General features: G+C 33.6%; 1 long non-coding RNA gene across 1 annotated transcript; it reads right to left on the bottom strand.

Moving 5' to 3' along the window:
- Nucleotides 1–43,367: 43,367 nt before the first annotated feature.
- Nucleotides 43,368–101,994, bottom strand: LOC146398659 (uncharacterized). The gene is made up of 4 exons (XR_014820064.1): nucleotides 101,947–101,994; nucleotides 88,545–88,598; nucleotides 77,759–77,853; nucleotides 43,368–44,696 (listed from the first exon to the last, which is right to left on the bottom strand). It is a non-coding gene; the product is annotated as an uncharacterized LOC146398659 (long non-coding RNA).
- Between the last annotated feature and the right edge of the window lie 42,185 nt (nucleotides 101,995–144,179).

Genomic DNA, 144,179 nt, shown 5'->3' with positions numbered 1-144,179 from the left:
ACATATATATGACTATAAATAAATATATACATATCATATATGGTATAGTTCATTAAAATAATTTAAAAAGTAAGTATAGTGAGAGAAAGAATTTAGGAGACTTAGATGAGAAGGGATTCATATTATGCCAAGTAAAATATTTCAGTTAAAGAGTCCAGGGACTATGTATTTCTGATTATAACAATGTATTGGTGTGGCAAAGGATAATAAAGTTAAAGTGGAAGGGAACAAAAATTGCTGCAGTGGATGAGTTTACAGAATTGTGAAGCCAGGTTTAATAGGCCACCCAAATATCTTGACATTATGAAGGATGATGGCAGCTTAGTCAATTGGAATAAGGGTGTCATCCAGGGGCCCAAACTAATTTGGAGGAGTAACCATGAGTGTAGTAGAATCATCAGATAAGTGTTATTATAAGGATGTTGAAATTTTTGTGTGTTTTCAATAATAACGTTGAAAACAATACATGTTTTCAGCTTCTTGTCATTCCCCCTACCTCTATTTTTCAAAGAAGTCAATTTACAGACAGAAATCTCTTCTTGGTTTCTAAAGTTGTGTAAATACAAATCAGAGTAGTGCTGAAACTCTAGTTCTCCTTTCCTTCTTCACCAGCCAGGCATGAAGAATTCACAAACTCCTAAGGCAATCCATGTATTTTTCTGAATACTCTAATGGTGAAAGAAAGCATTTTTATTAAGTCTCTTTTTCTATAATCATGATCCACACGTCATAGACAATTTTTTCCTTTGTGATGAAAGAGATTAAATCTATACCTTTCACATTTTGACTTGCTGAAAACAATGAAACATGACTGACCAAAAGTTCATAATTTTCTTTTTCATTTGTCCTAATCAGGGGTAGCCTTTGGGCAATGGATCTACTCCATGGTTGAGTTTTCTGAACCTGATTTATAAATATGTCATCACTTGCTATCCTATTTGGGAGGAGTGAAATCTCGATTTTGCTATTCTTTTCCAGAAGCCCATCTGTTTTCCATATTCATTCTTATACATAGTAGACTAATTATTTCTTCTGAGAAAGCAAAAGTTATTGTCACCAAATAATGTCACATATATTTAAAAATAAGCATTGTTTTACATGACGTTTTCCATCTCATTTCTTCAAAATATTCCACTTTGGGGCAGAACTTTTGATCTTCACTACCTTTGACACATTCCTCTTGATAGACAAAACATTTCTTTCTCTCAGAAGGAACTGACTGAAACTGAACCATGATCTACCTTTTTCTACACATTGAGTAAAAAATGAAAACTGCATGCATTTTTGTGAGTTCCAACACAGTGATTGAACTTCTGTCAGCGAGAAGGCCTATTTTTCACATGTGAAGTTAAGCCAAGTAATATCTATTAAAATTTTAGTTGTTTTATTTACCGAAGTATAAATTTACTTTTCCCACTGTTCCAATCAAATTACATTCAATCTATTATTCCAGATGCTCATGTTCTTTTAGGAGCATAAACATACTGTCCATTGCCTTGCTCCATGAATTTCATGAACTTGTACAACTTTAATCCAGTGATTTGTAATAAATACTGAATGGAACACACATTTGTTTTAATGAATAAATAATTCTGAAAAGACAAAGGAAATCCCAAATTTAACTGAAAATGAAACGAAGATGTTAACGAAAATTAAAAATAGTTTTGAACCAGGTAAACCATAAAGAGATATAGGTGGAGTTCTTTTGTCACATAGTGATTAAGGATCTGGCCTTGTCACTGTAGCAGCTCTAATTGCTGCCATGGTGTGGGTTCAATCCCTGGCCCTAAGACTTCCACATGCCACGTGTGAGGAAGAAAACAAAACAAAACAGATACAGGACTTTTTTTAAACTTCTACAAAGTGGAGATCGTAAAAATATTCTGTAAGAGTCAATCTAGCTGAGTTGAGGTATGATTTAGCATCAGCTTATAAAGCAAAAGTTTTGAGTTCTATCTTGATTGACTCGAAATTGACATATTTAATGTAGTAAGACAGATAGCAAATAGGAACTGACTAGTGGCTCCAATTGTTGACTAAAAAACTTCAGAAATTTAAGAAACAATTTTCAACTAATAAAATTCAAATCCAAATAATAGGAAACATTAAAAAACACTTAGGAATCAGGTAGTAGTTGTGTCACAGTTATTGACAGAAATGGAGGTTATGGCTGGAGAGGACTAGGGGATCAGATTGTAGGAGTATTCTGAGGAAGAAAAGTCTAGAATTTTCTTTTTTTTTTTTGTCTTTTTTTTTTTTTTTTGTCTTTTTGCTATTTCTTTGGGCCGCTTCCGCGGCATATGGAGGTTCCCAGGCTAGGGGTCCAATCGGAGTGCAGCCACCGGCCTACGCCAGAGCCGCAGCAACACAGGATCCGAGCCGCGTCTGCAACCTACACCACAGCTCACGGCAACGCCAGACCGTTAACCCACTGAGCAAGGGCAGGGACCAAACCCGCAACCTCATGGTTCCTAGTCGGATTCGTTAACCACTGCGCCACCATGGGAACTCCTAGAATTTTCTTTATGTTGTGACTCTCGGAACCTGAAGCTAGAGGTATACAGGGATTATGAGGTCAAATTTTAAAACCTGTCCCAGGTTGTAATCACAAACCTCACACTTTTCAAGCCAGTAGGAATGTCCATGCTGCCACAACCCTCCAAAGTAAAATAAGGGATAAGTAAGAAATGATTTAATTATTATGCACCACTGGCCCAGACCTTGTAATCCCAGAATCTTGCCAGATCCATTTATATCAAAAAGGCAGCAACCAGTAGAACAAACAGGCAGTGTAATATTTAGAGGATGCTGAATATTATTGCTAGATTGGGGAGCCAAGATCTTGAGGGTGGCTTACCTGCAGACCTCTGAATTCTCTTTCACGTAACCCTGGAATAGGGAATAATTAAAAGGAATGCTGCACTTAAAAACAAATTCTGTAACAGAGATTTGGAGATAACTTGAGGCAGGATTCACATGGAATGATGAGACTCATGTTGCAATCCTTCCTCCATTTGTGTGAGGAACACATTTTATGGGAAAACTTAGATTTATAGCTATAGTAGGGTGTCACTAGCTTACATATGGAAAATATCAAGCAAACATCAAGCAAATCAGATGTTTTATGGAAAAAAACAGAATACAGCTGAGGAGGGCATGAAAATGAAAAACATGGAATTAACAAAATGACACACACCACTGAAATAAAAATTACAAACCTGATTAGCAGGAATGTATAATAATATTTTAAAATCCAAAAAGATGTTTAAAAATTGGAGGTGAGAAACGACAACAGTATAGAAGTACCAAATTGATTATTGACCATAGAAATGACAATCCAGTGAATAAGGTAAATATAAAAATGTAAATCAAATTGGATATTTCAAGAAACCCAGTAAGATATGTAGGTTCAAATCACAGAAGGCGAACTCCAAAAGGCCGGAAGAAATGGTCCAAATCACTGCAATACAGAATACAAATTAAATCAGTGATGACATATACAATTTAAATCCATCCAAATATCATAGACCTAGATTATTAAATCATTGTTTTGGATATAGGCAATTCAGAAAGATAGCATTTTTGGAAAGATAACAAGCTCTTGGAAAGTTTGTACCATGGAACAATCATTCTGGAAGGCAATTTTGCAATATTAAATTAATTTTTTTGATCCAATGAGCCAAATTTAGTCCAAATATGAATGATATGAGTATGGAGGTGCCGCATATCATTTGTGTTAGCCAAGTGTAACCTAATGACCATCAATAAGGAATAATCAGCATCTAGTAAGATATCATGTACTTCCATATAAAAACATAGAAACATGTTTAAATTTCATAGCACAATTTCAGTTATGCAAAAGTTAAACTACAAGGTGAAAATATAATTATGTATTTTGTATCACATAATGCATATTTAAGGACTTTTGTCAAAAAATCAGAGTAAGTTTATATAGCAGTGCTGGAGGGATAGAAGAAAAATGAGTAGAAATCAGTATTAAATGAAAAAATTAAAATCATGAAGGTTTACCATGAATCTATATATGTGATATACTATGAATTTAAGATAAAGTAAGATTAATTAAAATCTGTACATCTGAAGTCTAAAATTTTAGTTAAAAATGTATTTTATATAATTTTTTTAAAGAAATCACTTTCTTTGAGAAGAAGGTATATTAGCATACAACATTCAGAATATGAAATCATGCATTATTTAAGTTGTTTATGTCTTTGTTCTCAAGAATAATGACAGTTGACTTGGATATTGTAAAACAAGTAATATTGTGAAGTAATTCAGTTGCAAAGGAGGTAACAAGGTTAAATCGAATACATGAATGGTACATATGAATGAATGTAATTGTAAATAACATTGATACATTATCCAATTCATTTTTAAGTATTTGCAAAAAGAATAGAAATGCAAAAAGTAGGAATTGCTATTCTAATTTTAAAAAACATAAAGTCATGTTTTTCAAATTAAGAATGAGTAAAATAATTTTTATCATTCAGTGAGGTTTTAGAAAATTTCAAGAGTCTATAAAATCTTTTTTTAGAGAGAGTATCAATTTTTAGAGACAAGGCTGAGTTCATTAATGATATTATATGCAAAAATATTTCTTTTCCAATTTTGATAAGATTCTAGACTCCAAAACATTATAGATATTGTGTTTGAATTGTTGAAGTATGTATTTGAAAAATAAATAGGTCCCTAATATTATCTTGACTTTTTATTCCTGTCATACTGCAATAAAAGACCCACAATCAAGAAATAAAATCAATTTTAGTGCAACTGACAAGGGCTTAATCTCCAAAATATATGAACAACGTACACAAATCAACAGCAAAAAAGCCAACAACCTAATTGAAAGATGGGCAAAGGACCTGAATAGACATTAATCCAAGGAAGATATCCAGATGGCCAAGAAGCACATGAAAAAATGCCCAGCATCCCTGATTATTAGAGAAATGCAAATCAAAACTACCGTGAGATACCACCTCATACCAGTCAGAATGGCCATGATTAATAAGTCAACAAAGAACAAATGCTGGAGCGTCTGTGGAGAAAAGGGAACCCTCCTGCACTGTTGGTGGGAATGTAAGCTGGTACAACCACTGTGGAGAACAGTATGGAGGTACCTTAGAAAACTATACATAGAACTACCATATGACCCAGCAATCCCACTCGCGGGCATATATCCGGAAAAAACTTTCCTTAAAAAAGACACATGCACCCTCATGTTCATTGCAGCACTATTCACAAAAGCCAAGACATGGAAACAACCCAAATGTCCCTCAACAGATGATTGGATTAGGAAGATGTGGTATATGTACACAATGGAATACTACTCAGCCATAAAAACAATGACATAATGCCATCTGCAGTGACCTGGATGGACCTAGAGACTCTTATCCTGAGTGAAGTAAGCCAGAAAGAGAAAGACCAATACCATATATCACTTATATCTGGAATCTAATATATGGCACAAATGAACCTTTCCACAGAAAAGAAAATCATGGACTTGGAGAATAGGTTTGTGGTTGTCAAGGGGGAGGGGGAGGGAGTGGGGTGGTTGGGGAGCTTGGGGTTAATCAATGCAGACTATTTCCTTTGGAATGAATTAGCAATGAGATCCTGCTGTGTAGCACTGGGAACTATGTCTAGTCGCTTATGATGGAGCATGATAATGTGAGAAAAAAGAATGTATATGTGTATGTGTAACTGGGTCACCATGCTGTATAGTAGAAAATTGACAGAACAATGTAAACCAGCTATAATGAAAAAAAAAATCACTATAAAAAAAAGAATAAAATCAGTTTTAGAAACACAGAAATGAGAGAGTAATGATGAAGTAGAACACAAAAATATTAAAACAAATATTTTGATATGTAAATGATGAGCTTGATAAAAATATATAAAAATATTCAAACTGGAATTCTGGAGAAAAATATATTATCTAAAATAAAAATACAATAGATGAAATGAATAACAGACTAGACACTGTAGAAGGAAAATAGTCAGTAAACTTGAAAATAAAGCCCAGATAAAAGACTGAAAACAGAAAGAAAATGTGCTTCAGTGATTTACAGGACAATAGCATATAGTAAACTGAAGCAAGATTAGGAGCAAAAAATTAAAAGGAAGAAATAATGGCTAAATAATTTTCAAAAGTAATAAAAATCTATTTAGTCCATAGATAAAATAATTTTGGCATAGATAAATCTCAGATTCACTATGCAAAATGTAAAGAATTAAATTTTATATAGTAAAAAATTTACATTAAATTCTATAAATCCTATAAATATTGTGACAATTAGCAGATCAGTGGATGCCCCAGGCAGGAGGATGGCAAGAGGAAATTATCAAGGGGCATGAAAGAACTTCCTAGAGTTATGAAAATCTATAGTATGATTTTATGGTGAATACACACCTACATATATTTGTCAAGCTTAAAGGCATTGGTAAATTTCAGCGAATGCAATTTATACCTCAATAAAGCTAACTTTAAAGAAATGACTTGGATTTGTGGAATATAGGAAATATAAATCAGAAGATTCCTAGGTATGTATATTTTATCTACACTGGGATATCACTCATGGAATTTTGACACAGAGTGTTCTAAAATTATCTAGTGTACAGTTAAATCAATCTGACTATAATACCTCCTACTAAAACTTTTTTTATTTTATTTTATTTATTTATTTTTTTTTAGGGCAGCACCTTCGGCATATGGAAGTTCCCAGGCTAGGGGTTGAATTAGAGCTATAGCCACTGACCTGCCCTACAGCCACATCAAAGCCAGATCCTAACCATATCCGCAACCTATACCACACCTTGCAGCAATGCCAGATCCTTAACCCACGAAGTGAGGCCAGGGATAGAACTCATACCCTCATAGATACTAGTTGGGTTCTTAACCCACTGAGCCACAATGAGAACTCCTCTAAATCTATTTTAATATTTCTGTATTTTCTGGACTGCCCTCAATTTACCATTTAAAAAGATGTTTCTGGATTAGGTAACTTCATATGCCTATGTGGAAAGTATTGACAATGCATCACAGAAATTAGTGCTCAATGGCTGTAAATTGAATTATCACAGCTAGAATATCCCCATTCCTGACTGATTGTGCTGGTTATATAACCAGTTAGTGTTGTCATCAAGAGAAATTCTTATGGGACAGATAGAGAGTGGAATTGAAAGAGTGGCCATTTAGTAAACCAGATATGTTGTCATTTAACTCCAGGCTCACCTCTTTGGCCCAGGCTGGGTCTGTAACTGTTCCATCTTTTTGAACATTCTTGGTCTCTATCTCTGGGGCTAGGTGTTTGTGTTTAGCTTTGTGACAAAGAGCCCTGGCTTCTTTAGGACACCCACATTACTGAGATCAGGAGTATAAAAATCTGTGGATTTCAGCTTCTCCTGATGGATTTCAGCTTCTTTTTGCTTTGCCCCAATTTATATCCATTTCTTTTTTTTCTATTGTGGACTATACTGCCAATACTTCACCTACTTGCAGACTTTGATCTCTGATACCAGACACAAAGGCAACATTAGGGCAAAAACTGATTAACCAGTGTCCACAGTTGGATAAAATGCAATTCCTTTAAAATTTATATGTGTAATGATTTGATACATCATGTAATTATTTATATGTATAATTACTTACATTCATGCTATTTTGCATGTTAAAAAATACCATGTTTGCTAATAGATCCCGTTATTTCATGTATGCACATAATAAAATAATAAATGTTTTTCATTTATAGAAATTTTATAAGTAAACTGATTTATCATTCACATAAACCAAGAATAGTTGTATATTTAATAAAACAAATAGGAAAGAGAAAATAGAAGATATTAATATAAAATCAAATAACATTATTAGGTTATTTTTAAAAATAATTCAAGATATATTTATTTACCAAATGTAATTTATTTGGAAATTTTTAAAAATTTGTCTATCAGCATTTAAGAAAAGTCCTTAATTTTACAGGCTGCTGGTCCATGTAGTAATTAAGACAAGTCTAGGTAAATGTTATTCTGATGTTAAGTCTTTTGAATTTTCTGCCTTAATATAAAATATTAAAATTTAGATGGGATATTATATATGTGAGTACATATATAAATATACCAAGTGAATCTTAAATGACTTAATATTGTATGAACAGGGAGTTTGGGATTGGTAGATGCAAACTAGTATATTTAGATTGGATAAGCAACGAGGTCCTACTCTATAGCACAGGGAACTATATACAGTCTCTTGGGATAGAACATGATGGAAGATAATATGGGAAAAAGAATGTATGTATATGTATGACTGGGTCACTATGCTGTACAGCAGAATCTGACATACTATGAATCAACTATACTGTGATTAATATAAAGTAAATGATATGGACATAAATGTACAGGGACATATATCAACAATTAAAATGCACATAAAGATATATAGAATTTTTTATTTTTTATTTTTTTATTCTTTTTGCATTTTAGGGCTGAATGTGTAGCATATGAAAGTTCCCAGGCTAGGAGTCAAATGAGAGCTGCAGCTGCTTGCCTATGCCACAGCCACAGCAATTCCAGATATGAGCTATGTCTGCAACCTACATCATAGCTTGGGACAACGCCAGATCCTTAACCCACTGAGTGAGTCCAGGGATCAAACCTGCATCCTCATGGATACTAGTTGGGTTCATAACCCACTGAGTTACAACAGTAACTCTTGAAAAATTTTATGTTAGAGTCGGAAGGGTTTATCATGTGTCTAGCTCATTATATGTGCCCCAGAAGAAACAAAATAAATTAATCAGATTTCAGTTTTATCCTTAGTGCAGAGTCTTGGTATGTGGATATTTATTCAATTCTTCATCATCATCATCATAATCATGTTTATTAATTGAGTGATTGAATTCATAAGACTGCTAATAATATATAAAATCTGAAAATTACATTTTAGTTAATCATATAATTTGCTCTTAAATGAAAGTCAGTTATCTAATATAAAATTAATTACAAAATATTAATCATTTTTATGCATTCTGTTTTTAATTGACAAGTAGTTAAGCATATTGTAGGTTTACATTAGAAAATAAAAATATATAGGCTTAGACTTTTTTCCTAAGGTCAATTTCTTAAAAAATAAATGCAACTTTAAAAATATGAAAAGACGAGTTCCTATTGTGGCTCAGCGGTAACAAGGTATCCATGTATCCATGAGGATGCAGGTTCGCTCCCTGGTCTCACTCAGTGGATTAAGGGTCCAGCTTTGTCATGAGCTATGGTGTAGGTCACAGACGCCACTCAGATCTGTCATTGCTGTAGCTGTGGTGTAGGCCAGCAGCTACAGCTCTGATTTGACCCCTAACCTGGGAACTTCCATATGCCGCAGGTGTGACCCTAAAAAGACAATCAATCAATCAATAAAAATTTAAAAAAACAGAAAATATGAAAAGAAAGCAGTTAAAAGGAGTTCCCCTCGTGGCTCAGTGGTTAACTAATCTGACTAGGAACCATGAGGTTGTGGGTTCGATCCCTGGCCTTGCTCAGTGGGTTAAGGATCTGGCATTGCTGTGAGCTGTGGTGTAGGTTGCACACAAGGCTTGGATCCCACATTGCTGTGGCTCTGGCGTAGGCCAGCGGCTATGGCTCTGATTTGACCCCTAGCCTGGGAAACTCCATATGCCATAGGAGCGGCCCAAGAAATGGCAAATAGAAAATATATATATGTATATATATACACATATATGTATAGAGAGTGAGAGAGAAAGCAGTTAAAAAATCAGGTGTAATGTAATACAAATTTATCAGAGTTCTGAGTGCTTTTCTTTATTTTATAAGATTTTTATTTTTTCTATTATAGTTGATTACAATGTTCTGTCAATTTCTGCTACACAGCACAGTGACCCAGTCATACACACACACACACACACACACACACACACACACACACAAATATACATATATACGCATTCTTTTTCTCACATTATCCTCAAGCAGTATATTCCATTACAGGTAACTAGATATGGTTAGCTGCGCTGTACAGCAGAATCTCTTTGCTTATCCACTCCAAATGCAATAGTTTGCATCTGCTAACCCCAAACTCACAGTCCATCCCACTCCCTCCCCAGCTCCTCTTTGGCAACCAACCACAAGTCTGTTCTCCAAGTCCATCAATTTGTTTCTATTCTGTAGATAGGTTCATTTGTGCTGTATATTAGATTCCAGATATAAGTGAGTGCTTTTCTATGGAGGCACTTCCAAAGCTTTTATTAGTCTTCATTAAACAGTATTGAGGATTTTATTGGAACAGAAAAAGAAAGACTGTCTCTTTTAGAATCACCAATTGCCATTCAACAGTCTTTTTCTTCACTATGTCTTCTGCAGTATTGTACTCATAGAACATTAAAATATCACAATATTTCTTGTCTACTGACAAGATGACAGTTCTGAGGATAGTTGTATAGCCACTTAGAAACTAATTAGCATTACTACAGAAATTGTACATGATAATTAACAATTAAACTTAAACTTTCAGAACCTAAGCTAGTCCTCCCTAGAGGAAACTCTATATAGATTATTGCTAAAGGAAGGACTTAATGGAATTTTCTTTATACATATCTTACATAATTACGATCCTTCACTGCAGTCATTACTGTTTAAATATTCTATGTGAACCTGTAACTTTGCATACACATTTCTATATAATTAGGTATTAAATAATAATGTTTGCACTTTACCAACAGCATTATATTGCAACTGTTTTTCGCATTTCCAAACTAGGTGCTCTTATAATATTTGATCACACTTATTTTGACTAAACTTTTTCTCTTTTTTTTTTTTTTTTTTGCTATTGTTAGCGCTGTACCCACAGCACATGGAAGTTCCAAGGCTAGAGGTCAAATTGGAGCTGTAGCCGCCGACCTATGCCACAGCCACGGCAATGTGGGATCCGAGCCACGTCTGTGACCTACACCACAGCTCACAGCAATGCCAGATCCTTAACCCACTGAGGAAGGCCAGGGATCAAATCCGCATCCTCATGGATCTTGATCGGGCTTGTTAACCACTGAGCCATGAAGGGAACTCCCTTGACTAAACATTTTTGATAAACAAGAGGACATAGGATAAAGAGCTGAACTACTTATTCATAACCATATCCCAGTGGATGTTTGAGGACATCTGGGATGAGTCTTCTCAAATCATAACTTCTATTACATTCAAAGCCTTAATGTAAAAGTTATCACATTCAAAGAACAACTTTAATCTATTGGGAGGACATTTACATTGCATATTTTATAATAGAGGTTATGATTTTGAGAAGTGCAGAAGTCCTCAAAAATCCCCTGGGATATGGTTATTAATAAACAAGTTTTATGCTTTTTTTTTTCACTTTTTAAGTGTAACTTGGAGTATTCAGCATGTTAGTTACCCGAGAATACATTTTTTGAGATTTGGAATTTATGTATAATCATTGTTTTTAGTGAATTCCCTAAATGTAAGCTAGGAAACCTAGGAGACTCTCTATTAAGTCAGCTAAACATTATGTGATATATATGCCCAAGTGATTTTTGACATCAGAAGTCTAACTTTGTAAACTGTATCATCCAAATCCATGCCAGTAATTTTTTTATTAAAGTATAGTTGATTTACAGTGTTGTGTCTTTCTGCTACGTAGCATAGCAGTTATTCTTGAAACATAAATTTTAAAGAGAAAGATGTACTATTGAAGTTAAACTTTAAAATGTATACTAGTATTTATTAATATTTATATTATGCAGTATTACTAATTAGAATAAATAGTAATAAGCTTCATGAAAATTAAAATCTTATTTGAATATTGGCTGTACAGAAATGTTTAGACAGGCCAGATTTTTTTCTTTCTTTTTTTTCTTACTTTTTTATTATACTTTTTATTTTTCAGATCATGTGAGATACACAGGCAGTTGTAAAAAAAAAATACAGAGAACTCTCATAAATGCTCTACCCAGTTTTGCTCAGTAATTACATCTTAAAAATATTAACACAACATTACAGTGAGGATATGGGCATTGATATAGTCAAGGTAAAGATCATTTCAATACTGCAGATATCTCTCATGTTGTGGCTGGAATAAACCCATTTGAATAACTGAATGGGAATTTCATTTTATTTTACTTTATTTTATTTTATCTTATTTTCATTTTTTGTTTTTGACTGAGAAGTTTTGTTGTTGTTTTTGTTTTGTTTTGTTTTGTTTTTGCTGTGTGCAGCAGCTTGATATGGGATCTCAGTTCCCAGACCAGGGATTGAACCTGGGCCACAGTGGTGAAAGTACCAAATCCTAACCACTAAACTACCAGGGAACTCCTCCAAATAGGGATTTTAGAATTAAAAAAATAGTGACTAAAAATAAAATAGCAATAAATGGGCTCAATAATGCAATGGTGAGGACAGAGAAAAGAATCAGTGTACTTGAAGCTAAAACAATAGAAAAAAGCTCTGAACAGTATAGAGAAAATATACTGAAAAAAATATTTATATGAGCAGGGCCCTGGGACCTGTTGGACTATAACCAACAATCTAGTATCAGTGTTTTTGGAGTCCTGAAAAGAGAGGAGAAAGAGAGTAGTGCTTAAAAAGCTCTAGAAGTAATAATGGCTGAATTCTCTCCCCAACTTTAGCAGAAGCCATAAACCTACAGATACAAATAATTGAACAAATCCCACATAAGATTAACTTAAAAAAATCCACACACACCCATACCTATCATAAGGAAACTTCTGAAAACTGAAGATGAATTAAAAAAAATCTTAAAAGCATACAGACAGAAATGAAACTTTATCAATGAAGGGGAAACTATTTGAGTATCTCATCAGACACCAAATATTTTTCTCTGCTGGAAAAAAAGGATACTCTACCAATATTTTAAACCAGTTGAAAATACTCTTCAGGAATGAAGAGAAACTTAATACATTCACAGAATTGGGAAAACTAAGAATTTGTCAGCAATAGACATACCCAAAAATTGTGGGGAAAAAAAATCTATGAAAATAAAGGAAATGATAAAAAAGAAAGTTTGGAGCATCAGTAAAGAAGAACAATGTATAAAGTAAAAATGTGACTAAATATAGTCCATTTTCTTTTTCCAAATAAGTTTTCTGTTATGTTTGATGGTTGAAACCAAAATTGAAGCATTGTCAGGTGTGGGTTTAAATATATGAAGAAAAATTAAAGACAATTGTAAATATAAGAAGTTAAAGAGAAATAAAGTGAGTTAAGTCTTCTACATGTTTCTCAAACTAGTAAAGTTTGATCACCAATAGACTGGGATAAGTTATTCGTGTATAATATATTCTCAAAATTAACTACTAAACGCTATAAAGCAATGTGTGCAAAATACCTATAAATATATTAAAATGGAATTTTAAAAAATGTTAACATAACCCACACTAATGTGGGTTATGTTAGATATGAAAACCAGAGAGAATACAAAATAAAAAATAACATGATAAATTTACCCATAGTCTATCAATAATTATTCCAAATATTCATGATTTAAACATGCTATTGAAAGGGATTGGAAAAGTGAATTTAAAAAAAAATGATCCAAATATATATTATCTACAAAAAATGTACTTTGAATATAAAAATATAATAGGTTGAAAGTAAAAAGCTGGAAAAATATATAGAAACATTAATTTAAAAATCACCACTATTTAAATGTTATAAATATCTGTTAGTACAACTGAATGAAGACTTAGTTGGTACTTCTGGTGACCATGTGGTATCACATGAGGCTACCTCTGACTTTATCCTTGCTCCTATGGACAGTTGTATACAATTTACTGTTCGGATTCAACTAATGCTATTCCAATACACGTGTCACAGATCTTCCTAATTTCTGTTTCAGGACCTTCATTGAAACCACAGGAATACCGGTAGCTATATATGCTTGTTGGAACTAAAAGGCAGTTGACATCAGTGGAGGCGGGGAAACATCCAACCAATGAGGTAAATTAATGCTTTCGCTGCTGTCCTTCAGGCATACTATTTGGAGTGACAGAAGTCCTGGCACAAGTGATCTGCCATTAATATAGCAGAAGCTTAAAAAAAAAAAACCTTTGAATTGTTTTTCTCTTCACCTACCTCCTTCTTCCTGCATCCTCAGTCCTGTTTACTAGGATCATGACCCATACAAAAGTACCAGCATCCAATTCTGGCCTCTTTTCTGCTTTCAGAGAAATATACTATAAAAGGTTACTTTCTTCTTAGCCATAGTTAGCCAACTATGCTTTCTTACATTTTATATTCTTATATATATATTTCTTATTTATTTAGCTATTTAAAACTTCTTAAAATTTAATCATAAATATTTAATCATAAAATATTGTTTGTTGGTCATTAACTATTATTGGTGTTTTGCTATAATAGATATAAATTTATGTAACTTGATAGCATGTCAAAATATTAAATATAAGGGAACTTTTGTTTCCATACTGCAGTAAGAGCTGAATTGAAAGCAGAATTTGATGGTACGCCAAAAATTAAAAATAAAAAAACAAAGGAGTGCCCGTTGTGGAGCAGCAAAATCGAATCCAGCTAATATCCATGAGAATGTGTGTTCAATCCCTGGCCTTGCTCAGTGGGTCAGGGATCCTGCATTGCTGTGGCTGTGGCATAGGCCAGAAGCTGTGGTTCTGATTTGACCCCTAGCCTGGTAGCTTCCAGAGGAGGCTGTGGGGTGGGTGTGGCCGTAAAAAGCAAAACTAAATAACTAACTAACTAAATAAATAAATAAATTGACCCTAAGCCAACTTCAATCTCTTCTTAGTCTATGGAAACCCTATGGTGTATCTCTGACTTAAAATTTAACAACATAGTCAAAAAATGTTAATTTAAACTTATTGCAAAGGTGATATTCATTCTTTTACAACTGTTATTGTCATGTATTATACAAACAATATTAATTGCTTTGAATAAACATTTGCATTTTCTATTTAGATTGAAGAAAGATTGTTTCAGCTTTAAATTGTAATACATGCCAAGCAATGTAGCATATACCGTATCACATATTTTTAATTTGATCTTATAATGGAAATTTTTAAAAAATGCTAGAGTGATGAATAACAATGCTAAAATCCCATTTTTGTCTTCTTGCTGATTTGAAATCATACCAGTGAAAAATACTGAACCAATAACTTAGGCTAAGGAGTTGTATAGTCTCAATTTATCTCTCCTTTTATATCCCTAAGGTTACAAGATAATGGATGTATTGGTTTAGGGTAAATGTGCTTTTTATTGCTATTGCAGGATAGTAAGCATTTTCGTTTCAATGATTTTCTGTCATTATGTGAGAATAGTAGTGTCTGTGACTCATAAAACAGTATAGATAAAAGTTTTTCTTGATACATTAAGTAACTTAACAAACCCAATGTTCAGTTTCTTCACATTCGGAGAATAGAGTTTAGTGATAGCTATAGAACAAAGATCTTCAACAAATGTGATTTGACTCATGAAGAAATAACATAGAAATATCTTTCTCTTTGCATTTATTTTAAGATTTTCAGTCTATTCTATACTTACTAGGTCGTTTTTGGAATGAAATAGAAAAGAAAGGAAGGTGAGCTAGCAGAGATCTATGACCACAAGAAGCAGCTAGCAGCTCTAGTTATGGGAAAACAAAAGAGCAGAGTTTGTATTCAAAGAATTCAAGAACATTTTTACAAATATACCTGAGTTCTGTTACTGCCAAGAGGCAGTGGCTTGGGATTGGATGGAATCTTAGAAAAGGGAGCAGTCATAGTGGTGACAGAATCACTGTGAAAGTCACTACTAAAAACATAGACACACAGTAACAGCTACCTTGCTGCTGGTGCTAGAAACACCACTTGGGGTCTGCACAGTGGTGAAGCTGGGACAAGGTTTACAAGTACTGAGACAAAGAAAGAGGCCTCACCACAAAGAAAGAGGCCTCACAATGCCGAACCTGAAGCTGCTTGGGAGGCTGCCCGCTGTACTTGCCTTCTAGTGTTGAATGGGTAATTCTAAGAAAGAAGCAGGAATAGCTGGACTACTCCCCTCCTATGCTGTCCAATCTTCTAGGCCTTCTTATTAATAGAATCTTACTGGAGTCCTATTGGCCATCAAATTCCACTACACTTTTTTATTTGCTATCTAGGAAAGAATGCCTTAGCAGTCCTTGACTAGATTTTTATCTGTCTCATCTATATGTTGATAACTTCCTCCTTAGGCTTCTTTTTTTGATGCCTAGAATCAGCTGAAATAATAATAATTCTTAGAAAATGTTTTGCCTTCAACTCCTCCTCAGAGCACGAGGTGAGCCATGGGGAACTTAAAAATAAAACTACAGAGGAGGAAGTTTCTTTGAATCATATGTCTGCTGGATATTCAGACCTAGTCAATATTTATTAGCTTCTGATACCCAATATATAATAGTCTTCATGCAACTGATTCCTTTAAAAAAATTTCATATAATTATATTGTATTCTAAAATAGAATGTTTCAATAAAAAATTCCATTTATAAATAAAGTAAATGCTAATGTTAAAACAAGACAAATAGCTCAGTGAGAGTTTGACCATGTTAGTAACATGAACATGATTTTTTCTTTTCAGTTTTCAGTGCAATAAGTGAATGCTACTTTTCCTATAAGACTGATTATATTATTGAAAGAATAGTGGGATATTTATAATTTAATTAATTTATTTGGCCATTTCCAGATAGCACTTAGTATTTACCTCATGTGTTAATTATTATAGTTGTTAAAATTTTAATATACCTTGATTATTATTTATTATATCTTTTATCATGCACACAGATTATTAAGTTAGAAGTTAGAATGCTTTAATTTTGAAACTGAACACAATTAGGCCTTTTTTTAAGTTTTATTGGAGTTTAGTGAATTTACAAGGTTGTGATAATTTCTGTTGAACAACAAAGTGATACATACAGTCATACATACACACATATTCATTCTCTCTCAGATTCTTTTCCCACATAGATTATCACATAATACTGGGTAGAGTTCTCTGTATTATACAGCTTGTCCCCATTGGCCAGTCATTCCATATACTTCAGTGTGCATATGCCAATTCCAAAGCCCAGTCCATCCTTCCTACCTCCCCACCTGTCCCCTTTGGTTACCATAACTTTTTCAAAGTCTGTGAGTCTGTTTCGGTGCTGCAAATAAGTTCATTTGCACACACACCCCCTTTTTTTAGATTCCACATATAGGTTATTGCATATGATGTTTGTCTTTCACTGCCTGACTAACTTCATTTAGTATGATAGTTTCTAGGTCCATCCATGTTGCTGCAAATAGCATCATTTCATTCTTTTTATGGCTGAATAATATTCCATTGTATATATGTACCACATCTTCTTTATCCATTCCTCTGTTGATGGACATTTAGTTTGCTGGCCTTTTTAAAATTTGTGATCCAGTGCATTGGAGTAAGTCTTTCAGTTATGTTGATAGTAGATTATTTTGATTTCAAATATTTTGAAATACTTTCAAAATCAATCAATGTTTCAAGCATTTTGAAAATTTAGTTCATACTTATCTATGGAAAATCTATTTACATTTTTCACCTAAAGTAGAAAGAGCTCAATGTTCATTTAATATAGACTATATCAGTTTTATTTCAAACTCTCAGAATTGAGAAATCTATGACTATTGCTCAAACTGCTTGATACCATCAAGCAATTGGATTGACAGTGTATGCTGATACTTGATGTGTTCATAATGTGGATTTCTAAGTTCTACTGCTATAGATACTAAATTTGTATTCACTACTCTTAACATTATAATTTTTAAAGTTATGATTATTTAAACTCATTATTGACAATCCTTAATAACATACCTTAATTTTTCACCTTGTGAGAAAAGAATTAATTTAGTCTAGTTCAGGTAAATTACAGTTAGTACTTGTTAAAATACTGGAATATTCAACAATGCCTGTTACCTCTACTCTCTAATGAATAGTTACATGTTGATATGAATATATATTTTATTTCTCACCCTACATACACAATAGCAGTCACTCCCCTTATCCTGATAATCCTACTGCCACCTGGTTTCAAGCAAAATAGTCAAATTTGTTTTTTGTATATTTGCTGGTAATTTTCCTGTTTTGTACATTTCGTATAAATGGAATCATGATTGCAGGAATTTGAAATATTTTGCTATTTTTCCCTTGGTCTGGTGTGCTAAAGTTTTGTCATTTTTTTCTCCTACTTTTTTTAGAAGCAACTTTTGGTTTTATTGACTTTATTTTCTATTCTTTATTATTTTGTTTCTCTGCTTGCTTTGAGTTTACTTTGCTGTACTATTTCTAGTTGCTTCTGGTAGAAGGTTGGTTATTGATTTGAAATCTTTCTTTTCCCCAGCTTTATTGAGGTATTGAGAGATAATTGTGTATGTGTAGTGCACAAAGTGATGATGTGATATATGTATACATTGTGTAAAGATACTAAAACCAGGTCAGTTAACACCCATCACCCCATATAGTTGTGTCTTTTTGTGTGTGTATTGCTGTGGTCTGTGCACACAGGTCGGAGAAAAGAATTTTCCAGCATAGTGAGGTAAAAAGAAAGAAGCATTTATTGAGATAAGGGATGCTGCTAGCTCAGAATGACTTCATGATAATCAGGGAGATCCGAACCTGGTTGAGTGGTCATTATCTGTTTTTATAGCCCAGGGAGAAGGGAGGACTCAGGATACATCTGCTGACCTGATTGGTTGAGGAAAGAGTGGTCCTAAGATATACTTCCTGGTTGGTTGGAAGCATATAAGGCTTCTACAGGGGCAGGGTGAGGAGTGGGCCACATACCTTTCCTAGTGGGGGGTAGAAAGTAGTAGGACAGGTTGCTCAAGGTGGGGAAGGGGCATTACAATGAAACTGGTTGGGCAATGAGAAGGGTCTGGCAATTCTTGTCTTGGCCAGAGGCTTTGCGTTCTATCTTCCTGAAGAGTCCTTGAAGCCCAACGTAAATGTTGTGAGAATTCTTAAGATTTAACCAAGTAGTGAGCTGAAGAAGTGAAAACCAGGGCCTCAATATTTTTGGCCTCCTAAACCTTAGGTAAGGCTTCATTCCTGCAAGTGGAAGCTGGGAAGAAAATATGTTGCCAAAACTTGGCTTCTGCCCACTTGTGCCGAATAAACAGGGAAATGGAGTTTTGGGCCAAGGAGAAAAAAAATAGCTTTTATTCCTTTGCCAGGCAAAGGAGGCCACAACAGGCTAATGCCTTAAAGATTGTGTCCTCTCTTAGGGAAGAATTGCAGGGAGTTTTATAGTCTAAAAAGAGAAAAATGGGGTTTCAGATAAGAATCAGCATTGTTGCAAACATGCATTTTTTTTCTTTGAGGACATCTTAGCCATCAAAGCTGGTATCAGGAGATCTCAGCATGATCCTGGTGGCAGTCTTCTGAGTTATTTCCTAGAATAACAGTAGTTGCAAACAGGGCATATCGATCAGAGATTAGAACAAACTAGGAAACTTCCTAGAAAACATCATATGCTAATAATCTTTAACTCACAGGAAATTGTGCTCAGGGTGCCTAATCTTTAGTTTACAGGTGATTGTATTGGTGCACTCCAGAAGAAAGAAGCGTAAGGAAGGGCTGCAAGCTGCTAAAAGAAGTATAAAGAATATAACTTATTCTTAGGTGTATAAAGATGCTGAGGTCATTATATGTATCCCTTGAGAGGAAGCCAGACTCTTGCCTCAAAGATGTATTATTGTTCACTGTCTGTTCTTCCCTGGTCTTTGCCTCTTCTTCCTCACCTGATCAGCAACTGTCTGAACCAGCCCCTTGGAACTCAGGTTAATCCATGGGGGCTAAATGAGGCCCATTTCCTAAAAAAAAAAAGAAATGAGGACACACAGAAAGGCTTTTGTCCCCAGGAGCACCATAGGGCCCTGCTCAGTTACATTATTATATTTGTGTTGAGCAAGCTTTTCTTCCTTTGCTTTATGTTCTTAGAATAATTTCAAAAGCCTTTAAAAGGTGCCTAATTGGATTTTTTAAAAAAATAATTTCCATCAGTTATGTTTGATTTCATTGATTGGTGGTCTGTGGAGTTTCTCATATCTCCATTCAGAAAGTAATCACCAATAGTATATTTTTAACCTTTGCTGAAGTCATTTAGAAAAGCTATGAAATGAAATAAATTAAAAGTAAAAAATATTAAATTGTTCAAGGTTCTGTGCTATTAAAAGATGATTTTTTCATCTTTTAAAATAAATGTATGTAATAATATTATCTCTCACTTTGTGTTTCATTTTATAATACAATAAACATTGTTCTAGTTCACTTAAAATTACCACACCAGCAGGAATGTTAAAATATATACTCCATATTGGACAGAGTTTTTTTTGTTAAAGGCATTATTACTAAGGCAATTAAACATGAATTATTAAAGATATGCTCTGTTACTTTCATCTTTCCATAATTTACAAGGCACTTCCTTTCATCAGTTATTGCAGCCTATCAATGCAGCTGCTAGAATTGACAGTCGTTCTCATTAAGTGTAATTGCTTTGAAGTAAAATCTCTAGCCATTGTAATGTACTTCCATGCTAATACAGAATGTGAAACTAGTTTCTTGGGAAAAAAATTTTAAAAATCCAACCCTGACTTTTGCTGTAATTATTTTGAATGTGACTTATATAATCTTCAGGCAAACATATTTCTGAGAAGTAAAAAAGCTGTAATTGGAATACTGTAAAAATAGCTAAAACTCTAAGATTTTATTGTGAAAATGGAAAAGTACTGTTATGGTATCCTGTTTAGCAGGTGATTTATTCTTCTGTTAGGTTAGAGCTCCCCTCTGTGGTTATTTTGCTGAGATACACTCAGAACCTAATAATATATTTTAACAATTAAGCATAAATGAACCTCAGATATCTTCCAATTAAAATATGTTGAGATAATTATCTATAAATAATTTTAAGATTCATAAAAAGTATCACTTTTTATCCCTTTTACTATCACTACCTAAATGATATTAGTGGAATGAAATGTAAAGAAAGGAAATAAAACCAATGTTTGTTGGATACTGATGAATGTATGCAAATTTCCATCTAAGTCAACATGCTCATACACAACAGGCTGCTTAAGTTCGAAATAATTTATTTCCAAACAATTATGAGTAATGTCTATTTTCTATTCATTTAATTTATTTATCAAATTAATATAGTGTAAAGTAAAAATATATGTGTGTTGTTTCTGTGCTTTGATAAGAATGGATAAGGAATTTGATCTGAAATAATTATGAGCAGCTTGCAAGCAATTTGAACATTTAAAAAACGTATGGATTTATTAATACTATACATCATTAAAAAAACAGAGGAGGCAACACTGAAACAAACAAAAAAAAAGGATAGCAGACATTAAGTGAAATTTGGTTTAGAAAAGTCTTATTGGGAACCATAGGACTGACTCGTTATAACTCCTCAATAAATATATTCTTGTGTGATTGAATGAATGACTGAGATGGTTGCAAATGTGGTTATGTAGTTTATGCCCAATGTGTTTAATGAAAATCCCTAATGAGATTATGCTTTGTAGATAATTATCAAACTATTACCATCGAAATCCATATTGAAGTTACTATCAATTAATATTTGAGGACCAATGAGTTTATATTCCCTGAGGGCCATGCTAAAAAATTAGTTGAGAATAAATTTTAAAATATCCTGAGTTACTCAAAAATAGGCCTAGAAAGAATGGGTCAATTATAGAAACAGTTTCTTAACCCAGAAAAAAGATATTCAAGCAATATGCTGATTGTTTACTTTAGAATCCATCCATAAATTTCATTTCATTTGCCCATAATTTAAAAATAAGAAATCAAGGGAATTATTTAATATTCTGAGCATCGCAGGTCAGTATACGTGTCACAAAACCATTGTTTTCTTATCATGTTTTGATTTATTGAACACTTTGTGGTTTTTTTTTTTCTTGTTCTGTATCCATAAAATCTGTACAATAAAACCCTAAAGGCTAACCCCAGTTCAGAGACATCCAAATCATTCATTGCCATAGTTTATCTGAAAGCTATAGGGAAAAAAAGGACAGGCATGAAATACTTTTTAAAGAACCAAGACATGCCTAAAGAATCACATTATATTTTCTATTAAAGAAGATTCATAATATTAAATCAGTAAGTAATAAATATGTTAGGCAGGTGGTAAACCTTAAGAATAAATAAAAGACAGAATGTTGCAGTCACTGAACCTGCCATGTTTATTCTTTGGGTCTTTGCCATGAACTTGATAGCCCTTAAGGCAAAGGGGCATAATGTCCTGTGGCTTTCTTTTACAAAAGGATTTTAAGTAGCTTACAAACAAACTAAACACAGCACAAAGAAATTCTGGTACTATATATGCCTAAAATAAAGAAGTGGGTGGCAGAATCCCTGAAATACAAAGAGAGCAGACACTAAGTGTAGATAGCTAAAGTTTACAAAAGACTTATTATCGGCTACTACAGAATTGACTCATGATCATTTCTCAGTAAATATATGGTTGTAAAGTGGTACATTAATAATACATTTAAAAATATTATAGTGCTGAAAAAAATAATTATGTAATTGAAGAAGTGACTCAGCCAGTTTGCAAACAGCATTAATAAAAACAAAACAAACATTGGTGCTGAGTATCTCCTTTGTATCAAGTACTTTACATATACTTGATTTTACATATATACTCTAATTCTGAAATAGCAGTGAAAAACAACTATATAATATCATTATGAAAAATGGCCAGTTTAAACTTTGCTTGCTTGTTTTAGTTTTGCAGTAAACTATGAAAACCTGAAACCAGGAAACATTTTATATAATACTGTAATATAGAGCATTATAGTACCTGGTTTTGAATAGGTATCTTTAGAGAATAAAAGGAAATGCATTACATTTTGATAGGAAAATGACCAACTCAACTAAGAAAAACTAATATCCAATATCTAATGTATGTTACATTTTGACAAAATAAATATACACATTCTCAAGTCAATCCTTAACTTTTCAAGGGACATATTTTGAATAAATTAATTTCACAATTTTAAGGTAGAAGAAATAAATATAGGAAAGCATAAGATATGATTTATTAATATGAGACACTATCAATTTGAAGCCATTAATTTTTCCATAACTAGTTACCAGTTCCTCACTTTGTGCCATACATCCCATAAATTGAAAACAAGAAGGGAAAAAGTTAATTTCTATTAAAGTTGACTCATTAAAAGTTTTAGATTAGGAGTTCCCGTCGTGGCGCAGTGGTTAACGAATCCGACTAGGAACCATGAGGTTGCGGGTTCGGTCCCTGCCCTTGCTCAGTGGGTAACGATCCGGCGTTGCCGTGAGCTGTGGTGTAGGTTGCAGACGCGGCTTGGATCCCGCGTTGCTGTGGCTCTGGCAGAGGCCAGTGGCTACAGCTCCGATTCGACCCCTAGCCTGGGAACCTCCACATGTCGCGGGAGCGGCCCAAAGAAATAGCAAAAAAGACAAAAATAAATAAATAAATAAAATAAAATAAAAGTTATTAGATTAAATAAAACCATGTGCTTAGTTTTAAAGTGTAAACGAGAGACATAAAAATGAGTTTGCTCCCTTCAGTGTCATCTCATGTTTCAACCATGCTACTAATTCATTCCAGTTTCTTTCATATCATGTTTTACTTATACAAGTAATAGGTATGGGAAATCTATAGGGAAATTATATATTTTCATATATCTATGAATTATATCTATGTATAATCATTTACTTTGCTTGTATCAATTAAAATGTTAATACATTCCTACTCCTGCATCCATGTAGATGATGGATTTGCAGGCAGAGCTATCTAAAAAAAACAGGCTACTTAGATGGCTCTGAATCCCAACAAAGAGATCAAGGAAAATGATCATTTAACAATAGTAATTTTTTTCTTCCTTTTATACCATGCAGATCTGCTGGACTAAAATCAAGGCAGCATAGATAACTAAAGGCCAATTAGTGGATTTATTACCTATAACTGAACCCAAAGGTGTTGCAACAGTTCATCCTTGCTGGGAACTACTCAAGGTAGCTCAAGTTAACCCTTTTATACCTGTCATAAATTTACCTTGTATGACATCATATTTGTGAAACACATTGGTTTCCAGCTTCACCTTAGACCCTAAGTTAACCTTCTCAGGGGTGAAATTTAACTGTGTACAAGTAGTTTCCATGAACTATTTTAGAGAAATTAAGAGGTATAAATTTCTAGTTATAAAATAAATGAGTCACAGGGATGAAATGTGCAGCATAGAGAACATGGGGAAAAAAATAAACAGTTTTAGCACACAGAACTGTCCTGTGGAATGTATGCAGGCTGGATATTAGTTCCTAATTACTGTTTGCTATATTTAGACGCCTTTCCCATTATAATTTCATTATAAAGTGAGAGTCTCGGTATTACCTTATTTGAATGTAGAACAGCTGTAACCAAGACATTTAAAATTTTGCTATTATCAACTTTTTAAAAAAATATAAAACTTTCACAATTCTTGTTTTCTGTCTTTTAATTTATCTTCCTTCTTCAAAATAACAGGCTGAAATAAAATTTCTTCTGAATTTGTCAACTGAATCAATTTCTGTAACTAAGTTAATTTCTTTTCTTTCTTATTTTTTTCTTTTATTCTTTTTTTTTTTTTTTTTTTTTTGGTCTTTTTAGGGCCACACCCTTGGCACAAGGAAGTTTTCCCAGGCTAGGGCTGCTGGTCTATGCCACAGCCACAGCAACACCAGATCCAAATTGCATCTACAACCTACACCACAGCTCATGGCAACACTGGATCCTTAACCCACTGAGCAAGGCCAGGGATCTAATCTGTGTCCTCCTGGATACTAGTTGGATTTGTTACTGCTGGGCTACAGTGGGAACTCCAACTAAAGCGAATTTCTTTACCTTTCTTCTAAATTCAGATTCCCTCTCTTATCACATTTCTTCTTGGTATTCCTTAGGTTTTCCATGTATTTTCCTAGAGTTATAGTCCATGTAAGATGAGGTCAATTAAAAATATACCCAGTTTCTATATCTTATTTCACATATTTTCCCATTTTATTATTACAATAACCAAGAATAACAATAACTTTTATAATCAAAAGTAAACATACTAAGTAAATTAAGATAATGTTGTGCTGATCCTTTTTTGTTGTTGTTGTAAAGTGACTTACTCTTAAAGGGACCTAAATGCTACAAGGGGAGGAGATAATTTTTTTTTATTGTAAGAAATATCTTATATCACTGCCTTGGTGAACCAAATAATAATTTTTTACCAGTAACGTTTCTCAAAAAAATAATTAATTCCTGTCCTCCTCCTCTAACTGAAATGTTATTGCCATTTTGGTAGCTGGCACATAGACATGTACTCCCTAGTGCGGGTGGGTGGGCATCATTCAACCCATTTAATGCCTGACTAGGACAAAAGAGATAGGAAAGAGGAATTCTCCCCTTTTATCTGCCCCTTTGGTTGAGCTGGGACATCTCATCTCATCTTCTCCCTTGGACTTGGATTCACACCATTGGCTCAATAGGCTAACAGGTCTTCTGATTCTAATGTAATTACATCACTAGCTTCCCTGATTTTTCAGATGCAGACTTCTGAGACTTCTCAGCCTCCAAAATCATGTGAGTCAGTTCCTCTTAAGAAAGAAAGGAAGAAATAAAAAAGGGCAAACACACAAGAAAGACATCCTATTGACTCTGTTTCCTTAGGAAACCTGAGTAATACAAGGACAATACATTATTTCCAAGTGGGATTCATCCCTAGGTTGCAAGGATGGTTCAACATACAAAATTCAATGTGATAGATCACATATTAATAGAATGAAAGATAAAAATCCTATGATAATCTCAAGAGATGCAGAAAAAAGTGATAGAATTCAACACACTGTCATATTAAGAATTCTCAATAAACTAAGAATAAAGAGAAATTATGTCAACATAATGAAGAACATATACAAAAAGCCTACAGCTAACATCATACTCAACAGAGGAAAAGCTTTTCCTCTATGACCAGGAACAAGACAAGTTTGCTCACTCTCATCATCTCTATTCAAAATATTCTTGGGTTTTCCCATTGTGCTAAGAGGATTAAGAACAGGACTAGTATTCATAAGGATGCTGGTTTGATCCCTTGGCCTGGCTCAATGGGTTAATGATTGGCATTTTTGCAACCTGCTGCTTTGGTCACAGATGCAGCTTGCATCCGGTGTTGCTGTAGTTGTGGTGTAAGCCTCAGCTGCAGCTCTGATTTGACCCCTAGCCTGGGAACTTTCATATACCACCAGTGCAACCTAAAAAGAAAAAAAAATCAGTCGTGTATGCTAACAAAAACACTAACAATGCAATAAAAATACACTAACCATCACTAACGATGAGTTATCTCAAGAGGAAATTATGAATTATTATCTCAGGAGGAATTATGAATTATTAGTGAATACGCAGTAATCAACAATATACTAAAACAACTTATCTCAAGAGGAAATTAGGAAAGCAATCTTATTTACTATAGTATTAAAAAGGATGAAATAGTTAGAAATAAACTTAACTGAAGAGGTAGAAGACTTGTACACTGAAAACTACAAAATATTAATAAATTAAAGAATACAAAAATAAATGGAAAGATATCCTATATTCATGAAATGGAAGACTTAATATTGTTAAAATGCCCATATTATCCAAAGCAATCTGCAGATTTGATACAAACCCTATCAAAATCCCAATGGCATTTTTTGTGTAAACAGAAAATAATTCAAAAATTATATTGAACTGCAAAGGAGCCTAAACAGACAAACAATCTCATAAAGTAAGTACAAAGCTGGAAACATTACACTTCTTGGTTATGATATATTACAAAGCCATAATAATTAAAACAATATGACACAAACAGACATATTGCCAATGGAAAAGAGTAGAGTCCAGATATAAATCCAAACATATGGTCAAGAGTGCCAAGCATGCCCAGATACATGCTAGAGGATTCCAAAATGCACAAAAGAGAAAGGATAGTTTCTTTAACAAATGATACCAGGAAAACTAGATATTCAAATGCAAAAGAATGAAATTCACCATTTTCTTACACCATCCACAAAAATCACCTCAGAATGGATTAAAAACTTAAATATAACACTGGAAACTATAAAATTCCTAAGAAAAATATACAGGGAAATCTTCATGACATTGATCTTAGCAATAATTTTATATATAACACCAAATGCATATGCAACAAAATTAGAGAAGAGGGATAATATGAAACTAAAATCTTTTGCATGGGAAAGGAAACAATCAACAGAGTGAAAAGGAGATGTATGGAATGGATGAAAGTATTTTCCAACCAAATAACAGGCAAAAGGTTAATTTCCAAAGTATATATGGTTCCCCTACAATTCAATAGCAAAAAAAAACTAATAACCCAATTAAAAACTTGTCTAAGAATATGAGTAGACATTTCTCCAAAGAAGACATAAGTGGCTGAAAGGTATACGAAAAGAGTTCAATGTCACTAATCAGGAGGGAAATGCAAATCAAAATCAATGAGATATCACCTTACCTGTTAGGATAGCTATTATTAAGGGGAAAAAAAAAAGAAGAGACAAAAGACAAGTGTTGATGAGTAAATGACGAAATTGGAGCCCTGTACATTGCTGGTGGGAATGTAAAGAGGTGCAGCCACTATTTAACAGTATGTCACTTCTTCAAAAAGCTAAAAAACAGAACTAACATATGATCTAATAATCCTGCTTCTTGGTATTTATGCAAAGAATTGAAATCAGAATCTCAAAGAGATATTACCACTCTAATTTTTGTTTTAGCCTATTCACAGTCACCACGATCTAAAAACAACTTAAATGACCACCAACAACAAAAAAATAGATAAAGAAAATGTGATATATATACACAATGGAATATTAAATAACTCAACCTTTTATAAAAGAGACCATTCTGCAACATTTGATAACAACCTTTCAGCCAATTTCTTGAAGCTACTAAAATGAACCTTTAGAGTCATCAGAATTTCATCATTTAACTTATTCATTTTGTATGTTCACACATTTTTGGCCTACTGTGTCCATTCTGTCTTGTCATATCTTTAATACTTTGAAGAAGATATATTTACATGAACATTTTACAGTGTGGCTATTTGAAGTCAGTATCATGCTCAAATCTGAGAGAAGTGAAATTCTGAATGATAGCTATATAATTTAAGATGCAAAAAAAACCTGAGCATGATTATGTTTAAGAGGGAAAACCTGTGGAGAGAGAGTGATTGAAAGCACTTGAAATCAGGTGCATATGATGAAGCACTTTGATAGAGATGATTGCAATAAAAATGGAAGAATATTCTTAGAGCTTACCATCCTTGATTAATTCACCAATGTTATTTGTTAAGATCTCTCCCTCAAAGTTAGCATCAGAGGAGAGGCTAGTATAATATCTCCAGCTGCAAATTTCTGGTGGAAGTCCTAAGTACAGTTGACCCTTGATCAAAGCAGGGGTTAATCTGACTGTAGTTGTCCCTCCATATCTGCAGTTCCTATACATCCACGGAATCGGCCAAGCTCAGACTGTGTAGTATTGTGGAATTTACTCTGGAAAAATATCTGCTTATGAGTGGACCCATGCAGTTCAAACCCATGTTGTTCTAGGGTCCACTTAACTCTGTCCTGTGCTCGTTCAAAACAAGAATGAGTTTGTGTGCCATAATAGCATAGTCAGTGATGAGAATTTTTCTCTCTCATCTACAGAAGACAAATGCCTGAGTATCTGAGGATACACTCATCCCCGTGACTGAATTCTCTTTCTGTTTAGATACTTATTAACCCAGACACTTTAGAGGTTATCTTTTAATTTTAAGTGACTAAATACAGTCTAAACTACGTCAAGACAAAATATGGGGGCGGTGAGGAATGGAGGAAGGAAGAAAAGAATATATGATCTTGCCATGTGTCAAGAATTTACCAAATTTGGAATTTACCAAATGATTGTGTTTAAAATACTAAATTCGACCAGAAGGTGTATGAAGCTGTCATCATAATGAAAAGGTATTATCCCAGTCCTCTATTTTAGATATTTGTATCATCTACATTGTCATCTCGGTGTGTTAGTCTTCATAAGGGAGGAAATTTTTTTCCTTGATATTTCCACACTTGTTAAAATATTTAGCATATGGAAACATATTTGTTACCATCACTGTTAGTGGTAGCATATCAAACACTTAATATGTTACAAATAGACTTCTAAAATGTTTTGAATTAAATTTTGCTTCTAAATTATGGAGTTCCAACTGTGGCTCAGCAGGTTAAAAACTGAATATTGTTCATGAGGATGCAGGTTCAATCCCTGGCCGTGCTCAGTGGGTTAAAGATCAGTGTTGCCGCAAGCTGTATCTCAGATACAGCTCAGATTCCCAATTGTGGTGGCTGGCTGTGGTGTAGACCACAGCTGCAGCTCCAATTCGACTCCTAGCCTGGGAACTTCCATATGCTACAGGTGTGGCCTTAAAAAGAAAATAAACTATGTGAAACATTTATATATTTCAGAATTAAAATATAAAATAAGATCCATGGAAAAGTTTAGATTTTAACCCTATTCTTCCTCCATGTTTACTTCCTCTTATTATAGCCACACCTTTTGTTATTGTTGGAAAACAAAGCATTCATTCATATTCTCCATCGTTCCAACATAATAGTTAGGAAGAGTATGTATACTTTTCTGAATCAAGCTTTTTTAACCTAAATTTCATTACATATATTGTTATATACTATATAATAGTTAAAATACACATATGTATACATATATTTATGAGTATATGAAGAGAATATATATGGAGACTTGAGAAGAATGCATTTAAAGTTATTTTAAATGTGTTTTAACTTGTGAGACATTACTTATTAAGAAATTGGCTTTTATACTTACTGTTCTGGTAGTGTTCTTAAGAATTTGCAAGTACTTTAGATTTTCAAACCTGAATGAGAGAGAACATTGTGTAACCCATTTTATAACTTGCCTGATATTTTTTAGTGCAGTACAACATAACTGACTTTTTTTAGAGACATACTGATATCATACAATCATATAATTTTACATGTATTTTTTAATCTTCTAAGAACTCCAATGAAATAGGAATGGTTTTCATTTCCATTTAAGATATGGGGAAAAAAACACAAAGTTTTGGTAACTTGTATGTAATCATAAGTCTGGTAATGAGTGGAGTTGGGATATATACCTAACCTAGGTCCAAAGTCAGTGTTTGTAAAAGATTTGCTATAAAGTTTAATGAATAAAGCAATAAATAAAAAATGTTTTCCATGGTCCATTCTTAAGTACATGTTTATGCAAATTTTGATCATTTTTAATTGTTTCCATATGTATTTTTTACAGTGTATATTCTTGTTTTCAAAGGACCTCTTAGTGGTAACAGTTTCTGAATCAGTTTCTATTAAATATATGGTTGGAATAAAAGCCACAAGGCAAGCAAACTCTATGTCTGCTATAAGCCCAGTGATACTTATGGGTATGAAATACTCTATCTTATATCTGTATCTATGTGTGTAACTATATTTATAAGTATAATGAGAATACAATATAATATATAAGTTTGGCAAACCAAGGAATCCCTTAATTGAAATGGTTAGACTTCTGATATTGAGGTGCCCTCAACAAACACATTCTCACATCAACTAATGGTCTAAGTTGAGCACTGAGTTCCAAAGATCTGAATAAATTTCTTACTCCACATGAGTTGCACTGAAACATTAAAATTCTGGTATAGCTTTGTATGGACAGTTACAAGAAATTTGGATCAACTTCTATCTTCTTGTGTTCCTGATTTTGTGTTAATTCTCTTGTATGTTCATTGCATTGCTTACTTGCAAAACCTAAAACTGAACTATCATTCTCATTAAATCTTTATCCCACTCTGTTCTTTGTAGTCTGGTTTATCTCACCTTTCCACTCTCAGCAAGCAATATAAAACAAAGGAATTATTCCTTGCTGTGACCATACTTCCCAACTGATTTCTTTTTAGGGGTACTATTACTTTGAACTTACTTCACATATTATAAAACATGCATTACCTGAGTGCTATACCATTTATCATTGTACATGTCAAGATTTATGGGATTTGCTTGGCCTTTTCTGCTTTAGCTCACTGCTCTAGAACTAAATCATTGTAGATTCTGACCCAAACCTTACAGTTGAGCAGACCTGTCATCTCTTCCTGGAAACAAACCTTCCCTTCAATAATCTATGGCACCTGCCTGGCTGACTCTCTCTTATTCCCATTTATTCCTTGGCATGATAACTCTTTGATTTGAAACTTTGTGACTTACTACTGCATTGAGTACAACCATGTTTTTATAGGAACATTGGGAGAGGAAAAAAAAGTGGTATTACATTCAAAAAATAAATCAAAGTCTTAAGTTAGGAATTAGGACATCAAAAGCACTTTCAGGAAAAATAATTTTCAGCAGCTACCTGGAGAAAATACAAACTCTGATCTTTTCTCTATCTCAAGACTTGGCTGTGTTTATTAACCAGATAGTAAAGCAGAATTCATTTTTAAGCTGATTAAAGTAGGAACTGCTAAATTAATAATACTAAATAAACCGAAGAAACATAAATCAGAATAATATAACAATGAAGCTGAACCTCTGGGACTTTATAGTCCTCTCTCCCTGCACTTAGGCAAAATATCCTAAACCATTTACATATGAATTTATCAATTTGTTTGTAAGTGTTTGGCATTTTAGAAATCTTGTTGCTCATAAACCAAATATCAGATGATGTTCCACTGATAGATGTATGTTTCCACAAAAAAGGTTTTCTATCTGGCTCAAATATAATTTTCAACCACACTGTCACCATTCATACATAAAACAACAGGTTTGTGATAACTTGATTATAAATCTATCTTCTAAAATCATATTCTTGGTAATTTATCTATTTTCTAGAAAATATCAAAATCTTTCATTCCCCTATATAGTTGAGCAGAATTTCTCTATGAAGATTTTTATCATTTTGTCTTCTGATGTCTAGATCATCTAAGAATGTAAATATAGAAATATTAGAGTTAAAAATGTATTATAGTAATATGATATTGGTCTACACATGACTAATATGACAAAAAAGAGAAATGAATAAGAAAATATCTGTATTATTAATTAAAATACATTCTAAATACTGACAAACAGGAAATAATGAAATAAATCTTCAGTTTCTTTGACTATTTTTGCCAAACTATAAATTTTAATAAATATTTATAATTTTATATTAGTAAGGTTGCTTTTCATAAAAGATGTGAAGGGTAAATCAAATATGCTTAGTCCAAATTTTTAAAAAGGTCTTAAGTTGTGGGAATTCAGATTTAAGGAACATCCAAATAAGGTAACATCTAAAAAGTATTCTGAGAAGCAGACTTAGGAAGTGTAGCCTGGTATAGGTCAGATTGGTTTTAATAATTTTAGTACTGATTTTTAAAAGAATCACCTATTGCCTTTGGAGTGGATGAGCAATGAGATCCTGCTGTACAGCACAGGGAACTATATCCAGTCACTTGTGATGGAACATGATGGAGGATGGTGTGAGAAAAAAATATATATATGTATATGTATGACTGAGTCACTTTGCTGTACAGTAGAAATTTACAGAACACTGTAAATCAACTATAATGGAAAAAAATAAAATCATATAAACTTAAATAAAAAAATAGAATCACCTATAAAATAAACACATTTTGCCCAAATTATACTATTTTACTGTTGTCATTATAAACAAACCCTTGACGTTATAAGCATGTAAGGTATGTTCATGTAGATAATTAACATAATTTTTACTGTGTATTGGATATATCTTATAATATTTATATTCCTTTTACATAAAGGATACATGGCCCTCATAATTGGATATATTCATATCAACAAATAATCTCAAATAAATAAAATCTCATTTTTCAGGATTTCAGTTACATCTCTAATTTTTCTTTTGGTTTTTTTTTTTTTTTGGCTGCACCCATAGTATGTGGAAGTTCCTGGACCAGGAATCAAACCTGATCTGCAGTTGCAACCTGCTCCACAATGTGGCAACACTAGATATTTAACCTTCTGGGCCAGAGAGGAACTTCCTAGATATATATTGATTTTGCTTGTTGTTAGTTCAACTTTTGGAAAGCCGAACTAATGATTCAGTTTACCAACAATTAAATAATACTTTCAAGAAAATTTAAATGAACACTGAATATAAATAATTGGAATATCAAAATATTTGAGGAGTTTCTGTTATGCCGCAGCTGTGGTATATATAGGTTGTAGTTGAGGCTAGGATTCAATCCCTGGCCTGGGAACTTCCATATGCTTTGAATTAGGCCATAAAATTTAAAAAGTAAAACAAAATGATGATATTATATCTTAAAACTCTCTGTCTGTTGTCAATATCCCTTTATCAGCTATATTTATTGGCCAGAATTATTATTAGAGTATTTTTATATTAACAATAATTAGACTTGGCTTTGATTACAAAGAGTTCAAAAGTGTATTCATCAGTTTCACAGCAAAGTAAATATTAAAATAAAGGCTTGAAAAGTATGCAAAATCAAAAAGTGAGGTTGACAATTTAAGTGTGCTTTACTGAACTAAAGAAAAGTTTACTGTGAAAATATCAGGCACAGTTTTTTTGACCAAAGTTCTTTAAAATCGGATAGGCTGCAAATATATGCATAAAACCAAGCACCCACACATTTCTCATTGCTGCAATACTACTCAGAAAATATATGGGTTAGGCAGTAGGTTCCCAGTAGGATATTTAATAATTTAATAAGCCTGACCCTTTATACTACTACTGAACACTCTGGGGATAATGCTAGTCCAAAGAAAAATTGTACGTTGATGCTGAATATACTGAGCTAGTCTTAATTGTAAGCGAGTGAATCACATTTCACTGCTTTTGTTTGTTTAAATTGGTTAATTTCCATGGAGAAATGCAGAGTTCAGCAATTCTTGCTGCAAGATTTTTTTTTTAATGTAATGAAAAGTAGCCAAGTTTTCACACTCTAGAGGAAACTTCTTGATCCATAGCACAACACATTAGTGTTTTGAAGTTTTAACTGTGTTTTGTTGAAATGTGTTCTCTTGGGAAGTAGTATACATCGATATTGTGGCATAAGCTTAATATTGCTGTCACTGAATACCCATTTTTTGTTTCTACGAGAGACGTAACAATTTTATTGTGAATTTCCCTTGCTTTCACCATCACCTCTATCAACTAGTACGGATGGCTTGTTCAAAAATCATTGGTCCTTTAATGGTCTCAGATTTTCTCCAAGTCAACAGTTTTCTTCCTTGTTAAATTATTCTCATAAGCTTCCAAAGATGCTACAGTCTCTGCTAAATATAATAAAAAAGAAGAACAAAAAACAACTTCCCTTGCCCTCAGATCTTCCTAACATCCCAATTATTTGCCCAGTAATAAAAGATCTCATGAGATACTTGTTTTACGATTTAAAGATTTTTTTTTTTGAAGGTAAAACACAACACAGTAACACCAATTACATTTGGATAGATAAAAAATCAAAACTTCTGTCACAGTTCTAAAGGAGGAAAAACTGCCCGTTGGGGCCATAAAGAACAGAACCCCAGGGCAAAGACAGGATACAAGTAATCTATAGCTTTAGGGGCAGTTTATATATGGCGAGAGGGATAGGGTTAGGTACATTTCAAGGGTTCCCTGTGGATTGGCTGATTTAAATAATTCTGTGGGTTCTGAGATATAGAAGTTCTCCTTACTTTGCTGGCATGTGGCCCCAGAGTGATTAGAGAAGATGCAGAGTGGTTGCAGAGTATGACCCTAAGATGAGAGGTTTTGGGGTGTAAATTCATTCAGCTACTCAAGAAGCCTCAAAATTAGGTCAAGACATTATTTTTAAAAAGAAAAAAAACTGTATTACACTACACTATCTATATTTAAAATCACCAGTATTTAAATATTTCTTTTTTGTTTTTTCCTGTTACCACTCCAATGAGAATTTTGTCCTCAACTCACCACACAATGATTTGTAGTTGAGATCAGTGACAACATCCTCTTTGCCATATTCAAAGGCTAATCTTTAGGTTGAATCTATGAGTAGCTCTCTCTTTGAACATATTCTTCACCTGAGTCCCAGGATAGCACCCTACCTCTAGCCATTGTCTCAGTTTCCCTTGACTGTTCCCTGGCTTATCAACATTTAAACATTGTTTGTATCAAGAGTCAGTTCTTAATCTTCTTTGCGTGTCTGTAGGCATTCACTCCCACAGTTCCTTCATCCATCCCAGGCTGTTAAGTTCCATGCTTAAACTGAGAATTCACAAATGTCTCTCAAACCCAGAATTCACCTTGAATTTATATAGATAGGTATTTACCTTTATATCCAATTTACATTTATATCTTACTTAACTTCTAATGTCACATTTTTTTTTTCTGACGACAGCCTGGAAAGCTTTCTATTTTTAAGAACTCTGTGATTAGATTTGACCTATCTGGATGGTTGAAAATAATTCCTCATCCCCAGGTATTGAATTTAATAACATTGGCAAAGTCCCTTCTGTCATGTAAGACAGCATGAGTTATATAGTTTTAGGAAGTGGACATCTTTTGGGATCATTCATATGCCTACAATACATTACCTAACCTGAAATCAGGAAATGTGATGCCTCTAGCTTTTCTCTTTTTCAAGATTGTTTTAGCTATTAGGGTCCTTTGTGGTTACAGATAAATTTTAGAACTGTTTTTCTAGTTCTGTAATAAATGTCATTGAGATTTTGATAGATTGAATTGAATCTGTGGGTTTCTGTGGGTAATATAGACATACTAATAATTTTAAATCTTCCAATTCATGAAAATGGGATGTCTTTCCATTTATTTGTGTTTAATTTCTTTTATAAACATTTTGTAGTTTTAAGTTTAGAAGTTTCTATTTTTCTAGTTAAAGTTTATTCATAAGTATTTTATTGGCTTTTTTGTTTGTTTGGTTTTTTGTTTTGTTTTTTTGTTTTTTGTTTTTTAGGGCAGCAGCCGAGGCATATGGAAGTTCCAAGGCTAGGGGTCTAATCAGAGCCACAGCAACCCGGGATCCGAGCCTCATCTGTGACTTACACCACAGCTCACAGCAATGCTGGATCCCCAACACGCTGAGAGAGGCCAGAGATCAAACCCACGTCCTCATGGATACTAGCCAGATTCATTTCTGCTGCACCACAACAGAAACTCCAGTATTTTATTGTTTCGATATTGTCATAATTGGAATTGTTTTCCTAACGTTCTTTCAGATAGTTCATTATTCGTGTATAGAATCACAACGGAGTTTTGTATTTTGATTTTGTATCATGCAGCATTACTGAATTTGTTTAGTAGTTTTCACAATTGTGTGGGGGTGTGTGTGTGTAATCCTTAGGGTTTTCCATATATAAGATCATGTGAGTTACAAACGGACAATTTTTACTTCTTTTTCAATGTGGATGTCTTTGGTTTGTTTTAAATAAATGGTGTTGGGAAAGTGGGATATCCACAAGTGAAAGAATGAAGTTGGACACATATTACACCCATACGCAAAAATCAATTCGAAATGGATTACCAAATTATACATAAGACTTGAAACTGTAAAGCTTCTAAAAGAAAACATAGTAGAAAAGGAGTTCCCCTTGTGGTGCAGTGGAAACGAATCCGACTAAGAACCATGAGGTTGCAGGTTCTATCCCTGGCCTCGCTCAGTGGGTTCAGGATGCAGCATTGCCTTGAACTGTGGTATAGGTCATAGACGCTGCTTGGGTCTGGCGTTGCTGTGGCTGTGGCATAGGCCAGCAGCAACAGCTTGGATTAGACCCCTAGCCTGGGAACCTCCATATGCTGCGGGTGCATCCCTAAAAAAAGACAAAAAGACCCAGAGGAAAAAAAAAGAAAGAAAGAAAACAGTAGAAAAGCTTCGTGCCACTGATCTTGAAAATGATTTCATGAATATGACACCAAAAGCAAGAGTAAAAAATAAAAATAGAAAACATCAAGCAAAATGAGATTAAAGCAAAATAGTTGTTCTACTTTAAAAATGACTTGGGTACATATCAACATATATATTAAATAATTTTATAGATAATTTTGAAATTAATTGATATCCTCATAATATTTCTTTCACATCCAACAGTGTGTATTATATCTCCATTTAGTCTGACCTTTATTTATAAATTCTAGAAAGTATTTAACACTACCTTGATGCTAATTTGCATTGATTATATTACTGCATAATTTACAGTTTTTGTTGACATCTTAAATTCTTATGCATTACTAATTTTTTAGTGATTATTGCTCTTGAAAACAATTCCAATTTATTTCTGTGAATCAATTTTCATGCATAGAACATTATTTATTTGCTTATTTCTAATATTTATAGATTATAGTGGGATCAGTATTTTTATATTGCCTGAAAGTAATGATAATTCTTTTGCCTTCAGTTCTATCTTAACATCTCTCCTTTTTTTTTTTTTTTTTTTTGATGGTTGTAGTTAGAATACACAGTGCCATGTGAACAGTGAGAGATGGTAGTAGCATCACTGTCTTATCTCCACTTAAGATAATAAAGGCAGTATTTCTCCACCACTTAAAGTGTTTAATGTAGGTGTGTTATTAAGTTTTTTTCGTGTTAAGAATATGTTATTCTATCCTTAGTTCACTAAGTGATTTTTGCTTAACATCCTCTTCAATGTTTTGTTCAATTTTATAGTCATATTTTTTCCGATTCAATGTCAAATCCTGTATCATTGCAGTTTATAAATTGTTACATAGATTGCCACTGGTTACTGATATGTCAACATGATTCTTATTCCTTCAAATGATGGGTTATGCTTTTGTCTACTTAACTATGTATTTGTCTTTTTTTCTTTTTCTTCATACTACCATATATAGGTTCTTGCCGTTATTTTTTGACTTACATGTGTTCCACATATCTTCTCTCAGTTTGTGACTTTCTTTTTACACATTTTATGGCATCTTTTGAGCAACACATGGTCTTAAATTTAATGTGGTATATTTTATTTTCAATTTTTTTACTACCATTTCAACTTTCTATGTTTTGTTAAAGTAATTACCCTTCTACCAAGGATATGAACATATTTTATATTTTCTTAAAAAATGTTTTATGTATGTCTCTTACATTTTGACTTTTAAACTACCTAGAAATGATTTTGTATGTGGTTATGATGTTGAGATCAAGTTTTATTTGTGATCATATGAAGAATTTTAACAGCATTTTTTTATGTTCCCCTACGAACTCCAGTTAGGAAATTGATCCCACCCCCACATACATTTAATGTTTGTATTAGATGGTCTGTTATGCAGCCATTCTGGAAATCAGAAATCTGCTCAGTGGTGTGACAAGACTCGCTGTTGAAAAAAAATTCTTATTTGAAACAAAGCCAGCAGCTCTGGGCCTGTTCAGCCTCAGGCAATGAAACTATTCTGGTCTGAATCAAACCAAACAGAAAATGAGAGCGAAATAGGCAGATAAATTCTTTCTTCTTTCTCCAGGCAGTTTTTCCATGGAGCTAGTCCTTATGATTATATAGAAGTATCTGCTTCGCAAACAGATTTTTTTTTTTTTTTTTTTTAGGACTCCACATAAAGCAATAGCCAGGAAGGTGATGTTTCATCATGCATTTCTTCCTAGCTATCCCTGTCCCACATGACTATTGTCTTAGTGTTATCCTCTAGGATTCAAAATACCTTGACTATTAGTTCATGTATAATGTTTGTATTTTTAGGAATCTAAGCTCAGAAAATTGATATTTGGGACTGTTTCAGAAAGCAAGCCCTCAGGATGGGATTTCAGAATTGGATTCCCACCTGATTTAGGACAATAATCAACCCATTGATTATGGTGTTTTAAATGACAATAGCCATATCACAATCACTCAAGAGTGCATCTATTATTAATTGAGATAAAGTGCAGGAAAAAGAAGAAATTTAGGGAATTAATTCAATGAATAGTCAGTATGGGACAACAAAGCATAATGATTGTGAAAGGGACTGAACCTTTTAATCATACCGAATACTTTGCAAAATAATGTAATAGGCTTGAAGCAGTTATTTCCTAACCTAGTGAATGACTTTAAACTAAAGGACCTCCATGACAGCTTTAAATTAGACTTACTTCTTGTAGTCACATGAGTGACAGTGCAGAAATATTTGCCCCTGGTCTTACAAGTACCCCAAAGGAATATCATATGGAATAATATATGGAATATTCCTATATATATATATATATATATATATATATATATATAGGAATATATAAAGGAATATTATATGCTCAATACTAAATAGACTTCTAATACTTAATAAGTAAGCAGGACATAACCAAACATATTTGAAACCTGGAAGACATCAGATACCACCATGACATCAATGCCATTCTGAGTTCTAATTACTGAAAGATGGGGAAATTATACAATTATTATGAAAATTTCCATTAATTTACAGGAACAGAGTTATCTTGGTAAATGACACATATCTGTTATAATGATGAAAAAGGGATGCTTGTAAGTGTCATAGTATAGTTCTTACTAAAGGACACTCTAAGGGCCCATATTGCATCTGAGTAGATTAAGACTAGAATTTGAGTCAAGGATAGAGATTTTGTATTGTAGTGACTCATATTAGGGAACTGTTTTCCAGGCCTATGGGATGCTTTCTTTTTCTTTTCTTTTTTTTAGATTTAATTTAATTTTTATTTTTTATGATTTTTATTTTTTCTATTTCTTTTGCAATTACAAATGCTAATATAATGATAAAAATTGTACCCAGTTATACTTTTGCGGTAACTGACAATTAATTAGTTACTACTAACTAGTCTTGAAGATCATTTTATTCTGAATAGAGACAAGACTCGGTACCTTTTAAAAGTTACCTTTGGTTATTTAATACTTGTACTAGAATTCTGCCAGATCAGCATCTTATCATCCACATTGAAACCAACACCTTTTATTAACAGCATTTAACTCTGACATCTCCTGTGCTTTAGAAAATAGCCAAGAAATGTTTTTATAAAATGCTTTTGCTCTCCTCCCTGAAGAATTTCTCAATGCCTGTTAAAATGATTGATTTTTTTTTAGCCTCATCCAGGAACATATCTAAATGATAGATGCACACAGCAGGCCATATAAATCCACTCCAATATTCCAATCTTCATTAGACTTGGAATCTTACCTCTCGAATTTGGCAAAGAACTTCTGACATCTAAACTTAATTTTGAATGGAACCCCATTGAGTTCAGTTACTGTCTATTTTTACTGAACACATTGATTATCACATTTGCAGGAGCACATCAAATTCAAAATTTCTGGTAAGTGAATTCATGTGTATAAATTCAACATATACAAAATTGTATTTCTCATTTTCTTATCTGGCATCACAGGGATAAATTTTTATACACATACCTGTTCCCTTTATAGGTGTGACTGAAACTTGCATTCTTTTGTCTTGTAAGCTTCCTTAAATTAGATTTTGAAAATGGCCTTGTGGAAAATGATATGGTTCTGGATTTGTGGAAAAGGCATGGTAGTTAGGGTAGGATATGAAGAGAATACTCTTACTATTATTAGGTGACTTTTTCAGGCAAATCAATTAGATGGTTTCTAAGCTTCAGTGAGCAAAGGAGAAGCTGCTTTTGTTGGTGAGAAAAGTTTTGTTTGCCATTATCAAAATCTTCCTCAATTTCCTGGTTATCCTTAATTCCAATTAATTACAAAAATTTCACATGAGACCTGAAAAGCCTACAAAATAACCTATTTTATAATTCAGAAATTTTCAGATTCAGGCCATACATTTTATTTCAGTTTCATGAGCACTATGGCTGAAGGAGATAGAGTAGAACATCATAAAAATCTTCATTTTATGTGACTGTGTCTTGAGATAAGATTTAAAAACTGAGTGCCATATTTTATCATTAAGTAATTGGTACAGGAGTTCCCACTGTGGCACAGTGGGATCAGCAGTATCTTGGGAGCACGGGGACATGAGTTCAATCCCCGACTGGCACAGTGGGTTGAGGATCTGGTGTTGCCTGTGCCTCGGATTTTATCCCTTTTTCTGGAAACTCCATATGCAACAGGGTGGCCAGAAGAGGAAAATAATAATAATAATAATTGGTGCAGGTCAAATACTAGTCAGTTTAAACTAACAGTATGTGAATTTTTCAAAATGTGGGAACTATTTTCAATTATCTTGAGTAGCCTCAATGACATCCACTCTAAGTTTCTTCATTGTTCTGTTCCATAAAATTTGTATTCCTTTTTAAAAAGTATTATTGATCCTTTTGGTCAGAGAACAAATAAATAATTGTGGTAAGGCTACTATCTTTAATGGTTATCTTCTATTACATTAAAAGTGGGATACTATGGATATTTGAATATGGAAGTAAAATTTATACCCTTAACTGGAGGTTAGCTATCAGATAAGCATAACTCTAATTATATATCTTGACATGTACTGCTTTCAGTAAAATACACAGAAATCTGATTGCACTTAACTAAAGAAACCATTTCATATATTCTATTTTCAAAAGGGATTTTGTTAATATTTGCATGGTAACCTAGTAGATCGATTTAGAAATATAGTTACTCCCAAATATTTGATTCTTAAATGATAATTGCCACATCATTAGTGACATTCAAATTTTCCTCTAAAATAACAGTTTCAACTAACTGATAATTGATAAGATAAATTTTGGCTTTAAATGGATAAAAAGAATGTTATAAACCAATGTTACCTAAATTTAAAATAATTAATTAAAAAAAATAACATTGTAATTTCTTCACACAATAGGTCAGTCAGTATCTAGTCACCTAAAATAATGTAGAAAATTTGACATTAAACCATTGTAAGAATTCAACTGACAAGTTTCTAAATAGTTCCACATTTTTATGCAGTTAATAAATTTCATGAATCCTATGTCCTACATTAAATTATTATTTTTATTGCATCTAAGATCCTGGAAGCATATGTATTCTTTTGATTTTTAATTTGAAACAATTATTTAAAATGCTCCTCCTCACCATTTGTAATTAATATATACAGATGTATATGCATCTATATATGCATAAATCTATTCATATATGAGTGTGTATACATGTGTGTGTGTGTGGATGGATAGAAGTGTAGTAGCTATTCACATAGCCTGCTAATAACACTGAGTGCTTATATAATACCCAGCAATACATTATGATCAGGAACAAGAGATACCAAAAGTCAACAACAACCATAGTCACCATCCTCAGCATAAAAATTGAATAACAGTAACAAAACAAAAGAGAATTTTTCCCTGAGGAATGTGTGTAATGCTTCATTACTAAGGCCCCAGTAGTGTGATATAATCTTTACCTTGGCAAATATGAGAGAAGCAAATTAGACAAAGGGTAAGACTGCATATGCAAATAATAAAATTTGGCTGTGGGAGAGAATATACATTGAATAATCATGGAAAGTTTGATACTTGAGATACTTTAATCTTATAATAACATAAAGGACATATTAACGCAAAGTCTCAGAGCTAAATGCATAGAGAATACATTTGATAAAATATCATAGGGTATACATTACATCACATTTTTAAAGGGGATGCCATCTTCCCTTTCCAAAATCTAAATTAATTACACAATCTGCTATATATTATGCCAAATTTAAAAAAAATCCCGTGTAAATCATTTTTAATTTTAATTCAAAAACTGAATATACATATAACTGGTCAATAGAGCAACATTTTCCTTCACTGAGCTCAATATTTAAATCTATTATTAGCTGGTATAACTTCCCTTTTAACATCTACTTTGCTTTGACAAACAAATTAACCTCGTCTTTCCTCTGGTTTAAGCTCCAGTGGTTTTGATGGAAAACTTCAACTTTCAAAACATGTACTCTGAAGCAAACATTATATTTTCTCTAATCTTTAGAGAAAATAAGCAAACATAAATTAAAAGAAGAAACTCTGCCTTTGCAGTATCCTTTTTTTCCCCTGTAGTGTCCAACATATTATAGATCCTTGATGAATATTAAATCATAGTGATGACAAAATTCTAAACTCTCTCATTCTTTAAATCACCAAACTATGAAATTTTATCATTTACACATGATGTTAAAATAGCTGGGAAAAAAAACACCTTTTATATTTCCTTAGGTCATTTTGAAAAAGCAAAACAATTGGCGTACATGACAGCTTCCCATCTATCTACGTGTTTAATAAAGCCAAATGTGATGAAGACTAATGTACCATACTGATGTTTGCAGAATTTCATTAACGTATTTCCAAGACTATCATAACTCACTCACCTCTGTTGAGTTTATGAGCCATGGGTTTTGCTCCAGCACATAAAATCAGCTTGCCTAACACAATGCAGAGACTAATAATATCAAAGATGACACTTCCTCACATTTTGAAACAAGGTGACTCATTTATTTCCCCCTCCTCAGTGTAGTAGGACAATGGAGTCATTTAAATTAGCACTGAAATTAAGAACTTAGACAAAGTCACTCAGTGATGGTAACTTATCTTTCATAAGAAAAATCTGATATTTTTTAAGAACAAAATTCATAATACTATAGCAAAGCAATAAAAGTTATCAGTTTAATAGCCATAAAATCTCTTTACTGTAGAGATGATTATTATCCATTATTATTGTTGTGTGGAATAAATATTTTTAAAATCCTCAAACAGCTTTTAATAATAAATAGATACAGTTACTCATGTATTATACCCCAAGTGATAATATAAGCAGAATTTAAGGAACATATTTATCAAATATGCAGCATTCATGTTTTTATTATATTGAATCAAATAATAAGATCAGCTAAATGATATTTTCATAGGCTGTCTATTTCACTCTAGTCCACCCACCTTTGGTGATTCTATTAAATTTGCATTATTGCTATTCTCATAAGAAAGTAAAATTATCAAGTGTGTTTATTGCTGTAAACTAATTAAATAAAAAAAAACCTAAAAATTAATGACTACAAGATCTGACTTATGTCTACTTCTCTATTCTCTTAAAATAGCCCTTCCCTCCCACCTCTCACTAAACTCCATTTGTTCCTCTTCTGCCTCACTGGACTTCCTCTTTTGCTTCATTATGTCCAGTTCATTCTTTCTCAGATCTAATGTTCTTTACTCCCATTCTGTTTGGAAAGCACAAATGCAGTTTTTGCATGGCTACTTCCTTGTGATCTTATAGGTCTCAGGTTATTTTATTTTGATACAGCTGGGAGAGAAAGGATTTCTCATGCACTTTCAAACACTAGAATAAGGTCGGTGTATTTTCCTGGATTTTTAGCCCAAACAACATTGAATACTAGAAAAAAAAATATGCGGCAGCAGTTCCTTATTTTACTTCTTAAAAACTGTGTAACATTGTAATTTGGATAAATCACCAAATCAGTTAAAATATTTTATGCCATCTATTAAATGTAATGCTTGTACTTACACTAGCAAACATAAATTTTGGGACAAGTATCTGATATTAACTGTATGAATTTACAGAGATACTCAATCCAGGATTTTTCTCCCTTCAGTATCCATTATGGTCTTCAAAGATGTGCTCATTGTCAACAGGTGAGATAGAACAGAAGATTCCACTCCTCCTTATAGGCAAGTAGTCCAGATACCTGCAAAATACAAAAGCAAGTAACCCTTCTAAAATGTCCATATTTTAAATTCTAATGGTACATTAAATTGATTTAAATTTATCAGTAACTGTATTAACTTTATAATATGCCAACAATGCACACATAAATAATGAATTTTTCTGTAATTATTTTACTCATAATCACAATAAGAGGAATATAATGAATGCATCAGTATGAACAATGCCGACACAGGTTAGGAAAAATACACTAATGGTGAATTAGAGGCAAATTTAAAAGACTACTAATATTTCAAATACTGTAAAATGATCTTTGACAAAGAAGCAAAGTAGTACACTGTGGTAAATGTAGGTTTTTTTTTTTTTAACAATTATTGATGAAACAACTGGACATCACATGGGAAAAGAATGAACTTACACCCGTAACAAAAATTAACTCAAAATGAATCACACACTTAAATCTAAAACTCACAATGATAAAAATTCTAGACGATAACATAGAAAATCTATATGATTGCAGATATGGTGATGAATTTTTAGACACAGTACCAAAAATATGAACCACGAAAAATAAAATTGATAAGCTAGACTCATTAAAATTAAAAACTTCTGCTCTACAAAAACCAATGTCAAGAGAATAAGATAAGTCATTGACTTATGTGAAAGAAGCCAATCTGAAAAAGCTAAATACTGTGTGATTCCAACAATACAGAACTCCGGAAAAGATAAAATTATGGAGAAAAAAAATACCAGTGGTCGCAGAGATTGTGGATCGGGAAGAAGGATTAATAGGTGGATACAGGACATTTTTAAGGCAGTGAAAATACACTGTAGAACATTTTAATGGTGGATACATGTCATTATACTTTTGTCCAAACTCAGGATGTACAACAACAAGAGTGAAACATGGAAACTCTAGGCTTTGGATGATAATGAGATGTCAGTGTAGGTTCATCAGCTGTCACAAATGTACCATTCTTGCGGGGGACATTGGTGAAGCATGTGTAGAGGCAGAAGTTTATGGGAAATCTCTGTACTTTCCCTTCAATTTTTCTGTGAACCTTAAACTACTCTAAAATTTTTTTAAATTTTTTTCAGTTATTTTGTAACCAGCAAGAACATAATTATTTTATAATTTTTCCCCTTTTATTTCCATCTTGAACATTTTTTTTATGGAATGTAAACACACCAACATTTTGCTTGAAATATGCCAGAAAAACAAAGAATCATTGCTTTTAATAAATATTTCTGGTGAAGTGCAACATGGACAACACTAAAGCATTTTCTAGAAAGCATGTTGCAATGTCAGTGATGCCAAAATCCTTCCATCTGTGGCATCCCCTAACCACTGTGACTTCATTATAATCATCTGGAGCTCCTCCAGGTTTCTTCAATTACCCATGCACCATCCTGTTACTAATATTTTTTAAAAAATTCTCCCCTTTGAATTGTAATAATTTGAAGTACATGCATACACAAAAATATTAGGGCGTAGTTCTGGACCACCACAATAAGGTAAGTCACACCTTTTTTTTATTTCTTTGTACATAAAAAAGTTATGTTTACACTGTATTGTAGTTCATTAAATGTGATAGCATAATGTTAAACAATGTAGGTAATGAAACATACTTTATTGCTGAAAAATTTTAGACATCATCTGAGTCTTCACAAGTTATAGTAATAATATCAAAGACCACTTATCACAGATCACAAAAACAAATTTAATAATAATGAAAAATTCTGAAATATTGCAAGAATTACCGAAATGTCACACAGAGACTCAGAGTGAACAAAAGCTGTTGGAAAAATGGCCCCTATAGACTTGCTCAATGCAGAGTTGCTACAAACTTTCTTTCTTTCTTTCTTTCTTTTTTTTTTTTGTCTTTTTGCCTTTTCTTGGGCCTCTCCCACGGCGTATTGGAAGCTCCCAGGCTAGGGGTCGAATCGGAGCTGTAGCTGCCAGCCTATGCCAGAGGCACAGCAACTCAGGATCCGAGCCGCGTCTGCGACCTACACCACAGCTCACGGCAACCCCAGATCCTTAACCCACTGAGCAAGGGCAGGGATCGAACCCGCAACCTCATGGTTCCTAGTTGGATTCGTTAACCACTGCACCACGACGGAATGTTAATAAAGTGTAATAAAGTGAAGCACAATTAAGCAAAGCATGTAGAAGTTTACATACAAGTTAATCCCTTTTTAGGATTTTCATGATAATGTTGAAGTAATGTAGGCAAAATATATTGAATTATGGAATAAACTAAGACTTAAAAAATGCCATATTAGTAGCTACATTTATTATCCAAAATCATAATTTTTATTGTTTGTCCATTATTTCCAAATATTTAGTCAATCTAATTAAATAAATAGCTCTAATATATACTATTGGCTGACTCGAAAAGTTTTTAAAAATATAAAATTTCTGAGGTTCAATTTCACTGAATTTTAATTATAAACATATTTTTTTTCAGTATTTATTTAGGTAAGGCCACCATAACAAATGATCCCAAGACTTCATTGTTTATGATTATATCTTATTAATGTCCTGTGAGTCAGCAGTGACTTTGCTCTTGCTTTAAATATCTCCTCATTTTGGAACTCAGACTGAAAACTAGTGTTTAATTGGGTCCTAATTTTCTTCTGAAGGAGAGAAATGAACAAGACTATTGCTGGAAATACTGGTATGTTCTTAAGCATCTACTCAGAAAACATTATTTCAGTACCCACTGTGTGGCCAAAAGCAAGTCACATGAAAAATACACTCCACTGATAGGAAGAAACTACAGATCCTATGGGATAAGTAGATACAGAATATTCTTGGGTGATAACATCATATCATTTGAAACAGTAATACAACTAGAACCCTCCCCACCAAAACCCACAACTGGAAGTAAGAAAATAATCTACTTAAAACCTCCCAGTTCTGACCCTCACTTGGATCCCTGGAAATGATCACTCTTCATACCTTTTTTGTTTCATTTTGGAAATGCTTTTTGTGCGTAAAACAAGAATTTTTCAATAATGTAACTGATTTTACATACTCTATTTTTTTTCTTCAATTATAGAGCCTCCAACATAAAATGATTTGCTCCTAGATTTAATTAGCTTATACAAAGGAGCCTAGCGGACCATCACAGTCCTGTCATATTGTGGCAATCAGTGACGGTCACATACATAACAGTCTTACTCCTCTTAGTTCTGAGCTGATAGAGCCTGCTTCTCAAGGTAGAGGCAGAAAAGGACAGATACAGACTTTCCTGGGATATATGATAGCTGGTAGATAGGGAGGAGTGAGTAATATGTGTTTATCCTCCTGAAAAGATTGTTTTCCTAGGGAGCTTGTAGGGATTTAGTTGACTGATAAATAGTGCAAGGTGCAAATGGAATACACCTGCCTGCCCTATGTCTTAGCACTTTGTTATATGGCAAGAAAATGTTCAGGTATGCTGTAGCAATCTGGCAAACAGGAGTAGGGAAATCCTGACCCATTAGGACAATAAAGAAAAATCCTGTGTTATTGATGAAATCACTGAACTGCTTAACCAACTCTCCAACTAAATACCCTAATACAACTTGATATGCATGTTATACAATCTTTACCCAGTGAATGCCATTCACGGTTGGGTGTCTTATAACTTGTAGCTTATAACAGTTTTCATAGACAGTATCAAATAATGCCAAGGAAAATATTTCAATTGGGAGTTCCCATTGTGGTGCAGTGGTTAACGAATCCGACTAGGAACCATGAGGTTGCGGGTTCGATCCCTGCCCTTGCTCAGGGGGTTAAGGATCCGGCATTGCCATGAGCTGTGGTGTAGGTTGCAGACACAGCTCGGATCCCGCATTGCTGTGGCTCTGGCATAGGCCGGTGGCTACAGCTCCAATTAGACCCCTAGCCTGGGAACCTCCATATGCTGCAGGAGCAGCCCTAGAAAAGGCAAAAAAAAAAAAAAAAAAAAAAACCAAACAACAACAAAAAAAAAACTCCATTGGATAAATAATTTGGCTAATAATATTTAAAATGATATTTATTCACCAAGTAGTTATTGAGTGCTCGATAGACTTATATGTACTAGGAGTTCAGCAGATAACAAAATGAAAATAATTATCTTATAGAGGTTGCATACTTCAATTGAATATTAAGTTTGGAACAGTTTATATTGACATGAATTATTGACAATATTAGTGATTTCCTTATACAAAGAACACAGATTCTGCAATATATATTCTATCTGAAATATTTTCCCCCTTAGTACCAGATGGTCAATTTCCTCACTTTTTTTTCAAATCTTTGCTCCAAAATCATTGTGAATCTTTCCCTTACAACTCTATTTAAAATTGTAGTACCTTGGAGTTCCCGTCGTGGCGCAGTGGTTAACGAATCCGACTAGGAACCATGAGGTCGCGGGTTCGATCCCTGCCCTTGCTCAGTGGGTTAACGATCCGGCGTTGCCGTGAGCTGTGGTGTAGGTTGCAGACGCGGCTCGGATCCTGCGTTGCTGTGGCTCTGGTGTAGGCCGGTGGCTACAGCTCCGATTCAACCCCTAGCCTGGGAACCTCCATATGCCGCGGGAGCGGCCCAAGAAATAGCAACAACAACAACAACAACAACAAAAAGACAAAAAAAAAGACAAAAGACAAAAAAAAAAAAAAAAAAAAAAAAAAAAAAAAAAAAAAAAAAAAATTGTAGTACCTTAGACTTTTCATTTTGTGCTTGTTTCTCCTGCTGCTATGTTTTTCTCTGTAATAACACCATTTGAGATACTATTTATTTTAGGTATTATTTATCATCTAGCTTCTCCACTAAAACAAGAACTCTAGGATGGGAAGATTTCTGTTCACTGCTATATTACCAGAGATTAGAAAATGTCAGAGCAAGAGTAGATGCCCTAAATATTGACTTAGAGACTAGAAATTTAAGAAGGAGCCATCATACCTGGTGTCTCAAAAAAATATCTAGTAGCTCTGATTGTTTAAAATATTATTTCTCTTAAAAAACTCTAAATGCTTGCTTTTTACATTTTTTTATCTAGAGGCCTTTAGTTTTTATTACTCAAATTAGCAAAATGTTTTTTAAAAGTGTCCATTGACTGTAAATACTTTTGTATAAGTAAAATTTATTTAGAAATTGTGTTTATGGTTTTAATACAAATATGTATAATTCAGCATTTCTTTGTAAAAGCAGAAGTAAAAACATATACTAAATATTCTATTAAACAATTCAAAAGTAAATGCAAATTATCTGATTAAAAAATCGCCAAAGGACCTGAAAAGATAATTTCAAAGTTATACAGGTGGCCAACAATTACAGTTGTTTCTCTGTATCCATGAGTGATATGGTCCCAGGACCCAACAGAGATACTAAAATCCATGGATGCTTAAGTCCCAAAGTTGGCCCTCTGCATCATTGAGTTCTGCATCCACAGATTCAACCAACCATGGATCGTAAACAGTGCAGGACCCATGGTTGCTTGAATCTGTGGATGTGGAACCTGACTGTACATGAAAAGATACTCAACATCGCTAATCACCAGGAAAGTCAAAACCCAAATGAGATATCATATCACACCTGTCAGATTGACTACAGCCAAAAAGAAAAGTGATAACAACTATTGGTGAAGATTCCTCCTGTACACTTTTGTTGGGAATGTATATTGATACAGCCTCTATGGAAAACTGTATGGAGACTCTCAAAAAAAATTTTTTTTTAAATGTATTATCCAGCAATCCTAATTCTGAATATATATCCAAAGGAAATGAAATTACTATGTCCAGGTGATCTATGCACCACTGTTTTTTTCTGCATTGTTCACAATAGTCAAGACATGGAAACAACTTAAATGATTATCAGTGGATGAATGGATACAGAAGATGTGAACGCAATGGAATATTATTCAGCCTTTTATAAAAAGAATATCCTGCAATATGTGACAAACTTGATGACCTTTGAGCCAACTTCTTAAAGTCACTGAAACCTGGGAATGAAAACAATATAATACACACACAGACACACACACACAGTTTGGTATTTGTAATCCCTGTAGATGAAGAAACACTTCTCCAGTGTGACAGTATTATCTAAACCTCAGAAAGAAAAGGCGAGAGACCACGCAAGTAGGGAAAGGATATGTTAAACGAGATAGTTGAAGAAGTGTCTTCTCCAAAGAATAGATCATTGGAAACAAAAGATTGAATGGGACCCCTCCACTTGAATTTGTAAAAAAAATATTTCTCATACTTGAACAATAATTTGGGAGAGATTTCACCTTTAGTGAAAGCATATAAACTTGTCTAAGCATTTAAGGGATAACACTCTGATATGGGAAATAATGATAAAGAACATTTAATTCAAATTCATCTTGAATACCAGGTTTGATCTGAGATGAATGTGGCTTTTTTTTTAATTGGGAAAGTAAGTAGACAGTATGTTAGGAACAAACCTCTTTTTGGATAGCTGGAGTGCTGTGTTAGAATAGAATAGAATAGAATAGAATGCTTTACATGAATGTGATTATAATTATTTTTTAATTTTAAAATATTGTTATGCTTATTAAGTGTGGTACCTTTCTAAATGAAGATTTCAGATAAGAGGTCTGAATTCATTATATTAATATGCTTTAATAATTGTTGCTGGAACATGTGGTCCTCAACAGAGGACAGGAAAACTTTCTATGACTTTTCAGTTTGAATTAGGAAATAAATCGCATTAATTTCTATAGCCATTAACCTTGCACAAGAACTTACTGAGCTTTAGTGGATCCTTGATTGGTAGCCATTAAAATAATTAGCAGCATCCTAATTATATCTCACTCATTTCAAGATATAATCTTCTTCTTCCTTCCATCCCATTGAGAGAAATCAAAAGTACATATTTTTATTTAGCAATTAAAAAACTACAAAATAATGAAAATGAATACTTCCTTGTGGATTAAGTGACATGTGTAACTTACTGTATTTTACAAATGTATTTTAATTTATATAATGCCTTTGTGATTTTTAATTATGGAAAACAAAAACAGTGAAAACTATAGCATATACATAGATCATGAATATAAATTATATCTATGTATCGTTGTAACTTAATTGATAAAATAAGCTACTATTACTCAAAGTAGCAATTTGTATTAGCTTTAATCATTAAAATCAAATACATTATACTAATAAATGCTTCAGTAGTTTTGGAAAGGGAGAAAGAACTTCTAGCTAAGGATATGAGTGAGAAAAATATTCTCATTCTAATTTCAATTTGAGACAGACTTTACAGACTTAATGAATTGAGTAAGATATGTTTAAAATTTAGAGGGATTAGCATTCTGTTTAGGCAAGTTGAACAAAGTCAGATGCAAGAGTGATACTATGTAAAGATTACTGGAAAAGCAGTAATTATACTTCTTTGAATGCCACCTCCTCTGATGCCAGTGTAGGAGACTGAGGGAAGAAGGTGTTTTTAAATAGAAATAGTATAGACAAGGCTGAAGGATCATTTTCAAACTGATGGTAAAAATTTTTGAAACACAGCCCAAGGTTTTGAACTAAGGTTTTTTACTCATAGAACTAAGTGTTACCTGTCGTCATGCAGTCAATAAATAATTAGATATGATAAGAAATTTACTAGGCACCTAAAAGACATTCCTGTGCAGAGATTTATACCCTCAAGGAGCTCCTATTCCAGAAGATTTTGTTAAACAATAATAAATATGCTAAATAGTAGATGAACTTTTGTGTTAGTTACAAAGAGAAAGTATATAAAAGAAAACAATATATATATACTTTATATATCTTTATTAGAGATATCCTATTCTATTCTCTATGTTGTTTATTAAAAATGTTAGTTTTAGGGTAGATATCAATGAGAAGGAAATGAAGAGTGAGCCATGCAGATAAGGAGGGAAAGCATATAGGCCTGAAAAAGTAGACATTACAACTGTTCTGTTGGATGTATGCCTGGTATATTGGGGGAACAAAAAAAAGAGATCTGTAACTGAAACAGAAATGAATAGAGAGTGAGATCAGAGACGTGATGATCAGATCTTAGAGGAATTTGTAGGCCATTATAAGGACTACGCAAGAGTCTTAAAGATCAGCTCATTCAGTCTTCTATAACTAGCCAAATAATAAACCAAAGTCCAGAGAGAACAAATTGCATTGATGAAGATCTTAAAGAGCTTTCCTTCCCAGTATCGTTCATGGTAATGTAATCCATCTACTGATTCAATACTTATTAATGGAGTATCTATGCTGTATCAGCAGATGCAGTAATAGCATGAGGAAGACTATGAAACTAGGCAGCTATGATTCATTCCATTTGTAAATTCTTTAATAGTGGTGTGAGCACCATAGCAGAGAAACAACAAGAGGATGCATTCGAGAGTCAGTATGGGGGACTAAATGGAGAGGGAGAAGGCCTTCTAATGAACATGAAATCCTTGAGCAAACCTGAGGTACAAGGATACCAGTGTACACAAGATAAAAATCACAAGAGTGGGCATTCTCATGGTAATGGAGGCACAAAAGTGTGGATGCGTGTAACACAGAGGGAAGAAGATTGCAATGGTAAAACTACAATGTTTGGACAAAGCTGGGAAGAAAATGGAAGAAGAGGAATGAAATCTGGAGAAGTGACATGGGAGGAGATTATGATGTTATGTGTCTGTTAAAGGTGGAGCTCTTATTTGAAAGTTAATAGAGGAGTTCTCATTGTGACTCCAGTAGGGTAAGGACTGGTGTTTTTCTCGGTGAGGATGTGCATTCAATCTCTGACCTGGCTCACTTGCTTTGCTGCAAGCTGCATTGTAGGTCACAGATGTGGCTCAGATCTGGTGATGCCATGGCTGTAGCTTATGCCACAGCAGCTCTTATTCAGCCCCTAGCCTGGGAACTTCCATAAACTGGCTGTAAAAAGACAAAAAAAAAAAGAAAACAAAAAGAAAGAAAGAAAAGAAAGAAAATGGAGAGCCATAAAAAATAAGAAAAAAAGGAAAGAATTGAATTTTTTTCAGATTTATGTTTTATGAATATTATTTTGATGACCAAGCAGAGAATCCTATTGAAGGAATCAAACCTGAGAAGACAAGTTAACTCATTATTGAAATAAAATAATAAGTAAAATTAACCTAATGGAGAAGCCATCGGACTGGGGCATTTGGCAAGTAGTAGGGATGCAATATTTACTAAATAATGTGTGGTAAAAATGACACACACTATTTATAGACTGACTAGAAAGATGGTGCCTTTACAAAAGAAACAAAGCAACAATAGGAAACTGACTGCTTTCTGAAGGTTTCAGAACCCAGCCAGCCCCATTTGTTAGGACAAGTATCCACCCCCAGTAACTATTGCTTTTCTGTTTAAATTTATTATTTGTTTTCTGTTATTTATTTCTCTGTTTGATTTCAACCATGGTGAAATAAATATCTGACTTTTTTTCCTCACATTTGATCCAGCATATCCATGTGTTTGTGTGGGAGTATGGTTGGGGTGGGGGGGGATTCAGTACAATGCACTGACCAGAACTGCCATACAACAAAATATGTGAATTATATTTATGGAATTTTATTTTAAAACCCCTAGAAAATACAGAGATCAGAGAAAGAGTAATGATTTGTCATTAGTTCTAGTATGTCTCTGATCTAACACCGTTTTACTTTTTTTATCAGCTGGATGTAATGTGGAAGGTATTTAGTCAACTGGGAAGATTATTTTATTACTATGTATTTTTATAAAATGCAACCAAATTGTAACTTAAAATGATATCAGACTAGTAGTACTTGGAACTTCTTCAAGTTTATACTAAAATCCCTGTGGAAAAAAAGAAAAATAGTCACAGCATTCATGAAGTTAAAGACATTGTTTAACCTGGATCAGGTTCTAACAGTATACTCTACAAACTGTAATTTTAATGAGCGTAGATAAAGTTACCAATTTTTTCTTTAACTCATTTCATAAGTGAGCTTTCAGTTTTGAAACTGGCTTCTTGTTTTCTTTCCAAGGGAAATTAATTGCTTCATTTCTCTGCTGCTATAGAGATGCTTTGTGTTTCCCATACCACTTAATTTTGCTTTGCAGTAGATTAGGTTAGTATCTATTTCACTAATGAACACCTTTATTGTTTTTGGATTTCCTTCAGTACTGTTTATGAGTACTGTACTGAAAATGATTGTTCAGTTATTGAATGAAGTTTTGTTATCAGAATGACATTATAATAGAGATCAATTAAATAATGTTTTGTTGCATGTTGCCTTAGTGATTTGGGAGCTTCTTTATGTAAAGAGTAAAATAAAACAGGCGTGATTTTAAACTACATCTTGGGTTAACTTGGTGTTCATTATCCTGACATTTATGAGCCAGTATTTACAAATTTTTATAAATTTATCTTAGCTTCTATACATGCTATTTTCCCATAGGTTTGAAGAAGTATTTATTTTTCTCTAAATTTAATGTACAAAAAGGGAATGAACTAATTTTTTGGGATATGAACTATTTTAAAAATTACTTCTCAGCTAGCTAATTATAGCAAGTCTAGAGTATAGGGTTATATGCATAGTTATTTTATTCCATAAATTATCTAGTATTCATTATGATAATTCTTCAGGTGAAAAAAGACAATCCATGTGCACAGGCCTGAAGGAATTTGCTATCATGTCATGATCTTTATTTAAAAATCTTTATAAATATCTTGAATTATCTAACATAAACAAATATTGGTATTTTGTAGAATTAAAAATGTGATCTAAAGTTTGGTATAAAGTTGTATTTATCATATTGATAAAGGGCTCTAAAATATCTGATGTGGGGAAAGATATAGGAAAATAGCTTAAGCACAGTGCTTCCTATAACTATGTAAGCCTCAGTGGAATGCCACCTATTGTTTCTAGTAGAATAAGAGGCTTGATGGAATGCTGTAAAGCCTCTTGCAGAGAATGCTGTGCTTGATAGGATACAAATCCCTCCCTACTTGTCTCTATTAGGTCTCCAGCTATGCGGTTTATGACCTGCTTGATTTTATCTGTTTAATCTCTTTAACCTGTATCTATTCCTGCTTGATTGTTTAAACTTTAACTGGGAACAGGTTTATGGGCACGTGTTTTCTTGGTCAATAAAAGGACAGCCGAAAGGCCTATTCATTGTTTGGGCTTCTTGTCAGGGAACCCAAGTCTCCTCTCTCTTTAAGCTGCGACCGGCTCCACGCAGGACGTGGAGCGCTGTCGCGGACATACCCCGACAAGTAGTGACCCCAACGTGATCAAAGTCCGACGTGACAGAAGTGCGAGTCTACACAACGGAGCTGCAACTGCAGAAGGAGGAAAAATAGAGCGCGCCAGGAGACTCAAGGATCCCACCAGGACGGTACGGGACAGTGGACCTATATTAGACTCCACTGGTGCGGGAATAACTCAATAGAGAGGACATGGGGAATACTCTCCAGCCAGAGCAGAAGCAACATATTCAGGTATTTCAAGCTCTGGGTCAAACTAATGGGATAGAACTCTCCACAAAGGTTCTATTAAAAGTTCTTAACAGCCTCTGACAGGTTTTACACAGATGTACCCAGTCTGACACTTGCCACATATCTCGGGAGTCCTATCTTAAAAGGGAAATATAAAAAGTATATTTGTTTATAATTAATTTACTAGTCAATGATAAAACCTAGGTTAAATATACATTTTTAAATTATGACAAATACCAAACTGTAAATGTTTTTTCTGTCAGAGTATACCTACATTGATGTTGATCTATCTCTTGATAGATATATTTATAAATACTTACTAATAGATATAGGTGTATAGTTGTTAATTAAAAATCACCAAAATCATAATTTAAATTCAGTAATTTTGGATAAGTGGATAGCAACATTACTTTTTTTTTTTTTTTTTTTTTTTTTTTTGCTTTTTAGGGTTGCACTCATGGCATATGGTAGTTCCCAGGCAAGGAGTCGAATCAGAGCTGCTGTAGCTGCTGGTGAACACCATAGCCACAGCAATGCCAGATCCAAGATGAGTCTACAACCTACACCACAGCTCAGGGCAATGCCAGATCTTTAACCCACTGTGTGAGGCCAAGGATTGAACCAAAATCCTCATGGATACTAGTCAGGCTCTTCTCTGCTGCACCACAATGGGAACTCCAACATTACATTTTTTTAATTTTAAAATTTATAAATTCCATACAATTATTTTATGACAGATAAGTTAAATTATTATATTATGTTGCTCTCTGTATTTTTCAGACACTCCAATTGAGTTTGTGTGATTTTTTTTTCAAAGTTCTATTATACTTAATTGAAAGACAGTCACTTAACTTGAGTTACTATAATGTCAAAATGTCATAATTATTCCATTGACCTACAATATAAATTTAAGAGACTGTGTATGTAGGCGTAATGTAATAATTTTTATTATTATCCTAAGTTTTCTACATTGTTTCTTCACTTAAAAAAAAAAAGCTTTCATTGGGTTCTCTTGTGGTGTAGCAGGTTAAAGATATGGCACTGTCACTGCTGTGGTTCAGGTTGTGGCTGTGGCATGAGTTTGACCCCAGCTCAGGAACTTCTACATGTCACAGGCATGGCCAAAAACAAACAAACAAAAACCTCCCAAATCTTTCATAACTATTCATTTTATCATAATTCTCATTGTATCATTCTTTGAAAAGAAAAACATATAAAAGTTTACTCTGAGCTAGTGAATTTTACATGCTATTTAATTTGATTTTCATTAAGTATAAAATGTAAATGTTGCCATTTTTAAGTTAAATACCTGGAAATGTTGATTAGATAACTCAAGCTTACAAGGTTATAATGAACAGTACCAATAATCCAGCTGAGGCCTGTCTCAAAAGCCCAGTTTTCCTGTATACATGCAAAGAATTGAGAAATTTGAGAATATGCTCATTTCATAAATGCAAAATCAATAAGTAAAATTATAACATTATTAGATTCTGGATATGCAGTAGATAACCTCAAATAATATTTGGAAGTATATCGTCTCCAAACATAATGAATTACATAGGAAAAGAAAGCTTTTATTTATTGATATTTTCTATACAGTCATGAAATTATTTGTAATCTTTGAACTATACCAAAAACCAAACAAGCATTGTATTTGTGAGTGGTATATGTGTATATGCATTTCTTCAATCATTTGAATTAACAATTCTTCAATTGTCCAATTATTTCTTCTATCAACTCAATTAGCTTCTAAAGATTTCCTCTTACTATTAGTTTTTATGTTCCCCACTATGTTATTAATTACAAATTCAATGTTATTAATTACAAATTTCAGTAACATAACAACAAAACATTTTCTAGTTAAGCAGTTTATAACACCAATGATATTGGACTTTTTTCACCAATGACTGCAGAAAAATACACATAATTTGTGATTATGACACAGTTAACTATCTATGAATTTCATTTTTTTTTCCATTTTAGATAAAATCAAGACTCTGCAAGAGCTAAATTCCAACAAAAATCCTGATTCTCTAATCATTTATAACTCAAAAGACTATAAAGTAATTTTTAATGTAGTCTGATAGCTTTTTATTGGGGAAACTTTACAGAATTTTTTTACTAGGCACATTTTGGATTTTACCATTGAAGTTAAATAATTGAATTATTTAACATAAAACTGTGCTAAACACTAAAAATCTAGTACAGTTTTTGTTCATTCCTGTAAGAGTTTATGCTTTGCTAAATTATTTAGCCAACACAACCAAAATTTTAAAAAATGAACTCTTCCTACCTTTGGTGAATGATTGATAAATTAACTCAAAATCAGTGTCTGACATTGATTTACTCAAATTTGTGAGCATCCACATTTGCATCTACTCAATTTATATATGAAATTATTTGTTAAATGCGACGAAAAAGAGGGAGGGGGAGCATTTACTCGATAGTTTTAATATTTCTAATAACATTCTTCTTTAAACTAACTTGCATCCATGGATATAGATCATGTGCCTTCCTATTCAAACACGTTTGATTCATAATTATTATTCTTACTTGTATTACTTCTTCAGTAATATTGAAATTTTTCTGTAAAAACTTGGATAATTTGTGCCTCAGTGTCCTTCATGTATTTTTCATAACATTCATCAAAATGCAATATGTATTACAATATCCTGCCACTATTATATTTGTCTATAAGAACTAAGTCATTCAGAAGTGTTTATTTTTATATGGTAATAAGCATGTGGTAGAAATTCAGTAAATGAAAACATTTTGCAGGATTTCCCAGGTATCAAGTACTTTATCTATTTTCAGACTACTTATCAGCTATTGTCTCATATTTATGGGTTTCAATTGCTGGGTTCCAAAAATATGACCACCTTATAATGTATATCCAAGGCCTAAATGTGTTTCAAATATGCATAACAATATTTTGGTTCCATTGGTTATTTTTTGGGAAAAAAAGTAGTTAAAGGGTTAGTTTCAGTAGGTGAGCTAAAACATTTAACCTGTCCACCTTTAAGGATTAAACTGTGAAAGTATTCTACATAGTCTGTATGCAGAAGTTATATTATTTTTTCACATTCCAAATGATTTATTAATTGAATTAGAGTGAATTTATTTAAAAAGAGTTATTAGTCACAAGATAAACTAAAAGCATTTCAAATATTGGAAGATGATAAGAAACTGAGTACTGGAATAAGTCTGTATTTTAATACTTCATGAATTTTCTATTTTACTATCTTATTATAGTACAATGTTTAAAATTTTATATTGGCATCACTATACTTTTTTTTTTTTATTGGTCTTTTTGCCTTTTCTAGGGCTGCTCCTGTGGCATATGGAGGTTCCGAGGCTAGGGGTCTAATCAGAGCTGTAGCCACTGGCCTTCGCTAGAGCCACACCAATGCAGGATTCGAGCCACGTCTGTGACCTACACCACAGCTCACGGGCAACGCCAGATCCTTAACCCACCAACAAGGCCAGGGATCAAACATGCAACCTCATGGTTCCCAGTCAGATTCGTTAACCACTGTGCCACGACGGGAACTCCTCACTATACTTTTTAAATCAGTTACGAGAATGATGCAAAATATGAAACCATATCATTTGAATTTATCAATTAACAAAAGAATATTGCTCTATCATTAAGTCAGTATTTCACTATTTGTGACTATAGGTACAAAATTAAGTTCTGAAAGTGAAAAGATACTATAACCAGGAAGTTCTCAGACCGGGGATTGAACCCATGCAATAGTTGCAACAATGCCATATCCTTAACCCACTGCGCTGTACAGGAACTGCCTTCCTTCTTTTATGAATGTTATTTAAATTTCAATAAAATTGCTCAAATTAATAGTAATTTTTTTTAAACTATCTTATCCATCTTCTATTTCGATTTTTGTTAGTGGTCCAGTTTTAACAATTTACATTTTATGACATAAATTTTAAAGCAGAATGTCCTTAATAATAATGAGCAGCTAAGTTAAATGATTTTAGTGTCATCATCTGTTTTGGTGTCTTTGAAAAATCCTTAGCAAAAGGGTTATATTTTTTTCAGAAGAAAAACAATAGTAAAGTTGATACATTCCAATTTGAAAACTGCCTGCTTCAAAGTTGTACCTTGTCCTGTTTGATATGTTTGTATTAACTGGAAGCAAATATTTGTCAGGAACTTATCACACAGTCTATGTTTTTGTAGCTCAGCATTTTTCAAGAAAAATGAAATGTTTGTTAATGCATTTCTGCTGTGGTTCATACCCATCTTTTCCATCTTTTACAAAATTTCCCAAAATATTTCAAGTAATTTTGCAAGACAATTATATTGAGGAATTTAAATAAGAAAACATTACACACACAGCATGTAAACCAAATATAAAGTGACTGCCCTTCATAAAGTCAATAAGAAATTTGAAAATCCAAATTACCTTAATACCCATTCCTGGCACCACAGCTATTGAAAACTTATGTGTTTTTTGGTTTTTTTTTCCAACAAAAAACCCTCATTTGACCATTTTTCTGTTTTCACAGTTTCTGCAATGTGGAGTGCCATCCTAAGATCTCTCGACTCCACATTTTTTGAAAACTTCTGAAGCAGGAACTCCTCTAGAAGAGAAGCAGGAGTGGTCAACATCTTCCATGTTCACAGTGAGTAGTTTCCAACGTGTAGCTCACTGTTCTCTGCTCCAGCTTTTGAATTCCCTTCTTCAATCTAGTTTCTACATATGACTTTCTTTCCAAATCACTCAGTATTGGTTCCTTGTATTTACCCCATTATAGTGAAATACCACTACCTAATCAACAATATTAAATAAATAACTGCCAGATGGTGGGATATAGCAAACAGGATGAATAAAAATTTCCATAGAGTTTACCCTCTTGTCATAGCTGAATTTAATCACCCACTCAATTTCAATATATTGCAAAGCTGACAAAAATACATTGTTACAGATTATTTTAAAATATTTTTAATCTACCAATACATAGGCAATAGGCTCTGTACTGAAAACATACTTACATTTCTTTTTTTTTTACTATTTGATAATGTACTAATCAGATCATAAAATGTGATAAAATATTAGGATATTTAATCATTTGGAGGTTCTAGACTCAAATGTCATGCTTGAACCCAAGCTCTGCTACTGATTGGCTCTTGAGAAATTTCATCAATGATCATAATATTGAAAATAATGAGAATGATAATAGTAATAGAGGATTGCTGTGAATATTAAATGGCGTAACAAGTTTTGCACACAGTCTGGCATAGAACATAATTTCAATAAATATATTTTTATTGGAATAACATTATTAATGTGTTATAATAATATATAACTTAGTGTGGGAGCATCTATGAGCAATTAACTTACTGAGCAGAAAAGGTAAAAGTTAATATTTGAATTCAGCATCAAATATCTTCCTCTCTGAGCCTTAGCCTTGTCATTTATTAATTTATAATAACTTTTCTATCATAATTAGTTGAAAGAATAAATAACATGAGCCATGTGAAAGTGAAATGTGCATTCCAAACACAATATAGATATATAATGTATTGATATACTACTTTAAACTTTTATAAAATACCAAGGAGCATTTGAAGGTGAGTTACCTGAAATCTAGTGTTTGAATTACTGGTTAGGTGCCCAAAGTTAATTTATAATATATCATGATTTATATGAGATAGCTGTGAAAAAGTAGAGAAATGGACATATTAGTGTCCAGAGCTTAAAATAAGAAAAGAAAAGGAATTTCCATGTTGCCAAATACTGTATTTAATAAACTGTGCTACACTTTCCTGTTATCTTTCTTTATGCCTCTCTGAACTTCAAACCCCACAAGGAAAAGTGAAAAAATATCAACTCACTCATTTGAGTTGATGAGTGAGGCTCATAATGAGGTGAGCTACGCTGAACCAAGTAAAATGCCTGCCTCATAGCAGACACTCTATAAATGTCAGATCTCTTCTCATTTATCCTTTACTGCATCTTGTTGGTGGCTGGGCAGTGGGCAGGGAGTAGAGGTGGGTGGCACAGGGAAGGGAGGATAAAGAATGACTGGAATAAGAAACAGGCTTCTTACAGCCACTCAAATTGGTTTCTCAGTACATCACTCTATTGCCAATATTGAAAATGCTTTTTTTTATATAAGTAAAAATTATTTTTCTACTATAATAAAAAACATGTTTTATTTTATACAAAAAGCAAAAAAGGGGAGTTCCCGTTGTGCCTCAGCCAGTATCCATTAGGCCAGTGACAACCTGGCCAGTATCCATTAAGACATGGGTTCAATCCCTGACCTTGCTCAGTGGGTTAAGAATCTGGCATTTCCATGAGCTGTGGTGTAGGTTGCAGATGCAGCTCGGATCCCACATTGCCATGGCTGTGGTGTAGGGCAGCAGCTGCATTTCTGATTCGACCCCTAACCTGAAAACTTCCATATGCTGCACCTGAGGCCCTAAAAAGACAACCAAAGCAGAGAAAGAGATATCAATGTTATGTCAGAAAATATTATCATTGAGCAACCAATCACTAGCTAATATACACCAAGGTAAAGCCCAGACTAAAATGCCTCATTTGTCTGGAGACATTGGGTAAATTTTGTTTTTTTCTGATAGAAATGAAATTTCTCTTGTATTGAGGAAGTATCGTAACATTTTTATTACTATAGATATGTAATTGAAATTTGTTACTTATTGTCAATTTCTCTACCTTACAAACAGCTGATCCTTATAATTTACTGTACATTTAGTACTATTATGTCAAGATATTGTTGGCATTTGACAAATAGTTGCAGAAGAAATGATTATTTACCTTATATTTTTTAAAGTTCATATTTTTAAAAGCTTTTATTTTAAAAAAGCTCTTTAGTTTTTTTGAGTACATAAAATTCTTAAAAATATATTTAATATATGTTTACCAACTAGAAGATATCACCAGTTTACCAAAGGCTTAGAATACATCTGTGATTGTTCGACAGTCTCCGTGATAATCCTTTAAGACATGCTATCCCCATCATAGATGAGGGCATAAATGAGATCTAATGTAGAGATTAAAATGTATAATTATTTAAAAGTTATTTGTACTTTTACATTGAAAAATGTAATAATAAAAAATCAGAGAATCAGAAGAAAAGAGCAGGATGTAAATAGAAAAATGAGAGTTAATACTCACCTTGTGAAATTCATTGGTATAAGAGAAAAATGAAGACAAAGAAGTCAAGTTAATTAATGCATCAGGATGTTTCTACTTGCAGTCAATAGAAATTCTAACCAAAATTTCACGTAACAAGAAATGGGAGGTAGGTGCTATTAATTCTTAAAAATTTTAATTTAGGTAGGACCTCTTGGCATTCTACATCTCCCGTTTGCCATTTCTAGAATCTCTTCTTTTATCCATAAGTTTGATAAAAGCTTGTCATATATATATGACAGCTACATTACCTGCTGACTATACTTGCTTACACGACTGCATCCAAAGCAAGGAAAGAGTGTTTTCTCCACAAATTTTTTTCAGTTGTAGTGGAAATCTTTTTCCATTGGCCTAAACAGCCTAATACCCTTAATATATCTTTGGCCAGAGCTAGATCAACTTACCCATCTTCTTCAACCAATTTCTGGCAAAGGAGAATATGATGGCCACAGTTAGTTTAGTTCAGCCAGCCCCTGGGAATAGATCCATTTTTCCTCTACATAGCACCTTCACATTCCTAAGCTACAACTAAATTATTTAGCAAGAAAGAAAAAGAAAAGAATGGCTTCTGGATAGGCAATTAAATACGTCTGTCACATTAGGTATGATTGATTTGGAAACAAGATCTGATTTTGAGTTGGGGAGTTTCTGGCTTTACTCTGTTACAAGCTGGCTAGGTTTAGGGAGCCATACCTTGTACTACCTCCACTACCTGGAGTTTCATACTTATAGCCTAGGTGGCCAAGTGTATCAGCTCTGCTAGGTATAATGTCTTATAATGATCTTGCAAGAGATGTTGTATAAATTACCATGAGATCAGAAAAAATTGATGTTTTATATTAAGCTGAGTCTGACACAATTCAATAACCACTTAATATTACTAAGATATATATTAAATGCAATGTGCCACAAACTGAGCTAACCCTTTAATGCATTTTCTAATTGAATTCTCATAACAGCCTTATGAAAGAAATAATTTAATTTCCCCCACTTACAGATGAGGAAATTGAATGCTTTACAGTTTAAGTATCTTTCCCAGTATCACAGTTAGTAAGTAATAGAGACAAGACTACAGCTTGCAAATACCAATTACACTATCAAATCATTGCTGTCAAATCATTGCTGTTAAACACCATTCTAGTATATTAAAGGAATATAAATAGGCAAAAACAGGAGTAATATCAACAGCCCAGAAGAATAAGAACTAGAATATAGAAGTAAATATGTTGGCCATAAAATGAGAAATAAATAGAAAATAGAGCCAAAAAAATCCAAAAGATGTTCTCTGTAGGCAATATTAGCACTGATTATGAGAATGTTGGTTTCTATAAATTTTGAAGAGTGAAATGAGTCCAGATGTAGGCAATGATGTGTCCTCAATCCAAATTTAATCATAATCAATATGAGCAAAATATTTATCTCACTGCCTTTTAGGTTCTATATGATTACAGTAGAAGCAATGCTAATAAGATTGGAAGCATTTAAAATTTGTTTAAAAATAATAAATTAACACAATGTTTTAACAAGGAAAGATAGGGAAATGTTAAAACATCTCAGACCTATATGTTTTCACATTCAGACGATTCTAAAACACTTTTGAAAAAGCTGCTGATACAAACTCAGTCTTTTAAAGAATGGTGACTTTTAGAAACATTGCTTTTAAGGCTTTGTAGTCTTGGAATATTTTCTTTGTCATTTCTTTGCTACATTACAGTGGGGCAAGTTACTTGCTTGCAATATCAAATTATCTATTTGTCTTGGTCATTTTGAGGTTGAAGGTAGATAAGATATACCAATCCTCTAGCTGACTGGCTGCTTGGCATATGCCAGGCATATTTTCTCCTTCATATTTGGAAGTATAGCTATATAAAAGATACTTAAGTTTCTATTTGTGTTTATTCTTTTTTGTCCTTCATCTTTCTCCACATGTAACCTGAATTCAAAAACTGTTTTTGTGACTCATATCCCCTAGGAAATTATTAATTCATTAACTTAAAGTAGCATCTTTCAACAAAATGTGGTTTCTTGATAGTAAAACTTGTATGCAATTTCTTCAAAAATGTCGCAGTCAACACATGCACACCACAGAGAGCATGCATAAGGGAATAAGAAAACAGTCAGCTCTTCTTTCAGACCGCTAGTCTGTGGCAAGGTGGCAGATGATGGCACCAGCTCTGACAGGCAGTAAAAAAAATCTTATCTGGAGTTCCCACTGTGGCTCGGTGAGTTAAGCACCTGACGTAGTGACTGTGAGGATGAGGATTCACTCAGTGGATTAAGGATCCAGGGTTGCCACAATCCTTAGGTTGCAGATGTGGATTGGATCTGACATTGCTGTAGCTGTGGCTTAGGCCAGAGCTGCAGCTCCAATTCAGTGCCTCGCCTGGGAACTTCCATCTGCTACAGGTGTGGCCCTTAAGAGGCAACAAAAAAAAAAATCTTATCCATATATTTATTATATTATCTATCTGAATTTCTTATTCCATTTTATTACGTCTTTACATTGCTGGCCACCTTATTTGATAAGAATTATTTTTAATTTTAAGCATATTTTAAAGTTTAATATTAAAATATAAAGTGTATTCCAAGTGAGTTTCCATGAAACTTTTGATTTTATATAACACAAAACTTAAAACTGGAAAAAAGGAACTCTAATATATGAACCCTGACTTTTTATATCATAGGAAGTGAAATTGTTGAATGGGGAAAACAAGAGCTTTATCTCAATAAATCTACTATATAATCTACTACATAAATTTTCCACTGAAGAACATGAAAGTCATAATCTCATTATAAGAACCTTCTAAATTATAACACCTTGAGTACATGAAGAATTTATTATGTTGTCATTAGCTTTCTCATATAGCTGCATAAAAATAAAAACTTTTCTACTCACATCTCTAACAGGTAATAAAGGCAAGGAAGATGAAATCTGAATTTACCAGCAGCTATTTTTAATTCAATTATGAGTTCAGGAAAGATTAAAGTTATTGGCTAAAATGAGATTTAGGTGATATGGTAGATTTCATACTGATCTATTTTAAAAAAACTTAAGAACCATTTAAAAATAGCTATTTAATCCTTGTGCTGTTCAGTATTAGATTAAATGTAGAGAAAAACACTGTACATCTTAAAAACCAGATTACAAAATGAGACAATATAAACAATAGCATTACAATGCATTTTTTTGAAATGTGAGTTAGTTAAAATTAGGAAAGTATGATCAGTCTAGAAAGAGAGCAGTCAATATCAAACCTATGAACAGTGAAAGAGAACATAGCATACATGAAATCCACAGTCCTGATAGGACTATTGAATTTTACATGCTTGTCATAATATAATAGAAATTTGGGGACAGATTGATCATTTTCCATCTTTCACCAGTGCAACTGTATATTTCCATTCTCCATAACAACTGCTGGAAGCATTCCAGAAAAATAGTAAAAATAAACAAAAAAAAAATTATTATAGTAATTATGTTTGACTAACCTAGAGTTAAAAAACCAAAAACTCAGAAATTTATTCTTAGGGACTGTTTTTACCATGTTTTTATAAAATTTCACATTGTACAAATCCTGTATGTATAAAGGCAATTTGGAATTGTTTTCTTCTTACTTTCTTAATTGTGTTCTTGTTTCTGGAAAGAAGAATATTATGCCATTGTGTACACAACACCTGCTTTTGACCTTAAATGGGGTTTGCAGATGGTCGGAAATAAAAGAATAACTCCTGATTTCCATGGAAATGAGAGAAATACAGCTGTGTAAAGCCACGACAGGTTATTGTTTTGTGTTGGTTGGTTGTCTGTGATTCCCCCTTTTGGAAAATTTAAATTTTAAAAACAAACACCTGTTTAAATAACTTAGAACATATTATTAATTCAGTATACTGCAGGGGAAAGCTGTGTTTATCCATGAGATTTAGCTTTCCAGATGATACACAATTCAAGTAGTAACAAAACTAAGAATTATTAAAATTATTAAAGCTTATAACCTGAAAATGTCCAGTGATAACACAACAATAACTGATTCTTCATGCATTTTTGTATGCAAAAAGGAAAATCTAGATTTTTGTGTAGAGGATAACAGTCATTAAAATCTATTTTTAAAAGGGAACTGTGCTATTATTTACATTTAAGGGACATTTTAGAGAATATAAACACTAATATGTTGTATTTTAATCTAACTCTTTAAAATGCATTATCACACATCTGTACACTTAAAATTGTCTTGTTAAGAGGTGGACAGCTGTCCACAGATTAGATCAAATTACTGGATAGAATTTCACATCAGGTAACCTGCTCAAAGTTAATTAAATGATTTGATTATTGGTTTATCACTTATACCTTCAAAACCACAATAATTAACAAGGTAGGAACAATTTTACCTAATCATATCTACTCAAGAATTGCTAGGTTAATAAATAATAGTTATAATTGAGACTCAAGAAGTTTTACTTAATCATTATTTTGTTTGCTTAAAACATGTAAATGCATATTCACATATTGGATTTTAAATGTGGCACCAAAGACTTTTCTTCATGCATGGGTTTTTCATCATACATGAGTTGGAGTCTTGAGTGGTAAATTTTGCATAAACACTATTCCAGAATTTGTTCATTCATTCGAAAAATTTGAAGTACACATGGATCAATTTTAAAGAAAACTGAGCCTAGAATCCTTTCAGATTTCCACACTTTAACAGTTTTTTTATAGTCAGCTGACCCACCATGGTGCTTTAGCACAACATAAACTCGGGAAAGCACAAACACCTGACCTTAAGTGATCTGTTCACCTGGAAGAAAAGGGAAAGCAGAAATACTTCAGACTTTTTTGGAGAGAACTTCTGCCACCATTTCACCACTGTATAAAATTTAGCATGTTTTTAGAGGCAATGGGAAATGGCCAGCATTTGGTAAAGAGGCTTTCTAATGCCACTTGATCATTAATTATTTCATCAATTCAGATGTTTTATATCAGGTAATCTGTGTTAATTGCTCTTCTTTGGTGCAATACCCACCAAACATATTTCATTAACTCTGGAAACTGTTGTTTATGTTCATAGGCAGTATAACTTTGTGTAATGTGGATAAATAAATGGATCACTAGTAATCTGATACTGATGTTGTCTTGCTCACCCTTCCAAAGTCAGGTCCATTACATCTTTCCTGACTTATTCATGTAGAGATAAGTGAACATTCTGTTTGTTCTCATTGCATCTCCTGCATACTATCATTTAGCAGAAATGAAACTTTGTTTAAATGTTCACTTCTCAAATCAGTGATGAGGAACTCCTTTGAATCCCTTGTGATTTGTAATATAGGAGGTGCCAAGTCACTGATTATATATACCACTATGCAGAAATGCGTACTGATAATCTCATGTTGTTCTGTTATGATAACTTCCATGCAATTATATTTGTGGCTCTATTAATTCTTCCAATGATGTGGCGTAAACTAATAGGATATACCTACATGCCTAAAATATATGGATCTGGTAGGTTCCAATTAAATCAGGTTAATTTATTAAAAGTTTTAATATAGAGAATACATTATATTGTGCTTAAAAAACATAGTTTTATTGACTTAAAATTCTTCGGGAAAATATTTGATTTCAAGTCAATATGGAAATTTAAAATATATGTGGAGAGTGTTTTTTTTTTCAATTTCTGAAGTAATGATGGTAATAAATTGAAGATAAAATTGCAGTGCCGAGAGGGAGGGTAGGGGTAGGGAGTGGGATGGACAGGGAGTTTGAGGTCAGTAGTTGCAAAACCATTGCATTTAGGATGGAAAAGCAATGAGGTCCTTTCTATTGTATAGCAGAGGGAACTTTTATCCAATCTCTTCGGGATAGACCATGATAGAAGATAATGTAAAAGAATTAGAAACAGAAGAACAAAACTTAAAGTCAGCAGAAGGAAGGAAATCATAAAGCAGAGAGCAAATCAGTAAAATAGAGATTAAAAAATAGAACAAAAAAAAAAGACCAGGATTTAGTTTTTTTAAAGGTAAAAAAAAAAAAAAAAAAAAAAAATTGGCTAAGTTCTGGCCAGACTCACCAAGAAGAGAGAGAACCCAAATGAACAAAATAAGAATGAAAAAAGAGAAATCTCAACTGATACTCCACAAATACAAAAAAGAAAATCATAAGGGAATTCTATGAATAAATATATGCCAATAAATTTGACAACATAGAGAAATGAACAACTTCCTAGAGACATATAGCCCACCAAAACTTAATTAAGAAATAGATCATTAGAACAGACCAATCACTATAAATTAAATTGAATATGTAATAAAATAAAAAGACTCCCTATAAACAAAAGTCCAGGATAAGATGGCTTCACAGGCAAATTCTACCAAACATACAAATAACGTATGCCTGTCCTTAAACTATTCCAAAAGAATGAAGAAGAATGAATTCTCCCAAAGATATTCTATGAAACCACCGTCACCCTAATATTAAAACCAATGATATTACAAAAAATAAAATTATAGGCCAATATCTTTGATGAATATAGATGGAAAAATTCTCAACAAAAGTTAAGGCAACTGAATCCAATGACATAAAAATCACAAACCATGACCAAGTTGGATTCATCCCAAATTCAAAAGGATGCTTCAACATATGCACATTACTCAATGTCACACACCACATTAACAACAGAAAAGTCAAAAGCCATATTATCTCAATAGATACCGAAAAGGCATTTGACCAAATCCAACATCTATTCATGGTAAAAACTCTTAGCAAAGTGGGTATAGAGAAAACAAATCTCAGCATAATAAAAACCATTTATAACAAACCCACAGCTAATATAATACTTAACAGAGATAAGCCGAAAGCCTTACTGCTAAAATCTGGAATAGACAAGGATGCCCACCCTAACCATTTTATTTAGTATAGTATTGGAAGCCCTAGACACTGCAATTAGACAAACAAAAGAAATAAAAGGTATCCAATTTGAAAAAGAAGTAAGATTGTCACTATATATAGATGACATGGTTCTATATGTAGAAAACCCTAAAGATTCCACACAAAAACTACTCAAACTGATAAATGAGTTTAGCAAAATAGCAGGATATGAGATTAACCTTCAGAAGTCAGTTGCATTTCTTTGTACCAACAATGAAATATTAACAAAGGAATATAAAAAATACCTTTTAAAATTGCACCCCAAAATATCAAATACGTAGGAATAGACCTTTAATCAAAAAATTTAAAGAGGATTCAAAGAAACGGAAACATATCCCATGTTTCTGGATTAGAAGAATTAATATTGTTAAAATGGCCCTACTACACAAAGCAGGCTACAGCTTTAATGTGATCCCTTTTAAATTACCCATGACATTTTTCACAGAACTAGAAAAAAAATCTGCAGATTTATATGGGACTAGAGAAGACCAAGAATTGTCAAAGCAATCCTGAAGACAGAAACAAAACAGGAGGCACAACTCTCCCAGACTTCAGACCACATTACAAAGCTACAGTAATCAAGACAGTGTGGTACTGGTACAGAAACAGACATACAGATAGGTAGAACAGAATAAATATAGTCTCTTTAGCAAGTAGTGATGGGAAAACTGGACAGCTGCATGTAAATCAGTGAAAGTAGAACATACCCTAACACCATGCACAAAAATAAACTCAAAATGGCTTAAAGACCTAAACATAAGACATAACACCATAGAACTCCTAGAAAAGAACATAGGCAAAACATTCTCTGACATCAACCATACAAATGTTTTCTTAGGTCAGTCTCCCAAGGCAGTAGAAATAAAAACCAAATAAATAAATGAGACCTAATCAAACTTAAAATCTTTCACACAGCAAAGGGATTCATAAACAAAAAGACAAATTGTAGAATGGTAGAAAATAGTTGCAAATGATGCAACCAAGTGCTTAATCTCCAAAATATATAAACAACTCATACAACTCAACCCTAAAAACCAACAAACCCAATTATTAAACGGGCAGAAGACCTAAATAGATATTGCTCCAAAGACGATATGCAGATGGCCAACAGGCACAGAAAGAAATGCTCAACATCACTAGTTATTAGAGAAATGCAAATTCTCACACAAGTCACAATGGACATCATAAATAAATCTACAAATAACAAATGCTAAAGAGGGTGTGGAAAAAAAGGAACCCTTGGTGGGAATGTAATTCAGTACAACCACTATGGAAAATAGCATAGAGGTTCTTCAGAGAGCTAAACATAGAATTTCTCTATGGCCCAGAAATTCCATTCCTGGGCATATATCCAGACAAAACCACAATTCAAAAAATACATGCACCCCTACATTCACTGCAGCATTATTCACAATAGCCAAGATGTGGAAGCAACAAGAATGTCTAAGGACATATGAATGGATTAAGAAGTTGTGGTACATGTATACAATGGAATAATACTCAGGTATAAAAAAAGAACAAAATAATGCCACTTGCAGCAACATGGATGCAACTGGAGATTCTCATACTAAGTGAAGTCAGAAAGACAAATACCATATAATGTCACTTATATGTGGATTCTACAATATGGCACAAATAAACCTATCTACAAAACAGAGGCAGACTCACAGACATTGAGGACAGACTTGTGGTTGCCAAGGGGAAGGGGGAGGAAGTGGAATGGAATGGGAGTTGGGAGTTAGTATATACAAACTATTACATTTAGAATGGATAAATAATGAGGTCCTACTGTATAGCACAGAGAACTATACCCATTCTCTTGGGATAAGCCATGATGGAAGATAATATAAGAGTAAGAGTGTGTATGTGTATATATATATGTATAGATATGCCTTGGTCACTGCTATACAGCAGAAGTTGGCACAACCTTATAAATCAACTGTACTTTAAAAAAGAATAAGATAAACAATTTTTAAAAAGTATTTCAATATGATAAATCATGAGAATATTATGTTTTCTCAATTATTGAGGTACTGATTATCACATATTTTGGATAGATAAAAATAAAAACTTGAATTGAAGAGGCTAGTGAAGTTGTGTCTGACTATATAACTACCTGTAACTCTTGGATGAATATACTGCCTACATACAGCTGAAGATGTTAAGGCATTTAGAAAAGCAGTCGGGGGTGAAGTAACAATGGCTCTCTCTCAGTGAAGCCTAGATATTTCATGCTGAGACATATTCATCTCTGATATTAGTAAAACAAAACTATTTTTCTTATTATAACAGGAGAATACTTTTTATTCAATTTTTTAAACAACTAAACCCTTTAGTGCAGTGGGTTACTTTTCTTCCTAAGGTAAGACAGTCTTAAGGGCATGATAAAATTTTCCAAATAAAGTTGAGCGAAATTTTTTCTATAGGAATTTTTTTCATCTCAGGAATGAAGATATTCCAGCTATAAAATTTCTCCAGTATCTTATTTATATTGCTTTCCAACCATAAAAGAGGGGCATAGTATTTAATTTTTGCATTTGTCAAATTCTGTCATCCATAAAGATATCATTGTTCAGAGAAAATAAATATTTATATACTTGTTTAAAATATTCATTTAATGCATTCTGTATATTATATAGATTATGAAATGCTAGATTTGTGTGTTATAAAAAACTTGCAGAGACCTTGCTCTCACAAAGCTTAAGTCTAGCAGGAATCACAAACTTTAAACAAGTATTTCTATTCTATTAGAAAGACATTGACTGGTTTAGACTTTAGGGAAGACATTCTCATAGAAGTTAAGTTATGAAAGAAAAAAGTAAAAAGAGAGAAGTGTTGTGTTCAGAGAAAATTGTGGGTAAATGCACTAAGGCAGAGATAACAAGATATAGTAGAGAAATTATGTTTCCTATATAGTTAAACACAGAAAGTTGGAGAGGGTTAGGGGAGAGGGTATGTAACTAAAGTAATAAGACATCTAGATTCAACTTTTATATGACATTTATAGTAAATGCACTAAAGGAAAACCAAAGACCTTTAAAATAATGCTTAAATTGAATGTACTTTGCTTAATCTTAGTATTTTTTTCATTTATAATTTTCTAGTCTTTGGATAAGTGCTTTAGGAATATTTTCAAGCTTAAGTCTCATAAAAACACAAGCTTTATACTATTATTACCTTAATATACAATAAAGGGAATTAAGACAAAGGAAGCTAAATTAGCAGTGTTGGAAATGGGATTTGAATCTATAAGATTCATATTAACATACTGTTGACCACTATGCAATTAAAGATTACACAAAGTTTAATTCAAATAATATCCAGATTATATAGAGGGTCTTTCTCAGCTATCTTTCTATTCAGTGTCCATCCACGAACTATCCTGTATTTTTTTCCATGTAATTATCAGCAATGTTTGAGTGAATGCCTGGTATGTCACAGGCATTGGGTTAAGCCTGAGGATTCAGAGATGCATGGCAAAATTATAACCTTTTCCCAGTTTGCAGAAGAGCTGAGACTCAGACAGGGAAAGTGGAGAAATAAGAGGAGTGGTTTTTAAAAAAATGATAGAGTAGTATCATTTACTCTTTGTTGATTATCAGAAGATGCTTATGCAAGGAACTCAAGCCTGAATCAATACTTGAAGAATACACAGCAGTGAAATAGGAAAATAAGATTGGGAAGGGCATTCCTGACAAGAAGAAAGGTGCAGGACAAGATTTAGAATTGTGAGAATGCATGATAAAAGCAGAAAGGATATAGAAAATTGAATATTTGCAGTGATTTTCCAGAGGCATAGGGAAAAACAAAAACAACACATGATTTTTTAATAATTATATTGTGAAAATGGAGAAAATGAAAGAAACTAAGAATTTTCCCAGTCTTGATAAATTAGACAAATAAGGGATTTATTCACTAGAAGTCTATTAGTCAAGTTCTCACAGAAATAGAACCAGTATGATAATTATTTAAAGGAATTTTGTCATTCAGTGCAATTGTGGAGGCTTGAAAAGTTCAAAATCTGAATGAGGCTGGTATATTGGAGGTTTAGGAAAGAATTGCAGTTCAAAGGCAATCTGCTGGAGAACCAGGGAGATCTGATGTTGCAGATCAAATGTGAAGATGGTCAGCTGGCAGAATTCCCTCTTGCAGAGGAAGTCAGTCTTTTATTCTTCCTGAGGACCTCAACAGACAGAATGAGGCCCACCCATATTAGGGAGGGCAATCTGCATTTCTGAAGTCCACCAAATTAAATGTAAATCTCATCCAAAAACATGCCACAGAAACACCCATTATAACATTTGACCAAAACATGGCCAAATATATTTACACTTAAAATTAACCATCATAGAATACTTCATATCACCAATAGTGTTCTATTTTCAGATGTAGTAGAAGTCACACAATTCTCCAGCCTATTTTCTAATTGCTAGGAAGAGCCACATGGAAGTTGAAAGACACCATTTTTAAAAATTCCTCTTAGTCCTTAAAAAAAAAAAAGTCCTTAAAAAAAAAAAAAGTAGGCACAAAATCTAGCCCTGAAAATAATTGCACTTCTAGCAACGAGTCCATGGTAGTAGTTTTAAATTTCCCATATTAACAGAATATTTTATTTTAAAAAGTCTTTAAAAATAGATTTGGCAACTCAAATTACCTAGAGTTTGGAAGCCTCAGTGTTTGACAAACTAACCCCCTCTGCATCCTACTTGAAAAAAGGATTTTTGCTCTGAAAAACCAGTATCCAGTGAGCTGTGGTCTTATTTACTAAAATTGACTATTGTGTTCCTAAGTCCAGCATGTTCAGTGTACAATTTATTATATTTTATTGCTAAGTCCTTAATTTGATTCCTTGACCATTTAAATTCATGGTCACAGAGAAGAAAATATTTCTAGATCATTTTCTAAAAGCTATCAGTTTCTTTTATGGTTCTCTTAGATGTATATAATATACTCTCCATTTAAACTAACTCCTATTCAAAGGTTTATGGTAAATATCTCCCAGGCTTGGACCAATCTCCTTAACTTATCTTTCCTTTTCTTAAGAACTTGAAAGCTTACTACCACACTAAATAGTATTATTAAAATTTTTAAAGCTTTATTCCTATCATTTCTTTTAGATCAAATTGCACTAGGGAAACTATTTTATTTACCTAGCTTATCTTTCCTTTTTAACCCTTTTAGAGTCACTTGCCCTAATACACACTACATGCAGAGTAAATAAATACATTAAAAATCTGATTTTTATTAGACCTTGTTTTAGGAGAAAAGTTTTGACAACTAGAAATGCAGTTAATTCAGGAGAATTAGGATAAAAAATAACATCTTTATGACTGTAAATATGAGACAAATTAATTTATGGCAAGAAAATTCTCAGTCCAGGAAATCAACAGCTCCATCTTATTTTGTGGCAATTCTTGGAACCCCAGATAATTGTAGATATCAATATTAAGAAGAATAAATACATAATTATAGAAAGATGAAGTGCCTTTTCAACACATCTCTTATCATTATATTCTCCAAATAAAACAATGTAACATTTAGTGACGAATATTTAAAGAATTCAGTGAGTTACTAAAAATTTGTCTCAGATATAAATCCATCCTTCTCTACTCTCTCATGGTAGGATGAGAATTCTACAAACTATACCTTTTCTGGCAGCTGATTTTCTCTTAGATTTGGTTCTGCCCACAGTGAGTATTATAGAGAAAATGATGATCAGTAGAATATGGAAGAAGGAAATTTCTCTTATAAGGCTGTTCCTAACAGCATTGTCCTAGCTTGGACCTTCTTCCTGTCATCAGTTCTGGCTTCTAGCTTTCTCTTATACTCACAGAATTAGGTTCATGAAATTTTTTCTGCCATGTCAACACCCACTGGACGGAATCTTCCTCAGCTCTGTATGCCCTTCCTCCAAGTTTCCGGGGTCTGGCAATAGCAGCCAATCTTTCTTGTTTCCCCAACACTAGGGAAAAGGCTGCTCTCCGAATTAAAATTTCTGTTACTTTTTCTTCATTTTTATATTTTGGAGTTCTCCACTATCTCTTTAACCAATCCCTCTAACAAATTTCCCTGCTAGTATAATTAGTATAGTCTATATTTCCCTGACTGGACTCAAAATAATGAAGAACACTTCTTGGAGTTCTAGAGCCCTTCTAAGAATCAGTCTCCTCAGCAGCATGGATAGATGTGTGGAAAATAATGTAAAATTTTTGCAATCATAGATTTTATGAAAAACATAAACACACACAAATATACATAGATTTTATATAATTGAATTATATAATATCTGGAACTTCTTTTTTTCCTTCCCACATAATAATATGTGACAATCTTTTTTCTAGGTTAACATCACTTAATAGGCAATGTGGCATGGAACACTAAAAAAAACTAGATTATAAAACAGATATAACTAAGTTTCTCTTTGCTCCTGAGGTGTTTTCTGTAAACCTTCATTCTCTATATTCTCATTTTATATCATAATTACATTCATTTAGGTTTCTGACTCACTGGACTGTAACTTGAAGATAACGGAGTTTCACCTTTACATATTTAGACCTAAAATAACACAAAACATAATGTAGGTGCTCAAATATGTTGACAATCATTAAATTAAATTGACCTGAGCACACCATAAATTTTAAAATGTTATTAAAAATATGAACCGTTATTATTTCAAATTTACCAGAAATTCATGTGACAAGGAATTCGAATCAATTTATATTATGAAATGAATTACACAAGAAATTTTATATGAAAAATAACTTCTCTCTGGCAAAAATGTCTTTCATTATTTCCTAGGAAAAAAATTGGGTGGGGGGAATTGGTAGCATATTCTCTGTTTACCCTATCCTAAAATGGTTCGATGGACCAAGGACAGTTATCTCGGGGATCAATGAGGATGTGTAATTCAATGTACTATATAGCAACAATTTGATGTAGCCAGTGTCACAGTGATTACTGCTGTGACTTTCATATTGAAAATAAAATAATAAAGAAAGCCATTAAAAATGGCATTCTTTTTCTTACTTGCAAACACTATATTTTCAAAGAATTTCCAATTGTTTCACCTGTTACCTTCTCTAGATATTAATATCTATCAATAGATGTTAAAACAGGTAGCGAGCTTTTGTCCTTCTTTCAGTTGAATTTTTTGCTCTCTCCTCTGCTGCTGCTAATCTTATTAATTGGATTCATCAATCTCTAGTTTTTTCAATATATCACTCAAAAATGCAATAGTTACACTGACACAATGAAGCATATATGTCATACGCACTGCATAATTATATAGATTAATACACACCAGAGAATTAAACTTCACTGATCAAATTCTCTCCACAGTAAAAGAAACTGATTTATTTTGCTGGAGGTCATCATCCTCTTATCTATTATATTTTCTTCTTCTTGTCTTATCTGGAAAACTACTTCTCAACTTGACGGTTATTGCTTCAAAAGTTCTATTTCATTATTAAGCCTTCTGGCCCACTAAGAAATGTTTTTTTTATGTAAAAATAAAAAGGATAGCATGAAGAACTGCTTACCTTGCAAATGAAAAGTCAGATGATACTTCAATTACATTCCAATGCTTTAGGGACATTCCACAGTTCTCCTTTGTGGTATGCTTTAAATCAGCCATCTGGATTTCAACAATATTTAGGCTCAAAACTTTGAATGGGGAATTAAGCATTTCCATAACAGCTCTCCTAGTGCTCAAATCCTCATATCAATTCTGCTTTGCAGCATGCATAACACTGTGTTTTGCTCCATGCTAAAAATGATATGTCTTTACTAAGCTGATGGAGGAAGTCACCATAACATTTATCAGTATCACACTAGGCTCTTATGTCCCCTACTGGAACAGATATTACTTGTACAAGCATTTCTGTCATAAGCAAGCAGATTGTATTTCCTTGCTACTTGTTTTTGGCCAGAGGTCTGATCTAGATAGCAGGAAACACGAGTTCTGAGTTATGTTAGTATTTCCCATTACTGTGATTTTCAGATCCATTATTAAATACATAGTAATCACACATCTCTTCCTATTTGGAATAAAAAAAATATTAACAAATAATGTCAGGTATAAATTTCAATCCTGAATTTTAAATGATGAAATTAAATCCAACACAAAATTCTTTTTTTTTTTTTTTTTTTTTTTTTTGTCTTTTAGGGCCACATCCATGGCATATGGAGGTTCCCAGGCTAGGGGTCGAATCAGAGCTATAGCTGCTGGCCTGTGCCTTAGCCACAACCCACATCTGCGACCTACACCACAGCTCACAGTAACACCAGATCCTTAACCCACTGAGCGAGGCCTGGGATCGAACCCGTGTCCTCATGGACCCAAGTAGGGTTCACTAACCGCTGAGCCATGAAGGGAACTCCTAACACAAATTTCTCGAGCATCTATTTTACTTCCTAATATAATTTATAAAAAAGTATGTGTTTAGGAAATGGTCTCCTCCCTTACTTTATATTTTATATTACTTCAACTGAGGTGAAAATGAATTAAACAATTAGTGTATATAAAAATAGATTTGGAATGTCAGATTAGCCAATAATTATAAGTTTAACTAGTATATATTGTCTATATTTTCATTAAATTTAGGACAAAATAGCCTATTTCTATTTTTTTTATTTTAGTTCTACTTTTGTTTAGTACATGTGTGCACACTCTCCCCGCATAAGATTTATCATAGATTAAAAAATACTTTTGAGACTTGGTCTGATTATCTTCCTCCTCCATACTTCAGATGCTTCTTCTTTTACATCCTTTATTTGTTTATTCTCCATGTAAGTGCCCCACAGCCATGTTTAATGCCAACTGTGTCCATGCTTAGATTGCTTTATACTTATCTCTCCCTCTTTACAAAAGATTCTTCTCCTGATCTTATTCCTGAATTATTTTGCTAGGTGTTTGCTCAAGCATCTCATTCCTAAAGTCTTTTTTCCAATATACTGTATGAAATATCACTACTCATCTCAGTCAACATCCATCCTATTATCTTGCTTTATTCCCTTCATAATTCTGCTACAAAAAATTTCTCACTCCCTCCCTCCCTTCCTTCCTTTCCTTCTCTTCCCTTCCTCCCTCGTTTCTTCTGATTTCCTTCCTGCCTTCTTTTCTCTGTCTTTATATCTGTCTCTCTTCTCTGTATGTCTCTCCCCATCATTCACTTTCTCTAACCTAATTTTTAATTTTTATTAAAGTACAGTTGATTTACAATGTTGTCCTAATTTATACTGTACAGCAAAGTGACCCTGTCCTGATTATATTGTTTTATTTATTTATTAACTCTTGTCCTCTCTCTCTGAAGATACAGTGTCAAAAAACAGAAATCACACTTGGTATTTCAGCAGAGAATTAAGTATAAGGAATTGTTTTCACAGGCATTGGAGGACTGAAAAAGCAAAAATACAACACTGAAGTAACATAAAACTGCAATGTCAGACATCAGCCTATTACCCCTGTAGTATCATAGTTGAACATATCTGCCCAAAACTATTCCTTTCTTTGCCTATTCAATGGAATGAAGGGATCAAAATGACCAAATGATGACTTCAACCTCCAGTTCAACGGGCCATTTTTCTATGCCATAGTGGAAAGAGTAAAATGAACATTTCTGGTACAGAGAATGCTTTCTAAATGAATTATTAGGTGTAATAATGTGACAGAAAGAATTATAAAAATGACTGCCCCAACCAAGATATTCATCCCCTATTTTTCCAACAAGCAATCATCTTAGTAGTTCTGTGAAGGGGCTTTGGTAATGGAATTAAGGTTACTAAGCAGATGACCTCAGGAAGCATTACTTGGATTATCTAGATGTGCGTAATGTATTCATATGAGCCCTTAAAAACAGAAAATGAAGGCAGAAGGGTCATTCAAAGAGGTGAAGAGGAGAAATGTAGCATAAGGGGAGGTCATAGAGACTGAGATTTTATGCATGAGAATACAGCTCATTATCACTGGTTTTGACGTGGAGGACAGAGTATGTGGGTTACCTGAGATGAAAAGATGAAACACTGGCTAACGGCCAGAAAGGAAGTGGGGACCTTAATTCTATAACCACGTTGAACTGCATTCTGACCAAAAAAAAAAAAAAAAAAAAAAAAAATCTGCATAAACTTTGCAGTGGATTTGTCTATAGAGCCTTTGTCTACAGAGCCTCAGGAAAAGAGTGGATCTGCTGGAACTTTGATTTCAGTCTTGTTCATTTCAGTCTTGTTAGAACTAAGCCAATAAACTAGCCAAGCCCACCTGACTGCTGACTGACAGAATTGTGAGACAACAAATTTGTGCTTTTTTAAGTGAAGGTTTGAATTTCTGACAATCTGTCATGGCAGCAATAAAAAAAATAAAGCAATAATTTGATCCTCCCTCATTCCTCGATTCTAAGATCTATATTTTCTGTCAATGGAAAAATATAGCCCATATTTTGATACTTATTTTACCATGGATCACATATCTGTAAGATAGTACAATAAACTTTGATGGTATTCATTCTCAGCTGGCTGTAACTGAGCCTTTAGTAGGTCATTCCTATTTTCTATCAAAGTAGATGCTTGAGATGATAAAGTATTTGGAAAAACCTGTTTATTTTATGGTACATGGCCATTTTTAAATTCATTTCTTGAAAACAGTTCCTTTGTTCAGAAGTAACAATTCCATAAATGGTGGTGCTAATAAAACATTATGTGAAGGAAAAGCCAATCCATAAACAAAGTATCTTTCTAAACCAGTGAGGAAAAATTACTGCCTTTCACATGAGATGGTATCCAGTTAATTCATCCCTAGAAATGTTGTCATATCAGGTTCTCAGATTTTATTCTCTGATGTTGGAAATTTAGGCATTTAGCAGTGGACATAGAAGAATGTCTTAGGAAATTCCACATTGTTTAGGCCATGCAGAACAACTATCTTTTCCACCATGGCCAATTTATAAATAAGTGACAAGTATCAAAGTGGTTGGAGAAAGAAAATGACTGATATAAAAAGGAGTGATCATGTTCTCCAGCTGATTATTAAAAGCCTCTTCTGAATTAGATGAACTTTTGTTAGGTCAACATTCAATGGTAGACAAATAACTTCATACTCTTCTCATGTCAATAGGTATATTGATAAGTCCTCTGAACCTGTTGTCACCAATTATCAAATTCTGTTTTCCACTCACTTTCCAGGTTTCTGATCTTACAAACCACTAACTACTGTCCTTATATTAATAATGTAGATCTACACATCTATTTATTTCTTGATCCAAAGAATTACAGAAATATTGTATATTGATGTTCTTCCCACTGAGATTTTCATTCATTATTGTCTTTCAAGGATATGTTTCTGATTGAAATTCGATTACTGCATTAATCTCTTTATGGTTGGATACATTATATGTACAAAAGGCCTAACATATTTCCTCTTCAGTCAGTTTGTCATAAAGAACTGTTCTAGAGGCCAAGGGAAGATATATAAAAGAAGATATATAAAAGAGAAGATATATAAAAGAAGATATGTTACAAGAGAAGATATATAAAGAATCCAAGCCACCTGCTCTTTAAACTCCCTTGAATCTTATTTACCTGCTTGAACCTGCTCTCTTACACATTATTTACATAGAATGATCGATGGCTTCTGTGAATGCCTGTCTTATGATTTGGTAGTCAGAAGACACCCAACCGAATATGTAAGTCAAGCTGCATGACCTCTTGATGTCTTGTGATCATATTTCAATTTATACAGTGCCCAGTCATAAGCCAGAAGATACTTCTCATGAGGAAAATTTAAAACATTATATGCAGGAGAGGGAAAGATATTGCTTCATAACACTCCTAGGAGTTCTCAGTGCCCTGTTGAGCCTTGCCAAATATTTCACAGAACAGCCCTTCTTGGGATAGCCATTTTATAAACTAATGGAACTAAGATGCAGAAAGTTCATATGACATCATAGCTTTTATTACAGATGGTATATCCTAAAAATTATTCTCTTGCTCTTGGCCTTACTCACTAAGCATTGACCGTCTCATTTGTTGTACCTAGTATGTTCAATATATTGCAGCCTTTAAGTCAGGGGTGCTCTCACATAGAAATAGCTCTCTAAGACTACAGTAGATAGTTGTTTTCTCTTAATTCACAGCATAATAAAAATATAAGCAAAATGAAGAAGCTCAGGGACCATTCCCAGTTAAAAGAACAGGATAATTCCCCTGAAGGAGCAAACAATGAAATAGACCTTTGCAACCTAATAGACACTGAGTTCAAAAAGGAAGTAATGAAAATGCTGAAGGAATTAAGAGTGGGTATGAATAGCAATGCAGGTTACTTTAGAAAGGATCTAGAAACTATAAGGAGGAGCCAAAAATATTAGAAATAGGATTGGCAGAGATGCAAGCTGAGTTAAAGGTATTGAAGAGCAGAATGAATAATGCAGAGGATCGAATAGTGATTTGGAAGATAGAATAATGGAAAACACCCAATTAGGAGAGTAGACAGAAAAACAAATGAAAAAACAGGAAAGCAATATAAGAGATCTATGGGTGATATAAAACAGGTCAATAAACTCAAAATATGGGTTCCAGAAGGAGAAGAAAAAGAAAAGGGGCTTGAAAATATATTTGAAGAAATTATGGCTTAAAACTTTCCAAATTTAAAGGAAACAAATATCAAGATATAGGAAGCACAGAGGGCCCCAAACAAGTTTGACCAAATGAGACCTACACTAAGACATGTTATAATAAAAATGGCAAAAGTTAAAGATAAGAAGAGGATTTAAAGGCAGCAAGGGAAAAACAAAGAGTTAATTATAAGGGAACCCCTATAAATCTATCAGCTGATATCTCTATAGAAACACTATAGGCCAGAAGAGAGAGGCAAGATACATTCAAAGTTCTAAAAGAGAAACATTTGCAGCCTAGAATACTCTAACCAGCAATATTATCATTTAAAATAGGAGAAATAAAGAATCCCCCCCCAACAATGTAAAAGAATGCAACAGTACTAAACCCATTATAAAAGAAATACTGAAAGATCTCCTCAAAATAGGAAAGAAGTAAGAAGATATAGGATGGAGGAAACCACAATTGGAAAGTAATCACTAAAATAACCCAGTACATAGATATAAAATGAAAAAAATAAATAATAAGACCTATTTGTAAATGTGATGATAAACACAAGGAACAGCAAAAGGATGAACATGAAGATGTGAAAAAGGACCTCAAAATCATGAAATGTGGGGGAAAAAAGTAAGAAAATCTAGATTTTTTTTTTTAGAATGTGTTTGAACCTGTATGACTCTCAGGCTAAAGCAAGCAGATATAGGAAGGGTTTAACATACTTGAAAAACAGGGCAACCACAAATAAAACCAAACAATACATCCACAAAAACAAAGGAAGAGGACCCAGGCATAAAATAAAAGGAAAATATCCAACCAAAAAAAGAAAGGAACAAAGGAGAAACAAAGTCAACTGGAAAATAAGGTTTAAAATGGCAATAAAAACATTTTAATACTAACCACCTTAAATGTCAGTAGACTGAATGCACCAATAAAACAACATAAAGTGGTAAACTGTATTAAAAAAAAAAGAAACCTACATTATGCTGCCTACAAGAGACTCAACTTAGGGCAAACGACACACATAAACTGAAAATAAAGGGATGGAAAAGATATTTCATGTGAATGGAAATGATAGGAAAGCACCAGTCACAATATTTATATCAGATAAAATAAGCTTCAAAACAAATACTATAAAAAAAGACACTATTCAATGATAAAAGGATGAATTCAAGAAAAGTAAATTATGCTTGTCAATATATATGTCCCTAATAGAGGAGGACCCAAATACATACAACAAATACTAATAAAAGGAGAAACTGATTGGAATACAATAATAATAGGAGAGAGGAAATCAATAAAATAGAGATTAAAAACAATAAAAAAAAATCAATAAAACTATGATCTGGTTGTTTGAAAGGGTAAACAAAATTGACAACCCTCTGGCCAGACTCACAAATAAGGAGAGACAATTCAAATAAACAAAATAAGAAATAAGAAATCTCAATGATTACTGCAGAAATATAATAATGATAATAATAGAATACTATGAACATTTATATACCAACATATTTGACAACCTAGAATAAATGTACAACTTTCTAGAGACATGCAGTCCACCAAACTGAATCAATAAAAAATAGATCATTTGGCAGTTCCCATTGTGGCTCAGTAGTCAATGAATCCGACTAGGAACCATGAAGTTGCGGGTTCCATCCCTGGCCTCACTCAGTGGGTTAAGGATCTGGCATTGCTGTGAGCAGTGGTGTAGGTCACAGATGTGGCTTGGATCCCATGCTGCTGTGGCTCTGGCATAGGCCGGCGACTACAGCTCCAATTAGACCCTAGCCTGGGAACCTCCACATGCCACAGGTGCAGCCCTAGAAAAGACTAAATAAATAAATAAATAAGAAATAGATCATTTGAACAGACCAATGACTATAAATGTAATTGAATATGTAATAAAACACTCCCTACAAACAAAAGTCCAGGGCAGATGGCTTCACAGCCAGTTTTTACCAACATACAAAGAAGAACTTATACCTATCCTCCTTAAACTTTTCCAAAAGATTTTAAGAAGGATCACTCCCAAAGACATTTTATGAAGCCACGATCACCCTAATACCAAACCCAGACAAAGACACTACCAAAAAAGAAAATCATAGGCCAATATCTTTGATGAATATAGATGCAAAAATTCTCAACAAAATTTTAGCCAACTGAATTCAACACTTAAAAAAACTTACGCCATGACCAAGTATGATTCATCCCAAGTATACAAGGATGGTTCAACATATGCAAATCAATCAATGTCATACACCACATTAACAAAAAAAAAGTCAAAATCCACGTGATCATTTGAGTAGATGCAGAAAAATCATTTGACAAAATCCAGCATCCATTCACGATAAAAACTCTTACCAGTGTGGTTACAGAGGCAAATATCTTAACATAATAAAAGAATTTATAACAAACCCACATTCAATATGATACTCAATGGAGAAAAGCTGAAAGTCTTCCTGCTAAAATCTGGAACAAGATAAGGATGCCCACTCTCACTTCTTTTATTCAACATAGTATTGGAAGTCCTAGCCGCTCAGTCAGACAAACAAAATAAATAAAATGTATCCAATTTGGAAGGGAAGATTTTCACTATGTGCAGATGACAAGATGGTGTGTATAGAAAACCCAAAGACTCCACAGAAAAACTACTTGGACTGATCAACAAATTAAGCAAAGTAACAGGATACAAGATTAATATTCAGAAATAGATTCCATTTCTGTATATTAACAATAAAATATTAGAAAATGAATATAAAAATCAATAACTTTTAAAATCACACCACCAAAAATTAAATACCTAGGAATAAATCTGACTAAGGAGGTAAAAGCCTTATATGCTGAGAAGTATAAAACATTCGTCAATGAAATTAAAGAAAATTCAATATAGAAAGATATCCCATGTTCCTGGATTAGAAGAATACTGTTAAAATGGCCATACTACCCAAAGAAGTCTACAGGTTTAATGTGATCCCTTTCAAATTACCTATGACATTTTCTCAGAACTAGAACAAATAATCCACAAATTTATATGGGGCTATAGAAGACCAAGAATTGTCAAAGCAATCCTGAGGACAGAAACAAAACAGGAGGCACAACTCTCCCAGAGTTCAGACCACATTACAAAGCTACAGGAATCAAGGCAGGTGGTATTCATACAAAAACGGACATATGGAGCAATGGAACAAAAGAGCCCAGAAAGAAACCCAGACACCTATGGACAATTAATCTTTGGCAAAGGAAGCAAAAATATAAAATGGGGAAAAGATGGTCTCTTCAGCATGTGGTACTGGGAAAATTAGACAACTGCATGTAAAGCAAGGAAACTAGAACACACCCTCACACCATGCAGGAAAAATAAAATCAAAATAGCTTAGAGACTTAAACGTAAGACAAGACACCATAAAACTCCTAGAAGAAAACATAGGCAAAACATTCTCTGACATCAATTGTTCAAATATTTTCTTAGGCCAGTGTCCTAAGGCAACAGATATAAAAACAAAAATAAGCCAGGGACCTAATCAAACTGAAAAGCTTTTGCACAGCAAAGAAAACCATAAAAAAGAGAAACAACAAAAAGACAACCTACAGAATGTGAGGAAATAGTCACAAATGGCAAGAAACAAAGGCTTAATCTCCAAAACAAACAAACAGCTCATACAACTCAACAACAACAACAACAACAAAACAAAGAATCCAATTGCAAAATGGGCAGAAGACCTAAATAGATACTTCTCCAAAGAAGACATGAAAATGGCCAACAAGCACATGAAAAAATGCTCAACCTCATTAATTATTAAAGAAATGCAAATCAAAACTGTAATGAGGTACCACCTCACACTGGTCAGAATGGCTGTCATTAATAAGTCTACAAATAAATGCTAGAGTGTGGAGAAAAGGGAACCTTCCTACACCGTTGGTAGGAATGTATATTGGTACAACCACCATGGAAGACAGTATGGAGTTTCCTCAGAAAATTAAATATAGAATTGCCAAATGATTTAGCAATCCAACTCCTGGGCATATATCTAGACAAAACTTTCATTCAAAAAGATACATGCATCCTTATGTTCATTGCAGCACTATTCACAATCGCCAAAACATGGAGGCAACTGAAATGTCTAAGGACAGATGAATGGATTAAACAGACGTGGTACATATACACCATGGAATACTACTAAGCCATAAAAAAGAAAAATAATGCCATTTGCAGCAATATGAATGAAACTATAGATTCTCATACTAAGTGAAGTAAGTCAGAAAGGAAGGACAAATACCATATCACTTATATGTAGAACCTAAAGTATGGCACAGATGAACTTACCTACAGAAAAGAAGCTTGCTCATTGACATGGAGAACAGACTTGTGTTTGCCAAGGGGGAGAGCAAGGAAATGGGATGGACTGGGAGTTTGGGGATAGTAGATGCAAACTATTGCATTTGGAGTAGATAAGCAATGCGGTCCTGCTGTATAGCAGAGGGAACTATATCCTATCACTTGTGATAGAGCATGATAAAAGATAACATGAGATAATGGATGTATGTATATTTATAAGTGGGTTACTTTGCTGTATAACCGAAATTGACAGAACACTGTAAATCACCTGTAATTTTTTTTAAGAAAAGAATATTATAGCCACAATGTGGATTTAGTTTCTGAGTAATTACTTTTTTGTGTACTTGTCCATGCAGCATATTTCTCTCTCTTTTCTGTCTTTGGACTTCCTGAGCCAATTGTATAGTGCCATTAATTTAGTTTAACTTTCACTATTCCCAGTTAAAATAATTGACACTTCGCTATGTTCCTTTACTATTTTATTTCTATGTGTTTTACATCACAATTTCTCTCATGTTGGCTTTACGTCCTGACAGTGTAGCATAGTAGTTCAGAGGCAGTAGGGCATAATGTTTAGGATGTATTTATCCAAAGTCAGACTGACCGTTTTGAACTTTATCAAGGTTAATTCTTATCTGTGATACTGCAGACAATTTATTTAAAGTCTATTTATGAGTTTCCACAAGAAAGAATGAGGACAATAATAGAAATACTTCATCAGGCTATTGTAAGGATTAAAAGTTATAATATTTAGATAATTACCAAACATATAAAAAAATCTGACAGTATTTAAATATTATCATGTATTTATTCTCCCCTCTGAATAGTAAACACTTTGAGGACATCAATGTTTTATTTAGCTTCTTTGTGCTGCAGTAATGCAAACTCTATCAAAATTCTTTGTTATGTTGTTTTTACCATTTGATCTTTGAACTGTCTGTCCTCTTTTCCTTGCAAAGCTGTAATTATTTTCTTCCTCCTTCTTTATCTGAAATCATTTCTTTTCCCCTTTCATAATCCCCAGAAGTTTAAAAATAAACTCAACATCTCCACTTTTATTGTGTATTGCTTTTTAAACTGTTCACACTAAGTCCTCTTAGTAATAATTGTATTGCCTTATTATAACCATGTCTACGTTATGCTTTTGTGACTAAGCCCTTGACCATTGTATGCTGGTATTTCAATAATTTATAAGGGAACAAAATAACATGCCATTAACTTTCAGGGAATGTTCAGCAGAACTGTTCTGAAAGCTTTGAACCCCTAGGTTATTCACTAAATTTTGACAATCAACCCACCCAGTCCCATTCATTCTTCATCTTTGTATTTGCTTTCACTGAGAAGAACAGTCCAAATAAGGAAGTAGAGCACTCTAAAAAATAACATACCAGATTAGATTCCCAGGAGGCTGGGGACCAGTTCCTGGCTCTGCCGTTAATTACCTGTGTGAAAAAAATCAAAGGGATTTAATGTCTATTGACCCTAATAACTTCAGCTACTAAATGGAAAGCCTGTCTGAGTCAGTAGTTTTCATTTTTTGGAACACAGAAATAACATAGAATGGGTGTCAGTATTTTTTTAAGTTAGTATGTATTATTGAGTGCCTATAGAAATATAAACATGTTCAATGCAAAATGCACTTTCTGTAATACCAGATCCCAGTTGGATTTTTGTTGTTATTGTTTGAAGGATTAATGGAAGCCAATGTAAATGTACTAATTACTATACCGATTATTTCCAAGATATTTTACATTGAATTCTAAAGATTAAAGAGATTTTGATTTTCATCATGCATTCAATGAATTTATTTACTTATTCATTCAATGCATAATTAATAAAATTTCATTTGTTAATGTTAGGGATATAATAGTGAATAAAGCATGGCTCCTAAATTTGGAATGCTCTGAAAATATCATGAGTGAAGTGATATATTATAGGGCACAGAAGCAGAGCATGATGTAACTAAATACCTTCTATGATTGTTTGCAATGAATTATACAATGTAATACTTTACATCTTAGCCCTCTTAGAAGCTCTCTAAACAAGAATGTCTATTTAACCCATAAGAATTCCTGAGATTCAAAAAAAGTGAATAGTTTGATCTGGGTTGTGTTCAAGAAGCTGTTGAGTTTGAAGTTTCTGCCAAACAATTCTGATCTAAAAATTCACCAATTTTTAAGAAATATTCATGTGCCCTGGTGGAAAGGAAAATTTACTCTAATGCTTTTAACACTTTATTGGTACCTCATGAAGCCAAAGACAACTGATAAAAGGTTGTTTTTGTTTTCTAAACTTCAGTCTATTAGTTTTTTTAGGAATCGGTGTCAACACTTCCAATGAGGTGTTTTTTTTGGGGGGGGTAATGAAATAGGTGCTTTCGGTCTGGATTCAAAAGAATCAATCAAATATTTCATTAAAATGTACAATTTTAAAGATATTATTTCTGCACTGTATTATAGAAAATTGTCACAGTCATATGTACCATTTAATATTTTAACTTTTGTTTACCAAATGTGAAGCAAATTCATTATCTTGAAAATTTCATTTGACTTGCAGAGTTTTAATTTTTGATCCCAGTGGTCCATTCTGAATGTCCAAATCCCCAGGGGCAAATAGACATGTAGCATTTGTGTTTTGAGCTATTTCTCACTTTCCAATTAGGGAAAAAAACATATTGTACAATTGCTTTCTTTCTTTTTAAACACATCCCAAAATCCCCCTTATTTCATTCATTGTAGTAAATGGAAATTTACCAAACAATGTGGCAAAGACAGATCTTTTAGCAGCAAAAGAATGTCTCCAGGGCTTCCCATAAAGTGGGAACAAAGTGCTTCATAGCTCTATTTGAAGCTGGTTAATAAGACACAAATGTAATAGGCTTCACTGCATTTAACTTCAGAAAAAGTGCCAATATCTTCAAATGTGAACCTCAGATTATTGCCTTTGCAATTTGTTTAGGCATCCAGTGCACTACAACTCATTCCCAGCCTACAGATTGCTTTTGTTAGTGGGAAACAGCATATAATAAAACTAGATTTCCTGGTGTTTTATTGACTCATGATCAAGTGGATATTGAGAATTCTTTTGTCTTCTTTCAATTACTCTCTCAAATATTCCAAATGTTTTCAAAATAATAACATCTTTAAGTACCTTAGGGTTTTTTTTTAAGACTATTGTAATTTTTCAGAGTTTGTGTTTCCTTAAAATGTTTTACTGTTCTATTTTCAAATTGCCTATATTTGTATGAATTTTAGCACTCCTATAAAATATTTAGTTATTTCTCTATGTAGAAGGTTGTACTTTAATGTTACTATATCAATATTCCTAAATTTCATGATTATATTATATTCTGATGAAAATTAAGCATTACAATTTCTTATATTAACTTAAAATATGCCATTATACCATGTTTTGTCAGTTATATTTTGCATTACTTTATACTATATAGCCTGATGAGCATATCCAGCATGCAGTATATTACTACATTCTACTAGTATAATTAATTTTTCTAGCATTCTTAAATTCCATAAAGTCTTCTCTCTCTCTCTCTCTCTCTTTTTTTTTTTTTTAGGGCCATACCCACAGCATATGGAGGTTCCCAGGCTAGGGGTTTAGGGGTTCAATCAGAACTGTAGCCACCCTACTACCCCAGAGCCACAGCAACTCAGGATCTGACCTGTGTCTGCAACCTACACCACAGCTCATGGCAACGCCAGATCCTTAACCCACTTAACCCACTGAGAGAGGCCAGGGATCGAACCCGCAACCTCATGGTTCCTAGTCGGATTCGTTTCCGCTGCACCACATCAGGAACTCCCCAAGTCTTCTCATTAAATGCAATTTAACATATAAATATGTACCTTAATAATGGATGAATAAATGAAATAATAGATGAAAAATAAAATATTTGAAAATCAAGGTTACTGCAGAACTATAGGACAAATATCTTTATATCAAGTTTAATATTATAGAAATGTTTAGTCATTTATTTTATTAGTTATATTAATTTAGAATTTTTATAAACATATATTAACTTTGTTTATGATTGTTTTTAATTTACTGGTGACAATATTAAAATGAATGTTACTGGCACTAAATAGTCAAACTGGTGATTGCACTTTAAACAAACATATAAAATACACACATTTTAAAGAGATTATTACGTGGCATTTCGGTGGTGGCTCATTGGTTAATGAATCTGACTAGGAACCATGAGGTTGCAGGTTCCATCCCTGGCCTCGCTCAGTGGGTTAAGGATCCGGCATTGCCATGAGCTGTGGTGTAGGTCGCAGATGCAGCTCGTATCTGGCGTTGCTGTGGCTCTGACGTAGGCCAGTGGCAACAGCTCTGATTCGACCCCTAGCCTGGGAACCTACATATGCTGGGGTGCGGCCCTCAAAAAACAAAAGCCAAAAAAAAAAAGAGAGAGATTATTATGTTATATCTCTTTGTAATAACATGGAGGCAGTATCCTGGTAAGGCAACAGACTTAGCTATAAGGATTAAAGCTTCCAAACTCCAGGAAATTTTTGAATTAGGATATGAAGAATATATACAAGAATTAAAGATAAAAGCAGACCAGGAGTTCAGTATATAAGATGAAATAGTAACCAAGTAGATGCAAATATCCTTTACACCACATGAACATCTTGTCACCACTGTTTTTTTTTTTTGATAAATGCTACTAAATCATAACTTAATGTCTATTTTTATTACTCCTGTGTTCTCTGACTTCCACTTGAGATACACCCTAAAGTATCAATATACAATTGATCATAAAGTTGAAATCTTTGTCATCAAATAAATCACAAACACACACACACATATGCCAGTGTTCTAAAGAATAAATTACTTGGAGTTCTCATTGTGGCTCAGCGGTTAACAAACCCAACTAGTATCCATGAGGATGCTGGTCTGATCCCTGGCCTCCCCCACTGGGTTAAGGATTCAGTGTTGCCATGAGCTGTGATAGAGATTGCAGACACAGCTCATATCCTGCTTTGCTGTGGCTGTGGTGTAGGCCGGCAGCTACAAATCTGATTTGACCCCTAGCCAGGGAACCTCAACATGCTGCTGGTGCAGCCCTTAAAAAAAAAAAAAAAAAAAAAAAAAAAAAAAAAAAAAAAAAGAATAAACAAAGCATACTTCCTAAAGTTATCCTAATAAACAAAATGGAACTGATAGGCAATGTAGATGCCTAAACAATTTGAAAACTTTTAATTCAAGGACAGATAGTAGAAACTTAAAAAGTAGTCCATTTCTTATTTTGGTAAGTGCAAAGCAAAATTACTCCTAGCCTTTGAAATCAAATGCTGCTGGTAGTGAACTGAGGATCCTCAAATCAATATAAATACCTGTGCTTACATGTTACCTAGAAGCCTCCAAAACTAATATAAATGCCTTAAATTTCTATAGAACCTAAAATTGAAGATTTAGGTGGATTTTGAATAGATGCAGAGAATAAGAGATTGATCCAGATTTGCAGATGTGTTCTCTATCTGTCCTAAAGATTTTCTCCTTTCTGCTGAGAAACGATCTGTGATTGAGAACACTCTCTAATTATTTTTATTTGTGTGTGTTTGCATATATATATATATATATATATATAAAATGTGTCTATTTTTATTACTCCTGTGTGCACATACACATATGTATAGTAATGAGTGAATGGATAATGGACATGATATATGAATTAGCAAATAATAAATGAGCATCATATGTTAAAACTTTATGTATAAATATATACTCTCTAATATATATCAGATAAAATAAAAGATAAAATCTCCTTATACATTTAATTACATATGCATCTAATACATATACATATCTGAATAATATACATATCATTATTTAGCACTTACTAATTAAGCAGTTACAATCCACATGTAGTTACACAATGGTGTACAAAATACAGATGTAATGTACCGTGGAGTTTATACTCTATTTAGCATGATACTAATTGTAAAGCTATTTATAATGTAAAGAAATTATAGAAAATTATGTTATTAATAAAAAGAACTGTGTCTTAAATATTTAAAACAGAAAATATAAAATTGAGGAGTTCCCGTCACGGTGCAGTGGTTAACAAATCCAACTAGGAACCATGAGGTTGCAGGTTCCATCCTTGGCCTTGCTCAGTGGGTTAAGGACCCAGCATTGCCGTGAGCTGTGGTGTAGGTTGCAGATGCGGCTCGGATCCCGCGTTGCTGTGGCTCTTGCGTACGCCAGCACCTACAGCTCCGATTAGACCTTAGCCTAGGAACCTCCATATGCCGCGGGAGTGGCCCAAGAAATGGCAAAAGACCAAAAAAAAAAAAAGTATATATATATATATATATGTGTGTGTATATATATATAAATATAAAATTGAAACAGTTTTATTTCCTTATTCTGCTTACTCAACTCTTTGAATATCACCTCCTTGCAGAATGAACTTTGAACAAAACAGCAAAAAGGAAATCAAAGAGATTATCTAGAATTAACATGAACAGTATTTTACTATTTGTTATGCTTATTAAAGTAAAAGATTTTTGATAAATGGTATATGGTAAAATAAATATTTAGGAGAAGTCTTCTCCTAGCTAAACTTCTAAGTGTTAACACCATGAATTCTCAAATTTATAAAGTCTAGCTTGAAGGGTTGTAGGCTTTAAAAAGTTAATTTTAAAATATGTCAAGAATGACTATATCACTTATGGATGACCTCACACCAGCAGCCTCAAAAATAATTATCTATAAACCAGAATTTAATTATTTATAATGAAAACTGTAATTGCTATGAGATATAGGATATACTTATTTAATTCAATTTTTCCATGAAATTAGATTTTATTACAGGGCTATGTGTGTGTAGGTTAGCTCTATGCACTCAACTCCTCAATTAGATACATTCTTAATACCAAAAATTGTAGAAATCATCTTACATTTCTGAGTAGGGATGGACACATAACATTAAAATGCAGCACTTTTTAAAAGTTTTTCACACTAACTAATCCTTCAACAAATACTTCTCACATTTCTTTCTTGAATCATTGTTTATGTGTTTGCTGAGGAACTTGGCATATGTTGTGTTGATTCTCAAAACCTTCAATTTTTCCTCAGAAGAAAATTTTATTTCTAAGTTCTAAAAATAAAATTTTTAAGAGAATAAAGTTATTTTTCTGTGATTCTTTGGAAAAATATATTTATTATGATTTATTTCATTCATATTTTAAAGTGATACAATCTTTGAACATTTAGGAAGTACATTGTAGATATTTGTATTGTGTACTTTGAGTTGACACATTGCAATGATATCCCTTGTTACCATCTGCTGCTACATATAAAGCACTTTGCAGATAAATGAAGAATCTTGAAACAGGAAGATTATACTGAATAATTCCAGTGAGTTCTGTATAATTATAGGATCCTAATAGAATGGAAGCAGGAGAGTCAAAGCAGAAAACATAAAGCAACGGAAGCAGAGAAGGAAAGATCTGAGTGTCATAACCGTTAGCTTGTAGATGGAGGAAGGGACCGCAAGGCAAGGATTACATTCAGCCTCTAGAAGCTGGAAAAAACAAGGGAACAGATACTCTCTTGGAGACTTTCAAAGGAAGACCTAGATTTTAGCCCAGTGAAAACCATTTAAGATTTTTGTCCTCCAGACTATAAGATGAAAGAAAATATTGATACATTTGCATTATTTAAGTCACTAAGTTTGTGGTAGTATTTCACAGTAGCAACAGCTAACTAATGCATATAGTTAACCAGAATAAGTCTTTGTAAGTGGAGTAAAGACATTTAAAAATTAAGTTTCTTTCCTCAAAAAACTAAAACTAGAATTACCATTTGATCCAGCCATACAAATCCTGGGCATCTATCCAGAGAAAACTATGACTTGAAAAGATACATGTACTCCAGCATTCATTGAAGCACTATATACAATAGCCAAGACATGAAAGCAACCTAAATGACCATTGACAGAAGAGTGGATAAAGAGGATGTGGTACATATACACAATGGAACATTACTCAGCAATAAAAAGGAATGAAATCATGGCATTTGCAGCAAAATGGATGGACTTAGAAATTAATTGAAGACAGTGAGACACCAATGTCATAGGCTATCACTTATGTGTGGAATATAAAAAAAGGATACAATGAACTTCTTAGAAGAACATATACCGACTCACAGACTTTGAAAAACTTATGATTTCCAAAGGAGACAGGTCGAGGGGTGGGGGAGGGATGTGCTAGGGGTTTGGGATGGAAATGCTATAAAACTGGATTGTGATAATAATTGTACAATTATAAATAAAATTCAGTTAAAAATTTAATTTCTGGAGTTCCCATTGTGTCTCAGTAGTTAACGAATCCAATTAGGAACCATGAGGTTGCGGGTTCGATCCCTGGCCTCACTTGGTGGGTTAAAGATCTGGCATTCTGTGACCTGTGGTGTAGGTCATAGACACAGCTTGGATCTGGTGTTTCTGTGACTGTGGTGTAGGCCGGTGGCTACAGCTTGGATTAGACCCCTAGCCTGGGAACCTCCATGTGCCGTGAGAGTGGCCCTAGAAAAGGCAAAAAGACAAAAAAAAAAAAAATTAATTAATTTCTATCTAGAACAAAAACATAAACAAAAATCATTACCCTGAGCAATAACCATATTATATAAAAAAGATCATATACTTACTCAATGTTAAATAACTATGTATTGTGTAATGTTAATCAATCATGTTGACAGATTCTTTTTGAATCTCAGCTCTGCTAAATCTAGTCATGTTATCTTAGGTAAGTTATTTACTTCCTGTGCCTGAGATTCCTTTTCTACAAAATGAGCAAAATGCTTATGAAAAGGGCTAGAACAGTGCCTCACATGTAGTAAAAAATCAACAAATCTACTCATATATTTGTTTATTAAAATTATTGCTGGTGATTTTTTACATTTTATTCTATATTTTGCAAATAAAAGCTATATTGCTAAAAATAACATATAAATTGTGACAACTCTCTAAATCACTCTTTAGTTTTAAAACTGAAAATTTCAAAATTCTACGAATATGATAGACTATATCTAGTTATTTTATAGCTCTATAGTAATCATTTAATTAACATGAGAACTCATAATTAATCAGATCAACAATAGAAAATACATAATCCCCTCAAATTAAAAACAAGATAAAACTACAGTAAGCATTCTAAATAAATTGCCTTTCTTACTATATGTATTATAGTATATCAAGCCTGAATTAATGACAAAAACTAAACTCCTATTTAATGGTCTCTGAAAGCATCCAACCCTCTTCATCTCCCAGCTTAATAGAAATCAGATATAGGTATGGTGTTAGACTATGAACTGAAAATTTGGAAACCTAAAATAGAATGATAAATTTCTTTTTAACATCATGCTGCTATCAGAGTAGTCAATAATAGTTGTTTGTAGAAAATTGCTTAGCCTTTCCTCAACTATGGCTCAGAAAGTAATTTCATCTAAAAGTATTGTATTTTAGCTGACACCAAGGACTTGCCTTTGTGAGTTCTATTAAATTCTTATGTACTGTGGAATTTACAGGGTAATTTACAAATTCTATGTGTGATTGGTGATTAAAATGATCTTCAAAGACAGAGTTCTATATTGATAATTTTCTACCTATTCAAAGAGGAAATGAACAATCAGGAAGGCAATAAGCTATACTTATGTGTTCCTACATAAAGGTACTTAATAGATCTCTTTTCAAGATAACCACAGTCAATTCAATTAATATCCACATAGAGACCCTGTTTGTTTTTATTATCACCATCATTACCATTGTCGTCATTATTTTAATATGTCTCAAGATAGACAGTATTTCTTTTCCTCTATTTACCTTTTTCTTACCAAACACATAAAAATTCAAATATATTGAATAGTGATATAATTTTATATGCAGTTTTAAAGTGATCCCAGGAATTAATTTAGGCAAAATAAGGTGTAATATTATAATATACATGATAATATATGAATATTATAAAAATAATATATTATAAAATAAATATTAAAATATATGAAAATATATAAATTTTCAAACATTATAGAATAGTAGTTAAATGTATGAAATCTACATTGACTCTAAGTATATTTCTCTTTATCTTTTTGATTGTGGGCAAGATATTTATTCTTTCATAAGGCTTAACACAGATCCTGTGTATAAAAAGAAACGTGTGTGCATCTGTGGAGTGTGTATGTGTGTGTGTGTTCTCTGTAAAAACCTGGAAGGAGTGTGATACCCTTGTAACAATGAGCAAATCTAATACACAGATCTTGAACTTCTAACTATTTAGAAGTATTCCAAATATCTTTCTCCACAATAAGGAATTCAGTATCTTTGGAGAAAGGACCAATACACATCCCAAATCTGGGAAAAAAAAAAAGAGTAAGATGAGCCTGGAATATTTTACTGTGTCAGAAAATAAGCAGATTATCAAAGAATGAGAGAGACATACCGAAGAGGCAGGAGTTCTAGTTTCAAGAGGCTCCCACTAAACAAATATAAAACAACTAAAAGCAAACACACGCACACACAAAAGATTTTAACAGGTCATTGTTCCCTGCTTAAATAAGAATTCATAGGTTGGGGTTCCCTTGTGGCACAGCGGAAACAAATCTGACTAGGAACCATGAGGTTGCAGGTTCAATCCCTTGCCTCTCTCAGTGGGTCAGGGATCAGGCATTGCCATGAGCTGTGGTGTAGGTCACAGATACAGCTCAGATCTGGCGCTGCTGTGGCTGTGGCTGTGGCCAGCAGCTGCAGCTCCAATTAGACTCCTAGCCTGGGAACCTCCATATGCTGTGGGTACAGCTCTAAAAAAAAAAAAAGAAAAAAAAGCATTCATAGGTCAATACCAATATTAATAAATGAATAAATATGCAAATATCAAGAAGAAAAATCATCTTTAAGGTTAAATGCCAATTAGTAAATACAGAAGAAATTATGGAATTAGAAAATTACCAGTTGGTAACCCTCCCGGCAACAACTGATAAAGACAGCTATCAATGGATGTTAAAAGTAGTATGTAAAAATGTGAAACAGAGCAGAATTTTTGCACAGAGTATAAATTTACACTGTTTTACACAAAGTATAATTTTCATCACAAAAAGTTGTCTCACAAAATACACATAATTTAAAAAGACAAGGAGAATGAAAATACCTGTCAGACATCACCATGATTTGATGATCAGAGTTAACATGACCCACAATAGGACAATTTTTTATCATGCTCCAAGTGACATGATGGAATGAGAATACACATCTCATCTCTGATATTGCTGTTAAAAGTGCTGAACAGAAATTAATCATGACATATTGGTCAAAAAAGAACTGAAGTAGCATTCAATAAAATAACTACCTGTAGTATTCTACTTTAATAAAAGCAAGATCATGAAAGTAATGAAGAGACTACAAAAGCATTCCAGGATGAATGTGATTAAAGAGAGGTGACAAGTAAATATAATGTGTGCTGTAATATTAGATCTTTGCTATGGATGCCATGATTGGGACAGTGGTGAAACTTAAATGGAATCTGTTGTTTGTCACTGAAGTGTGTTGATGTTTAATTTCCTGATCGTGATATCTATATACTGTTTTCCTTGTTTATAGGTAATAGACACGAACATATCCAGGCTAATGGATCATTTCTGCAAACTGCTCTCAAAATATATAATACATATATATATGATAGACAGATAACGATATATAGATGTAGGTATAGATATATAGATACTGGCAAAGCAGATGAGATGTTAACAGCTGGGGGCTCTAGGGTAAGCATATAACAGAATTATTTATTCCATTTACATACTCACAAATAGATCTTTTATTCAGGGCTTGATGTGATGCAGCTTATTTTGTTTCTTAATTCTCAGCCACAAATGACCATCTCTACATTTTCTTCCCTACTCTAAATCCCGAGTAATATTGATATTTTATTCAGTCATCCAAGGCCATATGCTTTGGTGGCTTATTCTGTAAGATGGAGATTTTCATACTCATCTCTCTTCAATAATTGTGAGAAAAGGTCTCTCAGTTATCACAAATCCCATTTTGAAGGCTGATCAAAATGACTATTACATTCTCAAAATGTAACTCTTTGACTTTATTCACTCACCTTTAACTCTGCTATTTTTTTTTTCTTTCATAAACTCAGAGCTTTTTCAGTCACCTACAGAAAGTGTAAGGAGGATATTTTGCATATGAATGCAAGTCACTTTAGGTTTTAGCTGTATTATCTGTTTATATCAGCTTATATAGATCTGCATATTCTCTATCATTGAATAAGAACATTGTAGACTTTATCAATATGATTGGAAAAAAAGCCAATAAATATACCCAGTCACATTCAGTCACTGAAATGAAGATATTTATTTATTTATTCACCTCATCAATCTGAAAAGCATTTCTTACATAGAAATATATATATAGGGAGTTCCCTTCATGGCTCAGCAGTTAATGAACCCAACTAGCATCCATGAGGACATGGGATTGATCCCTGGCCTCGCTCCGTGGATTAAGGATCTGGCTTTGCCTTGAGCTGTGGTGTAGGTCACAGATGCAGTTCAGACACTGCATTGCTGTGGCTGTGGTGTAAGCCAGTGGCTGTAGCTCCAATTTGACCCCTAGCCTGGGAACTTCCATATGCCGTGAGTGCAGCCCCAAAAAGCAAAAAAAAAAAAAAAAAGGAACTTTCAAAGATGGCAAAATGAAATAAAGCATGCACAAGATGCACAAGTTCCTCCTGAGGAGCAGAGTATTTTCATAGGATAGAAATATTGAAAAAGATCTCTCAATAATCTAAAATTCTTATAGTTTATGTGCTTCTATAAATAGTATTTAGGTTTTAGATAGTTTTGTTTTAATTTTTTGCTGTTTATTTGCACATGGATTTCCTCCTGATTGAAAAAAATTGTGGTGTATGCCTTACTGCATTTGGAAGCTTTTTTGTGTGGGTCTCCCAGTCTATTTGGCATAATAGGTAACAAATAAAATTTTAAATGCCAATATTTATAACACATAGCCCAGTGTTAAAAATACCTCTATACTGCAATTCACAGTGGTCTTTCATGTCTAAAGAAATGTGATTGTTCTGTACTCATACAAAGTCAAGGAAATAGCCAGAACATGTTTAAAGAGTCAGAATTTTAGAGCTGGAAGTAAATTTATAGTGAACCCCCCCCCCCCCCAGTATATCAGATAAGGAAATAGAATGACAAAGGTTAAATAACAAGTAAAATTTAAGATCATGCAGTTAACTGGTCTCAGATGTAAGACCAAAATTCAGATTTTTTTTTCTTTATTCCTAGTTTAACTACCCAAGTTTCCCTCAGATTTAAATAAAAGTTGATAGCCTACTCCCACTTCATTTGAAATTTACACAACTAAGTAAATACTTGCTCTAGGCTCTTTTTGGATAATGTTATAACAAGATATTTTAGAAAAAGGATGATTTTTAACTATTAAAAAATACATTAGAAATATTTTTCAAGTAAATTAAGGGGTATTGTTTATGTGCCATGTCTGAAGCTCTGGAGTTTAAAAAAACCAAACAGATAATATTTTTATGTCTGCATTTAGAAAGAGAAATCAAAGTATTACCTTAGATATTTTGTGCTAGCATTAATAAAAATAATTTTGATCAATTTCCTGATACCTATTATCTTGACTTGATTGCATCTAAAACAATTATCATTATTTTGAGATTTTACACGTAAGAAAAATGTCAACCGATGAGACAAGTGTAAAAAGCACTTCTGAGAATAGAGATTTTGTTAAATTTTTGTTCTTAAAGGAAATCTGTAAGAACTCAATCTCAGTTTTGCCAAATAAGAATGAATTACTTCTAGCCTCAGGTGTCCATAGCAGCCATCTTGCATGTAAATAAGAAACCAGCCTGAGGATGAGATCAATGTACAGAATGGTTAGCCAAGCAGAGACTGACAGAAGCTGGGGTTTTCATATTGCTAAGATTGTTGACTAATTGCATTACATCACCTGAAGTTTTCACTCCTTGTGTCTTTCATGATCAATTTATAAAAATAAAATAAAAACTTGAGTTCTTTTGGGGTATAGCAGGTTAAGTATCCTTGCAATTGGCCATGATGACAGATCTGGATTTTGTAATCTGTCAATAGTATATTATTTAATGTACAGCCCTCAGTCTCAAAAAACTTGTATAACTGTGCCTTGACTTCTAATGAGTGAAACATTTCTCAGAGCTTTCTGAGATTCTCTTCCCAGGTTATAACCCTCAAATTTATTTTTTATTTTTTGTCTTTTTGTCTTTCTGAGGGCCTCTCCCACAGCATATGGAGGTTCCCAGGCTAGGGGTCGAATCAGAGCTGTAGCTTCCAGCCTACGCCAGAGCCACTGCAACGTGGGATCTGAGTTGCATCTGTGACCTACTCCACAGCTCACGGCAACACCAGATCCTTAACCCACTGAGCAAGGCCAGGGATCGAATCCGCAACCCCATGCTTCTTGGTCAGATTTGTTAACCACTGAGCCACGACGGGAACTCCCAAAATCCTCAAATTTGGCTCAAATAAAATTTTCCATCTTATATCAACTGATTGATATTTCATAGATAAACCCTAACCCCTCAAGATAATGATATTAGGAGACAGGGCCTTTTTGAGGTGATTAAAGCATGAAGAGAGCACCTCTAAGAATGGGACTAGTGGCCACGTAAAGGAGACCTTAGAGAGTTGGCTTGCCCCTTTCACCAAGTAAGGACAGCAAAAGGATGGCTGTCTTTGAAACAGAAAGAGGGTTCTCACCATGTAATGAAGGTACCTGGCACCTTGTTCTTGGACTTCCCTGCCTCCAGAACTGTGAGAACTAAACGTCTCTTGTTTATAAGCTACCCAGTCTATGATTGATTGATTGCTTGATAGTGCCTGAACTGAGTAAGAACACAAGTAAAGTTCTCTGTGGGAATCAAACTTTAATTTTTAGATTAAATGTTTATCAAATTATCCTAATAACATTCAAGTTGTCCAAATCTCATTCACTTGACATGCCCATAAACAAAATCTAATTGCTCTTCATTTTATGTCTTTTCCATTTCCTTATTTTATTATAATAATCTATGTTTCTTTATTCCTGGATTAATATCAAATTCATAATTACTGTGGGACTTCAAGGCCTCTCCAAGGAGGTAAAACTCAAAAAGCCTCCAGCTGAGATAAGAATTATCAGACCCTTATCATCCCACATGTCTCACTGTAATTGTTACAATGTTCCTAAGGACCTCCCCACCCCAGCAACTTGGCCCACTCCTTCCTGCCCCCTACTAGGAAAGGAATGTGGCTCACTTCTTACCCCGCCCCTGTAGGGGCAATATATGCCCCCAACCAATCAGCAGGTGTATCAGAATACCCCATCCTTCCCCAGCCAATCGGCAGGTGTATGTCAAGACCTCTCCTCGCTGTCCTTTGTCTCTGGGCCGTAAAAACAGACATGACTATGATCCCAGGGTCAGGTCTTCCTGATTGTCAGGAAGTCAGCCCACTATGTTAACCGTGTCTCTTGCCTCAATAAACTTGTCTTTTCTTCACCTTGCTTTGAATCTGGAAAATTATTTTTCCACCCATATGGAGAGACCACAACAATTATTTGTATCTCTTAATAACTGATAAGCCAGGATTCTCTATTGTTAAATATTTTCTGAGTTTTCTTAACTGTACTTATATATATTTTTTCTTAGCAGAATTAAGAATCATCCTGTTCTATAAACTTTCTGTTCCAATTTCATAATTGCTTTAACTTTTGCATTTTTTTCTTTTTTCTTCTTCTTTTTTTTTTCTTTTTTTTTTTTTTTTTTTTAGGTTTTTAGGGCAAATGGAGGGTATATGGAGGTTCCCAGGCTAGGGGTCAAATAGGAGCTACAACTTCTGGCCTGCACCACACCCACAGCAATGCAGAATCCCAGCCATGTCTACGACCTACACCACAGCTCATGGCAAAGCCTAATCCTTATCCCAATGAGCAAGGCCAGGGATTGAACCCACAACCAGATCAGAAACAGTTGGTAGCCAGCCAATCAAAGCCGGACTGGAGCTACAGCTTCTGGCCTAAGCCACAGCAACATAGGATCCGAGTCAACTCTGTGACCTACGCCAGAGCTCACAGCAAAGCCAAATCCTTAACCCCTGAGCAAGGCCAGGGATTGGACCTGCAACCTCATGGTTACTAGTCGGATTCACTTCTGCTGCACCACAATGGGAACTCCAACTTTTGCATTTCTTAGAGGAGAAAACCGTCTTTTGTAATTTTAGTAACATGTAGGGGATTCAAGAGTTTGGTTTTTTGTTTTTTTTTTTTTCCAATCAGTTTGCTTACTGAAGAATATTTGAGGGAATTCCATTGTGGCTCAGAGGAAACAAATCCAACTAGTATCCATGAGGATGTGGATTTGATCCCTGGCCTCGCTCAGTGGGTTAAGTATCTGGCATTGCTGTGAGCTGTGGTGTGGTTCACAGATATGGCTCAGATCCCTTTTTGCTGTAGCCAGCAGCTGTAGCTGGTTCAACCCCTAGCCTGGGAAATTCTATGTGCTGAGGGTGCTGCCCTAAAAAGCAAAAAAAAAAAAAAAAAACAATATTTGAGCTACTTTCACCTTTCAGCACTGAATTTTATTTATAAAGTGACTGTGAAATTCATATAGAGATCTTTTTGTGGACAAATGCTTTTATTTTCATGTATCAATGAAATTTTTATGTGATAGAGTAGACATGTATTTATTTTATAAGAAAATTTGAGAATTTTTTTCCAAAATGAGAAAACATTTTATATCCCCTTGTGAATTTACCATGTATTATACATATAATTTCTGGCTCCACCGAAACTTAACTACTGATAGTCTACTGGTGACTGGAAGCCTTACCTATATATATAATATAAAGAGTTGATTAACATATATTTTGTATTTTCTTCTTACAATTAATCAAACTAGAGAAAGGAAAACTGTAAAAAAATGTTACAGTACTGTATTGTATATATCAATACTGTAAATTTACATTATGTGTTTATAAGATGAATTGTCTGTCAGTACTTACATCAATATTGTTTTATATTATACAAAACACTGTAGATGATATACATATTACCAATACTAGACATTAAAGATTAGAAGAGATACCGTAAAAAATAAATATTTTTTACAGATGTAAAAATTAAACATTTTTTGCAGATGTAAAAATTCATAAATATAACCAGGAAGCAGCAACGAGATTGATTTATAGCAGCAAAATGTAATCTATTTGATTTCTTCACAGTAGCCTAGACTATACACTAATCAATGAATCATTATAAAGTCTGTATGGCATACAATGTTAAGTTATATTCATAATACAATATTTGGAACACTGTTACATTAAAAAATATTTGCACATGATGATAGGCTGATATTCAGTTTCTTCAGTTATGAGGAAGAAACATACCATAAGGTAATTTAATTCTTTAAAAGTAAAGTTATAAGGCGGTAAGAAAACTAACACTGTTAATTTTATATTCTATATTACTCACTATATGCCTATATAAGGATAGAATGGTATTGGCATACATTTTGTGCATTTGTGACATACGTAACTTTATTTTTCAATATTTCTAGGTTATGCAGTTCAAATTATATACTATAAACATCTCTATGGATATAACCTTAACTGAATTAAAGTAACCAGAGAACATATTTATTGCATGCTACTATTTAGTTCTATCAAAAAACATAATTTAAGTTTTTATCACTTTCTTTTATTTCAAACATATTTCTTTACCTTTTCATTTTGCTTGACTCTCCAGGTAGTCGTTATGTGTTAGATAAAACAGCCACCTCTCAGTCTTGAAGTGGTGGCAAGAAGGGGATGAACTTTTTTGTTTAACCCTGTCCTTGCTCTAGATTGTCTCTCAAACCTTTGTAATTGTCCAAAGAGCCTATTTTATTTTTAATGGCCCCCAGTGGTTGAGGGTGTGCTGAGACATTTCAGTGTCCCTAAAGAGAGGATCTCAGTCAATATCCAGATTCATCCTGATTAGAAGTCAGACCCTCAGCTTCTAACAGCTTTAAGTATACAAATATATACAGTCCTGTGGGACTACAAGCCTAAGCCATGTTGGCCACCAGAGCCAGGCAGTTTGGAGGTTTGAAGGCAATTCCCAGATGTCAGTTGAAAAAACTGAGACTCCAGATGAGTGCATAAATTCCTTTCTGGGAGGTGTAAGCTATAGGGAGGCAAGGAGTCCTTGAAGATGGTGACTTCCAGCCTCTAAACACGCATTAAATTAGATGCCCCAGGCCAGTGCTATAAGATTAGCAAATAAACCTCTCCACCTGTTGCCTCCAAGCTGAGCCCTAAAGCCATGGAAACAGATCTCGCAAGCCCTTTCTCAAATTATTATAGCCATATAATGTTGTGTATTTGAGGCCCTTTGGATTTCAAAGCTTCAAGTTTTGGGGGTTTATCTTTCAAGTGCAGGTCTTAAAAGTTTCAGGGTCTGATGTGGGGTTTAAAGCTTTGGCTCCTCAGGGACAGGCTCTGGGTTTGTAGTTTCCTCCTGATTGTGGGTAGCTGTGCCAGATCCCGAGACCAGCTCAGCAGGTTAGGGCTGAAGAACAGGTGCTGTGAAATTTAAGAAAAAAGTTAACATAAAACAAGACACAAGAGACATTTATCTTAATTAAAGGTGGGAACTGGGGGTCTCAAGGTCTCAGGGGCCAAGAGCGCTGCCTCAAGGAATCCACATCGCTTTTATTGTGCTTTTTGGGATTATGTCAAGTGAGGAGGGGCTATAGGTGCAGAATATAGTTTGTTTTTTTTTATTACTTTAAAAGTTCTTTTATTATTTTAAAAGTCACATAGTTGGTAGATGGTTAAGCTTTTACTCTGATCTTTAGGCATTTAACAATCATTAGCATTTGAGAAAGCTTGGCTTCAGCTGTCTATGCATAGCATCTAGAGAATCATCATTGTGCTTCAACAAATGACATGCCTATCTGTGGCAACCCGGGTGCCTAGGTTTGCACCTTGGTTCTCTTTGCTAATGCATATTCTGCTAACGAACCCTCATAAACCACTTGGGGCCATGAGGTTCCTCTTTCTCTTATTCTTCAGAGGACATATCATGCTGTGCAAGTGGCATGTCAATCTGCACAGGTCCAGTGTGCCTAGACCAAGGCATTACGTCCTCATTGAGCTGACCATATGAATAACTTATGCCTTTAGGTCTTTGTTCTTAAGCTTAAGTCATTTACCAGCACTGCGACTGTTTTTCAAGCAGGAAGATAGGGTAAAGTAAAGCAGGACAAGATGGAGTTTTCAGCAAAGAGGCTAAGAAAATATTGTAGAAACATATGTTGCGACAGCCAGGGATAAGGTTTATAGAGAGATTGTGTCCCAGCCACCTCTATCCACTTCAATATGGGCCTTCTTTCATTGGCTTCTTGTGTAGGATTTGCTCAGATGGTTTGTAGATTTGTGTGTGTGTGTGTGTGTGTGTGTGTGTGTGTGTGTGTGTGTGTGTGCGTTTGTGTGTTTCCCCCAGAGGAAGTTGTTCCATATTTAGCTGAAGATTTGGTATGGCCCTGGAAAGAGGTGAATTCAGGATTCTCCTGTCACCATCTTGCACTGGAGTCACCACCTCCCCAATAGTTTAAAAATGCCTGAAGAGGAGGAGTTCCCCTCATGGCTCAGTGGTTAATGAATTCGACTAGGAACTATGAGGTTTCGGGTTTGATCCCTGGCCTCGATCAGTGGGTTAAGGATCCAGCGTTGCCGTCAGCTATGGTGTAGGTTGCAGATGTGGCTCGGATCTGGTATTGCTGTGGCTCTGGCGCAGGCTGGTGGCTACAGATCTGATTAGACCCCTAGCCCGGGAACCTCCATGTGCCATGGTAGCGGCCCTAAAAAGACAAAAAAAAAAAAAAAATGCCTGAAGAGATATATAATAGCCATTTATTTACACTCTCTTGCACTTTTCATATTTTAATATGTTAAAATCTGTGTTATTTATGTAATTTGGAGATAAAATTTAATTCTGCAAAGCACAAATGCAAAAACACAAACAGTAGTAAAAATATTAACCATTTAAGAGGTTAATTAACTGTTTGATTTTAGAATAGAAAGTTAAGGACAAGGCTGGAAACTAGGTCTGTGGAAGTGATAAAGAAAATGAACATTAAGAGTGCCATTATGATAATATCAGAAGGAATTGTTAACCACCCTTTGAGTCACTTTGAAGAAGGAGATAGATGAGCTCCTGGATAGACGTTTACTAGCCTCTTGTCTACACTTCCTGAGGCAGAAGATCAGTACAACTAGCCTCTTGTTTATACTTCTTAAGGCAGGAGATAGGTGAGCTCAGGATAAATATTTACAACCAGCCATCTGGTTATCTCTACTTCAAGATAGAAATAACAACAGGCACAAGGCAAATAATTGGTACTTGTCTTCTGTGAATTTTTTAAACAATGGTAATAACAGGATCAAAAGGGGCTAAGCCCTGCTTGGGCAAAAGACCAAAAGGTCACATAATATTTTCCCATACTTGGGACCAGGGAGACCCCAACGATGCAGGTGCAGAGAGACCCCTCTGGTTCAGAAAGGGAGGGAGTGCCAGGCCATAATAAATCTAGATAAACTTCCCATCATGCCTTGCTTTGGAATCTATCTTGGCCAAAAGATGCACGTGCACATCGGAGAGGGCTCTGGGCCTGGTCAGGTGTAAGAGATAAAACAAGATAGTTGGGCAAAGAAAATAAAGACCTGGAGAAACTGTCCTATATAAGTGATTTAAATCACCTCTCTGGTGTGCTTCTCATTCAGGGTGACGCTGACACCCATGCTCCTTTGGATATGTGTTACTGCTTTGCCGATGCTTAGATAAATAGACGAATTCTCTGTGTGCTTTCCCACATGTTGTACTGTATTTTTAACGATAAAATTTATACCAGTTTTTATAGTCTTTGTTTCCTTGAAACATTCTTGCTTTCAACAGGGGGCAAGAATCAGGGCAGTTCTGCTTTAAGAGTCTAGCTAGTCAAGTGGCTAAGATTCCTGGTTTTCAACCTGGCTGCCCAGGTTCAGTTTCTGAGCAGAGAATTGTAATCTTACTTCAAGCCATCACTCACTGATGTCTCTCCAAGATCAAGTCCCCAACAAGCGTTCTTCTGTCAGATGTCCTATGAGCCAATAAAATGAGAACAAGTTTATTTTAGAAGCAAAGGGAAGGTTTATTCTTTGATCAAAGAATGGAGAAATACAAACTCATGTTCAAGTACAAGCTATCCCCAAAAGGCAGTGGTCAGGGCTGACTTGTAAGTTTCCCTGCAGTGGCAGAGGGGGCAGAGTTCTCACCAATCAGGCGCCAAGTGCTGCTGATTTTGGCCCAGATTGAGATGCCAGTTGCACACGGCCTGTAGGCAGCCATCTTGCACTGAGGTATCTGTGCACAGTGCTTCTCCATAAGGTGCACTGAGTTGGAATGTCAGGCACAGTGATTTTACCTGGGTAACTCATGTTCCACAGTTAGGTGCAAGGCCTCTGCACAAGACCCACCATAGGCAAGTAAAAGTAGACTATACCCAAAGGAAGAGGTTAGACTTTATCACCTAGATTCTATCTTAGTTTTCCTGGGGACCCCAGTGGGCATTGCTAGTGACAGAACTACCCATAAATTGAATCGGCTGTTGGAAAAGAGGTAAGTGACAAAAATGGCTAAAACTTTGTTCATGATTTGTGCACATATTGTAGCCAAAACCTGCCCTCTGTATACCAGCACCATTTAAGTCTCAGAGACAGAGTTTCAGGTGAAGCAGAAGAAACAGATTCATTGCCAGGCAAATGAGGCCACAGCAGGCTAATGCCCTCAAAGCTGTGTACTGCCTTGAAGGGGACAGCAAGGGGTCTTAAAGGTTTAGCTTGAAAAACAGGGCTGTTGATAAGGATTAGGGTGCCTCCATTCTTCTTCCATAGATCATTTCAGAATCCTCAAGGCTGGTGTCAGGTGGTCCAGTGAAGGTTTCTGTGGTTTTGGGGGTTATTGCACTTTGACCTCTCAGGAATAAAGATTGCTTACCAAAGGAACGGGGTGCTAGGTAGTGTTTCAAAGGAAAATACCAGGTGTGCAATATAACTCTAACTAGAAACTAATCATTAGTAAAAGAAAGCAATTAAGCAAGGAGAAATCATTTCTGAAAAGCCAGTTAGAGCAAGTGTGTAGGCTAAGACTACGCATAATATCATGGAGACTATTTTAACTAGTTTTTAACCATAACAATATTAGGGCCAAAGTCTGTACCATGGAAGCCTGGATTGGAATAAGGCTCATCAGGACAGTGTGTTTTCATGTTGGCCTGTGACCTATAACTGCTAGTTGCAGATTCGGGTCTGGATCGTAAATGAGTGGTGATTGCATAGAGATAACATCTGAATCCATTTCCTTGGCTAAACTCACCTAGATGTAAAATTACAAAAAAAAAAAAAAAAAAAAAAAAAAGGCGGGGGGAAGAAACCCATAGCTATGCATTCATTTATCATCTAAAAGAAGAAAAAAGACATTCCTTAATATAGAGGTAAGCTATATCATATCTTTAAAATATTCAGGCACAGCGTATATGACATTCTGAACATGGGATTAAAAACCTGGATCAGCTGTTGGCTGCCGTGATATGTCCTATGAGTCAAGGTAGATAACATTTCAAAACTTCAGTTTTTCCCCTCTGTTGAAATATTTAACTAAACTTTGTCACTTTAAATTTTCCATTTTGCAGTGAAGAATGGAAAGTGTCTGGGAATGGGATTAAGATAATGATAGAAGACAATAAAAGGTGTGAGGGGTGCTTCAGATAGATACAGATTTCTTCCCAGAACATCCAGCCACCTGAGAGATAAGTTCTGAAGCCAGAGGGAGCCACATTTGCATGTACTTACTTGTTCATAGCCATTTGAAGGTACAAATTTCTCGACAAACTTATCACCCTATGTTGGTTTTGTTTTTCTCTATCCCATCAGGGGTCAACAAAGGAAACTGCTGTTTTCCAGATGGAGTACACAACCTATTCTTAAGCCATTCTCCCACATGGTAAGAAGTGAATCAGTCACTTTATCTTTAATTGTAGTAGTGTATGTATATTCATATGTCTATTGAAAGTGAAATATTTTAGCAGTGCCAAATACTTTCTGAAAGTGCCATTCAGACATATGGTACAATATGTTTATACCTATTGCAGACCATCTGCTGTCTAGGCTCAATTGCACATTTATTTTACTTTTAATTCACAAAGAAAATGGAAAATAGAACTGGCCCATGTACCATAAACTGGCTGAGCTTTAAGCAGGTGCAAATTCAATAAGAAAACATACTTGGAACTATAAAAACCTCACTTGCTCTGCCCCCATGTGGGTATATATTCTTTCCAAACCAATACAAATGTTTCAGCTCTTTATGCTTAGATCTGTTGTGTGAGTTTTTAATAGGATCAGGTGGGATAAGACTGATTTGGAAACAAGAGAACTATATATCCTTTTGCTAAAATGGTAAGGGATATGTATAATAATGCTTACAGTGCAATTTTCTTGGTGCCACACAGGTTTTATATTTATATAAAAAAAACTATGAAGACTTTATTCTTTTTAAATGTTTGTTTTTAATGTTGTATATATTGTACCCAGAACTAAAATATAATGTAAGATTTCGATAGAACAAACATCTTTCTTATTAAAAGTGTGAAAATTTATCAGAAACCAAACTACAGATATACATTAAAAAAAAAAGAGCAAATGGGTTAATATACTTGTAGAGCAATTAAGCAACACTTGCAATCTCTTTACTCCTGTGATACAAAAGTATTTTTGTATAATAGTTCTTTTTCCAAACAGCTCGTATGTTCTGATTGTTAACTCTATGTAACTTTTTGATAGGTGATGATTTGGGCTGACTTTTCAACTGAATCATTATTATTCCAAAGTTATTTTGCCAGAAAATATTTGAATATTTAAATTTGACTCTCTTTAACCTAAAATATTCTTCATTGTCTGGCATTAGGTAGGAATTGTTGATAAATTTTTCAAATAGAGGCTAAATACATCATAGGTCAACAGGAGATATTTCTTTCACTTGATAATGTCCCTTAATATGTAAAGGATGTATATCAAGTATCATTTGAAATATAAGTAAAAAAATTAGATTTTTTTTCTCAAAATGTTTTGTCTATGAAGATGGGAAATACATAATATATACTTACGTATATACATACATGCGTACATACAAATAATGTCCTATAAAGAAAATATAGAGGAGTTCCCGTCATGGCACAGTGGTTAATGAATCCGACTAGGAACCATGAGATTGCGGGTTTGGTCCCTGGCCTTGCTCAGTGGGTTAACGATCCGGTGTTGCCGTGAGCTGTGGTGTAGGTCGCAGACGCGGCTCGGATCCTGCGTTGCTGTGGCTCTGGCGTAGGCTGGCAGCCACATGTCCGATTGGACCCCTAGCCTGGGAACCTCCATATGCAGCGGGAGCGGCCCAAGTAATAGCAAAAAAGAAAAAAGAAAATATAGGTACATTGTGGGAACCCTCAGATGTAGGTCACTTTTTAGGTTCAATGGCTGGGTAGTATTATTGTAACAGTAAAGAGTAGGAATCTATACAGTATTTCTAAGGAAATTCATTCCAAAAGTAGGTTTTGATGGAGTATTTGGAATATGACATGTTGAAATGAGGAATAACATACTGGGATAAGGGACCATGCAACTAAATGCACTGAGACTAATTTCATATGAAATATTTAAATAAATATTTGCATTTATTTACTACTTACAAAATTTAAAGGCAAGGAAAAAGAAAACAAAAATGTATGTCATTGTTGCCAAATCAAAGACCCATTAATATCTTTGATCAGGGTGGTGAATAGATTTAATCTTATAGTCAACTTCTATTAATACTGGTCTCCAAAAGCAGTGCCTTGAATGGTAGTAGTATCTTATGTTTGATGGAAACAAATACAATGATTGATTAGTGTTGCCTTCCAAGATCATGTAATGCACATTTTTCAATCTACCTTTAATTTATAGCTCTGACCTTTCCCCCAGTAATACAAGGCTTCTATTTGGAGTTAAGTTGAATCCTCTATCATAATTTCTTTGCATTTAAAGAAATCAGATGGTCTCAAAGTTATCATATAATAAATTAAATCAATTCAACATTCTGACTTTTCAAGAGATTCTTATTATTTTGCTAGATTCCTCTACCCTTCTTTAACGTGGCCACAGGGGAAGATGAGACTTTAGCTCAATACTAGATATGAGAATATATAAAATAGAACTGGGATACATTTAGTGACAGTTTGTCTGAAATGCAGCTATTGGGAAATAACAGGATTGATCATTCGTTATTGAATTTCTATCTCTGAATTGGAAAAAAAAATTGAACAAAAACAAAACAACCTTTTTCTTCTCCATTACACTTGCCCTATAATGTTTGTTTTCTCTCATTATTAATGAAAAGTGAAAAGCCCAATAGGAATAGGATATTATTCATGATAGTATTTTTTTTTAACCTAATAATCTCTCACTGGGCATCAGAACTTTAAATCTGTAATCTTGATATGGGTCCATATGATCAACATTTAGATGTATCTAATAGGATACTTCTAAACTTCAAGCTTAAAAAATAAATTAAATTTATAACTAAACTCTTTCTGTGGAAGTAAAGCTACATATAATTAAATATATTTAAAATCAATGCATTTATATATATTTTTCCCCCTGTGGCAGTAAAGCTACATATAATAAAACATATTTAAAATCAATACATTTATATATATATTTTTTTAGATAAATCATGTATATATTGTATGTAAAACATGTGTGTACGTATAGTTGCAAATATATCTTGCAAATCTTACAAATAATACATGGCATGGGTTTGGTTAATGCAACATTTAGCTAGCTTTGGCTTACAAAAGTATCTTTGTAAATTCACACAGAAACAACCTGAAACTGAAGTTTTACAATCCAGACTCCCCATTGTCTACTGATATATCTCTTGTTGCCCTGGAGTAATGTTAAAATTTTATTTCATCTAATTTCAATACAGATTTTTTTTTTTTAATTTAGTATCCCCATTGAAATTAGCTAAACGGTTAGACATTCTCAATGGCAGACATCAAGTGTATAATAGTAGAGACCACTGCTCATAAAGTAAAAGACTGTGAAGAGTTCCTTCTGCCTACAAAATAGTCTCCAATCACCTGCTTTACTCAGAAAGTGGTATCTCTTATATCATCACACAGAAACTTTGTTTCAATTCCTTTTTTGTAGCTGTAATTTATTTTGCATCTTCTATGAGATGGTTGCTAGGCTAGAGGGTCTAGAATGCATTTACTTTCCAGCTCTAACGCCTATTCAAACCCTAGCTTATGCTGTCATAGTTTTTAAACCCTAATTTGAGGTTAATAAAAAAGTTATTTTATGTGTTTCTGTGTCAAGAATACCGTGTGTGTACATGTCTATGTATTCCCTCATTTATTAAAAAAAAAAAAATCATCTACAATCAGTACTCTTTGTTGTTTCCTGCTCCAGGAAGATTTTATCTTCTCTATTTTAAAATGTCTTCTCTTTTTTTTCATTTTAAATCTTGACAAAAATGCAAGAATTCATAGCACGATTTAACACTCAAGTGCCTGATCTGAGACTAATACTCAATATGTTATGCTAAACAAAGACAACTGAAAAAGAGTAAATAATCCATTACCTTTTTCTTTAAACATTTTTCTATTGATTTTTCTTTTCCCTGTTTACCAATGTGAATTCTTAATGGAAAAGACTGATTCTCTTTCCATACTAAGGTTAAAAAAAAAAAGAAAAAAAAAGTAGGAAATACTTTTTTCTTTTATACTTTAATCTATATATTTAGGAATTTCAAAAGACATATGTTTGTGTCTCTGTTTTATTGTCACTAGTTTATCTAGAGACTAATCCATTCAGTTACCAGATTGGAGTCTTTCTGTAGAGTGTTGCTCCAATTATACTTACCTGTCTTATGAAATTCCTTTGATTTACATTATTCAGCTCTTGGATCCATTCTTCAAGTGATTTTTGTTTTTTCTGTGATTTCCATTTCTTTGAGCTCATGCTTCAGGGTTGTGTGATTGTTACTACTATTTATTTATTTAATTCTTTTTACAACTATTTCTTCCTCTTGCTTTTCTGGAACACTAATTCATTTCATAGCAGTGAACATTCTCTTTCAAATTGTCTATTTTGTTTCTTTAAACAAAACCATGTTTCTTCAGTTATATAAAGGGTTTGGTGTTTGAATTGCATTCATTTGATAATTATTGTAATTTTAGGAAGGTTTTCCATTAGTTTCATTTCAACAGGAGCCATCTGTATACTTGTTTATACAGATCTCTCACCTTCAGTTTATGTAATTATATTTTTTTGCTGGTTTAAGTTTGTTTCTGCATGAGTAACAGATTTTTAGGAATTTTTAAGTACTAGTAAGCCAGCGGCAATTGGTTACAAGAGCCCTACAACCCCTGCCCAAGACAGGAGTTGTTATGAAACAAAACATCTACATTATTTGGTACAAAATTAATTGTAAAGGTATGAATCTGGACTCATTCCTATTTCATAAATAATAAAATAACACTGTAACAACATTAATGACTGGATTATTGACTATAACATGGCAAGATCTGGTTAATATTTATGTCCACCGTATAAAAATTTTGACTATATAATAGCATCTAAAACCAGTATTATCACTGTCATTTTATAGGTGACAAGATGGGTACACAAAGGTTATGTTACTTGAATGAAGCTCCATAGCTAAGTATACAATGAAGTTGGGATTCAATTTAGTACAATATGACTCCCAATTTCACGCTCTATCTGCATATTGCATTTTGCTGTTTCTTACTGCCTGCCTGTGTTACTACTATATGTGAATATGCTATTTCAATTGTTATAATAGGTAAAGTTCCAAGTATTATTTTTTCCAGACCAATGAAAGGACTCATCATAAAAGTGTATTTTATATAGTGTTCTTTTATATGTAAGAATAGTTAGGCATTCCCGTTGAGGCTCAGCACAAGTGAATCTGACTAGCATCCACAAGGATGCAGGTTTGACCCCTGGCCTTGCTCAGTGGGTTAAGGATCCTGCATTGCTGTGAGCTGTGGTGTAGGTTGCAGACACAGATCGAATCTTGTGTTGCTGTGGCTGTGATGTAGGCTGGCAGCTACAGCTCCGATCCAACCCCTGGCCTGGTAATCTCCATATGCCACGGGTGTGGCCCTAAAAAGACCCCCCCCAAAAAAAAATGATGTGTGTGTGCGTTTATACATATATATGTATCCTTTTGCCCATTGAGTAACTGAGAAATCTCAATAAAAAATGTTTTCATATGTCACATGCTGATGTGCTTCTGGCACATAGATTTTTTTTTTTTTCTTTTTGCACCTACCAACATTAAGCAGGCTTCTTTTTCAAATGTATTCCATAGGATTGTTGCAAGGAGAAAAACAGAAAGCTACTTTACACAATGTCTGGTGTGTGATAACTGCCCAGTAACTCTAAACTAAAACCAGTAATGAAACAAAAAGAAAAGTAAAACATTTTCTAGCAAGCAGAAGATGCTGTATGGATAAGATACCTTTACAAATCTTACTGAAAATATCAAAGAGATGATAAAGTAATAGGAAATTATCAGGCAAAAACATAAGAGAAAGCAAGAATTCACTCTTAAGTAATATCTAGAACCCATGGGCATATACCAGCCTTGGAGAAACTGAGCTCTTGCTTTTGGGAGTCAAATAGGGCAAGGAAGACTGAGATATAAGAATAAAGCCTTGTGTGTGAGTTACTAATCCAAATGCACATTCTCTAAGGTTGCATTCTTAGGGTTAACTTAAGCCAAAAATAAATAAACACCATCCCCAACCCCAGAAACTTAAAAGCAAATACAGACCTCAATGTGATTTAACAACCTAAGGCCATATTCTGGGAGAACCAAGGAATTCAACTGTTGAATCTGGTCTGAATCACAGTACCAGAAGAACCTGGAAGAACCAAACATGAAATTTCTCTAAAGGAGGCACATTCAGCTGCTCAGAAGCCCAAAAATTATTTCTAAAGGATAGTGACTAATATAAAATAGAGAAATAACAAATCACATAAGTAACAACAACAAAAGAACGAACAGAAATGTAGGCAGTGAAAATACACCCTCGCAGTCATTATACCTACTGAAACTATTAGACACAGGTTACAAAAAATAATTTTTATGATGTTAAAAAAAAGACAAGCTTTGGACATATCTGCAGAGAACAAGAAATTGTTACATGAATTAGATTATTTGAAAAATATTCACATAAAACCTGTGAAAGCATTAAAAAAAAATCAGTCACCAAATAAAAACTCCATGGATACGTTTGATAACAGGCTGAAAAAAATATTGGAAGTTAGGTAAAAATAATTTATCTAGATAGAGTACTCAACTTAAAGCAATAAAAGTACGGGATAGCAGTAATGAAGACATGTAGGACAGAGTGAAGAAGTCTTATATTGTTTAATGAGAGCTGTAGGAAAAAAGATGGGAGACGGAGGCAATGTTAGAAGAGGCGATAACAGAATTTTTCAGGAATGTTGTAAAACATTAAAAAAGCATAATAACAACCAGCTAACCCCCCATAAACTATCAACATCTACCTCAAAAAGTCAGGTATGTTTTTCCTTTAGTTCCTGTATTGATCTTTCCACTTGGCTTGGGCCACTTCTCAAGATGCAGCAGAATATATTTGTGATCATGCAAACTCCACTTTGGCCTGCAAGGAGGAAGTCAAGGACAATTCTATCACTCATCCAAACCCTGGCCAATGATTTGAAGTTAATCTGAATGCTTTCAATGACCCAAGTCTTGTAATCAATCTCTTAAGCTCTAGGAAGGGATAGATTTTATACTGTCTTTTCTAATTGAATGACTCCATTGTAAGAAATAACTGCCCATAGGGTGCATACAAATTATAAATTTGATATCCCTCCAGGAAATATCTCCAAATAACCAAATAGAAGTCATATTCTCTACAGATAGCTGAAGCCAACTAAGGGATAAATGATCTACTGATGGGGTTTTCTTAAATATTTGCGATCTCTTAAGGATATCTCCAAGGTGGAAATCATTGTGTTTTGTTAAGTTAGGAAGTTAAACCTTGATTTTCAGAAAAGAAATATGATTCCAAAGGTCCATATGGTACTCTGGAAAGAAAATGTTTGCTTTTGTTGGAATTTAATCAGGTGCAGGGCACAGGTTGATAGTGCCTTCAACATAGTCTTCCAGCTGATTGATGAACTTTATGATATCCGGTTATTCAGTTTGAATAACCGAACCTAGTTCTTGTTTTTAGAGGGACTGCCTGAGGGCATCGAGTCCAATCTGTCCTGTTTATCGAAGACACCTGCTGAGTAGCATCCGTGTGTCCCATTTCAGTTTCTATAGTTAATTTTCCGCAATAAGCTGCTCACAGCAAACCCAAAAGGGTCAGATGGAAGAAGATAACACATTTTCATAAAACTTAATCGGAAGTAATTCTGAATCCTTTTTGCCTTCTCTTGACTATATTGTCACATGAAGAGAGTATCAGCCAGGCTGGCCTGAGGTTGCTGGTAGGAGAAAGAAAGATGCATTATCTCCAGGAATGAAATGGGTGGGGTAGAATCCACTCATCCATCTCTAGCTGATGGGATGATCTCTTTCTGAAAGGAGCCTAATCAATGACCAAAATACTCTAATGAGGTAGAATATGAAGAGGTGAACTAGAAATCTGTTTAATTTGTAAGGAAGCTGTTCCAACACTTAACAGTACAAGATGCTGGCAGATAGTGAGAAACATGAAATTTCCATCGAATAGCTTGACTATCAGCTCATTGTTGAATTACTTTTCCAATAAATTGCGCATCATTTTCAGAGTATAAGTGGTCCAAAAACCTAAAAAAAATAAATAAATAAAATAAAAATCTTAAAACCAAGTAATATTTTTAAAAAATGATTTTAGGAGCATTGACTTCTCTACAGTAAAAGAGGAGGAAGAGAGAGTAGATAATATCTTTAGTGTATTGAAAGAAAATCATTGCTGAATTATACTTCTATACTACACACAATTATCTTTTAAGAAGAGAGGCATTTATCACTGGCTGGTTAATACTAAAGGAAAAAAGGAAAGTAATCCAAGATGTGGCAATGGTAACTGAAAGTGTAATATAAGGAGCTATACAGGAGCAGAGTTTTATATATAATTGCAGTTAAGCTGGTATAAATTCAAATTAGATTTTATAGCTTTAGGATATTAAATGAAATTCCTGTGATAACCACAACGTACATAGGTATAAAATATATACATGAGGAAATGAAAATCTTTCACTACCAAAAATTAACTAAACGCAAAAGGAGACAAGAATGCAGAAAATAAGGGACAAAAGGTTATAAGGCATCTTGAAAAGAAATAGCAAATTGACAGAATTAAGTTCCTCCTTATCAGTAATTTCTTAATTACATTTAAGTAATAGATAAATTTAGCAATCAAGATAAAATTGGCATGATTAACAACAAACAAACAAAAAACCGTGATCCACATACATGCTATTTATAGTAGACTGACTTTAGATCCAAACACACAAATAGGTTAAAAGTAAAAGGATGGAAAAATATATGCAACTAGTAAACGAAAGAGATTAAGGGTGTCTATACTAATATCAGACATAATAGTTCTAAAAAATTTTTGAAGAGACAAAAAGGATATTATATGAATAAAAGTTCACAAGAAGATATTAATTATAAATATTTATATGCCTAATAAGAAATCATCAAAATATATAAAGCAGAAAAATTTATAGAACTGAAGTGAAAAATAGACATTTCTACAAAAACAGTTAAAGATTTTAATAATTCTCAATAACGGAGAGAATAACCAGACAGCGATAAGTAATAAACAGAGAACTTGAACAACTCAATGAAACTAGATCTAAAAGATTTATATATGACATGCTACACAGCAACAATAAAATGCACAGTTTTCTAAAGTGCACAAGGAATATTTTCTAGGAGAGATCATCTGCTAAGCCTCAGAGTGTCTCTATAGATTATAAAGCTTAGATATCACACAAAGTGCCTACTCCAACTACATAGGATAAAATTAGAAATCAATAACAGAATGAAAAATGAAAATCCCACAAATACATGGAAATACACTTCTTAAGGAACTAATGGATCAAAGAAGAAATCTTAACACAATTTAGAAAATACTTTAAACATTTACGAAAACAAAAACACAGCATACCAAATTTATGGGATGAAGTGAAAGTAGTGCCAATGGGAAGATTTATAGCTATGAACACATTGAAAGACAAGAAAGATCATCAACAATGTAATTTTGCAACTTAAACAACTAGATAAAGAAGAAAAAACTAAACTCAAAGTTAGGAGAAGGAAGGAAGTGGTAAGGATTAAAGCAGAGATAAAATAGAAAATAGAAAAGCAATAGAGAAAAATCAATGCAAACAAAACTTGGTTATTAGAAAAGATTAACAAAATTGACAAACTTGTAGCTTGATGGATTAAATAAAAGAGAAGATTTACTTTACTAAAATCAGAAATAAATGTCATTACTATCATTTTTACAGAAATAAAAGGATTATAAGAGATTAATATGAATAATTGCATGTCAATCAATAGATAGATGAAATTAATTCCTAGAAACACAAAAATTATTAAGACTGAATCTTGATGAGGTGTAAAATCCAAATGGAACTATAACTAGTAAGGGGATTGAATCATTAATCAAAAATCTCCCAACAACAAAAAAAGCCTTGGACCCAAATGGTTTCAATGGTGAATTCTACCAAATATTTAAAGAAGAACTAACACCATCATTCTCAAAGATTTCAAAAAATTGAAGAGGACAGAACACTTCCTAACTCATTATTTGAGGCCATCATTACTCTGATTCCAAAGACAGACAAATGCACCACAAAAATAGAAAACTATTTGCCAATATACCTAATAAACATTGATGCAAAAATATTCAACAAATGCCAGCAGTACAAATTCATTAGTATATTAAAAGGATAAGCCTCTATGACCAAGTAGGATTTCTCTTAGGAATGCAAGGACAATTCAACATATGAAAATTAGTCAACATCAATGGAATGTACTACAGCAACACAATAAAGGAAAAATTAACACATGATCATCTCATCTGATGCAGAAAAAAACATTTAACAGAATTCAAAACCTTTCGTAATAAAAACACTCAACAAACTAGGAATTGGAAGAAGAAAAAAATCTACCTCAACATAATCAAAGCCATCATGAAAAATCAAAAGTGAACATGACACCAAATGATTAAAGATGGAAAGCTTTTTCTGTAAGGTCAGGAACAAGGAAAGTTTATGTGCTTTTGCCATTCTTTTCAACATAGGAAATTGTAGCCAGAGCAGTTAGGCAAGAAAGAAATAAATGGCATCCAATTTGTAAACGAAAAAGTTAAATCATCTCAGTTCACAAATGGTGTGCTCTTACATATAAAAACCCTAAAGATTTCACAAATTCAGGAAAGTAGAAGGATACAAAGTCAATACACAAATGTACATTATTTCTGTTCACTAGTAATGAATAATCCCAAAGAAAATTGAGAAAACAATTCTACTTAACAATTGCACCAAAATAAAATACTTAGGGATTAACCAAGAAGGTTAAATGCTTGTACAATGAAAGCTACAAAACACCGAAATGAAGTACAGACATAAATGGAAAAACATCTTGACTTAATTTTGTTGACCCCCCAAAAAAACATTCTACAGATTTAATGCAATTATTATAAAATATAAGAGAGGACTCCTAAAATTCAGCAAAAAAACCAAAAAACAAAGAATTGAATTCAAAGATGGCCAAAATACTTGAATAGACATTTCTCCAAAGATGTATGTATAGCCAATACACATATTAAAAGATATTCAACATCACTAATCATTATGGAAATATAAATCAAAACTATGATAATATACCACCTCACACATTTAGATGGCTTATTTAAACAAAATGACAAATATCACCAAGTATATGGATAAATTCAACTTTTCTCACTTGAACTTTTCTAATTTGAACTGTTCTGATTTGAACTAAATTAGAACTTTTCTGCACTATGATGGGAATGTAAAATGGCACAGCCAATGAGAAGAATAGAATGGCAACTCCTCAATAAATTAAAAATAGAATTACCATATTATCCAGCAAGTACACTTCTGGGTTTGCACCTCAAAGAACTGAAAGCAAGATATTGAAGAGGTGCTTGTACACTTATGTTCATAGTAACATTATTCACAATAGCCAAAATGTGAAAGCAACCTAGGTATATATTCACAGATAACTCCAAAAACAAAAGGTGGTATATAGATACAATGGAAAATTATTCAGACTTAGGAAAATCTGACAAATGCTACAACATGGGTGAAACTTGAAGACATCATGCTAAGCTAGCCACAAATACTGTATGATTCCACTTATATAAGGTATCTAAAATAGTTAAAATCATGGAGTTCCCATCGTGGCACAGTGGTTAACGAATCCAACTAGGAACCATGAGGTTGCGGGTTCTATCCCTGGCCTTGCTCAGTGGGTTGGGGATCCGGTATTGCTGTGAGCTGTGGTGTAGGTTGCACACAAGGCTTGGATCCCGCGTTGCTGTGGCTCTGGCGTAGGCCGGTGGCTACAGCTCCGATTCGACCCCTAGCCTGGGAACCTCCATATGCCGCGGGAATGGCCCTAGGAAAGGCAAAAAAGAAAAAAGAAAAAAAAAAAGTAAAACAGTTAAAATCAGAAACAAAAAGTAGAATGATTGTTCCCTGTGACTTGGGGAAGTAGAGAATGGAGAGTTAGTGTTTAATGGGTATAGAGTCTCAGTTTTGCAAGATAAAAAGAGTTCTGGGTGTGGATAGCGGTGATGGTCACACAAAAACAAAAATGTATTTACCATCTCTGGAACTGTGCACTTAAAAGTGGTTTATAATGTGCATACTTTGCCACACACCCACAAACAAACAACAAAAAAAAAAACCTGGAAAAAATACAGCTATAAATATTTAAGAAAAACACTGTCAATCCAATAGGAAAATGGACAGAAGACTAAAAGAGGATTTCTGAAATAAAAAAGATTCAAACTGCCAATAAATACCAGAAGAGTTACTTAAATCACATTAATAATCACAGAAATCAAGCCCACACCATAAGATTCCTTTTTCTATACATTAGTGTGGTAGCAATTTTAAAAGATTGACAAGCCCAAGAGTGATGGGAAGTAGAAATATTTGAACATGTATGCACTAATGGTAGAAACTTACATTGGAAAATAGTTCAGTTTTATATAGGAAGAACATATGAATGCTTTAAGATCAAGCTATCCCATACCTCATAATAATAAACTTAGCAGAATCAAGCATACCAGGATGTGTATAAAAGAATAATTATAGCAAGATTCTCAGTAGTAGAGAAAAATTGATCAACAGAATTAATATATACATTGTGACTAATTCATAAATGTCAAGATAATTAAAAATGAGAAAAGCAAGACTGTATTTCAGTGAAAATAAAGTAGTTGCATAAAACAAGTGGAAGAGGTTAAAAAACGTATTGTTGGGTTTGAAAGAACAGAAAAATAACTGTCTATAGAGTATGAATTCTCTGTGTACAATGTTCAATAACAGAGAGTATTAAGCAGTACTGTTTTGTGGATAGAGAAACTGTAAAGGCAGGTAAAAAAATTAATATCACAAGGGTCAATATAACAGTGACTTCTGGGAATAGCTTAGTTTGTTATCAGAAAAAATCTTGAGATGAGGGGAGAGGACTATGATCTGCTGGTGATATTTTATTATTTCTTTGACTAAGGTGGTGTTTATATAGGTGTTCACATTATGATTCATTAAACACCATATTTCATGATTTTGTTATGTGTATGAAACATTAAAAATGTGATCGAGGCTAATATTTTCTATTCCTATTTTCTTTAATTGCTAATAATTCTTGAATAAGTAAATGTCTCATTACTTTAAGTATCTTCATCATATGTCTTAGCTATAGTTTAAAAAACTATCACAGCATGAAATTTATGTAGGGCACATTTTTTTTTATACAGGACAATTGTTATACAGCACTGAGACAAAATTTTTTTCCATGAGAGTTTTTTATATAAAATGACACCCAAAGATAGAAAGAAGAAGCATGACCTAAATTCTCAAGTAGTCATGAAGATAATGACTTTGAGACATATGTCAGGAATATTTTAAGAACTGAGAAAAACAGAGCTGTGAATACATATATACAAAAGTGATACTATTAAAAACTGTGTATAAAGATAAAACAAAACCTAAATTAACAAAAAAAACCTACAAACCTAAAAGAAAACTTAGGTTTATATTTAAGGAGTAGTTTGAGCAAATCTATACAAAGAATTATTTTTTCTGAATATGATCGATTCGTTATTTATAATTCCAGATATAGTTTACAGTGGAACACACTTGAAGCTGAACACATAGATTTTACTTAGTTTAGTGACCACAATTTTTTTTCTATATTGTTGGAAAAACTTATTGCAATGAGAATAATAGGTATAAGCAAAATAAATAAATAAATAAATAAAAAGACATATTAAGTCATTTAAACATAACCTTATCCATTACCACAACTTTTTTTTTTTTTTTTTTTTTTTGGTCTTTTTGCCATTTCTTGGGCCGCTCCCATGGCAGATGGAGGTTCCTAGGCTAGGGGTCAAATCGGAGCTGTAGCCACCAGCCTACACCAGAGCCACAGCAATGTGTGATCTGAGCCATGTCTGCAACCTACAACCTACACCACAGCTCACGGCAATGCCGGATCCTTAACCCACTGAACAAGGCCAGGGATAGAACCCCCAACTTCATGGTTCCTAGTCAGATTGGTTAACCACTGAGCCACGACGGGGAACTCTGCCACAACATTTTTATAAAAACTATATATATGCATAAATAAATATCAGTTATTCTCATATTATAAATGATGAAACCAATTCCATAAATTATCCAATCACTGACTGTGATCTCAAAGCTATTAAGCACAATCTTAGAATAAAATCTAGGGTCGATTGTTATGTAATTTACGCATTATTAAGAGATAGTGCTTTGATTTAAGAGCCAAGTGTTTCCTGAGTTAGTACATTAACAAATAAACCACATTACTTTTCCAGATAAGCTATAAATCATATGCCTTAAATCATACATGTTACCCAGGAAATAACTTAGCAAATAGGGTGTATTTTCAAGAGGAAGAAAAAAGGAGATGGAACATCTCTAAACGAGATGTAGGCTAAATAGGCATTGCCTAAGGCCATTAAAATTGAGTAAATGAAGCAAAAGTAGAAGTTCCTGATCATCCTAAGGAAGCTAAGTAAGCATAATTAATTTCTTGAGGGAAGAAGTGAAAACAGAAGTGATAGCACTGGGAAGAGATTTTCTAACTTTACAATTGGGTCTGTGGCTAAGAATTTCACACACACAAACACAGATGACAACTGCTGCCTTGACATGTTCTGAATCGCTTTCTTATAACTCAGCATGATGTAAGTATGGATAGTTGGATTTGTACTTTACCCCAACAAACGTTTGTCTGAAATATGAGGACTAGTTTGCTTTGATCTCATTATTGTTCCTCAAAAAAAGGGTGAGTCGTTTTGCAAAGAGAAGGAATCACCTGAAGGCATAATTTTGGGATACATTTTTTTTCCCTCTAATTTTTGCTAGCTTTCAGATTTAGAGTCTAGGAAACTGTCAGTTCATTGAAACACTACCATGAGCATGAATACATCATCTTTCCCTAAACTGTCTTCTTCCAATATATTTCTACACCATCATTCACTCTGTTTCCAAAATCATCTGTAAACAGAAGCTAGTTAAGTTTTATTTCTGTAAATAGCTTAGTGTTTTTAAATTACCTATAAGGAAATAAGTTCCATTATCGTTAATATCACACTATTTTTTTCTATGATTTAGCCCTACATAAATCTACAATAAAAATTTTATCCACTGTTACATCCTCTTCTTGTTTTGGTCATTAAATAATTAATATATATTTTTCCAACCCAGCATCAAGAAAACCCAATGTCCTGGCCTGTTGTCTATGATAAACCCCAAAACACACAGTGTACTTTGGATTTCTGTTTGATTTCTTTGCTAAAATTGAAGAAACAGAATATACTTTCTAGACTTATCTTTAGGCTATCTACTTTGGAGAATTGTATAACTTGCTGTGTAACTCATATTCCTGTTCCTTGTTCATTTTCTACTTTTTTCCTGGTGACCAACCCAAATGCCCATTACCTGTTGTGGAAGGAGACCAAAACAAGCCAAGGCATTGCTTAAACTTATATTAAATATTGCTAAATGAGATCAACTTTGACATGAAAGTTAGGGAGTTAAGCAAGATGTTTAAATATATTATATGAATAAATCACAAAAGAAATCACACATGAAAAAATATATGATGGATGGAATAAGATCAGTCAAAATTTAGTTTTGTTCTAAGAATGTTCACTATGGAAATTTCCAATATTTGCGGAAACTTAATTACAGGACAGGAGGGCAGAGCAGCAAAGTTGTTATTATAGTTTATCAGCTATTGATTGATCAACTTGAGAACATTTTATTGGGGAAGAGTATTTGGGGACAAGTTTTTCAAAGGTCATAGTGAAACAGCTTTAGTATTTTTAGGAACTTTTACAGTCATTCCTCTCTACCAACATTTGCCTCAGGGAAAACATACTATTCCTGAATGTCAGATCAGATTCTCACCTCTATCTACATTTTTTTTTTTTTTTTTTTTTTTTTGTCTTTTTAGGGCCGCCCCTGTGGCATATGGAGGTTCCCAGGCTAGGGGTAGAATAGGAGCTATGGCCTCCAGCCTACACCACAGCCACAACAACACAGGATCCAAGCTGTATTTGCGACCTACACCACAGCTCACAGCAACTTCCAGATCCTTAATCCACTGAGCAAGGCCAGGGATCTAACCAATATCCTCGTGGATACTAGTCGGGTTCGTTAACCACTGAACCATGACAGGAACTCCTCTATCTAGATTTTGAAGTCTGAAAAGCAAGTGAGGTCTATAAGCATTGGAAATGTTTGAGTCTCAAGAGTAATTTTTTTTTTTTTTTTCTGGTGAATTCACTCATCAAATAGTAGCTACATAAAATCAGTCATGGCTCTGGATAAGATATAATATAGAATTGCAGTGCTAAAGAACAGAAGAAATAGATGATCAATACACTTTGAAATGCTTCCTTTAGAAACACTGATTTTTTTTAATCCTAGCCAGAAAAATATATATGTATATAAATCTGAATTCCCCAGTTTGGAAAGTTCCACAGTAGCCAGGTTTCCAAATTTTCATTTCTTTCTGTTTAGTTCTTTATTGTACCAGTCAAGTGTTGTCAAATACCAGGGATTAACTTTTGGAAAAAAAAATTAGAAACAAAGGGAAAATTTTTAATTTTCCATCCTTGATAATTAAAATTTTATAATTTTAAACTATAATAAATAGTTTAATGATAGCTGTACTTTAAAAAAAGGGGGCAGAGACAAAATTAGTAGCCCCTTGCATTCTCAGTCTATGGCTGAAAATTTTTAGTCAGAAGTCAAAGTCAGATATTTGATCCAACATTTTTAGAGATGCTGAATTCTTTAGAGAATCCCAAAAGTGTACCAGTTTTACATTTATAGGCATTGAAGATATTAGAGTCATGGGAGTATGATCCATTGTGAGTCTGGAAATGTAAATTCAGGAATCTCTGCTTTCAAAGATAATTACTAGATTCTGAAGACCTGATATGATCTTGTCCAATGAAGTTCAAGAGTATTCTTACATTGTTTCTGAGGTTTTCCTTTGGTAAAGCTGCCTAGTCCTGCTGATCATAAATTGCTATATATTGATCATAAAATAAACCTTTAAAATATGATAGTCAGTTACTGGACATGTAATTGTTAGTCTCACTGGGTAAGAGTTAAGAAAATGATGACCTATGGTTTCTAGTCAGTGAATTTTTAATAGTCAAGGAAATTAAGGATGACATTTTAGGTCATGGCAGTTAATCCTTCAAATAATTTTCCAAGCTTTATTTGTTCTTTTATCTTTGACTACTGCTAGAGGATGATAAAGACAATGGAGTTTCTGGATGATGAGAGATACCATGTACAGCTCTTGTAAAATAGGCACCTCTATCTCTGACAAAAAGTTTGGTAATGCACCAAGTTGAAAATACAAAGTCTAGGAGGCTGGTCGTTGCTTGTTTTTGTTTTGTTTTGTTTTCTTTTTTTTTGTTTGCTAGTTGTTAGTGTAGTTGCCATTTGGCAAATAAAATCTATGGCCATCTAGAAAATACATGAGTAGAAATATATTCATTTGAAGGAGACAATTGCAAAACTCCATTTGTAAATTTCAAAATAAACCTTGAGGATTTAGTTCTTGCTCATTCTTGTCTTTTGCAGGTTGTACCTGAATCATACTAAGCAGTTTTGAGTAAAATTTTCCTGGCTCTATGATTATGATATGCCAACCAATTTATCTTTGCTGCAGTGGTCAAACTGAATAGTTATGTTAATAAACTACATTATTAAGTATTTTAATAAATTCTTATAATTAAGTTTACTCTGGGAGTGAGAATATTATAAATTGTATAGACATAGACAAGCCCCTATAGAAATTTGATTTACATTAAAAATCAAACCTATCACCATGATTGTACCTATAGTCATGTATACTGAATTTTAGACAAAAAAATCATTTTGATATAGTTATTATGCATGTCTTTATGCTTATAAATGAGTCTATTTTAATCTGAGGACTTCATCATATTTTGGAGGGGGAACACAATTCAACCCATAAGAGTCTGCTCTATACCTTTCCCAAAAGTTATGTCTTTCCCATGTGCAAAATACATTTACTCCATTATGACATCCTCAAAAGTTTTAACCCATTTCAATTTAACTCAACATACAAAAATTTCATCTAAATATAATCAACTCAAACTCATCTAAATCAGATATGGGTGAGACACTGGGTATGGTCCATCTGGATACAAAATTTCTCGTCATTTATGAACTTGTGATATTAGAAAACAAGTTATATGCTTATAAAATACAACATTGGCATACTCATTGGATAGATATTTTCATTCCAAAAGATAGAAATAAGAAGAAAAGGATACTCAGATTCCAAGCAAGTCTTAAAACCAGCAGGACTCATTGCAAGGCTTGGGAAGAATCCTACGTGGCTCAGTTCTCTGTCCTATAGGCTCTTGGCCCACGATGGTGTCAGTCTTACCCTCTTTGCCCCAGGAAGTACTATCAGCACTGCCTCCTTCATCAGTGGTTCTGCCCTCAGGGTTTTTGTTTGTTTGTTTGTTTGTTTTGTCTTTTTAGGGCTGCACCTGCCCTGGAAGTTCCTAGGCTAGGGGTCGAATTGGAGCTATAGCTGCTGGCTTGTGGGCTTGCGCAGTAGCCACAGCAACACCAGATCCTTAATCGACTGAGCAAGGCCAGAGAATGAACCTGCATTCTGATGGATACCAGTTAGATTCGTCATCACTAAGCCACACGAGAACTCCCCTCAAAATCATTCTTTATTCTTTTCATCCCATCCCTGTGCTTATCAGGCCAGTCTGGCAGTATTTCTTCTGGCACAGTTCTCAATTACCTTGTCAGTCTCCTGTGCAATTCTTAAGAGTTCAGATCATCAAACAGGAAAGTTCTTCATATATCTTTCTGATTAATGACATCTATATTCCTTAATCCTCTGTGAGAGCTGATTTGATCCACAAGTCATATAATCTGTCTCATTAGCAATGATTGTCCAGCCACATTCTTAGGCCTATGTCCAGAGCATCCTATCTGGACAGGATGTGAATTTTCCAACTATCAAGTGCTTGCTTCTTTTTTTATGAGTAGCAATTCATTTCTCAACTTGTTTCTTATCTCTTGCAATTTTACCGTAAACAGCAAGGAGAATCCAGGTGGTACAGAACACAATTTTCAGGCAAGCATCCTTGGCTAAATATCCAAGATCATCAACTATAAGTTTTACTTTCCACAAAATAATGGAGCATAATTCAGCCAAGTTCTTTGCCACTTGGTTCTAAGAATCACCTTTCCTCCAGTTTCCAAAAACATAGTCCTTATTTCCATCTGAGACATCACCAGAAGTACCCTTACTGTCCATATCTCTAGTAGCACTCCATTCGTGACAATGTATGTGCTTGTCTAATAAATGGAAACTTTGTATGCATTGCTCCTTACTTCTTTCTGATTCCTCCTCAGAATTTTCTTTGATGGCCACATTTCTATCAACAATTTCTTCAAGGAAATCTGGCTCTTACTATTAAAACCTGAACAACTACATACAATTAATTTATATAAATTTCAAATACAGAGAAAACCAAAATATGTATTAATCTGTTAGAAATAGTTGATGGCGTTCCCATCCCATCGTGGCACAGTGGGAACAAATCCGACTAGGAACCACGACGTTGCGGGTTTGATCCCTGGCCTTGTTCAGTGAGTTAAGTATCTGACCTTGCTTTGAGCTGTAGTGTAGGTCGCAGACATGGCTCGGATCCCGAGTTGCTGTGGCTCTGTTGTAGGCCGGCAGCTACATCTCCTATTAGACTTCTTGCCTGGGAACCTCCATATGCTGCAGGTGCAGCCCTAAAAAGACAAAAGACAAAAAAAAAAAAAAAGAAAGAAAGAAAGAAACATCATAATAGTTGTTAACTTCTGACATGCACGCACATTTAATATACTGCTTATGTTCCACTTCCTCAGTTGGATGGTATATGTATATTTAAAATGTGCAAAGCTCTCTGCATATGTGTTATGCTTAGGTTGAAAAAAATAAAATTTGTGCAAATGGAAGTATGTTGTAATAAAATTTGGACCTATAAGCCAAGTTTTTACTTACACGTCTATTTCTTCTCCTCCATCTCCATCTTCCTGAAATTGCATCTGGAATATTCATAGCTTTCAAGCACATGCAGTAAAGGGAGATCCAAAAATGAATTCAGAAAGAACAGAATGGTTAACTTTGTGTTACAAATTAGATTTTTATACTTGAGGCAGGGACAATAACCTTAAAATGAAAGGCCTTTCGTTTTCAAGAGTCTACTATTTTAAAGAACCAAAAAGTAAGCTTTGAAGTATCCCAAGCTGAATATGCTTACCATACAGAAGAGACAGGAACAAGAACAGAGAAAAACTGTTCCTTCTTGCCCCTGCAGTCTTGTTAAAGATTACACATGGTTTGTGCCTTTCCGATGGGATTAAGCTCAATGAAACCCACAAAAAAATCCACCATTTGAAAATGGTAAAACAACTTTGATGTAGAAATGATGGTAAAAATAGTCCTTATCATGAGGCCTAAGAACTCCTCCCCCACTAAGTCTCAGGCCTACCCAAGAAGGAATTTTGGAGAGAATTTTGGTGTGCATTATTCCTTACCTTGATCTGAATATTTGTGAAGAATTATGTGAAAAGGGCAAGAAAACCTGAAAAAAACTTGGTACTTGAAATAATCTAACTAGGTGACTAGAAGGTTGCTGGGTCTAAGGACTTATCAGATACAATGATAGAAACTTATAATAAATAACAATGTGAGATAAATTATATTGAGAAAATGATTGCATGTGAATAGACCAGTAAATTTCTACTGCTTCCTATTCCCTTCTCCTACCCATTCCCCTTCCAAATCTGGATGTTAAATCTGGATTTGTCACTTGGAACTAAGAAATCATGAGGGGGTAAATAATATGAGGAAAATGGAATCTTTTATTTGTTATAATAAACCAGTATATGGTTGAAAAATTATTCAATACACTGACATTATCTCTGGTAGTTGTATTGTTACCAGGTTTAGCATATTAGGGGATAAGATAATTGTGGGTTTTTTTAGAAAAATAAATTTATGATTGTTCATACTTTAGTTTTAATTATTAAATTTTATCTGGCTCATAGCTACATAATGAATATGTTTTAGGTATCTTATACTCAGTCAGTGGACCCTGAGAGCTGCTTAGAAATCCCAAAAGCCCTTTGATTAATAGAGTCCAATGTTTTTTAAAAGGAACTAAGGCTAGATTTTTACCCTATCATTTCACAAAGGTGATATCAGAGGTCCTCTTCAGTTTACAAACTTTAGAATACTTAAATCTTTTAACTAATATATAACCCCAACCTGTGTTTTTATTCTCCTGAGTTTTAGGCATCCACTCATTGCATGAACTTGATCATACACTGATCCTGATGTTTTAATTGTCTACTCAAATTAATGGTTGACATTTAACTTACCTGGCAACATTTTAGAAAAGTATTTCATGTTCAAGACTATTCAAGCTATCCAAGATAGGTCCTGACAGTTTCATAATTTCTCTCTTGTAAACTTCATAAGAAGAAAGGAGAGAGCTTACACATTAAGGTGTCTACTGCTCACTTCAAACTATCAATAGAATATCTTCAGACAGTGCCATGCTCCATGGTTTATTGATATCCAATTATAATGTAGAGAAAAATGAGAAAATGTGAATATTATGATTTTGCACTTCATAAGTAACACATATTTGTGGCCACTTGATGATTTTACTAAGTCTAAAACTGGTCTTGGAAAACCATAATATTTTGAATTATTTGCTATCTCCATATGATAAAGAAAATTCCATGTGCAGATTTCTAAGTGGTTTTAGTTCTACCATCACCTGACACATAAGTAATCAATATGAAGACATAAGTAGTAGTTAGTTGACTAAGATAAATAAATATAGTCAAGTTTGATGCATTTACGGATAACTGATTGAAAGGAAGTATTTTATGCATACTCTGGAGATCATATTCATTACTGCTGGTTTGCTTCTGGACTAACTGATTTAATAAGCCTAGCTGCAGTAAATGCTCAAGGGTCTTAGATTTCCCTGGTATCTTCTACACTTCCTAGACTTAGTTCTCAATACTTGCTTGCACTCTATTCCTCTTGCTACAACAGCCACTTTGCCTTTCAATAAAAGCCTTATGTGAGTGTATTCTGTTAAGTCAAGTATATTCAAATATCTAAACTAAAGAAATTTTCGCAAAATATTAAGAGCAAATAATAAACATTAAGAGAGGGAAGATAAAACAACAACAAAATATCCCAATCATTCAATAAAAAAAAGGTCGATATAGGAATAAAATAAAATCAGAGAAGGACAAAACTGAATACAAAGAGTAAGATGCTAGAAATTCCTCTAAATATTTGAGGAGTCACTCGTAAATGTAAATATATGGAAACATAAACAAGTATACTTTAGATTCTTGCTTTGCCTTTGTCTTTTTAAAAATATTACTCAAAAACCTTTCCAAAGGCTGAATTATATTTGAAATAGATAGAATTGAATAGAATAAAAATATTTTATCTCCAAAATAAAGGAAAACTTATTTACAATCTATTTTTTATTATAGTTAATGCTGGAATGTTGGCCTAAAAAGGGAGATTCAACAGCCTGTTTTCTCAACCCACTGCTTCACCATGTATGATTGCAGATACTGAAAAAGATGAATTTGACATTTTAGTGAGTATTCTGACTCATGGAAAAAGGAAACTAGTCCAAATAAACTGGGCCAACTGTAACTAAGAAAAGAAAATATGACAAAGACCATCTTTCTCTCAGCTTTATAAGGTGGTAATCATATGACTTATATATTATATATTATACCACAGATTTTTTTAATAGTATTATTTGTCAGTTAAAATGTGGCATCATTTTGAAACCAATTATTCTAAGTTAAAAAAAAAAAAAAAAAAAAAAAAAACAACTTGAAGGTTTTAAAGGCAGCATGGGACCTCCCCTGGGGCCTAGAGCGTAACTATCCGGTTGCTTCTACAATGCCTCTGGTTGGATCCCTGGCCCAGGGACTTGCACATGCCACAGGTAGAAAAAAATAAAAATAAAAAATAAAAAGGTAAACATGATGAGGTTTTTTTTGTTTGTTTGTTTTTTGTTTTTGTTTTTTTTTTGTCTTTTTGCCATTTCTTGGGCCGCTCCCGCAGCATATGGAGTTTCCCAGGCTAGGGGTCTAATTGGAGCTGTAGCTGCCAGCCTATGCCAGAGCCACAGCAACGCAGAATCCAAGCCACTTCTGCGACCTACACTACAGCTCAGGGCAATGCCGGATCGTTAACCCACTGAGCAAGGGCTGGGATCGAACCCACTACCTCATGGTTCCTAGTCAGATTCGTTAACCACTGCACCGCGACGGGAACTCCAATGATGAGCTCTTTTAAAGATGAAAGTCATTTGAAAAAGTCATGTAGCTCTCAAAGGGTTAACTTTCATATATCATTGGGTGGATAAGAGTACACAAAAGCTGAGAGACTAAGTCTTGCACATTTGACACTGGTGAGTCCTGCCAGATGAAGTTAATAAACAAATTATGTCAATGTACCTTTCAATGATAGAGTAAATCTTCAAATTTTGATTTACCTGAAAACATGAAGACTGAATCAGCCTTGTGTCTTTAGGATTGCACTTATGAATAGACTAATACACAGATGTGGCGATACTTGTTGTTTGCTTACATTGGTCCATAATATGTACAAACTAACCAGCAGAGCTAGTGATTTATGAAAATGCTTGGCAATAAAAAAATATTGGCAATAAACACAAGTAGTGCTGAGATATAAAAGTACTGGATAATCCTTTCGAATGGTTACTTTCCTGGAATAATTACACTGACATTTGCACTGTTGATGCAAAAATAATAGTGAATAAAAGTTCCAGTGTTACCACAAATCTAAGTAGATACAGCAAATTATACCAATGGTCATTTTCTTCACCTCCACATACTTACAGTTAAAAAACATATATCACTTCAGGCAAGTATTAGAAATGTAGAAATCTGTATCTATCACCATGACCTTTATATATTCCCAATACTTTAGGATTTTCTGATAAGCTAACGGAGATAAGAACAATTACCACTTATTATTTTTCTTATTTTTAAAATGAATAATAAAATGTGTCAATATTAGGAAGATTTGTATAACTCATTGAAGAAATATATTCCAAATGAACAATGTATGATGATACAGAAACATATATGGGTGAATAATCTATTCAAAGATAGTAATTAATTTTACTATACCAAAGTATCAAAGGTTTTTTTTTTTTTTTTTTGTCTTTTTGCTATTTCTTTGGGCCCCTCCCGCGGCATATGGAGGTTCCCAGGCTAGGGGTCGAATCGGAGCTGTCGCCACTGACCTACACCAGAGCCACAGCAACGTGGGATCCAAGCCGCGTCTGCAACCTACACCACAGCTCACTGGCAACGCCGGATCGTTAACCCACTGAGCAAGGGCAGGGACCGAACCCGCAACCTCATGGTTCCTAGTCGGATTCGTTAACCACTGCGCCACAATAGGAACTCCTCAAAGGTTTATTGACATGCTTATTTCTTTATTATCACCAATTTTTAAGAAACTACCACTTGTCAAGTTGGTATATCGTATCAAAAACAGCCATAGTTATCCTAAAAAAGCTCTTAAACTACTCATTTTTTTCAACATCATTTCTGTACAAGGCTAACTTTTCTTTATATTCTTCAAGCAGGAAAAAAACGAAAAACTTTTACTGCAATAGAATGAATGCCTGAATGAAAATGAGAATCCAGCTCTTTTCTGTTAAGACATAAAATAATGGTACTCTTCTCACTCATTGCTTTATTTTATTTTTTTAATAATAATTTTTATTTTTTCAATCATAGCTTGTTTACAGTGTTGTGTCAATTCACACATACATGTATACATTCCTTTTTCTCACATTATCATGCTCCATCATAAGTGACTAGATACAGTTCCTAGGGCTGTACAGCAGGATCTCATTGCTGATCCATTCTCATTAATTGTTTTACATAATGTGTTATTTTCAATAAAATGTAATGGGCATAAGATTATAATTGTTATCATTATAAAATAACATTAATAAGCTAGTATTTCCATTTCTATTATACTAATTATTGATAAATATAAGTCATATAGATAAAATCTTTAGGAGAATTTTAATAATTTTAAAAATTATGAAGCTGTCCTGAGATTAAAAAAAATGTTTGGTATCTTGCACTTTTTCATCAGGATCAATATATAAGAATGTTCAAAGAAGCAATTTTTACTTTTAAAACAGCCTTTGAACAACTAAATACATTTTAAGTGATGAATAAAGAAGTTGTATTAATTTTATGATCCTTAACATGACTATTTACAGAAAAATTTAAATACAAGAAAATGGAATGATTTGAATTACAATACAAATCCTCTAATATTAGCTCAGCATGAAAATTTTAGCTCTATATATTTTTTCTTTTTTTTCTTCCAAAGATCTACTTATTTCTGTTATGCAGGTTCTAGGTCATTCCCTGTTTCCTCACAAAATGAGAATGCCTCCTTTAATTTTTTTTTCATTTTTTTTCTTTTTACAGCCACACCTGCAGCATATGGAAGTTCCCAGGCAGGGGGTTGAATTGCTGAACTGAGGACTATGCCACAGCCAGAGCAACACAGCATCCAAGCAGGATCTGTGACCTACTTGCATCTTGCTGCAAGGAGCAAGGCCAGGGATCTAACCTGCATCCTCATGGATATTATGTTGTATTCTTAACCTGCTGAGCCACAGCAGGAATTCCCTTCTTTTAATTTTTAATCTTTCTGTTTAAAATTGATAACTTTTAGAATGCAAAGACACTCTCTATGTCATCAGTTACCATGGTCAAGATTTGATGTTGTTCTGCTGTTATGAACCTGGGTATTAAAGAATTTCACACTTCCCCACTGAGATTCAGGCAAAGTGCTCTTAGCAATCACTTAATTGCTGAGATTGACTTTTCTTCCTTTTCCTTGCACTGTAGGAGTAGAAGTAACTATAGCATTCTCAGGGACTTTGAATAATGTATATCAGAATATGTTTCTGGTTTCATTCTGTCATTTGTGTGTGTGTGTGTGAATAAATATATAAATAAATATATAAACCCTTTTAAAAATGTACGTGAAATCTGAAAATGCCTCTTTCAGTTGTTAAGAAACCTTGTCTTCCCTATATCCTATGTCAACTCTGAGACATTAAGTTACAGATACAAAAGGATTTTGCTTTTTACAATCACTTAAATTATTATAAAATATAGACAGTTCTATACGCTGTATTTGGAAAGAGTCTCTAATAAAATAATTGTATGTCATTAAAATAAATATAAATAGTATCCTGATTTCAAAACTAATGATTCTTATTTTAAATCATATGCATTTTACTTCCAAATACAGTATATTTTTGTTGGAATTTAATTTCAAAATAAGAATGTATATATTAACAAGTCATTGATATTTGGGTTGCAAAATTACTTCCTGGAAATACTAGTGTTGAATTTATGGTCAACACAAAAATTGATAAGTATTCTCTAGATTTCTAATTTTTGAATGTGTGACATTTTAATAGATCATTTGTGTATTCTTTATATAGGGTGCATCTTTATAAAATTAAAGTTAAGCACAATATAATGAGAACTGGAGGTTAAAAGGAAAATAAAGGACATTTAATCTGGACTTTTTTATTGAATGCAGAGAGTGTCAAGCATATTCAATCATGAATTTTTGCATTCTAATAATCCCATTTTTAAATAAAATGCCAACAGATAAATATATTTCCTAGCTTTTTCTCTATTTTTTTAAATCAGCAGAGTGTTTTTCATATTTTTACCCATGAATGGATTATGCACTTTATTTTTGAAATTACGTTAAAATCCAACATAATATACCAAGTTCTGATCCTATGACCTGAAATTCATATTCATATGCTAATTGGCATTTATTAGACATGGAGAGGAGAGAATACAAAGTATCAAGTCAACCATAGCTTGAAACATTAACCGCAGAATAAGAGCTCACTAAAGTAGCAGTGGTTCTTCTCATGTTTCTTGACACAATATTCCCTCATTCTAGACCACTGTCAACCTGACTCTAATAATGTTACTAGCCATAATGATTCCTTGACAGTTGTAATCCATTTTGCATACTATTCATCTTCTATGCCAAGGTCTCCATATTATCTTATGCCTTTTTTCTTTTTAACTTCCTCTTTAACCAAACATTTCTCAAGAACACTCTAAAAATTTAGTTTTCCTGTTATGAAAATAATGTATGTTCATTATGAAAAAATAAATATGACTATAATTCAATATTCAGAGTGAAACCCAAATAAATTATAATGTTTATTGTTTAGGCATAGAGCATGTTTAAGATGAATGGCTCTGAGCTTGATTCCCTGGGTTCAAACCCTATCTATGCCAGCTTTAACTGTGCATTCTAAAGCATGTTTATTAAGCATTCTCTGAGTCAGCCTCCAGGGTAATAAAATTGAGCTGACCTTATAGGGTTGATATGAAATTTAAAAATAATTAACACTTTATTAGCAATAGTGACCTCATAAGCTTGAAGATGTTGAAGATTAATCAGTTGTGAGTATGAAATTAACCTCAGAATACTATTTAACCCTCAGTAGGCATTAACTTTATATTAGCAATATAAAATAGAATATTTTATACAAAAACATAAAAAAATAAAATAGAATGGTTTTTCGCCATTTTAACCTCATATTAGGTATAATATTTGGAAACCTCTTTCTTTCTGAATTAACATTTTCCTGTTTCTAAGTATCACTATATTTAATAAATCTCTACTATCCTGTTGTATGAAGAAAACATAATTTAATCAAACAGTCTGATATTTTGGAATACATATATTGTTTCCATTTTCAGTTTTGGAAAAAAGGCCAAATTTAGCACTCTTTTTACATATATTTTATGCAAAGCTGTTTTATTCCTTAGTATGCTTTTCTACTATCAGAATTACTAGAATTAGGTTTATTCAGCTCATTCACTTAAAGAAGATGTGTTGCATGTGTTTACAGTCATCCCTCAATGTCCTGAGGTGGATTGGTTCCAGGACCTTCTCAGATACCAAATCCATGGATGTTCAGGTCCCTTATATAAAACTGTGTCTTTCCATATACTTGAAGTTATTTCTAGATTACTTATAATACCTCACACAATGTAAATGCTATGTAAATAGTTGTCAATACAGTGTCAGTGCTATGTAAATGGTTGTCAGCATGCAGCAAATTCAATGTTTGCTTTTGGAACTTTCTGGAATTTTTTTTTTTTTTAAATGTTTGACCCGTGGTTGAATAAATCTGCTGATGTGGAACTCACAGATATGGAGAGCCAACTGTATAGAGGCTGGTATTCATCTCAGCTCACTGACAGATAACTGCCAGGATTTCTGTCCCCATGGAGAATAATTTGAGTGTTTGATACACACTGTCAATTCCCGAATTGACAGAGCTTGTCCCACATCATCTTCTCACCAATGATGTCTGAAATACTATTCCTTAAGTGTTAACCAATAGTGGATATTATAAACAAGCAAGCAACAACTTAACTAAGGAGCAAACAGCAATAGCAACAACAAAAAAAATAAAAGCTGTGCATTTTAATAAGAGAAAAATATGTCACTATTTTAATTAGTGTGCTTTATTTCTATATAGTTTTTTTTCATTTATAATGATTTTTATTTTTTCCATTATAGCTGGTTTACAGTGTTCTGTCAATTTTCTACTGTACAAGGTGACCCAGTTACACATACATATATACATTCTTTTTTTTTCACATTATTATGCTCCATCATAAGTGACTAGACATAGTTCCCACTGCTATAAAGCAGGATCTCATTGCTTATCCATTCCAAAGGCAATAGTTTACATCTATTAACCCCAAATTCTCAATCCATTCCACTGCCTCTCCCACCCCCTTGGCAACCACAGGTCTGTTCTCCATGTCCGTGATTAAATATATACTTTAAGCATTTATAATTTATAGCTTCTGAATTTACCTTTATCTACTACCCATCTATCTTCTATCTGTATTTCCCCTGCCCACTTTTCATTTGCACTATGTGATGGAGAATACGGGTTGCCAATGCAGCCACCTGGAAAAAAATACGTTTCCCTTTCTTCCTTGCATATATAAGTGGGCACGTGATGCAATTCTGGACAATGAAATATAAAATTATTTGAGCTTCATGTAAAAATCATTTTTTAAAAAAATTTTACCTGATCCTAGTTTTTCATGAGAGGATATATATTATTATCTTTGTATTCTACTTTATTCCAATTCCAGTCTTCATGTCATCAATTTTTGTCAGTTACTTTAAACTGTCATATATGATACACAGTTTTTGTCAGTTTCTTTAAACTGTAATGTGTGTTGTACAAAACAAGTATTTTCATGTGTTAAAATGCACCAAGACCAACTTTTGTAGCAATGCTAACTAAAAAAACAATCTTTAGAATAAGAACAACTGATTTTAATCCTGACTACCATTTATTTGCTCTGGAAAAATTGTCTTCTCTAAATTTCAAGTTCTTCGTCTGTAAAACAGTAAGAGTAATATGTATTTCACATGATTAGTGTCTAGATGAAAACAGAAAGTGTATATTGAATCTTCAGAACAATGCCTCAATAATTTCTGGTATGATTGTTGTAACTATTATTACTCTTTTAACTAGAATGTTTCTTGTGACCATAAAATAATGTCTATGTCCTTTTTGTGCTCAAATCATTGTGCCCTTGAGAACCTTTTTGTTGGGAATTAGACATTCCTTACTCTGTTCTTCTGATTCTTAAGAAGTTCAAAATTAAGTTTCTCAGGTATGCTCAAAATAATAGCCTGTCTCTTCTATTCACCTTAAAGTCTATTATCTTACTCCTTTCTAATTTTGACTGCATTTATCTCTGTCTACTGCTCACAGAGTTATTTGAGAAGCCTTATTGTTTCCACTGTCCATTACTGGCATACTAGCTTTCATGCCCGGTCTACTTTATATTGAAGCTGTTAAAATTTCTAAGTATTCTTGGTACTCAAACACTGATGACTTTTATGGACAGGTAGGAAGAATGGCTTTATCTCTGATACCCTGGAAACTTTTATCACTTGTGGTCCTTCGTGTAAAGGCTTACACTAAGATACCACTGCCTTTCTAGTTCCATTAGCTATAAGCCATCATCCCCTATCAGAATTTTACCATTGTCTCTCTATTAATTTATTTTCCTCATCTATAATTTTACCAATCAAGTACAAAATTGAGCAGAAAATGCAATCACAGTAAAACAATCTTCATCATCTGGTGTCATACAGCTCCTTCTACTCCCCCAAAATAACCAGTATAAAGCAAATTAAACACTCCCATATATAATTATTATTATTATTGTATGGTTACTACATCTTTGTTATTATTATATAGTTACTAAGCAAAACATAGTTCAAATATTGGGAAGTAAGAATATATGATTCATAAATACTCAAATATTAAGCCAATGAAATATAAGTTAAAATGTATAAAGTTTAGATGCCAGAAACATTGATTTCATTACCTAGAATATGTTACTCTCCCTTGTAAAGTCAGAAATACTATCAACAAAAGCATTTTTGAGTTTCTCTCTTTGAGAAAATGAGATTCAAAGTGCCCTTCATGATATATAATAGAAGTCTAACAATAAAGAGGATTATCATGTCTAGAAATATTCATAAACGGAAAAGGCAGAAAATATTGTCATCTTCATTTCTCATTATGGAATGTTGGCGTATAAGTTAAAGATGTATTCTAAATAAGATATTTAAAGTGTTTAAAACATGCTGATAATATCAGATAACCATTTTTTCCTTTATTGCCTTATTATTATGATTATTACTTTGTGAGCAATGTCTTACCCAGAGAAGATTTCATGAATCTTAATCAGGAACACAACTCAGACATCATTTGTGTAATTCTGTTAAATGCTAAAAACAATTTCAAACATGACAACATCTTTTCTTTTTTTTTTTTTTTTTTTGTCTTTTTAGGGCCACACCTGTGGAATACGGAGGTTCCTAGGCTAGGGATTGAATCAGAGCTGTAGCCGCTGGCCTACACCACAACCACAGCAATGTTGGATCCTTATGCCACTGAGTTTCTTAACTCTCATGATCCTTAACCCTCATGGTTACCAATCAGATTCGTTTCTGCTGAGCCACAAAGGGAACTCCTAAATATGACAACATCTTATACTTCCTATCATCTTAGATTTTGTAAAATGCCTACACTTTATCTTGTCACAGTGCTGTTTAAAGAGACATGATATTGATAGGTCATGGATAATAACTTCCATTTTGCAATAAGAAAAATGGTGAGATTAAAATATATTTTTTTTAATTTTTCCAAGATTTGGACCAGCTAAATAATGATGTAGGGATATGACTGAAGCAATGGTTTGAAAGACACGTGACACTAATAACAATTCATGACCCGGAGAAAATACAAGCCTTAAAGTAAGAGATTCTGGTTTTGAATTTCAATGATCTGTGACATGTAAAAACATATTTTATCTTTTAGTCTCTTTTTTCTCATTAATAAAAGTCAAGTAATAAAGTTTCCCGTGGGTCTTCTGTGAGGATTTAATAAGAACAAAATATATATGTATATAATTCCATTTAAGTTCTTAGCAAATGACATAAAGGATCAATCAATAGTTTTCCTTTGCCATTTCATTTACATTAACCATAGCCCTATGTATATTAACCATTTCCTCTAGTCCTACCCAAACACATTATTTAATCTTCTAAAAAATATTATACAAATAATTGAGTTCTGAGTGCTGTCTTTGTTATAAAAAGCTTTCTGTTCTGATTTTTATAAAGAAAGCTTTCAAGCTATTGTGTCAAACTTCAGTTCATGTCTTTTTTTTTTAGAAATGGACATGCTGTCTAATATTTAAAGAATAAATACATATGTTTTCTTTCCTTTTAACTTAATGGATCCTTAACAATGAGGAGACCCATTTTAAATATTGTAGAATGTTGCTCTGTCAACTCACAGTTGAAAATGAAATGTTATCTGGCTTTAGTGTGGCCCACAATCTTTAAATTATTCTTAAGGATTTCCCTATGAGACTAGGATTGCACTTTGTTACCATAGGATCAAAAACATGAGTGGAAAAATGTGTAAGGGATTAGGTGATAATGATTTAAGTAACTTCTTCACAAGTAGCAACTCCATGTTGCTTTTATTTCTAACACCTACTAAATGTGTTAAAAGCCTGTCATCTCTAGTTCAGAATCTATCCTAAGTATATGTTTATGAATTTCATATTGTGTAGACATTCTTTAACAATCCAGAGGGAACTTTTTTTTTTGAAAAAACAATAAAGTAGCCACAGCAGCCATGGGCATTATCTAGTAAGTGGACAGGTTTCTAAGATCAAGGAGTGGTTAAGGTCAATATCTCAATTACCCTTTCTCCTGTAAATGATTCTTTCCATGTGTAAAGGAAAGTGTCTTGTCAGGATAACACGATAGAAGACTGTGCACTTAGTGCCCAAGATCTATTTTTCTTTGGTTAAACGGAGTGCTTTACTTTCTTTCCTTCCTGCCAGTCTTCCTTTCACAAGGACTAAATTACCTAAATGGAGAGCAGGTTGTTAAATGTCTGAACTTCAAGATCCTAAAAGTACTGGCAGTTTGCCATATTGAAGAACTGACAACGATTGGCCTTGTTTTTACTCCTCCCCATGTAGATATTGGCAGTATAGAGAATGGGAATGTCCTGTTATTTCCTGCCACAGTTTATGTTCATTGGGAGGAATCAATATCTTTACAGGACTTCTGTTTCTCATTTCTTTTCATCCTGACTTCTACTGAAGTATTCACTGGAATGGCAACTTTCACAATTCTAGTTACTATAAAAAGAGAATTCTGAAGATGCTGTCCCTGCACTGTGTTTTTAGTTGTTAGTCTACCTAGAGTGAGATGGGAAGACAGCATAAAAACAGGAAGCAGGGACTGGGAAAAGAAATATAAAGAAAATAGTACCATCTTCAACCAGCTGATACTATATCCATGCCTGGTTACCACATTCCTATTGAAAAGCAAGCACTGCAGCCTGTGTACCTTGGAAACTGGATTGAGATCCATGTATTAACTTCGTGACTTTCATTTGAAGAAGTTACAAACTCATCTTTACCTCCATTTCTATATTTCCAAAATAAAGGTAAAATGAGTTAAATGCATAGAGTGCAAAAGCACTCAATAAATATGTTTGTATTGGCATGGCCCAGCTTCTCTCAGTTGTGGCGCACTTGACAAATACCTTAAGGTCTAAATAAAAAATTTTGTCAAATTTTTTTTCATTCTAATTCTGTGGTGAACATATCATGTCCTAAATTTGACTGTAATTAAAGGTATCAAGATGCCATTTTCTTTTTTCTCCTTTTTAAAAGTTATATAAGGAGTTCCCTGGTGGCTAGTGGGTCAAAGGATTCCTCTGTGGTGCAGGTTTGATCCCTGACCCAGGAACTTCTGCATTCTGAGGGCACAGCCAAAAAAAACAAAAAAGTTATGTAAAAATCCAGAAATGTATATTTAAAGAGTTTTAGCAGAATGAGTAAAATTTTTGTAAATATGTCTGTGTTGGGGAAAATATTATTTCAAGTGATTATTACTCAATTCCTAATTTTCCAAACGCTTTCACTATTGCTAAAGCAGTTTTAAATGTGTGAGCCCAAAGTGTCAGTCAAAGCACAGGAGATATTACAAGAAGAAAAAGAGAGAGAAATTCATTTTACAAAATACTGTTTTGTATTTTGGGGCAAAGCATTTTCTGTTTGGAGTGACTTAGTTGGGCTTTTAGCTGAAACAATTCAAAATAGTCTATTTAGCTATATATCAACGCTATATTAATTGTTCATTTAGAAACTGCTACCTAGTAAAACAGAATACATGCTAAACACGTTAAAGATTTCAGCTGATGCTTTGCAAATATCATAATGTTAAATGATTAGAA

This window comes from Sus scrofa, chromosome 11, assembly GCF_054392235.1.
Source record: "Sus scrofa isolate SSC_HxYL_T2T_F1_AM1 chromosome 11, Sscrofa_HxYL_maternal_Yorkshire_Landrace_v2.0, whole genome shotgun sequence".
In the NCBI taxonomy this organism is placed as follows: domain Eukaryota; kingdom Metazoa; phylum Chordata; class Mammalia; order Artiodactyla; family Suidae; genus Sus; species Sus scrofa.
This window is presented reverse-complemented; position numbering and strand designations above follow the sequence as displayed.